At 39.3% G+C, this 144,179-nt stretch overlaps 1 protein-coding gene and 1 pseudogene across 1 annotated transcript; one reads left to right on the top strand and one right to left on the bottom strand.

Moving 5' to 3' along the window:
- Positions 1 to 27,846: 27,846 nt before the first annotated feature.
- Positions 27,847 to 28,542, bottom strand: LOC122802360 (microtubule-associated protein P320-like). The gene has a single exon (XM_044071995.1). It carries the CDS (start codon positions 28,540 to 28,542, stop codon positions 27,847 to 27,849), a length of 696 nt encoding a protein of 231 aa, XP_043927930.1.
- A 22,518-nt stretch (positions 28,543 to 51,060) lies between these two features.
- Positions 51,061 to 110,135, top strand: LOC122802359 (annotated as a pseudogene).
- Positions 110,136 to 144,179: the final 34,044 nt, after the last annotated feature.

Here is a 144,179-nt window from a genome sequence, read left to right as displayed (position 1 = left end):
ATGAAGAGGTTGCTGCTAGCAAACAATTTTATATTTAAGTGTTTTTCCTACAAATTCAGTGCCTGCTGCCTTTGAAGAATAAATTGCCTATGTTACATTAAAAAATGGTAAACTGGTAATATTGTGATAGTGAATGGATGGCAAACTGACAACAGGTTCATGTTAGGAATCTCTTCCTGCAGGACTTCCCTCCCCAACTCAGTATCAGCATTCCATCTACATGGTGTGGGAGTAGAGCCCACAGCCTTCTGCATCAAAAGCAAGGCTACCTGTTGTGCCACTAACAATGCTTTTAAATTCATTAGCAGAATAGTGATACTAATTGCAAACAACTAAACAACAGTTGTACATTGTAAACAGATTTAGCATGAACAGCACTAAACTTCTCTTCTCCTGAACCTATCAATTCCTTCTAAAACACCCTTGACACTCAACCATACATCTCGCCCATGTAGCACAAGAACTCTGGACAAAGCCACAATTTATGGGGAGACAAAGGCCCAAAACTAGGAACAAATGTTGCTTGTATAATCTTAGATAGTTGCTAGAATAAAAGGTGTTATGTTGCCATGCATTTTCTGTAGGATATGAAGACTGAAATTTAAATGGCTGTCATTACTTAGTGAATTCTGTCCCCACTGATTTGTCAGAAAAACACAAGTTGTATGAGGAACATACCTAAAATATGAGGCAAAAATCTGGACATTCTGCAAAAATCTGGACAGTTGAGAGGTATGCACTCAACTTCTTGAAACTCATTTTTTTAACACCTTGGTGGTTTGGGTAGAGGATTCATGCTCTTGTTTCCTGTAACTAAGGTATGTGGTTTGAGCAAATTATTTAACTACCAATTATCCCTAAATGGAGCATTTTACTCACACACACACACACACACACACACACACACACACACACACACACACACACACACACACACACACACACACACACACACACCTACTTGTAGAAGAAGAATCATTTCACAGAAGCAGCAGCACAAATCTGTCCAGGAGTGAGTCTACATTCATTCCATGGAAGCAGCACAAGAGTGAAAGGAATGGAACGTTAAATTCCACATGCCAGAAGGAAAAACAGTGGTTATATGTGCCGATGGTTCACAATATAACAATACAGAATTTGAGATCATTAGGAAGAGACTATCGGGCCAGTACATTCTGTTATTACAAAACCATCATGCCAGGGCATTTGGTGAGGTTTATGGAGAAGTTTCTTCTTCTACAAATGGTATCCAAAATGAATCTATAGGAATAATGGCATCAGGAAATAGGGTGACACCTTTTTCACAATGAGAAAGTGGTGTGCAGCAAGCAAAAAATGCATTTATTTCTATACTTAATATGCATAGTAAAAATATAATGGATATTATTAATAAAAAATGAGCATTTATTAGAACAGATAAACAGCTAATGGAAAAAATTGGCAATTTTCCTAATTTTGTATTTAGGCAGGATAGCACCCTTAAAGACTGGTGTGACAGTTTATCCCTTTTACATATGCAACCAGTGCAGAAAATGACAAAGTGTGGAATGTGTCCACAGCGCAAGTTTATTTTGGAATGTGACCAGGTGCACTTGGGTTCCAAGTGTATTATAGTTTTTGGTCACTTTTCTTGCCAAACAACAGGTGTTATGCTGCAAAATGCAGCTCTTGTCCTGCATATTATATGGGAAAGACTGAGCGAAAATTTAAACAACGGGTCTATGAACACATTTATGATATGCATACACAAAGAGACAGTGCTTTAGTTAAACACTTAAAGGAATTCCCAAGTCATAGTTTTAAATTTGTCATACTGGAACAGTTGCAAAATAATCCCAGGGGGGACCATGGGGTATTTTTTTAGAACATAGAGAGCTGTGGTGGATTTTACACTTGAATGCATCTGTTCATCCAAGGTTAAATAATGTAGTGTCTATTTCTTGTGAGTTAAAATTAACAACCTTTGATAGATAGTTACATATAAATATTTATATAAATGTTTTTTAAAAAAATGCATTGTTAAAAGTATTTTATTTTAATATGTTGTGGCTTTAAAATGCTATGTCTTTAAGACTCAAGTGGTTGGGTTGGGCTATAAAAGAGTTTGTCACATGATTTTTTTGAATGTCTGAAGAAGGCTGGTATTTTCTAGCCGAAAGCACTTAAAGGAATAAAGTTTTAAAAGGTGTGTTTTTAAAAGTGCGTTTCCCGCAAATTCTGCCTCCTGTATTATTACTATTTTCACAGTAGTTATGTGTGACAACACACACACAGAAGCAACAGGTGTGTGCGGCCAGACACAGGAGGCATTCATAAAGATGAATGCTCTTAAAAACCAAAAGGCATATTTTGTTTTTTGCAATTAAAAAAGTGCGACACTCCCTCCACAAGCAGGCCCCTCCCAGCTAGTGGGCCCTAGGTGACTGCCTTGATTGCCTAGTCCTGAATCCAGCTTTGGCTTGGGTTCCTGGTGATAAGTGATAATCATGTCAGCCGTGCATGTAAGTTATGTGCATAGGACACAATTTTCACTTGGCTGTTTTATTACTCTAGGTACAATTCCAGCTACTGCAGCAGATAACCATCCTAATGTAACCATGTAGAAGGATCTGTATATATTTCTCTAATACAGATAAAGGGAATAGGTCGGTAGGTAGTGAATTTGGTTGAATAGCATCCTTAATGAAGAAGTAGAATGCAAACTTTCTTTCCAGAGTAGAAAGACAGTGGATTCTTTACTATTGTGATTTATTAAGATGGATACTGGGAAGGCTGTTTCATCTGCACTTTAAATATATTCAGCAAGTCGATTGCCAAGCGCAAAGTAGGTGAGCTTTAACTTAAGAAGAAGTGTTTTAATGGTTGAGGTAGGGAGTGGTTAAAAAGAGATAATGTGAAGATATCTGTCAGGTTATTATAGAGCTTATAGAACTAAGAGACCTAAATTATTAAGGAGGAGTCTGAATTAAAGAAGTGGGAGTGAAAGAGACTAGCAACATTTTCTAAGTTAATGTACGAGATGGCTGTGTGGAATGACCAAGATTTAGCTTTTGGATTGTTGTGATTTTTAGCCTGGAGATTTGTGTAATAGTTTTCTTTTTTTGTGTGTGTGAAATACTTTTCCTTATCAGACTTTATATAGTATTTGGTACAGACCCTACAATATCTGAATGTTTGACTGGGTTTTATTCACATTCTATGTTTTCCAAGCTTCATCTCTCGGTTTCATGAATTGCTTAGTGTTTCTGAATAGCCAGGAGCAGGATTTGCTTCACAGAAACATGTCCACTTAAAATATTTATGGAGGCATTATTGAACTTGGACACAGCTTCATCTAGACGGAGATATTTGAGGTTATTCCAGTAAACTTGTTTTAAGTTTCAGAGCAAAAAGTCTTTATGGAAGTGTGATAGATAGCAGAATTGTTTAACATGCTGTTGTTTGTGGAAAGTTGCCTGTTTTCAGATAGTAAATAAAGATGGGAAGATGGTCACTTACTGAGTCAGCCAGGGTGCCTGGGGATACAATTTTATTAGGAGAAGAGGTAAAAATCCAGTCTATAGCTGTACCTTTATGACTATTTTTGTTGGTATGAAAGGGTTTGGAGTGGAAATTAGTTGTGACTGGCCATATAATGTTATAACACCTACAGAATAGTTTGAAGAAACTAAGAGACAGCTGATGTTAAAATTACCAAGAAAGTATAGTTGTGTGATTGCCATAACAGTAGATGTTTGAATTCCTCACTACTGCAGTAGCCTTTTGGCTATATGGGTTGTTTCCTGCCTAGGATACAACAACCTTCTGGCTTCACAAAGCTCTGGCTTCCTCCCACACGTTCATTCTTGACTACTGGTCAGTGTGGGGTGGGGTGGGGGGTCGGCAGTCAGAGTGAATAAATCTTCAAGATTTTCTTACCCATAAAGAGAAAGAGCTTAGTAATCCTGAACCTCAGAGGTATAACAGTAATCAAAAATGTTATATCCCAGCAACTAACCATATACAAAAGAAAGGAGATGGTGGGTGGGTGTGGCTAATGCAGCAGTGAGGAAATCAAACATATACTGTTATGAACTGTACTAATTTCATCATTCTCATTGCTGCAGTTGCCTTTTGGCTGTTTAGGATGATTTACAAAGCCTATCCAACCTGGGAGGAGGAACAGTAAGGAACCAGGAGCCCCTTGTGAATGCTCCTAGCAAAGCCAGTGCTGGGTCTGCTAAAGGAATCCAGTTTGTAATACTTTGTAAGGATATGTACAGAGGGCCATACTGCTATCTGTAGAATACTTTAGGAACCCAGCCCTTACCAGTATGTCATTGTAGATGCCAAGACTCTAGTAGAATGTGCATGGATACTACCCAGAATAGGTTTTCTATGGCAGATGTAATAAAAGGCAATAGCTGAAGACAACCATCTTGGAATAGTCTGTTCTGACATGGATTAACACTTCTTTGTCCCATCATAAGAAATAGGATCATAGCCTAGCCGTTTCAACCCAATGTAATACTGTAGATGTACTAGTCAATTCCCAAGATTGCATTTAGTGATGACTGCCCATGTCCAGGAGGGTTGTAGGCGCTATACCTGGTAAGAATTTACGGTGCCCCACCACTCATCTAGATTCCTCTTGAATCGTGTCATAGAGGTGCTCTGTTTCACATGAATTGGTAGTCTTTTCTAAAGATGTGGCAGTCACTGGGAGATAAATCTATCCCTCTAGCATGTCCTGTTTAAGTCCCATGCCATATTTAAGTTCCTGGAACAGGTAGCTTAAAGCTCTTGTCAGAGATGAGGATGAAACCTTGTACCTTGTGTATGGAAGGCAAGCACCTAAACCATTATGCTTTTCTAAAGAACGTGGTTCTGTCAAGATAGTACTTGAAGTCTCTATGCACGTCCAGAGTATGTAGAATCCTTTTTCCATGGTTCTGAAGGTCTGGAAAGCACTCTGAAGGACTGATGACTTGATTCAAAGTAAACTCTGAAACAAGTTTGAGCATAAATGGGGGATTTGTTCCTAACAATAGCCTATATTGGTGGAAGACCAAACAGGGTTCACCCACCATAGGTTCATAGGTAGGTACTAGGCTAGTGGCCCTAGAGCCTATATAAGTCTAGCCAAATGGTACCCTGGCTATTGCCACCCAAGAAAATTATTTTCCTGTGCCCCTGTCAAGCAGAGCCGCAGAAGTGATCCCCGGGGTGAATTTCCTATCTCCCATCCAATCATAAAGATTTTTCTTGAAGAGTGCTAATGAGGAGCTATGTTTGATATATATAGATAGTTTGTTCCAGAGTATGGGAAGTCTCTGAGACAGGAATCTATCCCTCCAGCATGTTCTATTTACTGTGGTGACAAGGTTTAGGTCCCTAGAGCATGTAGCTCAGAGGGATTGGGATTTCTTTACGAGGAGCATGTCCAACAGCTCTGGGTTTGACATAGCTTTGTATGTTAGGCAGAGATCACCTCTGAGTAGGCGATATGCGACAGAGTAAAGCTGGAGTTTTTTGAGACGGTCTGCGTAGGGCATCTGTTTGAGGCCAGTAATCCTCTTTGTGAGGTATTTCTGTGGCCTTTCCAGTTGTTGTAGATGTCTTGTGAGGTACATACCAAAAGGGGGTTGTACTCTATAATGGGTCTAATGAGTGATGAGTAGAGGAGAACAATGACCTCTTTTTTCTTGGATGAGAAACCTTTTGCGATGAGGTGTGCCACGTAGAAGGATTTTCTGACTACTATGGCAATGTGATTATCAAAGACGAGACTACTGTCCACCTGTGTCCCAAGGTCTCTTATCACACTTTCGGTCTTAAGTAGACTACCGCCTATGTGATAGTTCATGGGTACAGAGTTTTTACCAAAAGGGATGACACTGCACTTTTTGGCATTGAGCTTGAGGCCATGGCTTTGACACCAGGCATCTGTCTCAGTGAGGCCCTTTTGTAGGATGTCCACATCGTTAGGAGATTTGATTATGGCTCCTAGTTTGCAGTCATCTGCGAACTTTGTTAGCCATGAGATCTTGCAACTTGGGTACTCTTCTTACAGATGCCAGAGAAATAACAAGTTCAATCTTTTATGTAATCAATCTTAAATCAACCTTATTTGCTGGTTCAAAGGGAGACACTGTTTACTTTCCCAGCACCAACTAGAAAATCTTTTTCATTTGCCAGTTTAAGACTCCATATGAGCAGATTTTCTTGTCTCCTTTTGCAAATGATGTGCATCTTCATGACGGAGGTGTCTTAAAGGAATCAAAATTGAATCATCCAAGCAGTTTATTGAAATTGTTTGAGACTGGGGTGTATCCAACTCGCTATCTTGTGTAGGTCCAGTTTGTGAGTATGATGGTGATAATTCCCATTGGTCAGTTTCATAAAAAGGTAGAACCAATGTTGTCTGGCCCAAAAGGGAGTCACCACAATGATTGTTGGAGAATTATTCTTAATCTCCATAATTATCCTGGATATCACTAGAAAGGAAGGATATGCATAAATAAACATTCCTGTCCACAAGAATGAAAATGCATCTATTTAACAGGCTTGCTAACAAGGAGTCTTTGAGCAAAATTTGTTCAGTTGTCTGCTTTGAAAGGAGGCAAACAGATCTATTTGTGATGTTCCCAACAACTGGATAAATTCCTGGAAAACCTGGTTGTTCAATTCCATTCATGAGGGTCTGTACAGGCCCTGCTCAGCTTGGATAACACTATATTTTTCTCTGACAGGATGTAAGATTCATAGGTAAATACTAGGCTAGTGCTCTTGCGGACCATTTTAAGCCTAGCCAGTTTCCCCAAAGGTGAAAATCAAACCCTGTTCCTTGTGACTGTGTGGTAAACACCTTAACCATTAAAGATGCATGGAGGTCTAAGGAGTGGTAAATAGTTCATAGCCAGTCTGCACCTCTACTCCCAAATAAACTGCTCCCCAAGCAAAATTGAAAGCATAAATATTGTACTTATTTTACTGCCTGCTCTTTAACAAAGTTGTTTTTGTGTTTAAATTTCCTGTTTAACTGTTGTAGGCTACACACTCAAGTGTGATAGCCATTTCTGCGCATCTAAAGCGTTTTTTTGATTGTATCTGTTTTATTTTTTGAAAAAAAAAAAAATCAAAAAATATACTTGTTTTCCCGCCTTTCTAAGCTAGTATAGTCCAGTTTTCAGATTAGTGCTGAACTCAAGGCTGTGTTACAAGTTTCTGTGTTTGTCCATACCTTACTTGGATAGAAGGAAGTTTCTCTGTTCACCTGTGAGAGAAGGGAGCTTTGAGCAGCCTATCTGTCCCTTGAGGAGTGGTTTCAGCCCATAAATTAGTAGTTTATTGGCCATTTTGGGCTAATTTCTGTCTCTTACATTTCCCTGCTATAAAACCTGCATTAGCATGGTTTTGCATGCTGGGCAGTGCCGGTTAGCTAGGATATAACTATTCCCGTCTCCACAAAGTGTACTCTTCAATTTTTCCCTTGGAACTAGACAAACTTTCAACTTAAGCACTCAAACCATTCACTTCTCAGCCCGGCACTTGCTCAAAACTCATAGCAAGCCCTAATAAACCTTAGAGCTAGACCCCCCCCTCACTATACTGTAGAGAAGGACAAGGCTCTCTATTCGACCTTACCAGCCAATCAGTAAAACAGCTCACTGTACCTATCCAGGCATGTCCAAAGGGCAGTTTCAGGTGTACTCTCTGGTCCAACTGGTGAATCTGGGCATTTTGAGGCAATGTTACAACTGCCTCATGTACACAAACAACCCTCTCCTCCTACCACCAAACACTAATACATGCGAGAGATGCAATTATACAGCCAAACTGGAGTCTAAGCTCTCTCAACCCAAGACTGGACCAGGCAGTCAAGAGGAGAAGGGAATTACTTGCATCACACCACCAGTCTCACATAGACCTATGAAACCAGCACCGGCAAAAAACACACATAAATACATTAAACCATACTCGGAGGCTCTAAATAAAAATCTGCAAAAGCAACAGAGACCTCCAAAGCAGACATCCAAGCAACCTCCACCTCCCAACACAAACCATGAAACACATACTTCACAAAACCAGTGTGCCACGCAATCACAGCCCTTAAGGCAAAACAACATACCCAACATACTAGTAATAGGTGATTCTATATTCAGGCACACTGATGTCCCACTCACTAGGCTGAGCAAGGAGAAGGTTACTGTTAGCTGCCTGTCAGGTGCCAGGATCCGCCACATAACACAAGCACTCAGGTCACTCCAGAACAAGTACAAATACGACTCTGTCATTATCCATGTTGGTGTGAATGACCTGAGCCGTACCTCCCTGGACTACATGAAAAGAGACATGGAAAAGCTCTCTGATCATGTAGCCCAGGCTGGTATGACCCTAACCCTGAGTAGCATCCTGCCCTCACCAAGAATGATACCACTGTATAAAGAAAAAATTATCAAGTTCAACAATTGGCTAAGCTTCTGGTGTCATTCAAAGGGGATCCAGTGTCTGTCAGCCTGGGATGACATGTTCGACAAGCCACGCTGCTTTGCTAGAGATGGCTTGCACCTGTCACCCTTAGGCTTTCGAATACTGGCCAAGGCTCTTGCCACTCCCATAGTGCCTTTTTAGGCAAGGCTGAAAAGACAAACCCACCACCGTAAATAGCACAAGTAACAAAAAACTGAGGGTAATGCTACTCAATGCCAGAAGTCTAAACCTCAAAATGCACACACTCGAGACACTGCTCAGTATGGAGAAAATCGATATATGTGCAGTAACAGAAACCTGGTTTAAGGCTCCAGAGAGCACCCCAGCACTACCAGACTACAACTCATACCATACATTTCGGCCACAAAACCCGGACTGAAATACAAAAGATGGGGGCGTATCCATATTCATCAAGGATACCCACACCTCCAGGTTAGTGGCACAGCACAATGCTTCAGAGATCATCCACGTGCAACTAACAATGGGTAAAACTGCAATTCAAATTGTAGCTTGCTACAGATCACCCACCATGTCCCAGTACCCCCATTCCGCTTTTCTGGAAACACTGGGAAACATAAAGGTCCTACCAAACACCCTGCTATTGGGTGATTTCAATTACCCAAACATTAACTGGGAGAACTACTCAAGTACTGACTCCCTTGCCCAACATTTCCTAGAATTTATAAACTCAAACACCCTGGATCAACTGGTCAACACCACCACCAGAGGTGACAACATATTGGACCTGGTCATCACCAACATGGGAGACCGGTGTTCCACACCAGAGGTCAACCCCTCGCTGGTTAGATCTGACCATAAATTAATCACTCTGGATATCCACATTCCACCCCCACACCTGGTCAAAGAAACCACCATGAAAAACTTTTCAAAAGCAAACTCCACGTTACTTAAGACCGAGGTGGAAAGTTTCAAACCCCTCATGCTAAAGGATAATACTGCCCAAGCTGGAAAATCCTTTATTAATGCACTCTATGGGCACCTACAAGAATGCATGGATCGTGCTATCCCAAGCAAAACCAAGACTCACTCCTCCAAGAAAAGGAAACCAGTCTTTTGGACCCCTGCCATAAACAAGCTATACAATAGAAGGAGGAAACTAGTACAGAAAAGAGTAAAATCCCAAGAGGGGAAAACATCCCTAATCAGTATCAGCAAGAAACTACGATCCCTCATAAAATCATCCAAGGCTAGCTTCGAAAGAAAAATTGCCAAGGACTCCAAAGAAAACCACAAGGCATTCTTTAGCTATGTCAAGAATCTAAGTGGCAATTCCCAGATCTGCTCAGAGTTAGTGCAGAATGGCACAAAATACACTCAACCGACCAATATTGCCAACATCCTGGCAGACAGGTTCAGTGCAAACTTCACCCCCCTCTCACCCCCAAAAGGCCCATAACCATACCAGAAGAATGTAGTGCCCCTGAAATCACAGACACTTAGGTTAAAACAGCCATCTCCAAAGCCAAAAACACAGCATCAGTGGGACCGGATGGTATCCCAGACTGCATCCTACATGAGCTCAAAGATGAACTAACCCCTCACCTAAACACACTGTTAAAACTCAGCCTCTCCACAGGCTACATGCCCATGGAGTGGTGTACAGCACAGCAATGGTTATTCAGCTCCACAAATGTGGAGTCACAATAGACCCCAGGAACTATTGCCCTATAAGCCTGACTAGCTTGGTCTGCAAGGCTATGGAGCGCATCATCATGGATCTCATTAACAGAGACATTGGGAACCTCCAAACACTGGGCCCTACCCAGTTCAGCTTTGTTAAGGGCAGATCATGCCTCCTAAACCTGTGGACTTTCTTGAGACAGTTACCAAGGCTATAGATGAGGGAAAGGTGGTCCACACAGCCTACCTAGACCTCGCAAAGGCCTTCGACATCATTCCGCATTCTGGTATTATAGACAAGCTTGCCAGCCTGAACATAAACCCCTACATTACGAGATGGGTTGCCAACTGGCTCACGGACAAAACCCACATGGTAAGAGTTGCGGGAGCTAGGTCTGGCTCTAAACCGGTTACAAGTGACATTCCCCCAGGGCTCAGTCCTAGGACCCCTCCTATTTGGCATATACTTCTCAGTGGTACAGACAAGCACAGGAGGACTATGTTTGACCAAGTTTACAGACGACTGCAAACTAGGGGCTATAACTGACTCTCCGGCTGACACAGACATCCTCCAAAAGGGTCTCACTGAGACAGATACCTGGTGTCAAAACCATGGCCTCAAGCTAAATGCCAAAAAGTGCATAGTCATCCCCTTTGGAAAAAAAACAAAGTACCCACAAACTACCACATAGGTGGTAGCCCCCTAAATATGGAAGACGTAATAAGGGATCTTGGGACCCAAGTAGATAGTAACCTCTCCTTTGATAATCACATTGCCAAAGTGGTTAGAAAATCCTTCTATGTGGCCCACCTAATCACAAAAGGGTTTGCATCCAGATCAAAAGTGATCATTGTGCTCCTCTATGCATCACTCATCAGACCCATCATAGAGTACAACGCCCCATTTGGGATGTACCTTACACGATGCATGCAACAGCTGGAAAGACAACAGAAGTACCTCACGAAGAGGATCACTGGCCTCAAACGGATGCCCTATGCAGCTCGACTGAAGCAACTCCAGCTGTACTCGGTTGCATACCGCCTACACAGAGGTGATCGCTGCCTGACGTACAAGACCATGTCCAACCCAGAATTGATGGACATGCTCCACCTAAAGAAAACCATATCCCCTCGAGCCACACGCTCTAGTGATCTAAACCTCACCACAACAATAAATAGGATGTGCTGGAGGGATAGATTCCTGTCTCAGAGACTTCCCATGCACTTGAACAAGATTCCAATCTACATTAGGCAGAGCTCCTCACTAACACCCTTCAAGAGAAACCTTGACGAAGAGATGGGAAACAGGAAGTTTACCCCGGGGATCACTTCAGTGGCTCTGCTGGACAGAGGCACAGGGAACTAATCTAAGGGGGCGGTGAAAGCCAACACATTCCGGCTAGGTTTATAAATGCCTTTGGGCAGATAGCCTGGTACCTACCTATGAACCTATGAACCTATATGTTATTAGAGACTGACGTGGGATCTCAGGAGAAAAGGAAAGACTTGGATTTAGGGCCATTTGCTGTCTCCACCAATGCAGTTCCTTTTTGATAAAGCAAAAATTAAAATCTGAAAATCCAGAGGATGAAGATATTTGGCCTATATGTTTTTTTTTATAAACCACTGAATTCTTCTCATGGGTAATCTGGCAAGAGGAATCATAAAAAAAAAAAAATCACAGAAGTCATGAACCCTGGAATTTTGAGATATTTTCTTCCAAAAGTCAGATAAAAGCCCACCATCTTCTCTACAGTAAGAAAAGGTTTTTGCTAAGAGGTGTCTGAAAGGCAGCCCAGAAACATTATCCTGAATGATGGAATCTAGGAGGATTTCTGTACAGTTATCTAGAATCCCATATTGGTATAAAGTGATAAAAACCATGTTAAGGACTCTTTACATCTGGCAAAAGACTCTGCTAACATAAGTAAAATGTCTAATTAAGGTCACGTACGATGAATTAATATTTGTCTAACATGCCAAGATGGTAAGAAGAGAAGAAACTCATTGCAATGACTCTTGGCATCTGGGAAAAAAACTCTTGTTAAGATGAGTAAGTTGTCTAAATAAGGAAATATGTAAATGCCACACAGTCTGCAATGAACTAGCACTGGAGCTAGACACACTGTAAACACCCCTGTAGCTCCAGATAAGCAAAAGGGTAATACAGATAACTGATTATGTGACCCAGATACAGAGAATGTAAGACATTTCCTGAAATCTGTGGCTATGGGAATATGATGATAAACATCCTTTAGATCTAATGTTACCATGGAACTCAGAGAATGAATGACAGGTAGCAGAGTCTCAAGTGTCAGCAATTTGAATGTTGGTACTTTCACAGGTTGAGAAATGAAATATCTAGAACTTGTCTCCATGAAAGCTGTTTCTGTGGAACCAGAAATATTCTGGAATAGAAGCCTTTGCCTCTTTGATCTAGAGGCACTGGTTCTATGACCCCTAGGATGAGTAAGTGCTGAAGAATCTGAGGAAAAACTTTTTTTGGTTCAGAGGGTAGGGAGAAATCTCCTGAAAAAGGGTATTCGTATCCAGTTCCAATTGTAACTGTCCCGAACCACTTTTTAACAAACACCTGTAGTCCAAATCAATCAGTTGCCAAAGGGGAATGTAATGAGCCAGATTCTGGGATAGATTTAGAGAGAAAGGGGCAATAGGGGTGGGGATGGGGGACAGAATCCTGGCACAGTCATTATGAAGACTTGCACTGTCCCTATTTTGGAAAGGAACCTTTTTTTTTCTGTTCCTCTCCTGCCATCTCTTTTTTGCTCCCTCTTTTCTTTGAGGTGGCAGGGGTTGTTTATTTTTTTTAAAGGAAAAGAGTTTTGGGGAGATTTTTACAGGTGTATGGGACTTGAAAAAACCTTGACACTCCCTGAATTAACTTCCATCTTTTATTAGATTGCTTGAGGAGAGTAGTAGAAGGCCAAGCAAAACCTCCTTAACTAAAGCAGAATTCAGAATTTAACCTTACTTCATCAGCAAACATTTGGTTACATACTCATGTATATCTCTTCAAGACTGTAGCAGTGGCTGTGACTCTAGACACGGTATCTGCAAAACCATACACACTCTTCAAAGGCTGTTTATATACTTGCAAATGACTAGAAACAAGAGGATTCAGAAAGGAGCTACCCTTTCAAGGCAATGTGGTAGAGTATTCTCTCAAACTGTCTCCACAAAATATAATAAACTTCCACATATGGGCATAGTCTTTACGCAAGCTGATAAAGGGGATAATTGGGTTATTCTCTCTAGGGTAAAGTACAACAAGATAGCTGAAAGTTTGCTGATTGACAATTCAGTATACATACAGTTGACTGAAAATCTAGTTTGTGATTTTAATTCCCAGTTGTTGGAATTACTTGAAATAGGGGAAAGGTTGGGCTTTTTTTCTTCATCTGATGTTAAAAGATTATATGTAAAAAATCACAGAGATGCTAGTTTTTTCACAATACCCAAAGTTCATAAGAGTTTAGTAAATCCACCAGGGACACCCATCGTGTCTGTAAGGGGGCATATTTACAAAATGTTGGTATATTTTTGGATTCACAATTAAAGTTTTTTTTGACCAGGGTTATGTCACACATTAAAAATGGTAAGGAGTTTTCTGATTTGGTTGGTGGAACGACCTGGAAAGAGAATTTTTATTGGGCATGTGTGATGTCAAGGCACTATACACTAACATAAGTAACTTCTGGGGATTAGAGGCAGTTAGTAAAATGATGGGAGAAGGTCCCCACACAAACTTTTGGCTCCAGCTGTTAGAATTTTCCCTCACTCACAATTGTTTCAGGTTTGACAAGAAATTTTATCTGCAAAAGGAGGGAACCACGATGGGGGCAATTATGCCCCATCATTTGCCATAATTTTTGTGAATTCTTTTGAAAATAAATTAATTTATAATGCTACCTTTTATGCAAAACATGTTATAATTTATAAGCGGTTCATTAATGACCTGATCTTTGTGTGTCAAGGGGAGGTGGGGGAATTTCAGAGGTTTATGGAGGATTTACATAAGAATTCCTTTGGTTTAGAGTTCACTTACAAAGTAGAGAGGGAGGCTGTTCAATTTTTAGATTTTGAATTTTTTATAGGCAAAAATCATGAGGTACTGTTTAGACCTTTCACAAAAGAGACTGCTGTGAATAATGTTTTGATAGCAAGCAGTATGCATGCCCCACATCTCTTGGTCTCATTACATTATGGTGAATTCAAAGGCATCAGTGACAATACTTTTGACAGATCTCGTCTGAGTGAGGAATTTGTTAAGGTGAGACAGAAACTAGTCAGTAGGGGTTACACTGAGGAAATTCTTAATAAAGCAGAAAGGAGAGCTATGGAAAGCTTTGGGGTGGCAGACACTCTGGGTGGTGGTCATCACCCTGCTTTTGGGTCTTGGTCCAATTTTAAATCAGGGGTTAGATCTAACAGGAAAATGGAAGAAAGCAGAGATAAAATATTTTTTGTTAGTAGATATTTTCCCTTTTCTGATACCTTCAAGAAGCTAGTTGAGAGATTTTGGCCCATGGTGTATAGTGAGGCAAGTCAGATAGGCTTGTTCCCCATAAAAGTAACTCTTTTGTACAACAGATTCCTTAATCTTAAGGAACTGTTGAATTTGGAGAAGGTACAAGGTGGAGATATTCGGAGAGGGTCCTTTGCATGTGGTAGATGCAAGGTCTGTAGTGGAGTTAAGAATTTAAATGGCACTAGTATTAATGGTAGAAAGTATATAGCCCTTGATGAATTCCACTGTTTTTCAAAACTCTAGGCTTTTAAACGGAGATGTATATGGGTATTTAGAAAATGTTACTGTCGTTCAAAACTAAAACTGGTGTTGTTAACAGTACAAGTACACAGGGACTTCTTTATAAAGCTATTTTCAGGGAAAACCTGTCCATTGTATAATTTCTGTCTCCTTACAAATTGCTGGCTTGCCCACTCCTGAAGGGACGGGTTTCTGTCTGTGATGAAGACATATCCCTGGCTGGAGGGATGTGCTGTTATTGTGTGACAAATTGATGGTAAAGTATGTCATCTGGGGTGGGGGGATAGAGCTAACCGATATTGTGTGCAGTGATGTGCGTAATGTCACTATCTCCATTCAGTGTAGAGCTATCAAAAAAATCCTTCCTGGCATGCTGTACCAACATATGTGACACTGCCAGGTGCTGCATTCCACTTCCCCTACCCATACCACTATTGGTGTGGTCCCATCTCCAGGGAATAGTACCACTGACACTAAAAGGAAAAATGGTGCAACTTGACAGCTGATGGGCAGCTGGGGTATGCAAATGGGGAGAACAAATCTTTCCTTCTGTCTCTCTTGGGTGTTATTTAATTGTCAAAAGCACTGTGTAGCCCAGTAGTAATCACAAGCGTTTATTTGTAGAATAAAATAAATGATAAAAAGCATGTAGAATAAAATAAATGATAAAAAGCATTAGAATAAAATAAATGATAAAAAGCGTCTAGAATAAAATAAATGATAAAAAGCGTCTAGAGTAAAATAAATGATAAAAAGCGTGTAGAATAAAATAAATGATAAAAAGCGTTAGAATAAAATAAATGATAAAAAGCGTGTAGAATAAAATAAATGATAAAAAGTGTGTAGAATAAAATAAATGATAAAAAGCGTCTAGAATAAAATAAATGATAAAAAGCGTGTAGAATAAAATAAATGATAAAAAGTGTGTAGAATAAAATAAATTATAAAAACCGCTTGTGATTACTACTGGGCTGACCGGTGTTTCGAACTCCTCTACACAGTGCTTTTGATTGTTTATTGGTTTATATTTGCACTGGTTCTTCCTTATTTGGATTATTGTTATTTAATTGTGTCATGATGCATTCAGTGCTACTGCTCTACTCTTTAAGATCTTTATTAGATTAATCAGGTCAGCTACTACCTTTAGTAACTTCCAGAACTATCTTTATCTTTACCTTTAGTAACTTCCAGATCTATTACTGTGCCCTTTAGTCCTCATACTTTAGTTTTACTTATTTTATTTATGTATGGTATGTATTACCTGACTGACTGAAAAGCATCTCCTTGTTAATTTATTTCTGCCTAGATAGTTGGTTCATCAGCCTTGCACAATTCACAAGATGCCCCTAACTGACCTTAACAACCATTTCTAAAGTACTACAGACCTGGTAGGAGGCATTTTTTTTTGGGGGGGGGGGGTGCAGATTTTATTTATTTTTAAACCTGATTACTTTTTACTAGTTAGTAATCAAAGCTTGATCTGATTTAAATGTGATTATTTTAGTTATATCTTGCATCATTTTGTTTTTAAAAATTTGTGTTTCTAAGTGGTGATATCCCACAACCTGGAAAAATGAATGCTACTTAGCTGTCCAGATTTTTGGCCAATTTTTTTATGAGCATGTGCCCATATTTTCAATGCCTGCAGGTTGAGAAGTATGACAGTACCACTGATTGTTTGCACTGACCAAGGTATATAACAGGTACTGTGGAGCAGGTACAGTAAAATCAACATCCTTATCTTTTTTCTTTTTGTAATTTAAAGTCAAAATGAAATTTTGTAGTATATCAAAGTATGAGTAACTCTGTTACTGAAGAGTTTAAAATGGGGTGACCTGCGGGCTTCCTATCAGTGAGAGAAGTAAATTACAGCTCACACAGACTTCCACTGAATTTGTAAAAAAACAGTTATATTCTTGTGAAGGAGGATTTTTTTTCAATCATGATGTCTGAAGCCTGATTTTACCAGGAAGAATATTGGCACAAGAAAGCAATAGCTGCACTATACAGTGAACTCTTAGTTAACTGGAACTCAAGTAACCAGAAAAAAAAAACAATCGAAGAAATACAATACAATTTTCATGTGTTGGACCCCCCCACACACACACACACACACACACAGAGAAACATACCTTACATTTTTAGAGTTTTAAAAAGGAAGATAGGAATAAATTCCTTTCCTCCCCAACCTAACAACAAGCCAAACCAAATAAATAGGGCAGGGTACAATATTAGGCCTGTTTTTAATAGCAGCTCTCAAGCAACCAGAAACTATAGTTATCCGGCATCTACCAATCTCCCATGGGTGCCGGTTAACTGAGAGTTTACTATGTTAGCAGCTACAACATTAATTATAGTGGTTATTGCTATTCATAAAACAAGCTACTTGAGTGGGAAATGTTTGAGGATACATATGTTTTTAGATGCTAGATTGTACAGAAGTGGATGCCAGTTGTTTTTAGCTGAAGCATGCTAGTTCAGCCTTGTGGCTTTACTATTACAAGATTATTGAACTTTGGAGGTAATGAAGTTTTTCACCAACGCCAAACATGCAATGATCTCAGATTTAATATACTTATAGATGTGGTTGTGTGACAGGTTTCACTATCCTTGTCACAATCTCAAATGCTAGTTTTTGATTTCTTAGTAAAAGTCAGTCTTTCTCAGTGTCAGCTTTATGTGTTGCTCTATTTTGTAGTGTGATTACAGTGACCTGGATTATTAACTTTGTAGCCAACGGTTTCCTTTTTGTGTAATGTGCATTTCTGGATAGAACAGTGTTAAAATGATAGCATTCAAGTGAAGATGAAAAACTGTCCCATACTAGAAATTAAGGGTGGTGACATGTAGTTTTATTGTGATCAGTAATCCATTTCACTGGTGTAAGAGGGCTGGTACAATGTACAAAGTAAGGGATCATCACTGGCAGGTTTGGTGTATGCACAGAGGGAATAGATATAAGGTTAATGACAGAGAATTAACTTCCTGGGGGGGTTGCAGGTTAGAAGGTAGAAGAGAAACACAAGTGGAGGAAGGACAGAAGTATAAAACTAGTTCTGGGTAGATAATGATGGCTAGCAACCCTTGCTAGTTGTTGTTTTAATTGCATGTTCTTGCAGTTGCAGCAGAGGTTAAAGCTCTGAGCTATTAATAAACTGCTGAGTGTAGCCTAAGGTACAGAGTTTGAGTCCTTCCATGCCCATTTGTTTGCTGTTTGACTTTCAGCAAGTTACTTAAGCAGACAGTGCTCCAAGGTCAACCCTGAATAGAAAGATTTGTGTCCAATGGGCATACCTGGTTAACAAATTAGTAAAGTAAAAAAAAGTAAAGGTAGCCCTACTCAAATCACATATTACAGCAGTTATTTATTGCATTTGTTGACTGGGAAAATCTGAGTAAGCAGAAGCCCCTTTTCAGTGGAGGCCCAGGTAGGAAAGCTCCAGCAAGATGCATTGAATCCATGAATGAATACGGTTCAGTTATTCTGACAGAAACAGTGCACAGCATTACATAGGAAAGGCCTCTCCCTCAGCCTGGAAGAGAACGGAGGACAAGGACTGGGAAGCCAGAGTAAGACTGGTAGGATGGAAAGTAGGGGACACATTATGCCTCTTAAGGAGGAGATGTAGACAGTGGGCAGACATAGCCATGCTGAAGAAAGCCAGGATATGAAACAAGGAATTGCAAAAAAGTGTGTAGATAGGATATGAGATGCAAATGAATAAGGGAGAGAGTTGTGTGATTTTTGTATCCAAAACAATGTGAAGAGAGGTACTGAAGAGAATGAGACATGAGTAAAGAAGGGTCCTGTAGATTCTGTGGCCCTACTCCTGACTCTGAAGTCACCAACCACTATTGAATGTGATCAGCGATGAATGGTCATGTCTATAGTTTTGTTAGTAGAAGGTACACTTGTGCAAACAAACTTCCTATAACATGTTCGAATGGTCACCACTGCAGTAGCGTTAGTTATATGGGTTCTATCCTGTCAAGGATATAACAGCCAGCCAGCTTCCAAAGCTTCAGGGCACCTTCCACCCATCCAAACTATTAGGCAGCATGAGCTGAGCTCAGCTACCTAAATGACAAGTTTGGACACCAAGCCCTTCAGAGCCTTCCTGCCAACAGACAGAGGGAGGCTGAGCCCAGAAAGGACAATGATAGGAAGAACAAAATATAAATAACCACATCCTGGCATAAACAACACACCAACAAACAAGGGGATGGAGGGAGAGCAGCTATTGCAGCAGTGATCATTCCAACATCTATAGTCATGATAAGTTTACTTACACATTACTGTACTAGGTTCATCATATTGATCACTGCTGCACTAGCTTTAATACATGAGTAGATCACCCTAGCTTACTACTTTTGTGAGGTGGAAGCAATACTATTCTTGCAGAGGTCAGAGGAATCAATGAAATTGTTTTCCAGGTTGAGAATCTCAATTCAGTAAGGTTAGCTGGATCAAATGGAGCAAGTGTTAGCTTTTCTAACATAAAACTAAGACCCCGAGGAGGTGTCACTGGTTTTCTTGGAGGCCTCTTGTGCAAAACCACTCTCAAAACATTTTGACATGAGAATGCATTGGAAGAGTAGGATCTATGGGCAGACATGTTGAAACAGGCGATAAATTAACCCAGATAGAGGAATAAGAAAGGTCATAGGATTATAACTCACACAAATATTGTAAAACCACAGAACAGCTAGTCCTGTATTGGTGCTAGTTATGCTGTTGGCATCAACTAGAAAACATTTTCCATTTGCTAATATATGATTTTCTAGTAGCAGGTTTTCTTGCCTCCAATAGTACCTGCTGCATGTCCTCAGAAAACAGGTGCCTAAAAGGAACTAAGACCTTGTCATCAAGGCATCAATTCAACTTGACTGGTGTTGTGGTGTATCAAATACCCCTGTTATTGTGTTAGGTGATCCAGTCTACAAGGAAGCTCGTGGTAACTGCCCCTGACCATTTCCAAAAGAAGGGAGAACTATGGCTGCCTGGGCCAGAAGGGAGTCACTACAATGATCTTAGGAGAGTCCTTCTGAATCTCAGAAATACCTTGGATATTACTGGAAAGGATGGAAATGTATACAGGAACATTCCTATTCAAGGAAAAGAAGAGGCATCTTCTGACAGGCCTTCTTGCATGGAGTCCCAGAGCAGAATTTTGCCAGCTGATTGTTCAGAGCAGAGGCAAAGGTCTACTTGAGGAACTCCCTACAGATGAATCAAATCTTGGAAGAACCCCTGATTTAGCTTCCATTTGTGAGAGTCTGCCCTTGTCTTGCTCAGCTTGTCTGACACAAAATTTTGCTTTAATGGAATGTAGAAAGCCTGTAGAGTGAGATTGTGTTGTAAAGCTATATCCCAAGCTAACATGGTTAGTGAGCAGAGAGGGTAATACCTGGTCCCCCCTTGCTTGTTGATGTACCACATGACAGTAGCACTGCCTGTAACAACTTGAAGAGGTCCCGAAGAATAAAGATGATTAAGAGTTGAGTGCCTTGATCACTGCAGACATTTCTTATATTTATGTGCTTGTATATGTCCTTGGTCTCCCATGTCCCTTGCACTTTTATCCCTCCTGAAACTACACCCCAAATAAAGCTGACAAAACAGGGAAACCTTCCCTATTTCCTCTCACAGGACCAAAAAGTGTAGATCCCCTTAACCATTGAGGAAATCCTGATAGTGGCAGAGGATGTGGCTAACCCCTGGCCCATAGTTACTGTAGGTACTACCCTAGTGGGTTCCAGGATAAAAGATGAGTGGTCAGTGGTACAACTAATGACCACTGCAGAGCTACCCACCTAGAGCTGAGGCAAACTACTAGAATGCTGTGATGGCAAAGGCTGTTTGCTTAACATTTTCTTTTTGTGGCAAGATGAAGGACCGATGATGGGGCCGACAGATTGTTCCTTGGCTAAGAAGAAAACATGGCCTCTTTCCTGCGGAAAATAAGCAGCAAATGGCAATAAAAACAAAATGTCTTTAAAAGTCTTTTTTTTCACAAACACAGTAATAAAATGCACTTTATACATAGTATACACCCAATAATTATTTCAGATTATGCACCAATAATAACTAAAATAAAAATGCAAGGTAATGAATTAAAAATGAGACATTGGTGCTTTCCCACCTATCTGTTGAAAAGAGAGGAATTTCAGGAATGGGTTTTGAAAATAATTCAGGAGCTATTACAGAAGATAGAACTTTCTTCTGAAAATATAGTAGGGAGTAGGATAAAATTAAAGTGGAGTTTAATACTATGGTGGAAATAAAGGATAGGAAGGTATGGTTAAGAAGTAATAAAATGATTTAGAAGGACTGACAAATTAAAGTATTAAAAATTGTTAAAGTATTGCAAAATAGGGTGAATCTCTCAGAACAAGAAAAGGATCAGCTGCAGAATGCTGAACAGAAAATAAGGGATTACCTCGGTAATATGCATGAGTTTAGAAAGATTGCTGTTAAGCAAATGTTTTTTGATAATAATTCTAGAGCACAAAATCTGTTAGTACAATTACTCAGGCAACAGAAAGTGGAAATGGCTGTTACCAAGCTTAGGGAGCCTGTAACAAATAAGATAACAAGAGATTCTATAGAAGTACTAGAAATATTTCAGAAATTATATGAAAGTTTGTATAAAGCAGAGAAATATGGAAATCAAGAAAAAGTACAAAATGGAAATGTTCATGGAGTTAATTAAATATGCCAAGGTTAGAGGTAGATAAGGCTCAATTACTAACAGTTAGGATAGGAGGAGATGAGATAAAAATGGTTATTATAATGAATCTACAGGAAAGTCCCCAGGAATAGATGGTATTCCTGTGGAAGTTTGGTAGCTAGGAGGGAAAAAACTGATAAAGATCTGGAAGGTTTTGTTTAACAGTATTTTAAAAGGAAGAGAAGTACCAGCATCCTGGAAGAAAGCAGTGGTAGCTGTAATACCCACAGAGGTAAAGATCTAACACATCCAACTTCATACAGGGCCATTTCAATACTAAACCATGATTATAAGGTGTTTATGTGTATAATGGCTAAAAGAATGGCAAAAGTGATACCAAAATTGATAGATATGGATCAGTGTGGTTTTGTAGAGGGGAGGCAAACATTTGACAGCATTAACAGAACATTGATAATCCAGAAAGAGGCAGAATGTAAGAAAATACCACTGTTATTGGTAGTACTTGATGCAGAGAAAGCATTTGACAAAGTAGACTGGGACTTTCTTGCACAAGGCAATGGAAGCATTTGCTTTCCCTGATACAATTATAAGGTTGATTAGGAGTATATACGAGGGATTGGAGGTAAAAATTAAAGTAGGTTTGGTCCTCTCTGATAATTTCTGCTTGAGCAGAGGAACCAGGCACTGGTGTCCTCTTTCCCATTTGTTATTTGCATTATATTTAGAACCACTGGCAATGAAAATAAGGGACTCAGAAATTCAAGTATATAGTTGGTGTGGCAGTCAAGAAAAGCTGGTTCTATTTACAGATGATATTATTTTATACATGACAAAACCAGAAAAGGACATCACAGTTTTATGGAATATTTTAAGACAGTTTCAAATCCTTTCAGGATGCAAAATTAATGAAGCTGAAACAAAAGTGATAGCAGTAAATGATGTACCCACACACAAATTGGTCCAACAATATCCATAGTTATGGGACATGATAAAATGAAGTATTTAGGAGTATGGATCAGAAATTACTTTGTTGTGGCAGCTAAGGATATGTGGGAAGAGACTAAACAGAAGATAATATAAAAATTGAGAAACTGGAGGCTTTGTTTTATGGATATGGATATGTTTTAGTCCCTTTAATTTTATATCCGGGTCAGGCATATTTTTATCAATCAGAGGAAAAGCTGTGTTTAGCAATTGAAAAAGAGCTGAAGGATATTATCTTGGGAGAGGAAGATGGCAAGGGTCAAGTGGGATAAGCTGATTCTTCCAATAGAACAAGGTGGACTAGGATTACCCAATTTGAGGGGCTATTTTAGAGCAGTACAGTTAGGGCTTCTATATATAACACAAGCAGAAAACTATAATTCAAAGGGGAAAGAGATGATACGGGAGGGAGCTCAAGAAACAAGAAGAGACTGAGATTATGAATGCAGACTCTTAAGGAGAATGACAATGATCATACAGAATGTTATATTCATAAAATAGCAGGGAGTATTTTAAGAACTAAACCAACATAGGAATGGAGAAAAAAGAATCTGCCGATAGGGATGACTGCTGTTAGGGATGCAGACAATAGGCAAGTGGGGGCTGGAATTTATTGGAGAAAACTGGCAAAGGAAACAAGATATTGAGAACAAATAACTAGAAAGGGAAAAGTAATAGAAAGGGAAAATGCCAAGAATTTATTTGGACTGCAGGTTAGAGATTGCCTTCCCTATCAAGGATTGATATCAGAGTATAGGCAAAGAGAAAGAAATAGGTGGGTCTTAAATGAAAGACCAGCACTGTGTTTTAATAGAATCTAGAACAGAAGCTGCCAATAAGAAAGGAATAATTAGTAGAGCATATAAAATATTGCATGATAACTATAAGAATCAATCAGTGAAGCTTAGAAAGGATTGGGAAGAGAGACTGGATAAGCAATTCACAAAGAGACAATGGAGGGTACATGTATATCTCCCAAATATGCAACAAAGTCTAGAAGATTTAGGATCTTTGGCTGGAAGTGTTTACATAGATATTTTATACCCCAAGTAGACTCCAAAGAATTTTTCCTCAGGTGGATAACAAATGTTGGAGGTGTAACAGATAAGAAAGAGATGGTTGGGAACATGTTTTTTGTGAGGGCAGTGAGACTGCATACTTTATAGATTCCCTGTGGAACACTCTGTCAGGGATACTAGGTGAGCAGACTGGCTTGACTGGAGAGATGATTTTTTTTGAGCTATGATAAAGAATCGGCATTGCCTAGACATAGCAAAGACTCGATTAGTCTAATTATTGTGGCTGCCAAAAAAGCAATTACTATAAAATGGAAATCAAAGTCTAAACCAACTTTACTAGCAGTAGTGAATATAGTAACAGAGATAAAACAACTGGAACTGGGATCTTTACAAAAGGGAAGAAGCAAACTACATAGGAAAAAAAACGGGAATTGTGGGAACAATATATGCAGAGAAGGAACAAGGTTTAAAAGAAGGCAGGATTTGGATGAGCTGTATAATGATTAACTGACAATGACCAGTTAGATTATAAGTGATGGAGAATGTTTGCAACTACAGTTGTTTCAACTGTGTCTGTGATGCATGATGTTTGCAACTAAAGTGGTATCACTCTGTTTTTCATTTATATAAATGTAAGATTACCTATGTCATATGTGATAATTTAATAAAAAATGTTTTTTTGTTAAAAAAAGAATGTACATAGTATAAATTATACTGCTCAGGGTAGTATCAAAATGTATATCGTATAAATTAGAATACTCAGAGCAGTGTTGGAATATTCATGGTATAAATTAGAATGCTCAGAGTAGTATCAGAATGTAGATGGTATAAATCAGAATGCTCATAACTGTATTAGAACATACATGGTATAAATAAGAATATTTAAAGTTGCATTAGAATAAACATGGCATAAATCAGAATACAATACTCAGAGCAGATTAAGAATGTACGTAGTATAAATCAGAAAATTCAGAGCAGTGTCAGAATGTAAATGTTATGCTTAGAATAGTATCATAATGGACATGGTAGAAATTACAATTCTCAGAGCAGTATCAGAACATAAATGGTATAAATTAGAATACTCAAAGCAGTATCAGAATGTATGTGGTATCAATTAGAGTAGTGTCAGAATACACATGGTATGCTGTGAGCCGTATTACAATGTACATTGCATAAAGTACAATGCTCAGACCAATATCAGAATGTACAGGGTCTAAATTAGAATGCTTAGAGCAGTATTAGAACATATGTGGTATAAATTAGAATGCTGAGAGCAGTATTAGAATGTACATTGAATAAATTAAAATGCTCAGAGCAGTATCAGAATGTACATGAAATAAATTAGAATGTGCAGAACAGTTTCAGAATGTACATGGTATAAATTAACACACTCAGAGCAGTATCAGAATGCTCAGAACACTATCAGATTGTACGTGGTCTACATTAGAGTGTTCAGAGCAGCATCAGAATGTACATAGTATGCGCACAGCAGTATCAGAATATACATGATATAAATTAGAATGCATTGGGTATAAATTAGAATGCTCAGAGCAGTATCAGAATGTACACTGTATTAATTAGAAGGCTCAGAGAGTATCAGAACTCTCAGAGCAGTATTATAATGTACATGGTATGCTCAGAGCAGTATCAAACATACATGGTATAAATGAGTACACTCAGAGCAGTATCAGAATGTAGATGGTATAAATTAGAATGCTCAGAAAAGTATCAGAATGTACATGGTATAAATTAGTACATTCAGAGCAATACCAGAATGCACATGGTATAAATCAGAACACTCAGAGCATTATCAGAACGTACATGGCATAAATCAGAATGTTCAATGCAGTATCAGAATGTGCATAGTATAAGATCTATAAATACTCTTGAAGTACTTACTGCAACATAAAGTTGGTTGTTATACTTCAACCACAGTATTTTTGGTGCAGCCATTGCTTACCCTTTCTGAGGATCCCTTGTTACTCAGACTACACTGCATTGTTGACCAAAGAGTAAAAGGCACTGTGCAGTCCTACATTCAGTCTGCCTGGCAGCAGCAGATTCTTGATATTGGCATTTTTCTATGCCTCCAGAGTGTCACAGTTCTTTTTTCACCTCAGATCTGTTCTGCTGTGGATCATAAACCCTAACCCCACAGACCACTTTATTCTCCTCCTGGAAAAGCAGATCAAATCCTGACATAAGCCTTCTGACAGTCAAAATGTTCCTCATGGACTCTTCATTGGTGAAGTCACCACCCCTCCATCAAGGCAAATTTGAGAGGTGAGGCATCATATGCAGAGCCATTGGGGGTGAGTGAATTTTTGAATAGGGAGGGGATGGGAACTCTAACTTGGCTTGAGTGAATGTGTGACATAAGTTCAACATTGCACCCAGTGTCACTCCCACTGAAGCTTTTCTACTGTACTGCTACAGGAAATGGTAGCCTGTTTTACATCAACCCCCCTTAGTAGATACCCTCCATCTTTTCCCAGTGATAGATGTGCCAAAACATCACCTAATCCTACTAACCCACACTGCTCCTCCAGTACCAAGCCACATGTCAATTTAATTTCATCTGACCAGACATCAGGGCTTCATTCTCTTTGTGCCACAGTGCTGGGTATGCAAGGTATCCAGTTCCACAAAGAATGTCAAAGGAATCACTAAGGAATTTATAAATATTTTGAATAGGCTACTAGGTTACAGTTTGCAGTCTGGTGGAAACTCCAGTTCTCAGACTATTTTGTTCCATCTTGAGGCAACAAAAAGAACCTAGAGACTTTTATTTGTTGCATGAGTAAAGCTAGGTTCAGGTATCAACACTCAAGGGCTTTCCTAGTTTTTCAGTTACTCAAAAAATACAATTTACGTATTCAAGAAAATAAATAAAACTGGCAGGGTTGTTTTCAAGTACTGGAAAAGCTACATCCTTGAAATGTTGCCCCCTTTTGGAAAGACCATGTTTTCTGGCAGCATGACTACATTTCAGTTTGAAAGAAGTTCCTTCTGCTACAGCGGATTACCTCTTGGAAACTTTAGTAATAAGAGTACAAATTATATGCTATCATACTATTCAGGGAATGTAAAATTATTTCTGCTCCACTGTCATTCTTCCAAGAATATAAGCACATATATTCACTGAAATGGACAGAAATAATCAGACAGCTATTTGAATAGGAGTAAGTTATCAGTATAGTTTCTTTCCAATATTCCTTTTTAGTAAAATGCACAAAACAAACGAGATATGTTGTGAAGAAGAAACATTCTGTGTAGGTACTGTTTTTTAGGACATGCATGAGGATTTTTAGTATTAGAGATACATTAATGTATTTATGAAAAGAAAATGCTTTTACACAGACAGCAAACTAATTACTTTACAATGCACATTGCAGCACTGATCCTTCATGCTGCACAATATTGCACTGATTCATTCACAGAGCATTCTGGAGTGCAGATTCCTTCACACTATACAGTGGAGTGCAGATTCCTTCACACTGCACAATTAAGTGAAATTCCTTCACACTGCACACTACAGTGCACATTTCTTCACGCAGCCCACTGAAGTGTGATTCCTTCACACTGCACACTGGAGTGCACATTCCTTTACACAGCACACTGAACTATGATTCCTTCACACTGCACATTGGAGTGCACATTTCATCGTACAGCACACTGAAGTGAGATTGCTACACACTGCACATTGGGGTTCACGTTTCTTCATACAGCACACTGAAGTGTGATTCCTTCACGCTGCACATTGGAGTGCACATTTCTTCATACAGCACACTGAAGTGTGATTACTTCACACTGCACATTGGAGTGCACATTTCTTCATACAGCACACTGAAGTGTGATTCCTTCACACTGCACATTGGAGTGCACATTTCTTCATACAGCACACTGAAGTGTGATTCCTTCACACTGCACATTGAGTGCACATTTCTTCATACAGCACACTGAAGTGTGATTCCTTCACACTGCACATTGGAGTGCACATTTCTTCATACAGCACACTGAAGTGTGATTCCTTCACACTGCACATTGGAGTGCACATTTCTTCATACAGCACACTGAAGTGTGATTCCTTCACACTGCACATTGGAGTGCACATTTCTTCGTACAGCACACTGAGGTGAGATTGCTACACACTGCACATTGGGGTGCACGTTTCTTCATACAGCACACTGAAGTGTGATTCCTTCACACTGCACACTGGAGTGCACATTCCTTTACACAGCGCACTGAACTATGATTCCTTCACACTGCACATTGGGGTGCATGTTTCTTCATACAGCACACTGAAGTGTGATTCCTTCACACTGCACATTGGAGTGCACATTTCTTCATACAGCACACTGAAGTGTGATTCCTTCACACTGCGCATTGGAGTGCACATTTCTTCATACAGCACACTGAAGTGTGATTCCTTCACACTGCACATTGGAGTGCACATTTCTTCATACAGCACACTGAAGTGTGATTCCTTCACACTGCACATTGGAGTGCACATTTCTTCATACAGCACACTGAAGTGTGATTCTTTCACACTGCACATTGGAGTGCACATTTCTTCATGCAGCACACTGAAGTGTGATTCCTTCACACTGCACATTGGAGTGCACATTTCTTTATACAGCACACTGAAGTGTGATTCCTTCACACTGCACATTGGAGTGCACATTTCTTCATACAGCACACTGAAGTGTAATTCCTTCACACTGCACATTGGAGTGCACATTTCTTCATACAGCACACTGAAGTGTGATTCCTTCACACTGCACATTGGAGTGCACATTTCTTCATACAGCACACTAAAGTGTGATTCTTTCACACTGCACATTGGAGTGCACATGTCTTTATGCGGTACACTGAAGTGAGATTTCTTTGTACAGCACACTGGAGTGCACATTCCTTTGCACAGCTCACTGAAGTGTGATACCATATACAAATACTTTTGCAGTAATTAGTGCAGCATAAGGTCAGTTGTTTTACTCCATCCGCAGTATTTTTTTTTCTGTGCAGTCATTGCTTCCACTCTGTGGAGCTGATTTTTTCATACTCTGCAGTGGAGTGTCAATTCTTTCATGTTATACAATGGAGTACTGATTCCCTTACACAGCACATTGCTGTACTAATAGCCGTGCAAAATCTATTTACTTTATCCTGCTTATTTTCATCACAATCCTAATAATATCTACATTTTGTCATTTTGTCCATTTTTCCAGTTTCCTTTCACACCTTTTCAGTTTCTAGTCTATTCCATTATTTTACCACTCTTGGACATAACAGAAAAAGCATGCTCTTTTTTTCTTTCATATGTGACATATTGTGCACAATCTTTCACTCATTGTTTTGTAAATCATTTGCCCTTTTACTGGTAATTTGCTGTACATCAATTTTCACATAAAGTCCTTGTCTTTTACATTCATTCAAAAATATTTAATTGTCTTTTTAATTTAATTTTTCTCCTCACTTAAATGTGACCAAGGACCAACATAATAAAATTTCTCCATAATTTCCTCATACCATTTTCTCTTACTCTGATCTATCCTTAGCTTATTTTCCATTACTGATTTTTTTCTTATATTATATCACCTTTCCTTCTCCTTGACATCTGTCTCTCTTTAAACTTCTTTTTTTCTAAGCGTCCGTATACTTGATATTTAAAATATATTGCTACACGTCTTTTTCTTTTTCTTGTTCCAAGATAAACAATATCCTGTGTAAATGTAAAGATGCCAGATGCATCACCGGTTTCATTAAATTCAGTCTTCCCTTGTCAATTGAATTGACAACACTCCTCTTTTAATAGGGTTTAACACTGAGCCCCAGACTATAATAAAAACATACCTATAACAACTTTTTTCTATTTTATGTAGGAAGGAAAATACATTCCTCAAATAACTTAATTTGTCTAACAAATTGTTTCTGAACATCAGTCTGAAACCTTGCCAGGGCCAGTCTTAGGCCAGTTGGACCTATTTAGCCCATTAGGGTCCTGCTCCCTTAGGGGGGAGGGCCCCACAGTACCTCAGGATAGGGTAAATATGCTTCGCATGACTCAGAGATTTTGAAAAAGCTCAACAGTTTTATGTGTTTTTTACAAAACACATTGGCTATCACAAGTTATGAGAATTAACTGGATAAGGAAGTCTAGCCATTTAGACCAAGTGAGGGAGAAGACTGGAAGCCCATGAAGGTATTTAGGGGGTAATACTAGATGAGAGTGTATAATGGACTCCACAGTCTTCCCACAACCATTAAGCACAATTCCACTGACTCCAGTACTTCCTGCCATCTGAAGGCAGTGAGCATGATGGGAGGTGACAGCTGGAAGTCTGTGATGAGTCAGAAGATTTTCAACAGGTTTGGTGCTGTCTGCAGCACCTCATAAGGATGCTTGAGTATGCAGAGTACTTAACTTGCAAAGATAGTTTTAATTTTATTTATTTATTTATTTATTTATTTATTTTACAGTTTGTTAACCAAGGTATAGCACTGATCCATCCCATATCATTAGCAGGCTCAGCGTGGAAGAAATGCGAGCAAAGAAACAATCAATTTAAGTCAGTGTCAATGAGGCCACTGAAGGACAGACCCCACTTACACTGCTGCTGATAGCAGCTCCCCATCAACTTGAAACAGGGCATTGCAGTAGACATAGGTAAAAAGATGTTGTGCATGGCCAGGTTTCAGAGGGTGTCTGCCTCCTGCTGCAGGAAAATGAATGGTCACAGCAATGGCATCAGTCAGACGTCCATGCACTTGCACTTGCCACATATCTTGTGGCACACCAGGGACATGTGATGCATAAAGGACAAGGGTAAAGGTTTGGCATAACAGTTAAGGTCTTCATCTTATAGATGCAAAGTACAGGGATTGACTCTCATCTCGGATTATTGGCTAGACTTAAATTGTCCCTTTAAGAAAATCTAGTATTCACTTATGAACCCATTATGGTGTACATAAATTGCACATCATTGCAGATATTCCTGTCATTATATCACCCTTCACATTGAATAAGAGCAATAATCAAAGCCTGCTCCCAATGCTCGGAATTTGCATCCACAGTGTTTGCTTTGTTCCTGATTCTGGTCTAAAGGGGAACAGCAAAATGTACCTCAAAAATCACAGCTGTCATATTCAAAAGGCATTATGTGCAACTCCAGATTTATAGCAAAATCATAATCTTTTTAAACACACCATTTTATTCAAATCAGTTTCAACAGTTACATTTGCATATGAATGCTATTGAGTGTGTTACAGCATATACAGTAACATCAAGTAATTCATGACATTATGGTGCATCTTCTTGATAAACTAACATTGGTTGGGGGCTTGGGGTTGACATGATGATTAAGGTGTTTACCTCACAGACAAGAAGTACAAGGTTTTATTCTCACTAAGGCTAGGTGTAAAATGGCCCACAAGAGCAGCTAGCATTGTACTTTACCAATAAAGCTGTATATAAAAGAGCACAAACATAGTGAGATAATGGCTGCATTGGCCACTCAGAATGAAAGTCTGTTATCTGTGCCACAGTTGGTAGAAACCCTGGCCTCTACAGTACTGTAGTGTCATGCTACCAGCAGGGTTCTGCATTCCCTAACCGTGCTCAGCAGATTGCATCATGGGAGAGGCAGGCCTCCTGTCTGCAGAACTACCATTGACCATCAAGTGTCACTTTCTGTGGTCCAACCTGCACAAAGTTCAAGTGCTGGCCCATAACTTGCATAACTTTCATAACTCGCAGTTATGTTCCTTCATCTCATCATGGTATTGTCACCCCATCAATCTCCTTTGTGGAGCAACTGTTTCTGTATATGGTCATGGCAGATTGGACCGTGGTGTGAGATGTCAGTGAAATCACCCCTAGACTATGTTAGAGTATGTCCAACAGTGTTGTAAACATAGCTGGCTCATATTACTGAATTGCCACTTTACTGTAATATATTTTCTGCAGCTATTAAATGTTCTGCATTATGTCCTGTGTGGCTTCTCTTTTTTCATATTATGCTGTAGAGCTAGGAATATGCAGCACAGATGTGTGTCCCTTATTGCTTTTCATACAGTGACACAATAATCTGAGTGTACCTGTGTCAGTTGTGCCCTGAGCTGATGATTCCTGTCATGACACATTTATATATGTCCATATTGTAATATATTATGATGATGGTGCTATGTCTCATGCTCAGTTTGTACAACTAGTGGGTAATTGCCATTAGATGCTATCTGTGCTGCTGTGGTGGGGCAACATCTGAACATCAATGTTTAATCTGTGCACATGTGGCTTGTTATGACTCAAGTTGTGGGTCAGACACTGCCATCTTGCCTGAGCCTGCACTTGTGGCTTCTGTCCCCTACATCTGCCTGCTCCTTCTCTGATACCTGTGGGATATACTCTTCAGATGTCTGAGGTTCTTATGTTAGTTCACCCGCCTGCAGCTGGAAGACCACTATGTGTTGTAGTTAGCATGTTGTGTAGTGTGGCACATACCATTATCATCTGTGCTGCCTTAGGTGTGTATTGCAGTGCATCTCTGTATGTGTCCAGACATCTGAACCTAGATTTCAGTACACCTAACACAAGCTCTATGATATTTCTGGTTGTTGCATGTGCTCTGTTCTAAGCCTCCTGTGCAGGGTTAGATTGTTCATGGTACAGTGTCATTTGCCATAGCTCAAGTAGATAACCACAATCACCTGTTAAAGGGAATGAAACACATTTGGTCAGAACGGATATTGTTGTGGAGGGTATCCTTAGCTTACATCTTAGCTGTGCTCCTGTACTTACTTAGTAATAATCCTTCAGGTATTTCACCTTGCTGGAATGCAGCCCTCTGTCCATTTTCCCTCCATATGACAGTATCATGGAAACATCCAGGGTGTATTGCCATTGTGTTTGTTATGCTGCCAGCTGTTGCACACAACTTGGCAGTTGATGAATAGCCAGCCCTTTTTTTATGTAGCAGCCTGCTTCAGGATGTACTGGTGTCTTGATAGGTATGTGTATGTAATCTATTGCGCCAAGTACATAAAGGAAGTTTGCATTATTGTAAAACTTGTGCATTACAGTTCTCCACATGGGGGTGGATGGAAATTGTATGTAGTCATCCACATTGTTGCACATTCCTTCCTGGAATTTTGTCCGGGATACAGCAGGCAGCTGTCTGTGACACTCCCACAGCAAACCCCCATGTATCTCTAGAACAGGGGTGTCCAACCTTTTCAGTTGCAAGGGCCGCATTGAGTCAACAGAAATGGTCTGGGGGCAAACGGCAAGTGAGGACCAAAAAAAAAAAAAAAAAAAGTCTCACATTAACTGAAGAGCAAAAAAAAAAAAAAAAAACACAAGACACCTCAGGTTTATACGGTCTAATGTGGCTGTATTGTAGGTGAATTTTAACAATAAATAAATTAATAAATGCATAATAATGCCCTAAAATTCAATATCTCATTCTAATTATTTAAAAAACAGTTAAATCTAACATCTTAGTTTATTTGTAAAAAAAATTAACAGGTACAAACCTTCCAATTTGTATGAGATCATACCTTGCTGGTTTCCATGTCTTCCATCATGTCCTTAATGGCCATATGTTGTCCAAAGCGCTCATGTATTCTTCTGTTTCTAGCTTTGCAATCTGTCCCTGAAATATGGCACTGGCAATATCAGGAATGATGACACTTTCACTTCTTAAAAAATGAACAATTTTTATTTTTACATTTGTTTCACTGTCACTAACAGATGGTAGAACACGTTTAACTTTGGTTCACCCACTTACTGTGGAGACACAAAGAACATGGTAGTATGCCAAAACACACTCCAGTTTCACAAGGTAAACTCACACATGCTGTTTTGCAGTTGCCTCTCCAATCTGCATTTCTCACATTTAAACAAATAAGTAACTTTATAATAAAATAGTAGTGGCAATGTTTATTCGTGAAACCAGTTCACAAGGGTGCAGCCAGGCACAGACCTTTGCAGATTTCAAACTTATTGGTCCTAGTTCTTGTTATACTTAAGTGTCCATATCAGGAGGTTCAGGCTGTCAAGTCAGGATTGTTCTTTTGTGTAGCAGAGTAGACAAACATTATGAGCATAACCTTTTTAATGTGAAGACTGAGCTTGTCTTTTTGATACCAGTGCGTCTATATCAGGTTTGATAGATGTAGTGGCGATGCAAAGAGTATTTTCAAGATGCTCATCTGAAATTTTTGTTCTGATTTTATTTTTGTATGCTTCATACAAGAAAAAACTGCTTTCATCGCGAAATGTATGTACTCCCCAACAGAGATGTCATGAACAGGGCATGTTCGTGAAGTGATGGATATTTTTCTTTGGGTAGGTATAACTTATAAAAGTCAAATAAAGATGCTTGCAGTTTTCTTTAAGTTGCATATCTGACTGCAATTCTGTGCATTCCAGTTGCAGGTTTGCAGGCAACATGTCGATGTCAGCTGAGAATGGAGTAGCAAATATACTGAACTGTTGTTGGTGCTTTCTAAAATCTTGAAATCTGCTCTCAAACTCCTGTGCTAAACTATTAATTAATGCATATTTTTCAGTATTTGCATGGCTTTGCTCAGACAGTGTTGCAAAGTGAATGAAGCTATTGTTCTTAATCTGACTGTGCCACAATTTCAGTTTCATTTCAAATGCCGTCACTGTTTGAAACATGTCATTTATTAATAGATTTTCCCCTTGGAGGTGCAAGTTCAGGTCGTTTAAATGAGCAGTGATGTCTACTAAGAAGGCTAAATCAGCCATCCAGCTTGCACTTTCAAATTCAGGTACAGGCTTTCCTTTTAACTCCATAAAGGACTTTATTTCATCTCGTAAGTCATAGAAGCGTTTCAGCATTTTTCCACGACTTAACCACCTCACTGCAGTAAAGTACAAGATGTCTCCATAGGTAGATTCCAAAGTAGTCAGAAACTCCTGAAACTGGCGGTGATTTAATCCTCTGGATCTTATAAAATTTATTGTTTTAACAACAATATTCATAACATTTTCCATTTTTAAAGTCTGTGCAGACAAATTTTCTTGATGTATAATGCAGTGGTACTTCATGAAACGCACATTACTGATCTGTTTTGCATCTTCTTCCATCAGTGTTGTTAGTCCTTCCCTCTTTCCAACCATAGCTGGAGCACCGTCAGTTACTATGCCAGACAGGTTTGTGATGGTCAAGGAAAATCTTGCCAGTGTTTCTTTTACTGCCTTGTACAGATCAGCAGACTTCGTTGTGTTTTTCAGTGGAACCATACAGGCCAGTTCTTCAGTAATATTGAAATCGTTGTCAACACCACGAATAAATATGGCAAGTTGTGCCGTATCTGTAACATCAGTGCTGTCATCCAAAGCTATCGAGTAATACTTGAAAGTTGCACACCGAGATTCCAACGTATTTTCAATAGATTTGGCTATATCTTCCACACGCCTTGCGATTGTCTGGTGTGATAAACTGATTTTTGAAAATTCTGATTTTTTTCAGGGCAAATTATGTCTGCTACACTTTCAAGGCATTCTTTAACAAATTCACCATCGGCAAATGGCTTGGATTTTTTCGCAATTAAATTTGCTACAACACTTCAGTAAAGAATCCGGTTGAGTAGCTGATTTTCGAAACAGCTGTTGTTGAAATGTAAGACTTTTTTTTAATTCTGATATTTTCTGTTTACGGGACACTCCTTGCAATTCACTTAATTTGGGGTGCGTTTGAATATAATGCCTTTTCAAATTGTAGTCCTTGAAAACGGATACCACTTCTCTGCACACGAGACAAAGTGCTTTGTTGTGTGATTCAACAAAGAAGTACTCATCAGTCCATTTTTCCTGAAAGACTCTTCTTTCATCCGCTATCTTGCGTTTCACGGTTTTGGTTTGACCAGATGCAGAAGCCATCTGAAAAGTAAAAAAGGAGTAACTTAACTACTTTATTCCTAGTTATATAATTTTTAAAACAATGGCTAACAATTTACATTAAAAAATAAGGAAATAAAAATTAAAACTATCCATACTTGTAGTAGTATATGTTAATGGTGTTCAAGGGATCATTTCACATCTGCAAAATAACACAAAAATATCCCTGGGGTGAATTTACAGTTACCCATCCAGTTGGGCAGATTACATATGAGGAGGGCCAGTGAGGCACTTTGTTTCATTTGTAGTACTAATGCCATTAGTCTTCAAAACACCCATTACGCATAAAGCACATCACATTTACTGTGACTGTTGGTCTGTACTCTGTGCCAGTAATACTGGGCATTTTGAAAAGTTCTTCATAATTCATGAAATTCAGATGGACTGCGATAGAGCTATGAACATGTATGGTTAGCTGCATGTAATCAACAGTTTCTTACTGCTACAAGCAGCTTTCAATGACATAATCAGAGCTGTACCATCAAGTTTCAAGTTAAATACTGTGTACTTTGCATGCTACCCAAGAAAAGTAATTCACTTGCAATGAAATAAACTGGCACACACTGACACTGTCATTAATTCACTACTACTGTACTACCAATTCACACTGCGAAAACCACTCCAGCCGTCCAAAGTAGGTAAAATGTCAACATTAGCAGCCCTACAGTATTACAATCCACAAAATTAAGCCAACAAATTTGCAATAAAGTAAAGAATTCACATCACTGACTTAATAAAACAATTCTGAATAAGAGGGTCTCACCCAAACAAATGACTGGTGCCATACACATGACCGTAAGCCGAATGCCAACAAATGCATCATCATCCCTTTTGGGCCAAAGTTTTGGGTAAAGCGGTTGTGAGGCTGCCAGCCCAGCTAGATGTTATTTTGTACAATGTACATAATTCTGTGTGTCATTTTGAATATTAATATGCTTCCTATGCTTGTCTTACAAATGTAAAAAAAAACTATACATATGTGTATATTAAACTATTGGTGCAGAAGTGTGTGTTGAACTGTATGTTCTGTACTGAGCTTCAAGAATGTAACCAATGTACCCTGCTGGGAAAGAACAGAAATGTGTGTATTGTAACTATACCTATGCAGATGTGTGCTGTAAGGTAGAAGTTGGAACATAAAGAGTTAAATTTGACAACACTAAGAACAGAAGTGAATTGTTTTATAACTGTCTATATTGATAGAGAAGGAGTTTTGCCAAATGCTAGGTAACAAATGAAGTGAATTGTTTTACGACTGTGTTATCTCATCAACAAGACAGGATGTCTACACTGCAGCCAGAAGTTCTTTTGTGTGGAAACAGACAAAATGACAGGTTTCAAATGTAAAACTGTTTACTACTGTTTTATGACTTCCAGTTCCAGGGCTTAGGCCAGGGGCCTTAGGCACATTTCTGAGAGATAAGTAACCTCTCTTAGGGACAGATTGCAATATAGCAAGATTAGTAGATGTTTTCTGTATTTTTTTTTTCAAAACAGGTTTATTGTTTTAACATATAAGAGAAATATCATAACAATTTTATACAAGTAATTAAAAATAGGTATTATTATAATATTCAACAAAACAACTAAAGTATTTACAAAGACATCCACTACAATCAGATCAATTAATTAAACTAAAATACCGTGCTATTGAAATTAGAATTTTTTTAACAAATGTTGTAAATTATCCCATACAATATAATATGATGTTTTTCTAGTTGTTCTCATTCTAATTGTGCTTATTTCCATATGGCACATTATATTCATAGCATTTTTAAATTCATTGAACAAAGGAGGTGTATAGTTATTATTTTCCTGGCCACTGCTAGGATAGACCATAACAAGGGAAGCTTAATCTTTTTAACACATTGAGGTACAGGTGTGTTGAATAATATAAGAGACTTAGAAATAATGAAATTATCTGTAAAAGAGCCTGCAAAAATTCATTAATTGACTTCCAGTATTCTTTCAACTTCATACAGTCATAAAACATATGAGCCCAGTCAGCATTAATTTCTACATTACATCTCTTACATAGATTATCTTTATTATTTATTTTATTCATCATCAAAGGTGTATAAAAGATCTATGTAAAAATTTCCATGTATAAAGTCTCCAGACAATGGAAGATGTAGTTCTATAAGCAGATTCCAATATATATTGTTTATCTTGTTGAGTTGGTGGGTCCCCATTAATAGAGGTGAAATAATTCCAGTATGAATCTACACTGTAAAAAGTTTCTTGTCTGATAATTTTATGTATATATGAAAGTTTACCTTTATCAGAAACTTTATGCTGTAAATTTAATATCAAGTAATCAATCAGTTTTGGAATAGATTCTTTAACTGTTATAGACATTAGATCTATTCTATCAATGAGATGTTGTCTAAAGATCTGAACCTCTAACCAGCAAGTTTCTCTTAGATCAAATTCTTGTTTTAAGAAATCTAGATTTTAACTTTATTATCAGATATCAGCTGATACCAGTACTTTAGATCATTATCTATAGCTAAATGAGCTCCTTCAGAAGTAGATGACATAAGCATACCCTGAGTATACATTATAGGGAATACAATAAAATTCCATTCCCTATACTTAGGGTGCATGAATATAAAGTTACGATAACTAATAATTATATTTAATGGGTAACAAACCATATGTTTAGGTGTAATAGGTGAAGTACAAAATTCCTTTAGCAACCACAACATGGAGTTATTTACAATCATATTTTTATGTGTTAAGGAGATTTTCATGAAGTGCATACTAATTAGCTCCCAATAATCTTTCCATTTTGTGATATATGACTGATCTATTAATAAAGTAATAACTTTTATAATAGAAGAGATAATATATAAATTAAAGTCTGGAAAAGAAATACCCCCTTGAGACCAGCTATTAGTATGTTTCTTTAATGCAATCCTAGGTCTATTAGGTGCCCATAAGAAATTTAACATTAGTGTATTCAGTTTCTTGATAATTATTTTTGTAGGTGAAAGTATTATTGATTGTATTAAGTATAAAATCTTGGGGAATATTATCATTTTAAGTCTCTCCTCCATAGTAAAAAACATATTATTCCAGGTATTAAAAAGATTTTGTATATTAAGAAAACAGGTGTTATAGTTATTATATATAATAGATTTAATATCTTTAGATAGTATTATACCTAAATAAGTTATCTGACCTGAATTGGGTACATATTTAGTAAAATCACTAATGAGAATATTTTTTCGTGTATATAGGTAGTATTTTAGTTTTTCTTCATTGAATATTAAACCAGAAATACTTTTAAAATTCATCATTTTATCAAATAAAGACTGCATAGAAGAATTAGATCCTGCTGATGTAATTAGAACATCATCTGCAAAAAGTTGAATTTTTGATGTTGTATTTTCGTCTATTTCAAAACCCTCTATGTCAGTACTGTTTCTAATTAAATTAGCCCAAGGCTCCATTACTAAAGTGAATAATAGTGGAGAAAGTGGACATCCTTGCTTTGTACCTTTAAGAATGGGTATTTTTTGTGAAACATATGTTCCTACCTTAATATAAGCCAGCGTTCCTTTGTATAAATGCTCAATTAAATTTACAAATGCAAGAAGTTTGTGCATTTCAGTAAGGTAAACAGATAGTCCCAACTTACTGAATCAAATGCTGAACCTATATCAAGACTAATAAGTGTTAAATCTTTCTTTTTCCTATTTGCAAAATCAATTAATGTTAAAGTTCTTCTTATATTATCAAAAGTATTTCTATTTACAATGAAGCCCGTCTGATCTATATCTATAATGCGGGATGATTGTCTTCAATCTATCAGCAAAAATACTCATAAACATTTTATAATCAACATTAAGTAATGAGATGGGTCGATATGAAGAACATCTAGTTGGATCTTTATTAGGTTTTAAAATTGGTGAAATAAATGTATATTGCCAAGATGGGGGTTATTAACTCAGTTTGGGCCAAAATAAAAACCTTATGTATTAATGAATATGTAGTTTTAGAAAGGATTTTATATATCTCTGGTATAATACCATCATTACCCGGTGCTTTGTTTGATTTAAGCTTATTTATTTGTGTAATAACTTCTGTATATGAAATACTCTTGTCCAATAGTTTAATCTGTTGTTTATTAAGCTTTTATTCATGTTTGTGGTTATAAACTCCTTTATTTTATCTTTAGGTTCCATGTTAATGTTGTTATGGTTAATCTTGTGAAAGTGATTTCTAAATTCATCCAGTATTTCTGGTATACTAGAAACATTCTTCTTTTCCTTAGAGAAAAGATTTCTTTGATATGGTTTTGTTTATTCAATCTTTTTTTTATTTTTTAAGTCTATGTAAGTATTTGGGGCTTATTGAATAAGACAAAAACTTATATTTCTCTAAAGTTATTTCAACTTTATGAGTTAAAATTTCTTTGTATTTCTCATTTAGTTTGTTTATTTCTTCAATAACTTTCTTGTCCATAATATTTTCTTTATTATTATGTTTATAAGAGTCTAATTTACTTTGAATATCTAACAATTCCTTATCCCAAGATTTCCTTTTATTATTATACCATCTGATACTTTGTCCATATAGATATGATTTTAAGGCATCCCAAACATAGACAATGGAGACTTCAGGAGTATTATTTATGTCTAGAAAATGTTGTACTTCTGAAAGTATATATTCTTTATAGTCTTTTAACTGAGTTAAGTATGCTGGTATCCTTTTGATCTGAACATTATGAGTATTTTTTATCATGAATTCAAAAACAATTGAGTTATGATCAGATATAGGACATGAAATGATTTTGGAATTAATTAAATCTGTTACCATCTGGTTAGAAATAAAGACCCTATCTATTTTTGAATAAGTTTTGTATCTGTTAGAAAAAAAGGTGTATGGTAATGATTTTGAATCTATCTGATTATTAATATCATTCAAATGATAAGAATTAGCAAAATCATTTAAATGTTTTGCATTAGATGTAATTCTTCTTTTCCTTATAGTGGTAGTATCACTTTCATGTAGTATACAATTAAAATCACCAGCTAAAATAATATCCCCTATAGAGAATGATATGATCTTATCAATATGATGTTTCCTGTATTAATACCAATTCCAGGTATCCAATATACATTAATTAAAGTGTAAGTCTTCCCATTAATTTGCATTGTAACCATACAAAACATTCCTTTGTCATCCTGATAAGATTTAATGGTTTTAGGAATGGGCATACTTTTATTCCATAAAATAGCCACTCCTCTTTTTTTCTGAGTGTGCTCTGAACTAACCAATACTGTATACTTATTAGTGGCTAGTTTATCAATATCTTTTTTCAAGAGATGGGTTTCTTGCAGGAAAACTAGATTGGCCTTGTGTAAATTAATGTATCTTATTAGGCTTGCCCTTTTACACGGATTATTCAATCCATTAATGTTTAAAGAAATTCCTTTTAAAGATGTCATTTGGCATTTTTAAAACTCAAGAATCTTATGATCGAAATAGCAAATAACAAGATAAATAATGTTACATCGCCTCTTTTAGGTGTACCTTTAAATATAGCTGTATTTATTAAATCTCTTATGGGATTTTGTATAGGATTCAATTTTGTTTGTAGTGACAATGAGTGTACAAAATATATTGTGGATGTCAAAACTATATACATATAACAATGAACAAGTGAAAATAATGTAAGGATTAAACCTTGCATCCAGCCTGGAGTTGAAAACTTCAACTTAGAGTAGTATTTACTACTCAAGTTAACCCCCTACCCTAAGCAGCAGTACCTCAGCTACCACCTTATCAATTTAATACTAGTTATATTTAACTGAGGTTAACAGTTTTCAATTCAATTATCTATCAAGACAAAACTACACATTTGGTAAAACAGCATCATATAAACTAAAATAAACTTTTTTTTTTTTTTTTTTTAAAACTGTTCATACTACTATATAGATCTATGTAATATATAACACTTGTATTCAAATAGCATTCAAATAATCTTGATGTTAGAAATCAAGAGGAGAGAAAATTAGGTTCTAACATTCATTTAAATCAAAAACTTTGGCTAATATGATTCAGACATTACATATATTAAGATGCATCTATTTTCTGTCATGTGAATACTATTAACAGCTTCCAAAAAAAAAAATCTTGAATTGTTTGTATATGAGCATTTACTTAAACTCATTATTGTCAATAGAGTAAAATATTGTATTCATAAAATTATTATAAATCATATTGCATAGTTATGCAAATTCTCAGAAACACTTGCATTATTAAAAAAAAAGCCATCACACACATACACACAGACACACACACATACATACACACACACATACACACACACACACACACATATATATATATATATATATATATATATATATATATATATATATATATATATGTCTGATCTCACTGAGTTATGTCCTTGTTGAGCATTATCCTACTTGCTGTCCCTAGAATAAATCTGTCTGCTTTATAGAAAATAATGCACAGCAAACACATTTTAGTAACCAGATTTTACAATCATGCTAACCTACTGCTTTAAAATATATCACATGACATTTCTTCCAGAATAGAATTATAAAATTGTTTATGCTTGTCAATCAGATGAATTAAATGAATTATAATAAAGTATATGTTTGGAACAGAAGTTTTAACACAGATTATTATGCTGCTGTTAAGTAGATTTTCAAAAACATTTAAATAAATGTTTCATTTTCTATGCCTTCTAAAATAAGACATTTACTTACTACAAGAAACTACATCATTTAGACTCATTATAACTGACATATTTTATGAATAGAGTATTTTTCCTGAATCTGTGGTGTGTCAGTATGATAACTAGGTCAGAGGTTATACTAACTGCTTTCAGTTTCTCTGTGAGAATTCTGTGAGTTGAAGCTTTTGAAGTAGTTCATGGACACTGTGCATGAGACAGCCCACATCCCAGATTGTCTCCCTTAACATTTTGGCGGGAAACTTATTAAAACTTGTGACAAACATTAATTTTGTCAATAGAGTAAAATATTGTATTCATAGAAATTATTATAAATCATATTGGATAGTTATGCAGATTCTCAGAAACACTTGCATTATTATATAAAAAAAAAGCCATCACACTCACACACACACATACACATACATACACACACACACACACACACACACACACACACACACACACACACATATATATATATATATATATGATCTCACTGAGTTGTGTCTTTGTTGAGCACTATCCTACTTGCTGTCCCTGGAATAAATCTGTCTGCTTTATACAAAATAATGCACAGCAAACACATTTTAGTAACCAGATTTTACAATCATGCTAACCTACTGCTTTAAAATATATCACATGACATTTCTTCCAGAATAGAGTTATAAGATTATTTATGCTTGTCAATCAGATGAATTAAATGAGTTATAGTAAAGTATATGTTTGGAACACAAATTTTTAACACAGAAAATAAGACATTTATTTACTACAAGAAACTACATCATTTAGACTCATTATAACTGGCATATTTTATGAATTTTTCCTGAATCTGTGGTGTGTCAGTGTGATAACTATGTCAAAGGTTATACTAACTGCTTTCAGTTTCTCTGTGAGAATTCTGTGAGTTGAAGCTTTTGAAGTAGTTCATGGACACTGTGTATGAGACAGCCCATATCTCAGATTGTCTCTCTTAACATTTTGGCGGGAAACTTATTAAAAACTAGTGACAAACATTCATTTATTAGTGTAAATGTATGTAAACATGACAAAACCTTCACAATGTATTCCACAGACCATTACAGCCTCTTACTTCTTTTCAGAAAGAGAAACAAATTGAATCACAGCTTGCCATTAAATCTTCAGATATTTTGACTGGTTATGAAACAAAACATTATAACTGACATATTTTATGAATAGAGTATTTTCCTGACTCTGTGGTGTGTAAGTGTAATAACTATGTCAAAGGTTATACTAACTGCTTTCAGTTTCTCTGTGAGAATTCTGTGAGCTGAAGCTTCTGAAGTAACTCATGAACACTGTGCATGAGACAGCCCACATCTCAGATTGTCTCTCTTAACATTTTGGCGGGAAACTTATTAAAAACTAGTGACAAACATTCATTTAGCAGTGTAAATCCATCTAAACATGACAAAACCTTCACAATGTATTCCACAGATCATTACAGCCTCTATGTAAGTGAAATTAAGCCCAAAATTACCAACAAGCAATAAAACTCAACATTCTTCTCCCAACTCAATTTTCATACAAATCCTATTATTCACTGTGCCCACACAATCAAAAGCATTTCTATATATTAATAAAGAAAAGAAAAAGAGAGTAGAAAATAAAAGGGAGTGAGGCAAAAATAAAAAAATGTAAGAGAAAGCTGTAAGAAGTATATACAATGGAATGTTACTGTTTATATTAATAGAGTTAAAAATAAAACATATTATTTACTCTTATTTAGTTCTGATTATTATTAGTTAAAGCATAACATATTATTTACAAACAAGCATAAGCAGTATAATCAAGAAAGTATAATTAGAAATAGCATTTGAAGAACTTATAAAAACTTTTACAAGGAATAAATATGTTATTATTCTATTAATGATATTTTCATTACTGTTCTCTCCCTGCCCTCCCCACCCTTTACCCACTACATAATCTAAATAGAATGTCATTGTTTAAACAAAGAAAATAATAAAAGGAGAAGGAAAAAAAGGTAAAGATAAAAAATGTATCAAATTACTAACCTTACTTCTTTTCAGAAAGAGAAACAAATTGAATCACAGCTTGCCATTAAATCTTCAGGTATTTTGACTGGTTATGAAATAAAACATTTCTTTGCACATAGAGAATAACTTTGATTAAATCTTTTCCAAAATATTTGTGGCTTTCTGGAAATGCAGGAACTATATTCAAAAAGATTAATAATGAACTAAAATGATGAGAGAAAAAAAACATATAACAAATCATTTGTTTTTTAGTCTCTTCTTCTTCTCTGAAGTCTTCCACGAAGCTTCAGTTGTCAATCTCTTTAATGAAGAACTAGCCCATTCCATTTCTTCTATTTTATCCAAAATCCTTTTTCTTTGACAAACAGTAAAGCAGAGTCTAAATCATCGAAAACCTTAGGACCATCAGGAAGGAAGATTTTAAGCTTGGCAGGAAACAGAAGGTATGTTTTAAACTGTGCTTTTTAAGCTTCCTTATTAGTGGCAGAAAAACTTTTCTTTTAGCTATTACCATGGAAGAATAGTCATTGTCAAAACGCACAGTTGTCTCATTAATCTTAACAGGAGCTTTAGCCCAAGCAGATTTAAGAACCATCTCTTTATCAAAAGATGATAGAAATCTAACTATAACTGATCTAGGGTATTTTTTGTTAGAGTTAGTATTAGCTATAGATCTATGTGCTCTTGCGATACCAAAAGAGAATGCTTCTGGTAAGTCTAAAGTTTCAGGGAGCCAAGTTGTTAAAAAAGAAGTAATATTGTTACCTTCAATATTTTCTGGCAGTCCAAAAATCCTAATGTTATTGCGCCTAGATCTATTTTCCAGATCATCCAGCTTTGTTTGTAAATGTGTATTTTGTTTCAGCAGAAACTCAATGTTGATTTCCTCTTCTTGGATTCTATTTTCTATGCCATTCACAGCTTCTTCTATGCCTGTCATCTGGATCTTCTGTTGTTGCAGGTCTGTATGTAACAGGTCTATTTGTTTTGTAGTTTTTTCTATGAAGGTGTCTATTTTAGTATCCATTTTATCCATTTTATCAGTAAGTTGCTGGATTATAATTATCAGAGACTGAAGTTCTTTTTTGATGCTGGAGTCTTGAGAATTTGTCTTACTGGAACTCATTTCAGACTGATAAACTGACAGGAAAATAAATTTCCACAGTGATTTCTGACAGGAATATTGTTAAGATTCCTTTCTTTTTTAGATATAGTTCAAGAACTATATAAAACAAACGTATTTAGAAAGAAAATTACTTCAAAAATTAATTTTTTAAGTAATTAATTCCTGTCAGTGTAATGAAATTGGTGGAGCTGAAGAAATCTGCTGCTATCCTGTGTTTATCCTTGGCCACGCCCATGTTTTCTGTATTTTGAGACTGTCCTGCAATGTTTTTTAACATATTTCCTGAAATTCTGAACTGTGTCACTTTATTCATTGAGTTATTGAATATTGTCTTATTCTTTTTATTGTTTATTATTAAATATATTTAAAAACCTTTTAATTGTGGCTTGTTTGTTTATTTAAGTATTTTTTGTCATAATGCCTTGTTTTGTATGTAATTTGCACTCATGATGCTTACTTCAGTAATTGCAACAGGCAATTGTGAAATTCAGGAATGCTTCAAACACTTCAAGCACAAATGCATTGAGATGTTCACAGACTAGCTTACATAGTCAGTTAACAGACAGACATGCAGACAGATACCTACTGGAAAAGGCCACAATCAATATATATTATATACATATTGACCTCCGTTTCATATTAGTTTGATGGACGTTCACTAGACTACAGATTTTAACACCCCTTTCTTTTGAGTCATTTTGCCTAGTATAGACAGCACTGAGGAATAACCAATGGAACAGTATAACAAACTGAAATATTGTAATGAATTATTCAGACTGTATAATTACCAAGTAATTTTACAAATGAGTCAGCATAGTTCAATTAGGGTTACCACCTGTCCCACTTTGCGAGGGACAGTCCCTCTTTGGGCAGTTGTGTCCTGACAAAAAATTTAAAAAATGGCAAATGTCCTGAGATTTTATCTGCCTAAGCAGCAGACACCTCCAAAGCAGACACCCAAGCAACCGCTACCCCAAAACAAAACACGTGCAACACATATCTCACAAAGCCAGTGTACCGAGCAGTCACAGCCCTTAAGACTAAACAACACACCTGATACACTTGTAATAGGTGACTATCGTCAGGCACACTGACGTCCGCCACCAGGCTGAACAAGGAGAGGGTCACGGTGAGCAGCCTGTCGGGCGCTAGGATCCGCCACATAACACAAGCACTCAGGTCACTGCAAGGCAAGTACAAATATGACTCAGTCATTGTCCATGCTGGTGTGAATGACCTGAGACGTACCTCCCTGGACTACATGAAAAGAGACATAAAGGAGCTCTCTGAGCATGTAGACCAGGCTGGTATGACCCTGCCCTTGAGTAGCATCTTACCCTCACCAGGCCCATAATTGAGTACAATGCCCCTTTTGGGATGGACCTTACCAGACACCTGCAGCAATTGGAAAGACCCCAAAAGTACCTCACCAAGAGGGTCAAAGGGCTCAAACAGATGCCATATGCTGCCTGGTTAAAGAAACTCCAGCTCTACTCAGTGGCATACTGCCTGTTCAGAGGCAATCTGTGCCTGACGTATAAAGCCATGTCCAACCCGGAATTAATGGACATGCTGCACCTCAGAAAATCCAAATCCCATCGAGCTACGCACTCGAGAGACTTGAACCTCAGCACTGAAATAAATAGGACATGCTGGAGGGACAAATTCATAACCCAGAGGCTCCCTTCACTCTGGAATAAAATCCCAGTCCAGGTTAGGCAGAGTCCCTCATTGACTCTCTTCAAGAGGAATCTTGATGAGTGGATGGGCAATCGTAGGTTTACCCCGGGTATCATTTCTGTGTCACTGTTAGACAGAGGCACAGTATACTAACCTCGAAAAAGGGCATAGCAAAATAAATTTAAAATGGGTGGTGAAAGCCAAACACATTCTGGCTAGGCTTATAAATGCCCTAGGGCAGATAGCCTAGTTATGAACCTATGAACCCACCTCAGTTAGGGCAGAATGGGAGGAGGGGTAGTAATATGCTGGAGGGGGTCACTTTGGCAGAGACTGTTTCACTTGTGTAATATGCTTATATTTATTAAGGACTAATATTCACACCTCCTAATTAGACCGTGGTGGTGGTGCTGCGGTTGTGTGTTGTTGTCTGGTTCAATTCTCAGCTATAGCGTCTTCAGTGTGGAGACATGCGTGAATGGGCGTACCTTCGTTGAAGGTTGTGCGTCAGGGCTGGTAACTTGGCACATAAAAATCAACTACCAATCTTTAGCAGACTGGAGTTCCGCTGTGGCGACCCCTAACCAGGAAAAGCCAAAAGACACTAGTGACTACAACAACATTCACATCTCCTAATTGTGTATTTTCCTTTTCTACTCCACTATCAGACAGGAATTAAAATTGGTCCAAATAACAGTGTATTCTGTATTTATCTACAATTCAGTTTTATCCTGCAGCTATTTCCTTATTGTCATTCAGACACACACACTGATTACTCTCATCTGTTACCTCCATTTTCTATGTCCTGTACCAAAATTCTTCCTAGTGTAACTACATTTACGTGCCAAATACAAACATTTTGTTATAAAATAAAAGTAACTATCCCCAGAACATTGTTGTGGTCCAAATGACAAGAACCCCTTCCTCCAAAAGACTGTTTGTACTCTATCAGAAACGTTTGCAATATCGACCTGAAACATAAACATCACACTCAAATTGCTTAGCCAACTTTACAATTCCCACAAACAGTAGAAATCTATCCGTTAACACTGTATTAGAAAAAATATTAATGTTTTGTGTCTGTCTCCCACTGTCTACTCTTCTTTTCTTTGAGGTTACTTTATTTCTTCACCCTCCTCCTCTTCTGTTACAGTACATTCATTTCCATCATCGTAAGTCTCATTAGCCAGGACAGAAGAGAAATCTGATGCTTACTTTTTGGCTTTGGCCACACTCTTCACAAGTTAAGTAAGGACAAGTTTGCTTAAATATCCTGTTTTACACAAAGAAAGCAGCCCTTTATTTTTAAGACATAACTACTATAATGCATGAAAAGTTTGATTATCGAGGTGTTTTAAATTTTCACTACAAACAACTCCACATTACCTTCCCAGACCCAAGTCCAAAAATATTTTCTGAAAACTGTGCACAGCTTTACAATGTAGTTGTATCAATTATGCCGAAAAACAATGCAAACCATACAACCAAAAAACACACAACACTTGCAGGAAATGATACATTTTCTTTTTACTAGTTGTTTTATGCTTACAGACATACTGTGTACTATAACTAATACAATCATGCTCCCTGAATCCATCAGTCCTGTAATTCTTTCCCCTCTTCTCTCTGCCACATTGCATTTGACAAGTTTAGTAACAGCACAGTTGCACATTCTATCATAAACAATCTTTTTTTCCCCAGAGACTAGAAAGCTGAAGCATGTTTATTATACTGTACATACAGTTGCTGTGTCCAGCAATCATGACCACTCCCCCCCCAACATCCACCCCATACCACAAAACCTGACAGGGCAAGAAATCTGGTAAACCAGGTAAAGCCTAATAAAATGAAGTGGAAAAAGCCCCAAAAGGACACATTTTAAAAACTGCTCTTATAAACTTAGAAAGTTGCAATAACAGGATTTGAGTTAGGATGCATTTTTTGAAGGATATGAACTCTGAAACTCAAGTGTATGTCACCATTTAGCTTTAGCCGGCGACTTAATCCTCATTGATTTACCAGAAAATGACAAATTTATAGAGGGGAAAAGACTAAAAATAAGACAGACATTCTACGAACATCTGAACAGATGAGAGGGGTCACCACCCTCTCCTTCTGCACCAATTGCACCCCCTCCCATAAGCAAAGATAAATTAAAACACACATTTCCTTGAAGGCTTCCATTTTACTACACACGCTAGCTAGAAAATTAATTGTTTTGAACCTTAGCTCGAACTCTCAATATAAGGAGCACTTTTCATTTACAAACAGACTTCAAGACCAATGCAGCCTTAGAAAGTGCTATGATAACTATGCATTGCCAACTGTAGCTTCTGGGGCATTTTGAGTTCATCTTGTTCTGCAGGAGATATAAATTGAATGCAAGCATGGTTATTTTGCCATAATCTTTTACATTACAGAATATCTACAAATCCAAAGCCATGTTATTCAATACTTATTCCATTGCTGAATATAGACCCCAGTTCCTTTCTGTTGTATCTCAAGACAACATACCAATTTCACTGTAAACCACGTTAAACACGTGTGCATGGGACTCACTCTATCCATGAGGATGATGTTTTTCTGGCTCAAAAGTTACTACCAACTAACTTTCCCTCTCACACTCACACACACACACTCACACACACACTCACACACACACACACACACACACACACACACACACTCACAGACACACACACACACACACACACACACACACACACACTCACACACACTCACACACACACACACACACACACACACACACACACACACACACACACATGCGTACACACACGCACACACATGTACACACACTCACACGCATACACACATGGATACATAACTTGCTTCATCTGTATGAATATCAGTACTGTTGCACAGGAGCTTTGTGAATGTTGTTTCCATGTACAATGTTAATAGCATCATTATATGATTTGTGACTATATTTATGATGTCTTTGACATCAAAAGAAGTCTTTACTCATAGCAAACATAATTACTGTTTAGTTCTGTTACAATTCAAGAACAAGGGAGCTTCTCACATCTGCTTTCTGCAGGACATAATTAATCTACCACCAGTCCAGCTAATCATGGGGAATTTAAAATGTGCAATGGTCTTTTAATACCCTTTCATCATGTTATAACTTCTTTCATTTTCTGATATCATTAGAAAAGGTTCACTCTTTTTGAAGAACTAGCTAGCATCATTCTTTTTTTCTCAGTAATGCACAGGTGTTGCATAGCCCTTATGTGCTAATAATAATACGCCCAGCAAACACAGTGCCTTTCCAGGGAGACCCAAAAACACAGGCTGATTAAGTGACTTGCTTATGGTCACACATTAGGCAAACGAAAACTTGGGGAATCAAACCCTGCGCTATAAGAACTACAGCTCACAACCTTAACTTCTGCATCGACTGCCAGACCTCATGTACATATTTTCCGTACATAAAGCAGAAAACTGTGCCCTTCCTGCCACTACAGTAAATATGTCTTTTGTTTGCACCATAAGGTTACAGCACCAGAATCCTAGATCATTTTATTTGGCCAAATGATCAACCACTTTACTAACCCATCTAGTCATATTGCTCTTCCTTTCCATTATTTTTAAAAATCAAATATCCTACTAGCAAATAAAATCAGCAAGAAACCCTCCCATTTATTCAAAAAGGAGGTTGTTATATGTACTGTAATCATACACAGGGGTTTCGTTATGAGAGAAGGGAAAGAACTTCAATCAAAACTGATTTGTTTTCAGAAATTACTGGAAGATGAAAGATGATTCACTTTCACATCACAGGACAATTCTACTATTAAATCTCTGTGTTTTTGCAGAGAGTCAGAAAATATAGGATAATCACAGATCCATAGATCTAATAATGTCGACTTATCCACAAGATGTTCCCACCACAGTAGTAGGTGCAGTAGTATAAACTTTTTTAGAGGCAAGAAGCAGGCAGAACAATCTTATTATAAGAGGCTTGCCTGAAAAATATGAGCAAAACCAGTTGCTCTCAACTCAAACAAATCTTTAATTCCTTACTTCAATCAAGTGATTCACCGACTGACTGCATAGTTGAGAGGGCACACCGAGCACTTTACAAAAATCAAGACACCACAACACTAAGATCCATTTACGTAAAGCTCCTAAACTACCAAGATGTGCAAGCCATCCTTGCTACCTACAAAATAACAGAAGCACTACTCATAGAACACGTACAGTACACAATCACAATTTCCCAAGATCTCCCCCGAGAAATTAAGGAAAAGCACCGTAAACTTTCTCCGTACAGCTCAGATGTTATTAAGCGTAAAATCAAGTTCCAGATGCAATTCCCCAACAACCTGTCCTTTTACCATAATGAAATCAAATTCACCATGTCCTCACTCAAGGCTATCTTCCTAAAACTAGTTTATCTAATCAACACATCAGTAATGTGTAACAACTGCATATGAATATGATTATTCCGCTCCTGTTTGCATTTTTCTTTTCTCATAATTAAGTGTAAGTGCAAACATTTAGTGAACTAGTTTATCGTGTTTCACTGTGTAGAAGTTTTGTCTATCTATAAACTGCTTTTTTCCCTTCTTACTATACAAATAAAATGTATTATTTTTCTAGCCTACAGACTTGCATAGAAAAACTACATATCTCACTGTGCACATCAACTAGACCAGTAACCGCTGTCCTCTTGCTGCGAAACATAATTGTACCTCTTAAATCTGCTCCTAGAGATGTTACACGTATTGCATATTGCTTTAATCACAGAGTGTTAACCATTTCACTCTCATAGTAATTAACTTTAATATGATGTAATAATCATTTGGTTTCTAACAGTCAAAGACAGGTCTGAAACACATGCACTCCACTCTAGTTTAGCTGGTCTTCCCCAGAGGGTACCTTAATTCTGCAAATAAATGAAATATAACACACCAATTTAAGAATTTAATAAAAGAAAGGGCAGGTGACAGAACACCTGTTGCAGTGTACAAAAATAGACAGACTTAAGGAAAGGTAGTTCCATCTGTACAAGTATACAGCTCTGCTTTATTTTGTTCCTTCTTTTCACACATTCTTATTTACTTGCTGTAGGTAGGGCACTGCCATGCTCTGTATATACATGGCTATCAGCAGTTAGTTAGCCAAATCAATCATTTTCAGTACATGTAACAAACAGCTATGTATTGGTATCTCAGTGGTCTTTGTTCACTGTGCAACTACTATCTGTAAAAACAATCAGTTACCCCTTACTTTACAAAATTTGTGTCATGCCTTCTGTGAACCAAAATATCTTACTTACAACAATGTGAAACCAAAGACACAGAACATTCTGGAGCTATATTTCACCACAACACTACACTGATGCAGTTTTTCTTTTTTTAACCTGAAGTACATACAATCATGGTGTGGCTTGTAGTTAAGAATACAATAGATAACTAATTTGTTAAACTGCAGTTAAACAGAGGCCTCTACAATATTTTAAGTAAAACACCAGCATGTTTTTCAAAGTCAAAAATGATTCATATCCATTGTAATTTTTAAAAATTGTTCTACTTATAAACTAGTACAGTGGCAGCTACTACAGATTTCACAAACAATTTTCTCTCTCTGCAGCATGAAACTAACTTTTAGGCATATTTTCTGGACTGCTAAGGTCACTGTCTTGTGACATAAGTATAAAAATGCTTTTACACTCAGCGATGTGTTTCTCACTGATTAATTATTTTCTTTGACATGGTAATTTTACTTTTAAGATTATTGACTTTATTTAGCAGCTACCACTCTGGGGACATTGATTATGTTAAAATATGCAAATAAACTTATAAGCCAAGGCATCTTTCACATCTTTAATTTTTGTAGCATCCATTCCTTAATATTCAATCGAAAGTGTTTTGGATGCATGAAGGCAAAGTTTTTAACTAATTTTCCTTACCTAGCTAGTTCTAAGGGAGCAAAATACTTAACTTACCTTTGTTGTAGTGTAGTCGGTGTGTACACAATGAAATAAATTAAAATAATAAATCCTCTCTCTAGTCTACACTATGATCTCGCTCCTTCCTGCAGCTTTTCTTTACCAGTAATATAAAAAACACCCGAACAGTGTTTTCGCGCATGCGCATACCAGCGGAAAGACGCTGGTATGAAAAAAACGTAAAAAAAAAGAAAGTTGGCGCATGCGCAGAACAGCAAAACTACGCGGACATGTAAACACATGGAAAAAAAGTGAAATTAAATTTAAATTTAAATTTAAGGGTCGCGGGCCGCATGGAAGAGCCCTGAGGACCGCATGCGGCCCGCAGGCCGCGGGTTGGACACTCCTGCTCTAGAATGTCCCATATACAAGTACACCCAGGCTGAGACATACTTTAGTTTCAAAGGGGATGGGGTTTCCTCAAAGGATCTGCACAGACATGTGTGGGGCACACATGTTGCAGAAAGCCTGCATAAGTTGTCTGTCTAGCTGATATCTGTCAATTATTTGCTAGTCTGACAACTGGTTTAGTTGCAGTCTTGATTTGAGTCTAGCTGGCTGCCTTCTAGGATGCATAGTCACAGTCTCATTTATGGCTTGCCTCACTGTGGGCTTTTGCAGGTCATTAACAACAGGTTGCAGTTTTATATATTTTTTATCTTTTGCTATGGATTTCACCAAAATCTTTAATATTTACTTTAATTACTTGGGGTCCATAAAGCATATACTGCGGATTTCAGAAATATGGATCCAAAACTGATCCCTGCAGTACTCCCCTAGATATTTTGAATATAGAGGATGTCACTCCTTTTAACTTTATGGATGATTTTCTAAACATCAATCAATTATGATCTGTAAATATATTAAATGTTCATTAATATTTCAGTGGTACATAGATGATCTTAAGAAGACTTAACAAGCAACAGAATCAAATGCCTTGGCAAGGTCTAGAGAAATGATATCTACTGGTAGATCCATATCTATACATTCTGTAACTGCTGAATAAAAACATTAAATTAGTCACTCACAGTCTTCCTTTTTTATTTCATTTTTTATATTTCTTATTGATACATTGACAAATTCTTGTTGAATGTTATTTTTTCGTTGATTACATTTTTGTAAAATTCTATCCTATATAAGTAAGGTAGTTAATTTTGTTACTTAGATCAAGTGAAGACAAATGACCAATGTACCAGATTGAGGTGAAGAATAAAAGTCAGTTGGCACATTGAACGATCGATTTTTTTCTTTTGTTTAGTATTATGCAACATAATTTGTTTTATGTTATTATGCCTACAGACCTGAGTGCAGATATTTTGGGAGATCTACGTACTCTGGTACCAAGACAGACTGGGGTTTGATAGAGTGTTGTAAGAGAGAGAGAGTTAAAACTGGGCAAGGATAGTAATGTCTTTCGGCTTTTCCCGGTTAGGGGTCACCACAGTGGAACTCCGGTCCACTAATGATCGGCAGTGGATTTTTATGGTGCCGAGTTGCCAGCCCGACGTCACGAAGATAATCCCTGTTTATTGCTTGAATTGGTTGATAATGTCAGCTTAAAGACTGGGGAATTAGAATTCTTTATGAAAAAAGAGGTGTATTGTTTGAGTGGAATGTTCAACATCTGCTAAATGCATAAGTATATTTTATACTGTATTAATTGTCTTTATTTCATACAAATTTAATGTAATTAGAAAATGCAACTGTAATTGTTAAGGTATATTAATGGCCACTGAATGTCAGTTTAAAATGTTTGTAATATGTTACAGCATCCTAAACCCAGTTAGACAAACCTAGTAAGCAAAAGTACAAGAAATAAAAGTTTTATGATACTAAGCTGTAGGAAAAATATGTAAGCCTTAACATTACATCAATGGGCATGCATGTTGATAAGAGTACCAGTGATTACATTCATTGTAGATGACATTGATTTGTTTGAGGAATGGAAAGTTATTTCCATGTAATGTACCAATGGGCAGATGAAAGTGTTAATTGAATGATTTGCTTGTAATTATGAAAAAATTGAAAGGAAGTATTATTGATTTGCAGCAGATACTGCTGGAATCTGTGAATAATGAACTTGTTAGGGTAAGATGAGGCTGAGGGCTTTTTCATCTGAATATTTCAAGATTTTTAACTTTTCTTACAAACATAAATAAGGGTAAAAAATGAACAAAAATATATCAAAAACCCTTCTTAGTGTGTTGACAGGGGTACTCAAGAACCAATAATGGAATATACTTGACCCGACAATAAACAGAAGGAATTATTTTTTCAAACAAAACAAAAAATGAAAAGAAAGAAAAAAAAAAGAATAAAACAGAGCAATGATAGAACATAACTAAATTAAGTCAACCACAAAAATACATCATAACCATTTAAATAAACTATGTACAATATTTACAACTCATAGTATACAGTATACTAACACGCACTGATAAAATAGATAGAAAGGGTATACTCTCTCTTAAGCATAACAGTAACATGCAGATTTGCAATAGCATAGTGAAAAGCTAAAACTATCTAAAATTATGTTTCCACTGCTGTAGATGACCAAAGGAAGTGCCAGCATTATTAAAGGAATGTAGGTAATTTCCTAGATATTCTCACAGTAGGCTGTCTAAACATCTTCCTGAGACCATTCTCAATTTCCTGTGCTTATCACATAGGAGTTTAGCAACACTTGCAAGAGTACAATACACCTCCAAAATTAGAAGGTTTGGTTTAATTGTGGGTGATATACCCAGAAACAGAGTTCTCATCCAAATGTAACATGTACACCAAAGACCATTTAAATTCATGGTGAGAAAATCCCACTAGATCTGAACCCTGGGTCAACCCAGGAACATGTGGATGTTTTTTACACCATCCTGATCTCATTTCTAGCACCTGCTCTTCTCTGACAACCCTGATATCAATTGTCTACAAGGAGTGAACTGACATCTAAAGTTTTGTCAATCTGATCATTGTACTTATGCCACATTCTGAACTTACCTGGAGCTCTCCATCCCTGGTCCCATTGTACTCTTGAAGCCTAATATTGTCTTATACATTGCAGCTACCCATCATTGGGTGTTTCACAGTATCTGCACTGGTGACTTTAACACATTTATATTTAACCTATTAGAAGAACCTTCTAACTTTTTGGGGTAGGAAAATATGCCTGAACCTTACCTGCCTGTTCTGCCAATATGCGAACAGCTGTTGTCCCTTTAGGTTAAATTCAGTATTAAGATCAACTAAGCTCCTTAACAATGTACTAAATGTGTGAGTTAGAAATGCTGATCATTTAAAGATCCCATTAGTCAGCCAGTAATTTCTCAACTCAATTCCCATTACTCTTTAGGTTTCAGGATGGTGCCAGATATTACCTCTAGGACCCCTTCCCAAGCTTAGCCACTCATTCTCAGGCTTACTCTATATATTTAGCTTGTCCACCCCAGTGGTAGATCATACATATGGTAGCTTCACTCCACTTTCATCAGCACTTTCAACTTTCTAAATTACTTGATTCAGTTGAAAGGCTAGTGTATAGCTTGGTAAGGTGGGAACCCCAATCCCCATGAAAAGCTCAGGAATGTGGACTAGGGATGTTGAAATTCTCATTCCACTATCCCCTAATATAGCTTTGTTGATAAGGTCTTAAAAAGTATAAAGTCTGGGTGACTTGGTGAGAATAGGATATTTCTAATGTGCTATAAAATATGGGGTGAAATCATTATCTGAATTGCCCTAGGCTTTCCAGATATAGTCTATATTTTGGTTATCTTGGGCAGGAGATTTTTTCCTCTATACTCGAGCCACCAGCTCATTAAGATTAGCTTCACTTCTAGCTTCAGTCCAAGGTATGCAACTTCTTGGACTACCAGTATGGAATAGTCGCCTATTGTTTAGTTTGAATCCCCCATCTTATTATCACTGATTTGGAGAGATTATACTTCAGACCTGATACATTCCCAAAGAGATGAAATATGTTGAGAACCTTCCCATGAATCATTGGTAGGTTGGTACTCATTAGTACACAATCATTTACAAACATATGGATGGCATCCAGAGGATTGAATTCCTAGAGATGACCTCACCTGCCAAGTAGGCAAATGTTTCCATAACTAACAGAAAAAAGACCAGAAAAGAAAGTGGGCAGCTTTGTCTGGTACCTCTTCCAATTGTCCCTGGATTCAGTAGATCTCCATTGATAAGCATAAAAGAGGAAGAGGAATATAGTTTCTTATCTAACTATACTCCACAGCTTTTCTGTTAGAGGATCTGAAAAAGGAAATTCTATATAAAGAGGATGACATCTGCTTTGCTCTTGGAACCCCCATGTCTATGCAGAAAAGCAACTTATTCCCTCCAATTGTCCTTTACATCTCTCCTTTTTAAATATAGAAGGAATTATTATTACATGATGATATTAACTGATTAAGTGCGAAAGGTAAGGTATTTAGAGTTAGTAATAACATTTTAATTTTCAGCTACAGTAACATGGTTATTAATGAAACACTGATTAGACTGTTTTCTAAGGGGTTTATAATTGTTCCAACTGACTCTGCTTACATAGTGGACATCATTATTGAGCTGAAAGTGCTGATTCATGAACTTAACTTTCTGTTATTCTTTGATCATGATGCACAGAATGAGTGAGGTCATTATAAAATATAGACACATTCTATTTTCAGTCTGTCATTTCATGCAAACATGCTGATTTTTCTGAAGACGTGCAAGAATGACTTGAGGGATAGTTTTCAGGTAGGTGCTTGGTGGAAATTATACTGCACTCTGAGTTGTGTAGAGTTAGATGTATTATTTAAATTTTGTCATAATAAAGAATAGAGGTTCATAAAACCTGACAAGGGAGGGGTTGCTGTCATGAATAGTTTTAATTCTAGTGGTACATGTTACAATAGTTACACAATGGACATTTTTATCAGATACCTTCTGTGACTGAGATGATTATATTACACAAAATCTTTTTTACTGATTTATTTAATGTTGAGCTGACTAATAAACACGTCTATGATTTTTTTTTACTAGTTAAACACTTTGTAGTCCTTAATGTATTTGGTATCCTTAAGGTTCATAAGAACATTTCAGACTTGCCATTTAAGCCAGTTGTATCAGCAGCTGGGTCAAAACAGAATCACTTTTAATATTTATTGACACTGATATTTACTACTCATTTCCACATATTTTAAAAGACTCATGTTTTAGAAAGAGTATGGAATAATAACTGAGTGATTTATTGTTAATAACAGGTGATATAAAATATTGATATACTTGAAGCCCACAAGATGTTGGTTTAGAATGGTTTCATGATATTTTACTAATTTTAAGGGACTTTCTTCACAAAATACCAATCTTATTTGTAATCCAATGGATTTGATTTTGATGAGTAACTTTTTTTACCTTTGAAAGGGAAGTATGGAAACAGATCACAGGAGTAGAAATAAATCTAGTTTTCTGTTACTTGGAAGATAACATTATGTTTAAAATGAATGAGATGAACAAAATTAGATTTTACTTTAGATATTTGGATGATATTTTTATTCTGTGGTCCATATGTGAACTTGAACTAAGGGATTTTTATCTAATGAATAGTACTGCTAGTTTTTATGATTAACCTTTATTAGTTTCAGTTTGGAGATAAATTATTATAAAAAGTTTGAACAGATTTGTCTTTAGAAGCATGTTATACTGTAAGCCTACACTTCTTAATTGTTACTTAAATTTCAAGAGTTGACATTTTTCTTTACAAAAACATAATTTAATAAAATGGCAGCTTTTGAGGATTATTACAGATTGTGGCAATTTTAATGTAGAAGTTGATGTTTTGGTTAAAATGTTAAAAGATAGAAATTACACTGAACCTCTGTTAATATCAGTATGCAAAGAAGTAAAAGACAACATGCACATTACCTTTACTGTTATATTAATTTTCAATAACGGTGGTCTTACTGCAATTCCAAATATAGTATCTAATAATACAGAAAAGAATTTAATAGAGCCATGGTTTTAACACTCAATTATAATTGTTGGAAAATAAAACAAATATTTAATAGGAAAAAGAAGCTCTTGATACTTTATTTTTCCTAATTTATTCTCTTATTTATATTTCTTAGAAAAGTTTTTCAAATGTAATTGGTTTCATGACTTTTTTGTCATATGACTAGGGTCTTCCTATTTAAATGTGTGTTTGTTGCATTAAACATTATTCTGATGAAATCCTTGAATATTTTGTTGAAAGCCCTTAAATATGATTGGTTTGGTCTTATTTAGAGAACAGTTTTCTAGATTTTACTTTTATATGATTGAATCTAATTAGGGTATTAGTGCAATGACTAGCAAAATTAAATTAGAGATTTACTCATATTGTCTAATAACAGCTAACCTTAAAGTATAGGAGAATCTGTTTCTGAAAACATTAGACAAATTAATAATGTTAAGCTGTTCAAGAAATTTCTGAGATCTTATCTTGTTAATGAAAACAAATGTTGCTATTTCCATGGCGCAGGGTAACATAAGACAAACTGATGACCTATTGTTCTGGCTTGAATTATCTTTCTCTGTGTCTGTATGCCATTTCAGTTAATCAAATGCTGATATTTTTATGCAGTCTTATATTATATCATTATGTAGTAGGTTTTATAGTCTAAGTTTGTATGTTGTGTATCTTTTTCAAAAATTCATGCTCTACAGATTAACTTTCATCATTTATTAAATTTAAGTAATTCACTGAATTGTTATCTCTGTATAGTGCATTTGCCTTTGTAGTTGTCATTGTATTCTGTACTTCCCTGATTGGCTCATAGGTTCATAGGTGTGTACTAGGCTAATGGCCCTGGAGCCTTTACATTCCTAACCCCAAAAAAATTGCCCATGCACCATGCCACCTGGTGTTAGTTCACAGTGCCCCTATCCAGTAGGGCAACTGGAATGATCCCTGGAGTGAACTTTCTGTTACCCATCCACTTGTCAAGATTTCTCTTGAAGAGGACCACGGAGGTGCTCTGCTTGACATGAATGTGAAGCTTATTCCAGAGTATGGGCAGTCTTTGGGAGATGAACCTGTCCCTCCAGCATGTTCGGTTAATTGTGGTAATGAGGTTGTGATCTCTAGAGTGTGTGGTGCAAGGGGATTGGGATTTCTTTAGGTGTAGCATTTCTAGTAGGGCTGGGTCGGACATGGCTTTATAAGTCAAGCAGAGATCACCTCTAAATAGGTGATAAGAGAATGACAACAGCTGAAGTTTCTTGAGTCTGTCCATGTAGGACATGTGTTTAAGACCTAGGATCTTTTTTGTGAGGTACTTTTGTGGCCTCTCCAGCTATTGTAGGTGTCTGGTCAGGTACATGCCAAACAGGGCATTATATTCGATGATTGGTCTAATGAGGGATGAGTAGAGAGGGATGATGACCTCTTTCTTCCTGGATGTGAAACCTTTGATTATAAGATGTACCACATAGACGCAGAAGGACTTTCTGACCACAGTGGCAATGTGGTAGTCGAAGGTGAGGTGGCTGTTGACCTGGGTGCACAGATCTCTTATGGCCCCTTCAGTGTTTAGTGGGCTCCCATCAACATGGTAATTTGTGGGAGCTGATTTTTTTTCAAAGGGGATGATAAAGCATTTTTTGGCGTTAAACTTCAGGCCATAGTTCTGACACCAGTCATTAGTCTCAGAGAAGCCCTTTTGTAGGATGTCAACGATTGGCCTGGTTCATAGCTAAGATGGTCCTCAAACAGTCCACCTATCCTGTCAATAAATGTAGACAAAAACATTAGAGTATCAAGTTTGCTTAAAATGTGCAAAAATCTAAACATTCTCAAGTTTGTAACCAGAGAGACACTAAAATGATGAAGCAATGACTCCATAAAGAGATGTAAATCTATCTTGCATTTATAGTAATCAAATATTACAACAAAAATGCATTAAATGACTATGGGTTACTCTTGTCTCAAGGGGTCTGGGCTGTGCCATGCCAACAAAGTATACCAATATGGTACAAAGAAATAAAACTCTTCCAATAATCAAGAAATGTGCTTAATCTGTCGTCAACTGATCATTCTTTTTATTATGTGGTAAAAGAATCAACATAATCTAAGCCTCTACTTATGTCTCTGTTTTTATGTTGTACTTCCAGTTTGTAATGGTTTTTAGTGATGTTTCTTTTATTTTACCATAGTCCTACTGTAAGGTTTTATAGTTTTGTATCAGTAATAATTATTATATCTTTTTAGCTGTATTAGCAATTATCCTTATTAAATAGCCAACCAGCTATGTCAGGTATCCAATAAGACTTAAGAAATTAGTTATTTTTATTACTCAACAGAAAAATGAAACATAAAACCTGTGACTAAAGCTAGTTATCAATAAACAATGAGTGACTGTAGACACAGGACATGGCCTTTGGTACCCAAAAGCCTTTGACAAGCCTTACAATACTTAAAGATGAAAATCAAAGTGCCAGAGACTGGGAGAAGCATCTCATTTAAAAAATACAGATGTGGTAATGATTGCCACAAGTAAAACTCAAGTCATCTGAGACCAGACAATGAATACGGGGATTTCCTCTACAGAATGAAGGAAACTCAACTAAACCCAAATCAATTGTAATCAAATGTGGACCCATCCCTAACCTATGGCATCAGGCTTCAGTGCTTTCAAGTCACGATTGTCACAATTCAAACATTTTCGACCTATACACCTGAGCATATTCTGCATAAAATCTGAGTCGTAATGATGCTTATCAAAAATGACACAGAAGACCTACTGGTAAGAGAAATGGAATGACATGGGTTTCCTATCAGGACATCATACCTTGTGAAGGGATAACAGCAGTTCATGGTGTTGACTTAGTCATTAGTATGGTATTCAATCCACATAAGGGAGCAACTGACAAACCAAAAGGGCATACCTACAAGTTGCCACTGACTCTTCTGTTGTGTGTATTCATTGCAAAGATGTTACACTGCGGTGAGTTTCATCACAGTGTATTGTAATGTGCAAGCCAGCAATATGCTTTTTGGGATTTTTCTCCTCTTCTCCACTCTGGTGCACCATGGCATTGGTATATATAATTTCAGGGGTTGTGGGAGCTCCCCCCATGTTGGTTGTGTGTGTGGGGGGGGGGGCTTGCAAAAAAAATGTTTTATTTAAGGATTTTTGGCTTACCAGTTTTGCTAGGCAATTTGTGATAAATCCTGAGATGAATCATGTAGGGAAGCCAAATAAATGTATTGTCAGTCCATATGTAATTTAATGGGTAAAATACTGGTTAGTTTGTTTACAGATCATAAGTCATGGTATAGGGTCTTTTCTAGTTACCAACACTGTCCTACAAGGTTCTGCGTTGAGATCATTTTTCTTTTTAACTAATTTTCTCAGATCTTAAAGTGGGAAGTGAGGTCTGCATAACTAGAAAACGTGATGACTGTAAACTAAGTAACATCAATTATTTTAAAAGAAAATGCAAAATGTCTCAGAGATGGTCTACCAAAATATATTCCTTGTGCAATAATAATGGCCTCACTTTCAATGTCAACACATGACATTATAAGGACATAATAAGAGTGTAAGGACCTCATAATAACAGTAGATATTTGAGCAGAGCAAATCATCTGAAAAACAAATCCTTATCTAAGGGTAAGACTCAAAGTTAGACATCTGTCCTTCTGGTCTGACTTCCACAGCATTTATGAATAACCTTTAGTGGGCTGAGCTCATTCTCTGACTCAGGTGTCTGTCTAGCATTTGGTTTAAAAGGAAGACCTGCTTCTGACATTTTTCAGTTCCTTTTAGTCCAAACTGAATAGTTAGCATGCCTTAGCTAAGGGTACTTCATGACACTGGATCTTGGTCAGTAACTCTGACAAGAACCTATGTCTCTGAATGTGCTTTTGAGCCTACATCTGTTCACAGACTTTTAATGGGGAGGGGTACTCTCATCTATACAGACAGAATTTGCAATCACACTCCACTCTAGGAAGAAGAAACTTCCATAAGCTTGAACATTTAGCTGCTTGCACTGACATGTCTAATTGCTAAGAAGAATATTATGGGCAGTCTTAAGACTTGTAGTCCTTATAAAACATGTCTTACAGATGTGACAGAACCACTGGAGACAGACGGAGAGAACCTGTACTGCAGCAGTGATCCATCTACTTGAATATCTACAGGTGTGGTGAGTTATATGCCTGTACTATGATCATTGCAGTGATCACTGCTGCAATACAAATCCTATGGAAAGAATTCTAAAGCACTAATTTAGACCCCTCTTGGGGATGAGTTATTAGAATCCTTTCAAATTCTGTCCTACAACATTGCAGGATAGAATATTTCTGCCAGATCTTCAAATGAAGTTTTTAATTGAGAGTGATTTTTTCCCTCATGAGGTAAATGTGTAGTTTGTGTGGATTCAGGAGATTGCCCTAGGCAATCTGACTTCTCTTGGTCCAGGCTCAATTTTTGGAAAAGTCTATACTGATTAGACAATGCAAGGTGAATATCAGAGATCTCTTGAGTCCTTCTACTAATGGTGACTGAATGAGCCAATCATTCAGACATGGGAAAATGTGTGTCCCTTATATTCTCAAGAACGCAAACAATGAGGCCAAACTTTTCACAAATTCCTTTGGGCTGTTTACAAGTCAAACTGCAGATAAATAATTTGGAAGTGACTTTTCTCCACCTTGAATTTATGAAGAGGGTAATTCAATAAAGCTTACATGGAGCTACTCTCCGTGCAAGCATAGTGGCATGTCTCGAACATGGAGTCCAGAGGCTGTGTGATCCAGGAAACAAGGCTGGGAGCATGCAGGAGCCTTCCAGCACTGTTCAGCTAAGGAGGTGATTGCATAATGCAAATCACCTCATTTTCTGGTGAAAACCATGTAAATGAGGTGAATTTGAGATCCAGCATGCAGACAGGCATCCGTGTAGGAGCCGTGTCTGCATAAGAAATGTATGCGGGAACTTTCCGTGTACCAGACTGCAAAGTAAAAAATGGGGCTGTGACAACTAAATGTAAAGCATGTATTAGTTGCATCAGACATGCCAATTGCCAAAACTATGGCCATTGGCATGTATAACTGATGCAAAATATTAAAAATATTAAAAATCAGAAGTTTTTTTGGCATATATGCCATGTTTAAGTGGAGTGCAGCGGTGCACAAACATGCAATCTTGCAGAAAATAAAATAAAAACAATAAGAAAGCTAAAATTAAATGTTACATTTTACTGGCCAGCATGCAGAGTCATAACAATGGCAGGTAACAGTGGTTGCTAAGGACATAGGCTTTGGTGTAGTGGTGTAACTATGGTATACACAATTAGGGGTCTGTAAATGAGCTAAGTTTACTGAATAGCAAAATAGGCCACCATGTCCGCAGGTACCTAACTATGTAAGGGCTATAATGTGGCGGTGTAGGCAGAAGAGGTAGCTGACAAGAAATGGGGGGGTGTCATGCTTTGTGTAAGCACATTGGAGCTCAGTGGCTTCTGTTTGTGCTCAGCTTAGCACAGCTAAGCAAAGGGGGTGTGTGTGTGAGGCTGCTTAGCTGTGCTTAGCTGGTTTAAGGAAGGGTAAGCATGCTTGTGTACAGAGGAGGTGCAGAGCTGCTGAGAAGTATTTACACTTCAGCAGCAGGTTTGCATGGTGGTGCATGGGGCTTAAAAATACAGGAAAAAAATGGAAACACCTTTAGAAAAGCAATCAACTTAAATGACTAATAATCCCTCTGGCACTTACACTGGCCCATTCAAACCCCTCAGTAATGCAGCTGGCAAGTGGAATGTATTCATAGTCAGCAAATCACACAGGCTGCATCTGCACTACACCAGTATAAAGTATGCAGACACCCTTCAGTCTGATTTTTCCCACATACTCTGCACCATTGGAGTACACACTTTTTTTTTGACTGACAGAATGATAGGGGCTGCTGCTGCTTTGCTATATCTCTACATGCTACAAGCTGAGGGCGGTAATGAGGATGATGCTGTCAACTGTCCCAGACTAAGGAGGATAAGAGTGTTCAGACCCAGGATAAACTTTCAGAGGTTACATGATCTGGAGTTAGTAGAGCACTACAGGGTGGACAGGGACATACTACAGCAACTCACTGAGCTCTGCCAGCCTCACCTCAGACCCAGAGCCAACAGAGGGAACCCATCCCAGTGGAAACAAAGGTATATGTAGCCTTAAGAATACTAGCTACAGGTACTTTCCAAAGACCTCCTGGGGACATCATGGGGGTCTAACAGGCATCCGCATCCAGGGTACTCCACCAGTTCCTGGGTGTCATGCTAAGACATACCAGTGAGCACATTTATTTCCCCAGCACCCCTGAGGAGAGGACTAGCAATATGGATCTCTTCCACCATGTAGCACACAACCCAGAGGTACTGGGTGTCATAGACTGCACTCACATCCACATCAAAGCACCACCCTGTGAAGAGGGTAGAGTCTACATCATCTGCAAGGGCTGTCACTCCATCAACTGCCAGGTCATGTGCAATGCCCAGGGCATTATCATCAATGCATGTGCTGGTAGCCCTGGCAGTTATCGCAACTCCCACATCTGCCATGCCTCACAACTGTACCAGGCATTTGCCACGGGGTCCATCCTGTATGGCCATCTTGTGAAAGATGCTGGCAATGCAATGGAACTGTGGATGATGACACCCATCAGAAATGCACACACACGCACACACACACACACACACACACACACACACACACACACACACACACACACACACACACACACACACACACACACACACACACACACACACACACACACACACACACACACACACACACACACACACACACACAAACACACACACTGAAGAACCCCATAATGAGGCACACGCACAAACTAGGAACATTGTGGAGTGTATGTTTGGGCTGCTCAAGTCACATTTTCACTGCCTTGACATATCTGGTGGAGCCCTAAAGTACTCTCCAGCCACATGTGCACACATGTTCATAGTATGTGCCATGCTACTCAATATGATCCTGCAGAAACAGCTGCAGCAGGAACAGCAAAGTGATGGGGCACACAGCCCCCCACTATTGCCAAGGTCCTCACAGACACAGGGGGACTCAGAGGAGGAACCCCCTGAGCCTGCCCCTGTAGGCAGATGTAGGTATGCCCAGTACACCCTGGCCTTAGCAAAGAGGCAATGCATAGCACATACACTGACACCCTAGGGATCAAGGGACTGACACTTCTCTCCAACTTGCACACACAGTAAAAAGGATGCCACACACATCACACTACCTATACCTTGCCATGTATAGGCTGTGAACTGCATGCATCCGACAGAGTCAGCCCTGAAACATTGTTCTCAGAGCTGCCAGAGGCACAAGGTAAGTCACTGTTATTAACAATAAATGAATGGAGTAGCATGTTGTGGTAGCATATCTATGGTATCACTGCATGTATGCAAGGGAATGGGGTGGCCTACTGGGATAGCAGCAGACAAATGACAGCTATGTGGGACAACAGGAAATGTCACCCAAATACTGGGTTCCCCAGAGTATGCAGTAGTCCCCTAAGTGACAAAACTTACTGCAGTAAATGTGGGGGACTAGCAAACTGGGGGGGGGTCATAGGTCACATGCATGGATGTCAATGTTGGAGTCCCATACACATCTCTCAGCCTCTCCCAGCAAGTCAGCTGTACAAAACCATAAAGAAATGTGTGGCAAAGGCTCACAAATAGGGAGAATGATGAAATATTCCTCTTACAAACTTACACAGTGATATTGCAGCAGGTCTTGCAGTTGCATTAAGTCTCTGAAGGGTAAGAAGTCTGAAACTCAAGTGTCTGTCATTATTTTCTAACCTTTTGTCTATAGTGATATGCCAGTATTCTCCAAAACAGCCACAATACTATGCTAAATGGAACCAAAATGTAAAGCTAACATCTGCTCAGTCTGTGCAAATGTGCACAGTCAACAGGTATGCCCCCCAATGCACCAGTGTTCCCATAGACATGCAGTAACATTTATGTTTGCAGGTAATAGCAGCAGAGCACACATTCCCAGGGCTGTCCCAATCAACATGATAACTTGTTGCATGTCCACAATATGCAGGGGTCAATGAGCTCTGTATATGCATGGTTAATACTGTCAGGAAGTAGGCAGCACTTACTCTTGGCTGTTGTGGATTAGTGGCCTAGATACAGTACTGTGGTTGACAGGGTCCATGTCTCAAGACTTGCTGTGCCAACTATTTTGCATGTCAGCTACACCTACGGTAGGAGTTGTACACACTGTCCAGAAGTCAATATCCATTACTGCAGGAAAGCTGGACAATTGAGGGACAGGGTGCCACACATATGGACAGTACATAGCTTGGAGTAACCTACACAGTGCCTAGTAGAACAGCAGGTTCCTGAAAATCAGTGTACTGCCAGGTTATAAATGGCTGCTACCTTACTGTGTCAGTACTGACAACAAGTCACTGGCCACCATCCATACCCCTGGAATGACAGAGTGTTACAGAAGGATCACAAGTATGGCTCTTATATATGTTCTACTTGTCATAACATTGCATTTTCCTGTCAAACTATTTGCAAAACAAGAAACGTTGATATGAAAACATCAATGGCAGATAGTGGAAAAGCAGATGTCATACCCATAAGAAATAGCAAGCTAATATCAAACCAGTCTCCCAGCTATCTATATTTGGCAGAGCAGTATTAACATCCTGTCCCCATGTGTGGGCCTGTGTCTGACTAGGGCCAACATGTAGCCTCAGAATAACATAGCAACACAAACCATCTGAGGACCACAGCAGGTGTAGGGGTGCAATGATGGACAACCTAATAAACAGGTACACTCAAAGGTGTGAAGTCCATAACCCTATGTGTGATGTTATGGCACCTACTCCGCTCACACCAGAAATACAAATACATAACAGCAGCCACTGTGATCAAAGCTTGTGACTGGACTACAGAAGGACAAAGAGACACATATAAGGGGAAGGGGAACCACTGTCCAGACAAATGGAGAATGTGCACACCAGAACAAATTGTGCAGTAACATAGGTTCCCTGCAGTGTATGGAGTCAGTAAGCATCACCCACAACTACACACCCACATAACTGGAGGTCCTCAACAAAACTAAAACCCAAACAAATGGCACCTCAGAGGCAAAAACACATGAGAACTCCACAAACCTCCACACTACAGACCATGCATTACCCACACACCAGTGTCTCACAACCACTAAGGCCTTACCATAAACCCAACATATTACTCATAGGGCACTCCATTGTGAGACACACAAATGTGCCTCTCAACAGGCTGGTTAAGGAGAAAGTCACGCTTACTTGTTTGTCAGGTTCCAGAATCTGCCATATCGCACATGCACTCAAGTCACTCCATAACAGGTACTGTTATGAATCTGTCCCATGGTGGTGTGAATGATGTCAAACGTATCTCCCTGGACTATATGAAGAGAGACATAATTGGGTTTGCTGAATGTGTCCCATGCAGGTATGTCCCTAGGCTTAAGCAGCATTCTACCATCACCCAGAATAATGTCTCAATACAAACAGAAAAATGATTGACATTAACAGCTTACTTTCTGGTGTCATCCCAGGGGGATCCAGTGCCTGGCAGCCTGGGAACATATGATCGATAAACCATGCTGCTTTGCTACAGATGGCCTGCATCTGTCTCACTTGGCCTTCAAGCCTCTGGCAAAGGCCCTTACCTCCCCCATAGTGCATTTTTTAGGGAAAGTCATGGGGTCCATGATACCAACATAAAACCCTCAACAAAATGCAAAATAAAGGTCATGACACTAAATGCTAGGAGTCTAAACATGAAACTGCACTCACTGCAAGCATGCTTAACCCTGAAAGTGCTGACATGTGTGCAGTCACAGACATCTGGGTCAAAGCTGTGGAGAGCAGCCCATCCTTACCGGGTCACTCATCCTATCACACAGTCAGACCCCAAAATGTGGCCAGCAAAGCCAAAGGAAGTGGAGTATAAATATATAGTAAACAGACACACACCTCCAGGCTGGTCAAACAGTCTGATGCTCACGAGGCACTCCAGGTGCAGTTAACCATTGACATGACCCCTGTTCAAATTATACATAGCTACAGGCCCACATATTTGGCTCAGGATGCCCACTCCACCTATCTGGACCTTTACAAATCTATCAAAATCCAACTCTTTACCCTGCTACTGGGTAACTTGAATTTCCCAACCATAGATTGGAAAAATTACTCATGCCAGAATAGAAATGCACACAGATTCCACCATTTTATCAATGCAAATGCCTTGGAACAGCTACTTGATAATGCCACAAGATGTGATACATATCTTGGACTTGGTAGTAACTAACATGACTAACCACTGCAGCACCCCTATGGTATAATCCTCCCTGGCAAGATCCAACAAAAAGAGTGGTCACCTTCAATATCACCATCTCCCCTGATTCCCCTCTAGCTATGGTAAAAAGAAAAATTCTCCAAAGCTAATTACAACCACCTGAGGGATGGTATAAATAACTGCACAGACCCCTCCCCACTGTAGGAACAGCCAGCAATGTCCAAATGTACACCAAAGTACTATACGAGCATATATATATATATATATATATATATATATATATATATATATATATATATATATATATATATATATATATATATATATATATATATATATATATATATATATATAGATGCATGGAATTAGGAATACCTGACAGGACAACATCATCCTCCGCAAGGAAGATAAACCTGTCTGGTGGACATCTATAGCCAATCTTCTGGCTGAAAGATTCAGCAGAAACTTCTCCCTCTGACCTCCCATCAGTAATCAGGGCATCCCATCCCCTTGTCCCCCCCGCTGTATCCTACATGGACCTGGAGTACTCAGGTTTCATCCCTGGGACAGCTCTTGTTTTGGTATCTCTCTCTCTAGTACAGGCCAACACTAAGGACTTTTTAGCTAAAAAAGTTCATGACTGACTGCAAACTGGAGCCATTTGATCTCCTCAAATGATGTGTGAATACTACAAAAAGCCACCTTAGAGAAACATGCTGGCCAGGGAGCCATGAACTAATTATCACATAGGTGGCAGTACACTAAACAGTGAAAGTGTGTATAAGAGGCTTGGGGACAGGTGGTGGGTGGTCTCACCTTTAATAAACCACATCCACAACAGTCAGGAAGGGAAATCCTGTGGCACACCACTCATCACTCAGGGCTTTTCCAGAAAAAAAAAAAAGGATGTGCCCCGCTTGTATGTACCTCTCAAGACATCTCTGCAACAACTGGAGGTTGCAGAAATACCTCACTAAAAAAAACACATGTCTAGAGCAGATGCCCCCTATATTGACTTGACAAAAAAAAAACCTCACTCTTACTCATCGTCATCTACAGAGAGGATCTGATCTCTGCTTAACATACAAGGTGTCAAATTAAAGAAATCTCAATCTCTCAGAGCCACGCCCAGGGGGATCTCTCTGTCATCACAATAAACAAAACATGCTGGAGGGATAGGTTCCTGACCCAGAGACTCCCCAGACTCTAGAATAGACTGCCCATACATGTCAAGCAGAGCACCTCTTTGTCCCTCTTCAAAAGGAACCTTGACCATTGGATGGGAGAAGGAAATTCACCCCGGGGATCATGTCAGTCACCCTGCTAGACATGGGTCCAGGGAAGTAAATAGTGTGGGAAGAAATAGCCAGGGAATTGTTATGACTAGGCTTGTATAGGCCCTAGGACTGATAGCCTAGTACCAACCTATGAACCTATGAACCCAGCCATGAACTTACAGCACCATTAGGCACCCTAGTCAACCAAAGGCTGACTACCGGTTTTGTCCCAGCCGAGAGAAGGACAGCCACTGTTATCCCTTTAAACAAGGTGGAGGGTTCACTGATCCAGGACATTATAGACACAGCAGCCTAACTACCCTGATCTGCAAGGCCATGCAACAGATTATCATGGACCTCAGTAGCAGGGACATTGGCAAACTTCAAATACTCGACCACAGACAGTTTGGTGTTGTCAAGGGGACATATATCTGTTAAATCTGCTGCACTTCTTTGAGACAGCCACCAAAGCCATGGATGAGAGAAAGATGGTGCACACTAGCCAACTTAACTTGGCCAAAGCCTGCTACACTATTCCCCACTTGGCTATAGTAGATAAATTCTGTCAACTAGGCATCAATCCACATGCTACAAGATGGGTAGCAAACTGGCTCACTGATAGACCCCACCTAATCTTAATAGGGTTAGCCAACTCAAGCAGTAGACCCCTAATGAGTGGCATTCCCCAGGGCTTGGTCTTGGGGCCTTGGTTATATGGGATATACTTCACTGAGGTGCAGGCCATAAACAGTGGTCTATGGCTGACCAAGTTTGCAGATGACTGCAAGCTGGGCACAGTCATCAATTCCTCAAGTGATGTAGACGCCTTTCAAGAGGGTCTCACACAAACAAATGACTGGTGCCAGAAACATGGCCTCAAGCTGAATGCCAGAAAATGCATCATCATCCCCTTTGGAGAGAGTGACGTCCCCACATATTATCACATTAACAACAATGTCCTATGTACACAATCAGTAGTGAGGGATTTGGCCACCCAGGTTGATAACAACCTTATTTCTTACCGCCATGTGTCTACCATTGTATGGGAATCTTTCTACATGGCCTACCTCATAAGTAAGGGTATCTCATCTAGGGACAAAGATGTCATAAGATCCATTATACTACCCTTATAAGGGCAATTAGTGAGTACAATGCCCCCTTCATCATGTACCACACAAAGCACATGCAGCAGCTGGAGAGACCACAGAGGTTCCTCACCTGGAGAATCCATGGCCTCAAACACCTACCATACACAGACTGGCTAACAGCACTGTCCCTCAACTCAGTCTCATACAGACTCCTCAGAGTTTACCTCTGTCTGGCATACAAAGCCATCCAGACCCTGCCTTGAATGGGACTGCTACATATCAGGAAGTCAAGCCCCACTCGAGGAACCTGTAGGCGCAGCATCAACTTGGTCCATGATATCAATAGGACTTGTTGGCATGACAGATATGCGCCCACACACTCCCCCATCTATAGAATATACTCCCTGTCCATGTCAAACAGAGTACCTCAACAGCCCTTTTGAAGTGCACCCTGGATAACTAGATGTGAAACAGAAAATACACTCCTAGCATTCCACCTGTGTCCCTGCTAGACAGGTGCTCTGGGTGCTGACATGTCTAAACATGGGCTACACTCTTGTCTTCTAGGGATATAAGAGCCTCAGGGCCAAAAGTCTAGTAACCTCCTATGAACCTATAAAGAAATGTCTGGCAGTGGTCCATCGTGTTACTCTACACTGCTCTGCCACTGACATACCAGGAAATCACAGTGCTATGTAGAATATATCACACATATTATGGAAAACTCAGCTCAGTCCAATGCACTCTGTACCAACAAAAGGATATGACTTTCCAGTTAATAAGGATACCACACAACCAGGAGATCCCCAGCCAGTATATCAGTGAGGTGCTGGACTGTTTACACAGCTTCATCAGCCAATCAGCTGTAGCCATACCTCTCAACTGGCCAGATTTTTGGCTCATAATTTTGGTCTGTTCCTCATAACATTTGTATTTTTCTGGTAAATCACTGGGATTATCTGAGGATTTGTCAGTAAATAATGACATACATTTCATTTTCAGACCTCATATCCTTCAGAAACGTTTATAAGAGCAATATTTAAAATATGTCCCTGTGGGTGGCCCATTATCACCACTTTCTGACACCCTTTGTCTAGATTTCTTGCACTAACAGGTTGAGAGGCATGGCTGTAGCACAAAAAACCCTGGACCAGAGTACAGCTATCTCTGGAGTGGACTCCAACTCTTACTCTAGAAGGTCCTACTTAGAGAATTACAGCCCATGTCTAAACCCACATCGGACTATACAACTGTATTGTGCATATGTCTTTGCATGCAGACAGCTATGAACAGTTTAACTGTCTCTCCCCACCCCCATCACACAGGATTACCCTCAGCTATCTGTAGGTGGCCCATATGTGATATATCTGCATTTGCTGATTGTGATACACATACATATTTATCGGCAACATATACAAATATACCAATCATACACAAGCAAAGACAGGGGGAGAGAGAGAGTTAGAGACAGACAGTGACAGGAAGAGAGACAGAGAGAAAGGGAGATGCAGACATAGACACAGTCATAGAGAGAGAGAGAGAGAGAGAGAGAGAGACCTTGAAAGACATAGAGTGACCTCCTGCTGCAGACAATTGCACACCAGTTGTAACTAGTGACATCTGCCAGTATGAAGGTGAGCTCCATTGTGTAATAGTAGTGAGGTAGGGGTTGTAATCTGACATCACCCGCGTGTGTGTGTGTGTGTGTGTGTGTGTGTGTGTGTGTGTGTGTGTGTGTGTGTGTGTGTGTTTGTAGGTTAAAGTATTTTGAGGCCTTTCCCACCCAAAATACACTCTCCATTGCCCTACTTTACAAGGCCTGATGATGTAATTCACCTTAGAAGCACCTTTGGACACTCTTCAACCCTATAAGCTCTGTGGTGTGTCTGCTAACTGCATAGCAGTATACTACAACTAACTGGATAGGTAGGGGTTCTAATCTCAATGGTGGCAACTGTGTGTGTGTGTGTGTGTGTGTGTGTGTGTGTGTGTGTGTGTGTGTGTGTGTGTGTGTGTGTGTGTGTGTGTTTGTAGGTTAAAATATTTTGAGGCTTTTCCCACCCAAAATACACTTTCCATTGCCCTACTTTATAAGGCCTGCTGATGTCGATCACCTTAGAAGTACCTTTGGACACTCTTTAGCCCTGTAAGCTCCATGGCACATGCAATAATTGGGTAGCATTATACTGCAAATAACTAGATAGGTAGGGGGTTTAATCTCAATACTGGCAACTCAGATACTGAGTGAGTGTGAGTTGCCATTTTGAGGCCTGCCTCCCAACATTGCATTACTTTACAGGGCCTGAGGAGGTTGTATCAACCTGAGTGCCCAGGTCTCTCACCACAAATTGTGTGCTTTGGGGGTTATCATTGATGTGGTAATCAGTAGTTTTTTTTTTTTTTGCCAAATGGTATGGATAATAAATTTTTCTGCATTTAGCTTGAAGCCATGACTTTGGCAGCAGTCATTACTTGCTGTAAGACCCTCTTGCAGTATGTTAACATCATTTGGGGAGTCAATGACAGCACCCAACTTACAGTCATCAGCAAACTTGGTCAGCCAGAGGGTTTTTGTCTTTGCTTGTACCTCTGAAAAATAGATGACAAACAGTAGGGGTCCCAGGACAGATCCCTAGGGAACTCCACTAGTGACAGGTCTGCTATCAGAAGTGAGTGTGCCTATTTTGACTTTGAGGTCCTGTTGGTGAGCCAGTTGGCCACACAGCTGATGAGATAGGAATTTACATCAAGTTGTGTTAACTTTTTGATGATGCCCAAGTGGGGGATTTTGTCAAAGGCCTTGGGCAAGTCAAGGTAAGCTGTATGTACTGACTTTCTCTCATCCAGAGCCTTGGTGACAGTCTCAAAGAAGTTGACCAGGTGCAACAGACAAGATGTGTCCTTCACGATTCCGATCTGGGTGGGCTCAAATGCTTGAAGATTGCCTATGTCCTTCTTTATGAGATCCATAATAATACACTCCATTGCTTTACAGATCAGACTTGTCAAGCTAATGTGATGATAGTTTCCAGGGTCAGTAGTAGCACCACCTTTGTGCAATGGGATGACAATGGCAATTACCCACTCTGCTGGAATGAAGCCAGTACTTAGGCTGTGGTTGAATAGGCTGCTCAATGGTAAAGCCAGTTCTTGATGAAGATGGTGCAGAATACATCCTGGGATACTATCAGGTTCCATGGAAGCTGTGTTGTTTTGCCATGCATAGGGCCTGTAGCACTCAATCTACAGAGATGTGAGGTGCGGGACAAGTATTGGGGGATGTCAAAAGGGCCTTTGGAGGGGACAGGTGGGGGAAATTTGCGCTGAACCTATCTGCTAGCAGCTTGGGTAAGGCAACAGGATTAATGTATGTGATACTGTTAAGGACTGATTCAGAACAAACCTTGCCTTTGCCATGGACGTTCCTGACATAACTGAAGAACACTCTATGAGTTTCACCACATAGGTAAAGGGGCCTTATTCAGACAAAAGGTGGACATTACCTCTGAATAGTCTTCAGTAAGTACAACAATAAATTAGCAGCATAGCCAGTTTGCTATGCAGTTATGCAGACATCTGCAGAAACTGTAATGGCTATGTTAGCACCCACAAAGGTCAGCCATGGCCCTCAACACCTGCTCCATGCAGACAGCCTGTAATCAGTACTGGCCCACTGGTTACAGGTCAGGTTGTCTACAGATGTCTGTGGCATGCCAAGATGGCAATGTTGTGTTCAGCCCTTCAACAGATGCACTGTGTGCATTACCATTACAAGAGGCCTGACTTGTATATGAGATAGCTGAAACACATGCTGGATAGGCAGGTTTGGCTACCATAGGTTACCCTGTGCCAGGAATATACTCCACAAATATGTCAAACACAGTACCATGCATACCCTCAATGACTGCATCAAGGTTGAGTGGATGGGGAAAATACATCTGTCCCTGGGGTTGAGCCTGTGTCCAGCAATGGCAAGGGCAACAGGTACTGACTGATGATCCTGTTGGGGATAAAGTAATGGCTAGGCTTATGGGGGACCCAGGGCCTGTATTGTAGTAACCTCCTCTGTATCTATGAACATGTATTCCTATGGAACACCCAAGTGACATGTATAAAGGCTAGTTGGCTGTGACAAGGGATATGCATTCAAGGTTACACTGTCTGTCCCCTTTGTCCCTCACATACGTTTGCACACATACACACCTAGTTAAACATGTACATAAACAGCCATACCTTGTCGATGAAAAGGTCACTGTATTTCCACTCCACCATACTCAGCTGTGGTAATGTTAGCAGCTCTCCAGGCTGTACACACACAGACACCTGGAACAGAAACAGAATAAGGTATGTGAGACAACAGTCAGTCAGCAGCACTAACAGCAATAATTCATCATGGCAGAGAGGTACATGCACTTCAATGTGTACCCATGACAATTGCCAGCAGACAGCACCTTATACAGTATAACATTACTACACTGTACTATATTCCCCCTGTGCATCAGACCCTTGTTAGAATGTCTCTGCATTGATAGTACAGATAACAGGGATGTGGCACAGATATCATTACATGCACAGGGTGTGGTGTGGAGTTGCCAAAGGTCTAGGCTAGGCCATAGAGTTGACATTGTGTGTGTGTGTGTGTGTGTGTGTGTGTGTGTGTGTGTGTGTGTGTGTGTGTGTGTGTGTGTGTGTGTGTGTCTGGTGGGGTGGTGTTAATCTGGGCCATGAAGAAGAGCTGTGTGTGTCTGGTGGTGACATGCATGTGATAGTGATGTGTGAGTGTGTGAATGCACACAGTCAACCCATGTGCTAGTCCTACATGGGGGTATGTTGGACAGCCATGGACCGTACATGGCATGATCTACAGTTCACCGTCTCTGGCCATGGACATGGGAATTGTTTCTGCCAGGAGTGTCACTGGAATCACCAGGCCCAAGGCCAGATGTGGTACTACTCCCTGAAGGTGACTGGTGTCTGTTAAATCCGTGTCCCTCATGGGACCGGCCAAGACCATGTGCCCATGACCTGGTACATTGTGGTGTGAACAGCACCCTCTCTTCAGTAATCCTGGTGGTACTGCCACTACGGGAGTGTGAATGGGCATGGCCATGTGGCCTTTCATCTGATGTTGTTGCTTACCTATGTCCACATGTCTGATGCCCTACTCCCACCACATGCTCAAGCACAGACATTGCACGGTTGAGCGCTGACAATGTCTCACCCCACCATCTACCCACAACATCAGCAAAATAATGGACAGCATCACCAATGCCATGGAGGTTGTCATGCATGGCAGGAAGTGTTGCATCCATGACCCTGAGCATCTGTCTGGTGTATAGTTCAGAACATGCCTGTGCCTCCATAACTGACTGAAACATGCATTGGGGGACACCTGCTGTAACACCTCTGACAGGAGCTGGATAGGCAGCAGTTCTACTTCAAGCACCCCTGTCAATCCGCCTGTGTGGGACCTGGCCAGCTCTTTGTCTATGACCACTGTTGACAGTCACAGATGCCATAGTTACCACACTAGCCTGTCCGATGCTACCACCCCCTGACTGTCTGGGGACTGGGTATGTGTGGGCATACAGACTATGTGTGGGGACATTGTAGCTGGAAGTGAGATGTCAACTAATGGTACAGATTCAGCCCCCAACAACCCCACCTGTGCTTCACTATGACCACCATCATCATCAGACTCCAATGAGACATTGACATCAGGTTGTGAGGGGGAGAGACACCAACCCCCATATTCACCAGTGAGGGGAAGACTACAAATACAAATTATGACCTGCACTATAATGTTTTCTGATCTACACACACACTCACACACACAGACACACACACACACACACACACACACACACACACACACACACACACACAAACACACACACACACACACACACATACAGGTGAGGTGGCACAAAGGCATTATGCAGACCACAGTTTCTGAATGATGACATGCACGACACAATCAGACCACAAAAGATACACTGTGCACAGGCCCTCAACAACATGCAGTGCAGGTATGTCCAGTTAATATTGTTACTACTATACACCTGTGAGATACCGTAATGTATGTAATGCACCTTCACCTAACACACAGTGCATCCATGTACACAATACTAATGTACCCCTGTATAGCACAGTGGCTACACCTATACAAACGTATGTGCCAATATGCTGCAGCACCTGCAAATAGGCTCCTGTGATGGCCAATGTGATGTACCACAGTTAACCCCACCACAAGTGCAATATGGCTAAGCATAACAGTTGTATACATGGAAAAGTGGCTGCTTTAACATGCCTAGGGTTTTGGTGAGATACAATAAGACAGTTCTACACTCACTGGCTTCAGATAGCTGTCCCCTAGCCACACCAGACGGAATTATGTAGTTGTTGAGGAGAGATATTGTTAGCATACACATGTGGCATTGGTACAGGATAATATGTGCATTTCTAAACATGTACACTACAAGCTGTGATACTACCCAATTTGCTGAAATTTACAATAGCTGTGCACTTGTGTGCATTACAAAACCCCACCCACAAATGCAGTTTGTCCTGACATAAACGTCCAGATATGCAAAAGCTGCTGCTATGAATGCTACAGTATTGAAATGATGTCCACTGGGGCCTTACCTGGATGCTTCTTGGCTGTTGACTCTGTACCACCCACCTCCATGACATAAGTTGATATAGTTTCCTGGGATGTGGTGGATGCACCAAGGTTGGTGAAGTACTCCTCCATGGCTGTCAGTGGTGCTTGCATAGCAGGACCTCCACCTGTGCCAGCATGGTCCCTGGCCACAGCTGCAGCCCTTTTCCATGCATTGTGGATGAAGTTGGTGGCACAGTGTCGGACCTGTTCATAGGTACAGTCGCGTTGTGCCAGATTGTTCACATTCACTACCATTTCTGCCCACAGGGCTGTGCATTCCTGCAGGTTTTGCCAGCTCCTCCCCACAGTACCCTGTGATGGACTTGGAGTGCATCAATGATAGCCTCAGTCTCAGCTTCAGAGAATGCTGGTTGGCATCTGTGTTACATCCCACCTGAAAGACATAAACAGGAAAACACATCACAAGACCACATACATTGATCACTGTTATGTACAGATCCTGCACATACACTTTTTCTAGCTGTACCTATCACTAACACCCACATAATACCCCTGCCATTTATCAGCACAGTATGTGTGTGGATGTTGTCACCATACTAGCATTAAAGCATGCGTTGCCCTCCTGATCTTGATGTTTCATGTTCCCCCAATGAGGACCATTACTGTGCATAATCCTCCATTCATCATTCACATCAGACAGCACATGCAGCAGCTGGGGACATCACAGAGGTTCCCTACCAGGGAATACCAGGCCATCAAACAACTACCATACAAATCAGGCAGGTTAGCTACCTACACCTTTTCAGGTGTAACCTGATCAACTGGATGGTTAACAGCACATACACCCTTGGGATACCACCTTTGTCCCTGCTGGAAGGGGACATCAGCTGCTGCCTTGCATACACATGGGCTAACGTGTGACCTAGGTATATGGGTGCTCAGGGACTATAGCCTAGTAACCTCGTATTGTACCAGGAATGCCATAAATGTCCTAACTACTGTGACAGACTGTGTTGTTATGTGTCCACACACATCACTACCATTGACTGCTAGGTGTCCCCTGTGGGCAGTGTTGCAGTACCATGTCATCCAACCTACATCCCACAAATAGATGAGTGCTCCTACAGGTGCATGTGGACATCCCTGGAAAATCTGGACTACACAATAACTGAGAACAGTGCATATACGCTATAGGGTGACCTCCTCATAGGTGTCTGACATCTGCAGTACCCAGATGTTTATGGAATGTGTACATGTGCCTGATAAATGTAGTCCCCCCTACCAGACAAATGTGTATTTCTGGACACCTGTTGGACAATACATGATGGTTGTCCACAGAGTTTGTGGAATTTGTCTGTGACATGCCAGACCCTTGGGGACACAGTAATGGTACATGAATATCTGTTACTGTATCTATTCCCTTACATTTTATGCTCAGTATGTATGCAATGCTGCTGAACCAGTGCCAGCATCCACCCACTACTAGTACCTATAATATGCTGTCCTGATGCAGGGGCTCACCAGTTATGCTAGCCATAGATGTCAGGTAATCAGATACTAGTGTGGGGTACATATTCACCTAGCCCGAGAGTGTCAGGAATGGTCAGGGAGACCTGGAAATCTGTGCAGTAATCCTGTATGACATTAGAAGACTGTGAGGGGCTCAATGATGGTAACAGCTGTATCTACAAGTATGTACTGTCAGTGTGATGACCCTGCACTGGCCCAGTCATCAGGGAGCCTCAATCCTCACCTCTGAGAGGATGACAAGTGCATGTATAGTAAAGTACAATCACCCTTCAGAGCACACAGAGATCACAGTCAGTCTGGGCCTGGTTTCTCCCTCCCTCTCTCTCTCCAGGTCTCCAATAGCACTCTACACTGGAACTGCTATATGGTTAACATCTAAGCAGAGTGGTCAAGCCAAAACATCTGTCACCCTCTCTGTCCAACCAGTACTTCGGGTTCCTGCCCAAGTAGCTGACACACACACTTTGAGATTTGATTTATGAATCACACACACACACACACACACACACACACACACACACACACACACACACACACACACACACACACACACACACACACACAATCTCCTGGGAAGGGCTGGCACAGGTTTACTAGCTATGGGCCCTTCTGGCCAGACTTTAAGGTAGTTCTGACTGCTACAATCCAGCTCTTTACCACTACTATAAGGCCCTCACCAAAGGGTGATGAATCCTACTGTGTGATGTGCCTATTAGCAAAATGTTAAGTGTGACCAAGACCAAGGCTATTGGAGTGGGCTACACAGTGTCACCAAATACCTATGCAAGTGGTCGAAGAGCTTACTTAGTGCTATACAGACAAGACACAATGACAAGGTTTAATGATATTTAATAATAACTAATAAAGGTACAAGACCATACTCAAGCAATACAGTAACTACACGGTTCAGACTCACAGGGAATAATTTAAGACAACATTGCAGGACAGTCTGAGATAAATGCAGCAAACATGTAAAGTAATAGGTTCATAGGTTCATGGGATGATACTAGGCTATTGGCCCCTAGGCCCTTATAAGCCTAACCAAGATTTGCACCCATGTTCCTTCAAAGTCAGCACCTGTTTCCCCTGTCCAGCTGGGACACAGACAGGATCCCAGCGGTGTATTTTCTGTTTCCCATGCAGTCATCCAGGTTGCTCTTAAAGAGGGCTAAAGAGGTACTCTGCTAGACATGGAGATGTAGTGTATTCCACAGATGGTGGGGTCTTTGGGACACCAATCTATCCCGCCAACAAGTACTATTCATGTCTCAGACCAGAATAAGGCCTTGCGTGTGGGTTGCGCAAGTGAAGTTTGTCTTACGGATATGAATCAACTCCATCAAGCCCCGGTTGGAAATGGCCTAGTATGCCAGACACAGGTCACCTATGATCAGTCTGTATGACACTGAGTAGAGGGACAGGACTTTTAGCCTATCTGTATAGGATAGGTGTTTGAGACCCTGAATATTCCTGGTCAGGAACCTCTGTGGTTTCTCCAACTGCTGCATGTGCTTGACAAGGTACATACCTAAGGGGGCATTGTACTTGATAATGGGTCTGATAAGGGAGGGGTACAGGGATGTTATCACCTACTTGTTCCTGGATGACATACCATTATTTATGAGGTGGGTCATGTAGAAAGCCTTCCCTACAAGGGAGGCGATGTGGTGGTCAAATGTCAGGTTGCTATCAACCTGGGTGTCCAAGTCCTTCACTGATTGCATGCCTAGTACATTGTTACTAATGTCATAATTACTGGGGATGACATTTTCCCCAGTGGGGACAATGATGCATTTCTTGGCATTCAGTTTGAGGCCATGCTTCTGGCACCAGTCATTAGTCTGGGTAAGGGCCTCTTGGAGGATGTTCTCATCACGAGGGGAATGTAAGACAATGCTCAGCTTGCAGTCATCTGCAAACTTGGTCAGCCACAGACCACTGGTTTTGGCTTGCACCTTAGGAAAGTATATGCAAAACGGTAGAGGCCCCAAGATCAATCCTTGGGGTACACCTCTTGTTACAGGTCTACTACTAGAGATGGCTTCCCCTACTTTGACTGAGTGGGTTCTATCAGTGAGCAAGTTAGCTATCCATCTGGTACTATACGAGTTGATGCCTAGCTGGGAAGGTGTATGTATTATGGCTGAGTGGGGAATAGTGTCAAAGGCTTTGTCTAGGTCAAGGTAGGCAGTGTTCACTGTCTTCCCTTTGTCCATGGCTTTGGTGACTGCTTCGAAGAAATCAAGCAAGTTTAACAGACCTGATCTCCCTTTAACAATACCAAACTGTGTGGGGTTAAGCATTTGGAGGTTGCCAATGTCCCTGCTTATAAGGTCTATCCATGATAATGCATTCAATGACCTTGCAGATCAGGCTAGTTAGGCTGATGGCCTATAATTGCCTGTGTCAGTGGACGCTTCACCCATGTGTAGCAGAATGACAGTGGCTGTCCTCCATTTAGCTTTGCTGAAGCTGGTCCTCAGGCTTTGGTTAAATAGGGTGTCTAATGGAGCTGAGAGCTCATAGTTCATGTAGGATACAGCCAGGGATGTTATTGGGTCCCATGGAGACTTTTATTTTTTGCCTTTGAGAGGGCATTAAGGACCTGCTCCATGATTATGAGGGGGGGGCAGGTGCTGGGGATGTCCTGGTTTACTGATGGGTGGGATAGGTGGTGAGGTTTTCACTGAACCTGTCTGCCAGCAGACTGGCTATATGTGTGGCATTTGAGTATGTGGTGTTATTGACCACCAGTTCACAGGTGATTTGGGTGTTGCCTTTGAGATTGCAGTCATATGTGAAGAAGGCCTTGTGATTGTCCTTGGAGGATGTCGCCAATTTGGACTTGAAGTTCGCCCTTGGGGATTACACCAGTGACATTATTTGTTTGTTCAGACAAAGGAGAGACTTGCCAACTTGCCACCTGCACCTTCTTGGCCCTGCACAGCAATTTCTACCTTCTGTTATAGAGTTTATTCATTGCTGCTGTCCACCAGACAGGTCTACTCTTCCTTGAGGGAATTGCTGACAACTACGTAGGTGCTCATATAGGTACTTGGTGTAGGCTTGGACATTACTGCTAGTTCCAACTGAAGGGATGGATGCTGTGAAGCTGCTTGTACCTGCTCTAAAGAGATTGTAGTCGTCTTTGGAAAAGTGTTTTCATTTGACCCTGACAAGTGGGGATTCATGGGAGATGGTGACTTCAAAAGTGATTGCTTTATGGTCGGATCTTACCAAGGGGATGACACTGTAGGAGTGCTACAGTGCCTACTCATGTTGGTTAGGACCAGGTACAGGATATTTCCACCTGTTGTAGTGGTGTTGACCAGCTGATCCAGTGCATTGGCATTGACAAAGTCAAAGAATCTCTAGATTTCCAGGTTTGGGTAGAATAGTTCTTGCACTCTATGGTTGGGTAGTTAGTCACCCAGGATCAGGGTAGAGAGTTGAATCTTGATGGATTTCAGTAAGTCCAGATAGGTGGAGTGAGTGTCCTGAGCCATGGTTGGAGGGTCTGTAGCTAGTTATGATTTGAATAGGTGTTTTGTCAACAGTTAACTGCACTTGGAGTGTCTCCTGTGTATCATACCACCTGACCAGCCTGCAGGTGTGTATGTCTATAAGAAATATTGACACTTTGCCTCCTTTGGCTTTGTAGCCCTCCATTTGGGGTCTGAAAGTATGGTAGGATGAGTAAGCTGGCAAGGTTAGGGTGCTCTCCACAGCTTTAAACCAGGTTTCAGTGACTGCACTAATGTCAGCATCCTCCAGGGCAAGGAATGCTTGCAATGACTGCAGTTTCAAGCTAAGACTCCTAGCATTTAGCAGCATGACCCTTAAATGTCATTTATAAGACGTTTTCATGCTGTTAATGTTGTGCTCATGACTTTACCTAAAAAAGGCACTATGGGGGAGGCAAGAGACTTTGTTAGAAGCCTAAAGCCCAGGGGAGACAGACGAAGGCCATCTCTGGCAAAGCATTGTGGTCTGTCAATCATGCACTGGCTTGTGATTGAAACAGCAAGAATTCTAGGATCTTAATGTGACTGCATCTCTCGCATATTGTGTTCCTAGGTGGTAGTAGTAGAGTGTTGTCTGTGTACATAAGGCAGTTGCTACCCTGTTGCAGGATGCCCATATCAACCAGAGTAGCAGGGGAAAACATATGAAATTGTCCATCCATGGTTATCAGAATATGTGGAAGAGAGGTCAGGGATAGTAGAGTGGGTGCTATCTGAGGATAGTATATATAATTGTGAGTATGGCTGGATAAAATCAATACAGTAGCTGCAGGTGAAGCCCTCACCCACACATGAGTTCTGGTAAGGCAAAAAAATGCAACTGAGATACCTAGCAAAGGGTTAAGAGAGCACATAAGCACAAACCCACACACATGCTGGGTTTAAATACCACAAACACGAAGGTAAAATAGGAACACTGGGACTGACCAATCAACCCTTGTCCCTGAGCTCTTAGCTCAACACCCTCTGCCACACCAGTTCCACACAGTTCACTTACTCCCTGGAAGTGCAGGCAGGCCCTGGCCAGCACAAGATGGCGTAGCAGGAAACACAGGAATCACAGATACAGATGTGAATACAGCAAAACCTGCAACCAGACTATGCTAAAGATATTAAAACTCTGTTTAGGTCAATGTAACACAGGTGAACAGATACACACTTACATATAATTGTAGCCAACAAGAGCAAACAGATTTAAACAGATTAACCAATTCACCAATAATAACACTCAAAACTGAGCCCTGTTCCAGCAGCCTACATTCACACAGGTTCTAACTTCACACTCCTGCCACTAGGGTGCAGGGGAAGACTCACCAAAAAAATGACCTGGATTAGTGCTCAAGTTATACAAACAAAGCTAGACTCAGCAGGTCAGGATGTAGTCTATGCTATAGCAAACAAGGCATACCAGTGTCAGAAATAAACAGTTCAAATAAGCACGAAGCTGACCAGTGAAAAATTCTTTTTTTATTAAAATACACGATAATTCTCTAGCGCCTCAGCTGTATAAAGCCTTTAACAGAGTACACACACACTAAAACCAGAGCTTATATAATTTTTAAACTAAATGAATTATTTCATTAACAAGACAATTAATCAATTACAAATTACTTGATCACATTACACCAAACACTTCCAGGTGCATTTTTGATTTAAACCTCTAGGGCTCATAGTGTCAAACTTGAGAATCAACATTGTCTCTTTTTTTCTTAATACAGTTTTATATGTTGATCTATCATTAATTCATTGGTTTCTACTTTTTCTAAAATAGTTGCTTGTAACCCCTCTGGATTGCTATTGTGGAACTATTTAAAATGAACTGCCACTGGGCTAGTTAGTTTACTTTTCCTAAGATCTCTCATATGTTCTTTAAGCCATACCTCTTAACCTGGAATCATCAAAAATCTAGACAAGGCCCATGAAAAATAGGTACAAATCTGTACGCTGATTAACATAATATTTGCATACATAGTTACATAGCCCCACCCACTTCAGTGGAATTGTGGGATAACTTTCAAATACAAACTGAAAAACAGACAACCAAAATATGGCACTAGAGTCCCCCTGCAGCCATTCCAATGTCCCATCACCTGGCTATTTCACCCCACCATAAACACTAATGTGTGCATACTGCTTTACTTCTACAATGATTATTTGGATTTTATTTTTACTTTTAATAGCACAATGCATAAACACGAATAGGTATCTGCTAAACAAAGGAATACTGTCTCACAATGAAAAAGTCTGAAATTCAAATGCCTATCATTATTTAGTGAATTCAATCATTCAGTGCTTTGCAACAAAAATCCTTAACACCACAGATTTAATGAGGAACAGAACAAAAATATGAGGAATAAATTCACAAGTGGTGGTGGCTAGGGACTTTAAGCTCTTTTTACCTTGTACCCAAGGTACAGGATTTGAGCCTTTCTAGCCACCACCTCCATTCAATAGGGGCATTTACACACACGCACATTAAGCAAGTATACAAAGGCTCCATTTGCTATGAACAGTATGGAATAACAGATATTTTTTTCCTTTCAACAAAAATATTTTAAAGAACAAGAAACTAAGAATATAATAGGCAATTTTACACTATAATAAACATTTTAAACAGAAGGCAATGATAAAAACTAAGGAGTTATTCCAGACTGCAACCTTTTTAAACAAATACACTGCACCATTATGTTGATTAATTACCAGGCATATGACATGGAAGTCAATGCTAGATGAATACATTGCTGTTCTACATTTATTGTTAGTCACTGCAATGCAGATAGATAAAATTAGATCTTGAAAAAACAGAATTCAACCGCTTCAGAATGTCATCACTGAGAAATTAAGTTAAAATATGCAAAGCTACAGAGATAAAGCTAGCTAGTCTTACGGGTACGAGGGTTGTCAGCCCGTCTTTACAAATAAAAATGAAAACAGTCTGTTGATGTAATTGATTATCAAGGGCATGTACTTCAAACCCTGGACGTTTTATTCCAAAAAAGTCATGCAGTTTGCAGTGACAACTGCGTGTCCTTAAATCAGACTGAGTGGGAACGGGAAAACATATATGCTTCTATATCATTCTTCAAAAACTACATTGCAGCGTATCGTACACAGAGTTAAGATTAGGAAATATCCATTGCATGAGAGCTCTTAGCTGGAACTTGGTAGAAGACAGCATTGGACAGATGAAAGCTGGAACTGGGCATGTGACTTTTTTTTTTTATATATCAAAGCCAAACCTGGTGAGAAATACTGACAGCGTTCACTTAGAAAGTTCGTACAGTAAGGGATTTGTATTCTAACGCATTTTCTGAATAACTGTGTATCCTTAAAGTCTAGAATTCCATAATGACGTTAACCCACACTTTTTTCAGAAGAATCCCAGATTTTAAAGGTAGAAAAAGACTCATTGCACACGTGATGACGTCAGCGCCAAAAGCGCGAAAATTAAAACGTTTAAAAAATAGACAAAAAAAAAAATCAGAAATAAAGGGGTGCCACTCGGGAATCGTGGCACCCCATTATTGGGACCCCAAAACTCGGTAAAAACCGAGTAATTTGAGACGGTTGGGAGGTCTGCTTTAAGCCTACATGAAAATTGCCTTTTGTTTTCCCCCCACATAAAATTTTTTACAGGGACATTTTAAACCATAATTAATTTTCTCTGTGTTGCAACTGTATGTGCCTCTTGCTTGGAACTTTTTCCACTAATATATGTGAATTCTTTTACTATAAACTCACATATACTACATTTTCCACATGAAGATGTACCTAACATTTCTGGGGACAAAACTAGTTCTCTAGGAGGCATTCTAAACGTCCCATGTACTAAAAATTCTTTATTGCTTCTGCCTCTTCTAAAGGAGAAGGTAATGTATCAACATTTGGATAGTAAAAGACCAAGTAAAGTATTCTTGGACAAAATTAAAAGGGGAAGTTGATTTTTTACAAAGTAAGAACATTCTGTTGACTTAGTTAGGATTGCTTAAATGCACCCATGCAGACTTCAGTGAAACGCTGATAAGAGAAGTTCGTTCAGTGAAGTTTTTTATATAAGAATGAACATGTTTTGTCAGGGCATGTTTGGTCTTTGCAGTTTATTATAAACAAATCAAGTTTCTTAGGTATGTGTTATTTTGTACAGGTACGAGACTCATGCCATGCAGTATTTATATAGCTTTAAGCGAATGTACAGAGTTTTTATTTCACATTTTTATGAAATTATAAGTTCTGATAGTTATGATGTGATGAATGAACTCAGCCTTTCAATGATTGTCAACTAGAAAAAGAAAACAACTGTTGTGTTTTTAAGTTACACACTTTCCATGTTATAAACATTTTATGCTTGCTATAACATGCTGGGATTTGCTGCAACCTGATGCTTTTGTGTTGCGGCGTGTGTGTGGAATACAGGGGCAAAATACTTGTTCAAAGAGAAGAAAAGGAGAACTGATTAATCACAGCTGCTACAATGATTAATTATACCTTGATTGGTTTTGGGCTGCTATTGGTTTTAGTTAGTTTAAAAGTGAAGCACTTTATGACACTGAATGAGATCTGATGAAGCGTGCATCCTTCAGCACGTGAAAGCGCTTATCTTTTTTACTTTTTATTTTTCTATGTCCATTGAATAAATTGGATTTTATCTTCTCGTGGTGTGTCCTGAGGTTTTTCTACGATATTTCTAACTTAAAGAGCAATGCTGTCTCTCAGCTCCTCCCAGTAATTAACTGATGCTATTGACAGGTTGCAAAGGAATTCTTTGGTAACTATTTTTAACTGACCTAAGCCAAGAACTCTTAAAACATTAGCAAAACAGAAAACTTAAAACCAAACAAATGTAATAGAAGAATGAGACACAAAACAGAAATGAAGAAAGCTTAAATAAAGAGCTTCAAATCAACATTAACTGAAGAGATGAGAAGAGATCTGCCTTTAAACTCAGAGCAATGCAGACCACACAAACATCAGACAGATATACTACAGTCCCATCTATATGTAAACAATTTTACATTTGCCTAGTTTCTTAATATTAGCAAGGCAAATGCCGATGAGTGGATGTTGTTAGATACAAAGAGACACACAACATGCCAAGGTCTTTCTGTGATACAGGTCTGAAAGTAATAATCCACATTAATGCTGTGATAGCTCAGATTACATCAGTGTTTGTCACCCTCTTTCATTTCACAGGCTAACAGCAACTAACATACTTCTCTGCATCAGACATACTTATCTGTCTGATGTTTGTGTAGAACTGGAAGTCATAACACAGTTAAACACTTTTACATTTTCAACCTAGTAATTATTTATGTTTCTAGACAATTCAAAAACCTGCAGCTGTAGACATTTATGTCTGTTTGCTGCACTGATACTGAGATAACACATTTGTAAAACAAGTTCAGCTTATTTACTTGTTTTTTCTACTTATGTGTGTATGTTTGAGGTTTCCAGCTTCTACTATTAATACATACATTTGCACAGGTAATAATTGATATACATGTCTGTTCTTTGGCAGTACGACGCACTGTTTACACTCTTGAAGCTCAGTCATACTTCTCAACCTCTTAGCGTAAGACATCTGGACAGAGGAACAAATAAAGGGGGGGAGGCCCACAAATAGTGACACTTTATAAATATTGTTCTTACGTACTTAGTTGATAGAATACCAGGTTTTGCATTCTCAGGAATACTCGGAAGGATATGACATCTGACATTCAAATGTGTGCTATTATTTTATAACTTCAGTCTTTAATGCTTTGCAAGTGATTTGTCAAGCAAAACACAAATGTATGTGAAAATGACTACAAATATGAGGCAAACATGTGGTCAGTCTGCAAAACTCTAGACAGTTGAGTGGTATGAGCTCAGTACATAACATACAGTTCAGCACACACTTCTGCATCAGTTGTTTAATATCCACATAACATATATAGGTCTCTGACATTTGTAAGACAAGCATATGTAGTATAGTAATATTCACAAATGACATATGAATATTTACAACATCCCAGCTAGCTAGGCTGGCAATGTCACAGTCTGTATTGTACAACAGACAATCCAGTAGTACTCAAATGTGAGCTGACCATTGCTGGGGTGACTCAGAGGCCAGAGCTGAGACCTATGTCACTGCAGACAGAGCCATCAGGGATGGCCATAGTTGCAGGACAGCACACAAACTGCAACATGTCAGTCCAGGAAGTCTTGTTGAGACCTATTGTTTAAATTTCTATTTCCCATGACTGTATCCCCCCCATCTGCATTCCATTACATGCTTAATTGTATGACATACCTGTTACACTGCTGTACTCCTTTGTCAGAGAACTCTACAAGTATTGTTATCAAGATTTGCAGTCTGTCTTCTAGAAAAAAGTGTCAGACCTGTTTAGCATAGGCAGCAGCCTGCCTTTTGTAGGTAATGCTCATGAGCAGGTGATGGCCTGTGCACCAATATGTGTCTCCCACTTGCTAATTGCATCCAGAACAGCTATGTTGCCTTTCCATTAGCCAATGGTATGGCAACACAGTGGTATAATTAAGTCCTTCATGTAGGACTTGCCCCTTTTCCTGGCCTGTGAGGAGGATATTATCAAGGTGTGGGAGCTACAGCATCACAGAGGGTAGGTAGAAATACTGTCCACTGTTTGGATTGAGGTGTTATGTCCACAGCTTTACATTCTGTGTCTGCATACCTGTCAACCTCTTACCACAAGAAATCTGGACAAAATCCAACAAAATAAGGGGACAAAGGGCCAGAAATTTAGACAGATTTTAATTATTGCAGTTATAAATGTAGAAAATTGCGAGAGTAACAAGGTTTGTTTTAACATACATTTTCTGAAGGATTTGAAGTCTGAAACTGAAATCTGTAGGATTATTTAGTGACTTAATTCCTCATATTATCCCAGTGACTTGCCAAAAAAATATACAATTTTATGAGGAGCACGCCAAAACTATGAAGCAAAACTGTGGGCATTCTGTGGAAATCTGAACAGTTGAGAGGAATGTATGTCTGGCCATTGTTATCAGACTTTCAGATTCTGTAGCAATATATATGTAAATGTGTGTTGGGCTGAGTAAGGATACAGGCAGATGTCAATGTCATAGCTCATTTTCTATCTGACTGCGCATGCTGCTGCAGTCAATGTTGGTCTATCAGCCGTGTATGTTTGTAGGGGCAGACTGAGACATGTCCCTTAAAACTTCAACATTCCAAGTACACTATGTTTTGGGCCAGTATATATAGGAGGAGTGTGTGACTGGGGATCAGTATATGTTTGTAAAAGCAGTCATTATACTCCAGATATCAGTTGGCTTACTGGTATCTTGCTCTGACTGTAGTGCAAATGGTTTTGGGTTCAACATTTCTCACCATACCTGTCAACTGTACAGATTTGTGCAGAATGTCCAGGTTTTTGTCACTTATTTTTATTATGTTTCTCATAAAATTGCAGTTTTCTGGCTAATCATTGAGGTTTGAAGTCTGAAAATAAGGAAGAAAAAAGGTTTCTGACTTCATATCCTTCAGAAAAGTCATGCTAATGCAAATTTTGTTGTTCTATTAACTTTCTAAGTTTGTAAGAGCAATATTTAAAAAGTGCCCCTATGTTTGGGCCTTTGTCCCGCCTTATTTGTGGCTTTCTCCAGATATCTTGCTGTAAGAACTTGAGAGGTATGTTTGCACTGATGTCTTTTTCCCAGCAGTTACATCCCTGTAGTGCATGATATATTTGCAAATGCATCAGCAGTTGCCCAGAGCTGATTTGGTGTAGTGGTGTGGTGCTTTGACTGTAGTTGGGAAGGTCCTGGGTCCAATGCTTGGCAGCTTTGTCTTTTTTCCCTACAGTAACATGACTGCACTGCATGATATATATACAAAAGCAGTATTAATATCTCAGGCTGATATGGTGTAGTGGTATGCTGCTGTGACTGCAGTGCACAGGGTCCTGGATTTGAGACCTGTCCATATTGGCTTTTTTCCCTAATGTTAAATGACTGTAATGTATGATATATTTACAAAAGCATTAGTAATTCTCATAGCTGAAATGGTGTAGTGGTATGTTGCTGTGACTGTAATGTGCAGGGTCCTGGGTTTGAGATCTGACAGGGCTGATTATTTTGTTGCTGGACAGAACTATGGCTGATTGAGATAGAGTGATTAAAGCAGTTTTAAGTGAGTTTGCATGGGTTTGCGCAATGCGCTGTGATGCCAAGAGATGCTTAGTTTCCCTTAGCTTCGCTTAGTGCCACTTATTCCCACTTAAACCCACACTATTTCCAAAAAAGAAAAGAAAAAAGGGGTGATAGGAAAGTGGTGAAATGGGGGCAAGCAGGGGGAAAACATTATGAAAGGCAGCTAGGGATGTGCAGGATGGGTGTAGGAAAGGATCATAGTGCTCCATTTCTTCTGCAGCAACAGCTGTGAATAATTTGGACAATTTGCAAATTACAGGCTCATACCCCAGAGGGAGGGGAGTGGGCGACATACATCAGTTGAGTAATTCAAGGGTAACTTGACTGACGTCAGTGTACATGGGGGTAAAATGAAGAGCTATGTATGGAACGTGATTTTTTTTTTGGGGGGGGTCAGATGCCTCCCCTTTTATTAAGGTGAGAATGGGATGTTGGGGAAAGGTTATAGGTACATTTGGGGAGGAAAGTTGTGTAGGAGAGGTTGCTTTTGTAGACAGACAAGACAGCAGACAGGGAAGGTGTATGACACATGAGCTGGGTAAACACTTTGGACAGGGATGGTGGTTGGGAATCAGAGGCCCATGTGTACCCAGATGGAAACAGTGGGACTGAGGTCCCCAACCATGGGCAGTCACCACTGCCCCTTCACAGCCCTGGCAGTGGCTGTGCTATGGGCTGGACAACAGGGGCAGGCTGCCCCTTGAGGTGTGCCAGTCTGCCCTTGATCTGGGTCAGCTGTACATCCAACACTGTCTGGATGACCCTGCACACCATCCGTAGGAACTGTTTGTTGGTGACTGGATCCTCCCCTCACCTGGTCCCAGGGTGGGAACGGGCCCCATCCACTGAGGCAGTTCCACCTGAGGGTGGTGCAGGACCAGCAGAGTAGGCAATTCCATGTTGGGTCCCAGATGTGCTGGGGCATGGTGCCACAGTCAGATGAGGTGGGACAGGCAGATCCACTGGGATCTGCCTTCCCAAATGTGCTATGGTGCTGAGGTTTTTCTAAATGTATTGGTTAGTCATGACACAACACATTTCAGAATCAGATATAACAGCATGCATAGGTGTTCCAATTAACCCAGAACAATAGAATTTAAACAACTGCATAGCAAACAGAACACATGCATACATGGAATAACAGTCAGTATTGTAACAGCATGCCATTTACATTTATGGCAACAGGCCACCAACAATGGTATTCGAACAAGGTATGTTAGTATGCAACCAATTAAACAATTATACAATATTAGAACACAAGTCCCAACATTAGGTTCTGAGAACAGCATACCTCTATTATATGAATAATAATTATTGATGCAGATAAGGGGTGAGGGGAGTCCATTACCAACTGTATAGGCTTATATTTTTCACAACAATACTGCTCGACACTCTGAAGGTCTACCCTCACTTTACATCTGCCGGTGGCATAGCTTCTGTACCACATACATACCTGTTAAACTGTCAACCTGGAATGGTATGGGGCAAACTGTGACACCAGGTACTTGAGTAGAGGGGACTCGTACATGTCAGAGTTACATATATGACTAAGAAGGTGTACCCTGCACTGATGTTTTCTGAGTGTGCTAATGGCATACATGTACTGAATTTATATGTGTGCACAACGTTATTGGCAATGGTGCTCACTAGCCGTGACAGCGTGACATCCGAGAGACATGTCTCGGAAAGAGTGCATGGTCTATATACCTATCCTGCTGTACTTTGCAGGCATGAGGTTGGACATTAGAACATTTGTACACAGCTTATTATATTACCCTCCATACAGCTAATGCAAACACTTCTTTACCTGTGAGCCCTGTGGAGAAAATATCTGTTAAGACTACCTGACTGTTTCTACAAATACTCAGGATTACTTGTGTGTAACTAGAAATACATCTTCATACCAGTCCCAGGATTCAAGCTGTGGTTTGTGTGTGTAAAACTTAATAACATATATATATTTCTTATCGCACTGAGCTACCAGGGAACTTCTCTTTGAGGCCTGAATGATTTGTGTCTAAAAGTCACTTGGTTACACAGTCTGACCTTGTAATATAAGTGGAGTGTCACAGAACACTGTAGCGACAGTTGAACATACATTCCCAAGATTCACGCATGATAGATAGTTAGTGGACTGTGTACTGATACTGATACTGAATGCAGGTGTACACATTTAACCCCTAGTGGATGTGAATAGGTGTGATCTGTACAGACCATGGAAGGGTGCTGGGTTGCATATCCGAACCATATACATTTGCACATCATACATTTGCAGACTCCGCCTACTGCAGTCTCATACTTGCCTGCATCAGTATACCTACATTCAGGAATACATGTAGCTGAAATTCAAAAGTAAACACAAGACAATGCTGCAGGGAACACAAGTCTAATACCTTACACATTACTATTCAAGGTTCAGATCTTAGTGCAGAGAATAAATCAATTTTCCTTGTATATTGTCTTACAGCTACACATCTACAGTTTGGCATAACAGCTGCTTAGCAGACAAACCTCAGTGACTTCATGCTCTCATAGCCATATTTGCTGTGTAGTACCTGTACATTTGTAAATCCACATGATGATCATGAAAGGTAAAACAATAAAGCACAGAACGGTACTTGCAAAGCAAACCGAAGTTTAATAAAGCACAAACAAACTGCATGAATGTCACACAATACATTTTCATTTCTATTACTTCCTCATATATGGGCTGATGAAATACAAAGTCCCTTTTATAATGTAAGCTCTGTCCTAATTAGCCAATCAATATACAAGGTATTCAATTAAAAAGTTATAATGTGAATGGAAGTAATAGAAACAAAAACGTATTGTGTGACGTTTATGCAGTTTGTGTTCGTGCTTTATTAAACTTCAATTTGCTTTGCAAGTACCGTTCTGTGCTTTATTGTTTTACCTTTCTTGGTCATCATTTGAGTTTACAAGTTACGGCTTGGTGACCTAGTGATTCTTAGTTTTACCTGTACATTTGTATTTCTTCAACAACAGACCAGATTAAACACAACAGTTTTTTGGAATAAGCGTTATTGTGGGTAACATGGCATGGTGCTTTATTACAGTCTAACATCTACATTCAGTTGTACTGCATATCCTGTAGATGAAGAATGTATGTCAGTGATTACTTTCACAGTAGCAAGCACAGTATAGCTTATTAACAGATGCATTCCTACACAGTATTAATAAAGTATTGGCTTCCTTTCATCAATAGTAGCTTGTTTGTTGCCTTCATCTGTATTACACAGTACCTGGCATTACTTACTTATATGAATGTTGGTCTAACAACCCATTTATTCAGTACAGTCAGAACACACTATACCTAATGGAGGTAAACAATTACACTTTCTTATTTATTGGACTATCTATATATATATATATATATATATATATATATATATATATATATATATATATATATATATATATCTATATATATATATCTATTGCAAGATACATCTGTACTCACCACACTGTCGGTGCAATCTCTCCAGTTGTCCTCCATAAGCTTCCACATTATAAGCCCTCTCCTCTGCAGCTGTGGGGTATAAACACACCATTATGCATACATACATACATTCATACTATAATTTGATAAAGCAACAGGTTAAATACTTATAAACTTCTGGGGCATTCCTGCCCCGAGCATCTTGGATCCACTGGGCCAAAAGAGCCCCCTTCCTCCATTTGAGGTCATCATAATGGTGACAGACCTGCTTACCAATGCTGTGGATGACAGTGGCATTGGTAAACGTAACTGGCAGATGTTCCCACACCATGGACTTGTATTCTAAGCCCTAGTACTGGCCCTGCAGCAGTCTGATGTTATGGTTCTTTACAAGGAGCCTAGCCAAGATCCTAGACTCCAAAATGCCCCAGCGCTGCACCTGAAAGCTCGCTCTTTCACCAGCACCTGACATATCTCTTACAGGGATCAAACTCAAATGAGTTCTGCCTGTATTCCTGCTTGTGCAGTTTAAATAAGGCTATATTTCTGCCCTTTGTTGCCATTGGACCAGTTTTAAAAATGCAAAGCACAGATCAGCAGTGTGCAAACCCACTAAGCTGAGTTGAGCAGTGCTTAAAGTGGCAAATGCTGAGCAGTGCTTAGCAGTGCACAAATCCACTTAGCTGAACTGAATACTGCTTAGAATAGTCCTGTTTAAGCATTGCTTAACTTGGCTTAGCATTGCTCTGCAAAACTGAGCTAAGTGCAAACAACAATTTTCATTTAAAAAAATTAAGAATTGGATATTAATTACTCATTACTGACATATTAGTAAGTGTATATATTTTACTTCGCATGACGTCCCCCTATGTGCTTTGATTACATTACCTTGGGGTGTGAATGTACTGTATGGGACACTTGTGTTTAAATGGGGATTTCACATCATATATCCACTGACACTGGCATTTTGGACCAGCTACACTACTCTGGTTAACTAATATCAATTACTACATCATAAAACAAAAAAAAAAATTAACAGTGCTTTCCCATGTAAAAGCTGAATGGCCTGTCTTGGTATACAAGCTGTGTACCTACTGCATGCAAAGCCAGAACTCAAACCACTAAGCTAGCTCTGCTGTTAAGATTTGAACTATACCTTTCCATATAGCTTTTCGTGATGTTTTATGCACTGCTGAGCAAAGCGCCATGTTGCACACACCAGCTTAGCTATGCTTAAACGTAAGATACAACAGGAAAAGAAATATATATATATATATATATATATATATATATATATATATATATATATATATATGTGTGTGTGTGTGTGTGTGTGTGTGTGTTTGTGTATATATATATATATATATATATATATATATATATATATATATATATATATATATATATATATATATATATATATATATATATATATATATATATATATATATTATCTATATATAAAATAAGCATTTGAGTTTCAGGCCACATACTCTTCATGAAAATCCATGCTAATGAAAAACCTGTCATTCTATCAACTTTCTAAGTTTGTAAGAGCAATATTTTAAACTATTTCTATTCTTTGGGCTTTTATCCCACTTTTAATCAATGGGCTTTGTCCACACTTCTTGCTCTAAGAGATTGAGTGGTGTGTGTTCAAGGACACTATTTTATTGTAAAGTGCCATACGGCACGTTCACAATGCAGGGGTGCGTCATACACCCCCTGCATTGTATTCCCTTCCCATTCATCATTTAAGTGTCTTCGGACACTGTTTTCTATTCTAAAGTGCCATATGGCACTTTGACAGTGCAGAAGGTGTGTTACAGATCTGCGAGCACTACTGTAACATGCCCCTTGCACCGATTCCATGTTCATGTACACAGCTCCATCTCAATAATGCACCTTCATTAATATGTAAGGTGAGCTGCAGAGAGGGGGGATGCAGACACGGACACCATTCACTCCATGTAGGTATAACTCTATTCCTAGACGGAGTTTATTGAATCCTGGCCATAGTGTTTGTGCTGTTTATGGCTAAAAATATTGACATATATCTTTCAGGTCCAGACTGACAAAGATAGTACCTGGAATCAACTAGAGACAAGCAAGATTTGAGAGTGAGCCTTCTGGACTCGGTAAACTTCAACAAATGGGTCTGTATGGACAAACCTTATTTGGAACAAAAAAGGGCATAGAGCAAAGATTATTTCTTGCTGTCCCACTGGGGTTGTTTCCATAAGTCCATAAACAAAAAGCTGGTCTAGCAATAGTAGCAAAAGGTGGGGCTGCTGTTGAGGATTTTATGCAGGTGCTGTACTTTTCTTAAAATAATCCCAGTCATCTGTCTGTAGGAAATCAGGCTGAATCATTTGCACATAAAATGTGACAATCTGCTACTTGCATTGGTTAAGAAGGTGGGTAGATGGAATGTCTATATAGGACATTGCCTCCTTTACCCAACTCTCTTGCTCACCACAGGTTATGACACTTCTCCAAGTCCTGTACTGAAGGCCTTTCTGTTTTTTACTTATCTACTCTTGGCTGATTCCAGTGGAAGGGCCATAATTAAATTGCATAATCTCTGTTTTAGCTAGGAATGGGATAGTAAAATAGCTGCTTCACTAATTCCATTTTTTATTTATCTTTTTGAAAATTTCTTGCAAAAGAGGACCAAAGGGCAAATCCTTGGGCATGCCTTCTTATTACAGTCCCACCTGCTACTCTTCTGTTAAAGGTGCCCACAACATAACTACACTTAATGGCATATCTGCTCTGAAACTAGTATGGGTTAAACTGTACATCATTTATATAAGCACTCATATCTATCTATCTATATATCTATATCTATATATCTATATATAAATATATATAGATATATATTTAGCTATACCTATCTATAGATATAGATATACATGTACATATATGAAATGCCTGTCATTTGGTTGACAGCCCTTTTATCAAGTGCTGAACTATCCAGTGAAACAATTTTTGCTGACAATGGAGTTTTCTTTTTTCTCCACTATTGTGTAACTTCTAAGTAGGTATATTTAAGATGGGTGGAAAGCTGACTGACTTTTTAACGAGACTGATGCACTATCAGGGTTGAGGAATATGCTCTTTCTCTGGTATTTTATGATATAGAAGCTGATATATATATATATATATATATAATTATAGAATTATCAGGGAGGTGTGGGGACACAGCATACACATTTAGCTGTCAACTTTTTTTATTATTATTTATTTATTAATTTTTCTTTGTGGTCAAAGTTTTCCATTATCAATGTTGTGTTGTGCTGTTTACATTAAATTTAGTAAACCATCTATATAGATATATATATATATATATATATATATATATATATATATATATATATATATATATATATATACCTGTGCATGTCTGCGTGTGTGTGTGTGTGTGTGTGTGTGTGTGTGTGTGTGTGTGTGCGTACACACACGCATAGATATAGATATAGGTATCTCTATGTATCTATCTTTATCTATACAAAAAATATATCTCTATATCTATATCTTTATATATATATATATATATATATATATATATATATATATATATATATATAGATAGCCTTCTTTACACACCACAAAAAAATGAATAAATAAATAATAATAAAAAAGTTGACAGCTAAATGTGTATGCTGTGTCCCCACACCTCCCTGATAACTATATAATTGTATATACGTTCATAGGTAGGTACTAGGCTATCGGCCCTAAGGCCTATACAAGCCCAGCCAAAAAGGTACCCTGGCTTTTGCCACACAAGAAAATTATTTTTCTGTGCCACTGTCGAGCAGAACCTCAGAAGTGATCCGCGGGGTGAATTTCCTATTTCCCATCCAATCATCAAGATTTTTCTTGAAGAGTACTAATGAGGAGCTTTGTTTGATATAGATAGGTAGTTTATTCCAGAGTATCGGGAGTCTCTGGGACAGGAATCTATCCTTCCTGCATGTTCTGTTTATCATGGTGACAAGGTTTAGGTCCCTAGAGCATGTAGCTTGGAGGGATTGGGACTTCTTTAAGTGGAGCATGTCCAACAGCTCTGGGTTTGACATAGCTTTGTATGTTAGGCAGAGATCACCTCTGAGTAGGCAATATGCGACAGAGTAAAGCTGGAATTTTTTGAGACGGTCTGCGTAGGGCATCTGTTTGAGGCCAGTAATCCTCTTTGTGAGGTATTTCTGCGGCCTTTCCATTTGTTGTAGATGTATTGTGAGGTACATACCAAAAGGGATGTTGTACTCTATAATGGGTCCAATGAGTGATGAGAAGAGGGGAACAATGACCTTTTTTTTTCTGGATGAGAAACGTTTTGTGATGAGGTGTGCCATGTAGAAGGATTTCCTGACTACTGTGGCAATGTGATTATCAAAGAAGAGACTACTGTCCGCCTGTGTCCCAAGGTCTCTTATCACACTTTTGGTGTTAAGTATACTACTGCCTATGTTGTAGTTCACGGGTACAGAGTTTTTACCAAAGGGGATGACAATGCACTTTTTTGCACTGAGCTAGAGGCCATGGCTTTGACACAAGGCATCTGTCTCAGTGAAGCCCTTTTGTAGGATGTCCACATCGTTAGGAGTTTCGATTATGGCTCCAAATTTGCAGTCATCTGTGAACTTTATTAGCCAAAGACCTTCTGTGTTAGCATGTATTTCAGAGAAGTAGACACCAAACAGGAGAGGAGCCAGGACTGAACCCTGTAGTACTCCACTTGTCACTGGTCTGAAGTTGGATTTGGAGTCTGCTACTTTCACAGTGTGGGTTCTGTCAGTGAGGAAGTTCGTCAACTCATCTTGTGACATAGGGATTTATACCTAGTTTAGTGAATTTATCTATAATTCCAGAGTGGGGGATGGTGTTGAAAGCCTTGGCAAGATATAGACAGGCTGTGTGAACCACCTTACCCTCGTCTATGGCTTTGGTGGCTGCTTCAAAGAAGTCTATCAGGTTTAGGAGACATGATCTGCCTTTTACAAATGGGAACTTGGTGGGGTCCAGAGTGTGGAGATTACCAATGTCATTGTTTATAAGTTCCATGATGATATGTACCATGGCCTTGCAGACCAGGCTCGTCAGGCTAATGGGGCCGTACTTTCCAGGGTCTATGGTGGCTTCCCCCTTGTGAAGTGGTATAACCCTCGCTGTGCGTCATTCAGTGGGCACAAAGCCTGAGGTAAGGCTATGATTGAACACGGTACTTAGGTGGGGTGCCAGTTCGTTCTGTAGTTCGTGTAGAACGCAGCCTGGGATGTTGTCTGGTCCCATGGATGCTGTGTTCTTGGCTTTGGAGAGTGTGGTTTTTACCTGTGCAGCCATGATTACAGGAACTTTGCATTCTTCCAGTATAGAGATGGGCTCTTTAGGGGGTGAGAGGGGGGTAAAGTTAGCACTGAACCTATCTGCCAGGATGTTGGCAATATCAGTTGGGTCTGTATATTTAGTGCCATTGCGCTGTAACTCAGAGCAGATCTGAGTGTTGCCATTGAGATTCTTGACATAGCTATAGAATGCTTTGTGGTTGTCTTTAGAATCAGTGGCGATTTTGTTTTCGTAACTAGATTTGGAGGATTTTATTAGGGATCGCAGCTTCTTACTGAGGCTGAACAGGGAGCTCCTCCACTCATGGGATTTTACTCTCTTTTGCAACAGTTTCTTCCTTCTGTTGTACAGTTTGTTTATGGCAGGGGACCACCAGATTGGCTTCCTTTTTTTGGAGGATAGCGTCTTGGTTCTGTTTGGGATAGCACAATCCATGCACTCGTGCAAGTACTTATAAAGTGCAAATGTGTAGGATTCAGTAGTCATAACTGTATTGTCCATCTGCATGGATGTCATGAAGTTCACCCCTTCTGTCTTAAGAAGCATGAAGTTGGCTTTGGAGAAATTTTTTACCGTGGTTTCCTGGGGGGTGGGGGCAGGATGTGGATATCTAGGGTAATTAGCTTATGGTCAGATCGGACCAATGAGGCATTGACTTCAGGTGTGGAACACTGGTCACATATGTTGGTAATGACTAGATCTAGGATATTGTTGCCCCTGGTGGGGGTGTGGATAAGTTGATCCAGGGCATTGGAGTTTATGAATTCCAGAAAGCATTGAGCGAAGGATTTGGTATACGAGTAGTTTTCCCAGTTAATGGTGGGGTAGTTGAAACTGCCCATTTATTAGGGTGTTTGGTTGAACCCTAATATTTTCCAGTGCATCAAGAAAAGAGGAGTGGGAATCCTGGGGCATGGTAGGGGATCTTTAGCAAGCTACAATTTGGATTGCAGTTTTGCCCAGAGTTAGTTGCACTTGGATAACCTCGGCTACATTATGCTGTGCAACTAGCCTGGAGGTGTGGATATCCTTAATGAATATGGACACACCTCCACCTTTGGTGTTCTGGTCCAGGTTATATGGCCGAAAAGTGTGGTATGAGTTATAGCCTGGCAGTGCAGGGGTGCTCTCTGGAGCCTTGAACCAGGTCCCAGTCACTGCACAGATATCGATGTTCTCCATTTTAAGGAGTGCCTTGAGTGAGTGCATTTTGAGATTTAGACTTCTAGCATTGAGTAGCATCACCCTCAGTTTTTGCTTGCCTGTTCCTGTTACAGTGGTGAATTTGTCATTTGAACCTTGCCTAAAAAAGGCACTATAGGGGCAGCAAGACCCTTAGCCAGTATCCGGAATCCCAGGGGTGACAGGTGCAGGTCATCTGTGGCAAAGCATTGTGGTCTGTCGACCATGTCATCCCAGGCAGAGAGATACTGGATCCCTTTAGAATAACACCAGAAGCTTAGCCAATTGTTGAAGTCAATCATTTTATCCTTGTACTGCGGTATCATTCTGGACTGCGGTGGTGGTGCTGCGGTAGCATTGTCACCTCACAGTTAGACGTTGCCCATTCGATTCTCAGTTAGAGCGTCTTTTGTGTAGCGACATGCTTGAATGGGCGTTCCTTCATTGAAGTTTGTGCATTAGGCTCGGCAAGCCAGTACATAAAAATCTACTGCCAATCATTAGCGGACCGGAGTTCCACTGTGGCGACCCCTAACTGGGAAAAGCCGAAAGACACAAACTGCTGTATCATTCTGGGTGATGGCAGAATGCTACTCAGGGCTATGGTCATACCTTGGAAAAAACACGAAAAAAGCCAGCAAGATAGTTCCACCGACATGTCCAGATTCAAATTTCATCAGTGAGTAAAAAATTATTCACAATCAACTAACAACGTCAGTATAAATACTGTAATGAACCAATAAGGAAATAGACATTCTCATCAGGCTCCTAAATCAGATTTAAAGCAACACAGCACAATTAATATAAAGACATATTCCAATACATGTTTGCTTAAACCAATTAATCATACCTAATGCAAAATGGTCCAAGGCAAATCAATAAATAATGTTTGTCAACATATTAAAAAATATATTAGTTTATATAGTATTGTATTGGTTATGAAAATAAGTGGCATGAATACAATATTTATGGTTATATGGTCAAAAGTTCATAGTCATATGATTTATAAATGGTCATTGAGACCAGGATGTAATCCAATATCTTTCTTTGTGTCTTAAAATACCTTGCCATCCTGTCTGATTTTGCCTGTTACCTGTAATTTTGTCTATAATAGTAAACATAAACCTAGCACTGGGATGTTTAACTGTATGTAAATATAATGCATTGGATGTTTTGTGATTCTAGTTGAACAATTGCCAAAACCCTAATGTCATATACTTTGCTAGTATTGGAACTTGTGAATTGTTTAAGCTGGTTAACACAAGATATACAATGTCCACATCTGAATGTACCCAATAACTCATCCCCATGATGGTTAGTTGTTTATATTTAGCTGCCCACTTTCTCTGTGCTTATAGTGGGAAAACAAATGAAAATGAGCACTGATTGTCCAGGATATCCTCAAAAAATCATTAGCTAGTAAGATGTTCCAATTTTGGTTAACTGCCTGACTGTTTGATGGTTTTACCTAAGGTGGTAATCAATCTAATCTTTGGGCTATTGGTATTTTGACTCTTGTCCCTGTATTCCAACAATGTATTTCTTTCCTGTTTGTCTGACCAAATCCTGGCAGATTCAATGTCAAAAGTACAATAACCCCTATCCAAGAATCTTGATTTTAAATCGGCTTTGGCTGCTGTATAATCCTGTTGACAGGAATTAATTCTCCGAATTCTCAAATATTGAGATTTAGGGATGTTCCGGATGGTGTGACGTGGGTGCATACTCTTAGCATGTAACAAGGTATTAAACTAGGGATATTTTCGATGAATTTTGGTATTGAGTGTATTGTCACTGTTACGATATACAGTGACATCCAAAAACGTTATCATCTCTCTGTGAAATGTAACAGAGAATTCAATCCCCCAAATGTTATTGTTGAGATGTTCCAAAAATTCTTGAAGATAGTCAGTATCCCACCATCCAACAATCATCTAAATATCTCCTCCATATGTCCATTTCCACAAGGTATATGTTGTGTAAAGGATTGTAAATCAGGCATTCCTCAAGGTAGGCCATAAAAAGATCTGCATAAATGGGGGTGAAGTTGCCAATAGCAATCACCTTGGAAATAGAACACATTTTTGTCAAGACATGTTCTGTTAGACAAATAAGCAAAGTGTTGAAACCGGAGAATACAGTTCTGCTTTAACAAGCCAATATTCTACAGCCTGAAGCCCAGCCAATGTGGAATACTGGTATAGAGATTTTACATCATTATCCAGTGGGGCTCTAGCTGGCTGTCCTGGATAATTTGCAAAAATTGTGTGGTGTCCTGGATTCTTGCTCTAACTAGGGGCAATAATGGTTTGAGAAATTGGGTGAGAAATGCAGACAATGGTTCAGTGAGGGAACCATGGCCAGAGACAATAGGCCTACCTGGTGGATGTGTGAGATTTATGTATTAGTAAATACAAAATTTGTCTATCCGGATCTTTAACCTGTAAGTGTTGAACAATTTTGGACGTGATGATACCCTCCTCCAATGCAGATTGTAAAACAGGTCAATCTCTTTCTTAAATTGCATAGTGGGATCAATCCATTTTCATATAGCAATGTCCATCAGATAGCCTCATTCACATAATAGTCCATATTCAAAATCACCACTGCACCCCCTTATCCGCTGAAGAATTGCTATATTCTGATTACCTTTCTGAAGAGGTGATATTATCCCTACTAGTAGCAACTTCAAAAAGGGGAAAATGTAGATCTTTTAACACCGCTTGTTGAAAAATGGCTACATTTTTATTCATAGGCAGCTGAAACGTAGATTTATGGAAGGTGAAAAAACAGGGACCATTTCCACACCAGTATCTCAGGGGAGGAGTCATCTAACACTGACAGTGAATATGCCAACACTGTCAATTCTCCATTCAAAAAGAAAACTAATACTCAATACCCTTTAGATATGGTAGGAAATCCAGAGGGGGGAGGAAACATAGAAACAAACATATCTGACTTATTCAGGCACTACTGAAGTAAATACACAAGTTTTTAAAAATGTTTTGAATCTATCAGACCATGTACTTACATATGAACAAGAACAAGTTCTAAATAAAGGGTTAAATTTTGTTCCAGCTTTTTTCTGATGAGTACCAAACTTCATTAGATGTCATTGAAATCTTAAACTGTTTTTCTGAACAGGATAGTTCCAATGCTCAAAGATCTACTGATTTCACCTTCCATAAATTGAATAAAAATGTAGCCATTTTTTCAAAAAGCGGTGTAAAAGATCTACATTTTCCCTTTTGAAGTTGCTACTAGTAGGGATAATATCACCTCTTCAGAAAGGGTGGCCCTAAACTTTAGGAGTAATCAGAATATAGCAATTCTTCAAGCGATAAGGGGTGCAGTGGTGATTTTGAATATGGACTATTATGTGAATGAGGGTTCATACAACTATCTGATGACATTATTAATATGAAAAAAATGGGGATCCCACCCACTAATTTTAAGAAGAAGATTGACCTGTTTTACAATCTGCATTGGAGGAGGTATCATCACCGCCCAAAAATTGTTCAACACTTACAGGTTAAAGATCCGATAGACAAATTTTTTATTTTTACTGCAAAAAATACAAATCTCTCCACACCACCAGCCTATTGTCTCTGGCCATGGTTCCCTCACTGAACCATTGTCCGCATTTCTCACCCAATTTCTCAAACCATTATTGCCCCTAGTTAGAGCAAGAATCCAGGACACCACACAATTTTTGCAAATTATCCAGGACAGTCAGCTAGAGCCCCACTGGATAATGTGTACTTTGGATGTAAAATCTCTCTATACCAGTATTCGAAAATTGGGCTGGGCTTCAGGCTGTAGAATATTGGCTTGTTAAAGCAGAACTGTATTCTCCGGGTTTCAACACTTTGCTTATTTGTCTAACAGAACATGTCTTGACAAGAAATGTGTTCTATTTCCAAGGTGATTGCTATTGGCAACTTCAAAGGAATGATGGGGGCTTCTTTCGCCCCCATTTATGCAGATCTTTTTATGGCCTACCTGGAGGAATGCCTGATTTACAATCCTTTACACAACATATACCTTGTGGAAATGGACATATGGAGGAGATATTTAGATGATTGTTGGATGGATACTGACTATCTTCAAGAATTTTGGAACATCTCAACAATAACATTTGGGATTGAATTCTCTGTTACATTTCACAGAGAGATGATAATTTTTTTGGATGTCACTGTATATTGTAACAGTGACAATACACTCATACCCAAATTCACTCAATAAAAAAATATCCCCAGTTTAATACCTTGTTACATGCTCCTAAATCTCAATATTTGAGCTGTCAACAGGATTATACAGCAGCCAAAGCTGATTTAAAATCAAGATTCTTGGATAGGGGTTATTGTACTTCTGACATTGAATCTGCCAGGATTTGGTCAGATAAACAGGAAAGAAATACATTGTTAGAATACAGGGACAAGAGTCAAAATACCAATAGCCCAAAGATTAGATTGATTACCACCTTAGGTAAAAACCATCAAACAGTCAGGCAAGCGGTTAACCAAAATTGGAACATCTTACTAGCTAATGATTTTTTGAGGATATCCTGGACAATCAGTGCTCATTTTCATTTAGTTTTCCACTATAAGCACAGAGAAAGTGGGGCAGCTAAATATAAACAACTAACCATCATGGGGATGAGTTATTGGGTACATTCAGATGTGGACATTGTATATCTTGTGTTCAAGTTAACCAAAAAACAATTCACACAAGTTAATACTAGCAAAGTATATGACATTAGGGTTTGGCAATTGTTCAACTAGCTGGGTTGTATATCTGGCCACATGCCAATGCAAGTCATTTTATGTTGGCAAAACATCCAATGCATTATATTTACATACAGTTAAACATCCCAGTGCTAGGTTTATGTTTACTATTATAGACAAAATTACAGGTAACATGCAAAATCAGACAGGATGGCAAGGTATTTTAAGACACAAAGAAAGATATTGGATTACTGGATACATTTCCTCCTGGTCTCAATGACTATTTATAAATCATATGACTATGAACTTTTGACCATATAACCATAAATATTGTATTCATGCCACTTATTTTCATAACCAATACAATACTATATAAACTAATATATTTTTTAATATGTTGACAAACATTATTTATTGATTTGTCTTGGACCATTTTGCATTAGGTATGATTAATTGGTTTAAGCAAACATGTATTGGAATATGTCTTTATATTAATTGTGCTGTGTTGCTTTAAATCTGATTTAGGAGCCTGATGAGAATGTCTATTTCCTTATTGGTTCATTACAGTATTTATACTGACGTTGTTAGTTGATTGTGAATAATTTTTTACTCACTGATGAAGGCTGGTGAAACTAGTATGAGTATTTGAATCTGGACATGTTTGTCCGTTCTGGAACTATCTTGCTGGCTTTTTTTTTTCCAAGGTTGGTTGGGGTTAGTGTTTGATCCTGTGGTCATACCTGCCTGGGCTACAAGATTGGAGAGCTCTTCCATGTCTCTTTTCATGTAGTCCAGGGAGGTACATCTCAGGTCATTCACACCAACATGGACAATGACAGAGTCATATTTGTACTTGTTGTGGAGTGACCTGAGTGTGTGGGTTATGTGGCAGATCCTGGCACCCGACAGGCAGCTGACATAACCTTCTCCTTGTTTAGCCTGGTGAGTGGGACATCAGTGTACCTGACTACAGCGTCACCTATGATTAGTGTGTTGGGTATGGTGTTTTGCCATATTGGCTGTGGTTGAGTGGCACACTGATTCTGCGGGCTATATGTTATTTGGGTTGTGTTTGGGGTGGAGGTTGCTTGCATTTCTGCTTTGGAGGTCTCTGTTGCTTGAGCAGATTATTATTGAGAGCCACCGCGAATGTTTTTGTGTTTCTATGTGTGGATTTTGGTGGTGTGGATTTAGTGAGATTATGTGATGAGTGTGGTGTGGTGCAAGTGTTTACCTTCTCTTCTTGACTGTCAAGTTCAGTCTTGGTTGGAGAGAGCTTTACCTCCAGTTTGTCTAGATAAGTGCATCTCTCACAGGTTGTAGTGTTGGGTGGTAGGAGGAGAGGGTTGTCTGTGTACATGAGGCAATTTCTACATTGCCCCAAGATGTCCAGATTCATCAGATAGACAGGAGAGAACACTGGGAGCTGACCCTTGGACATGCCTGAATAAAAAACTATTTTCCTCTAGATAAGTGAGGAAAGTGAGTACAAGAGCTGATTTTCTCTAAGCAAGTGAGGAAAGTAAGTACCAAAACTGTTTTCCTCTAGGTAATGAGGAAGGGTGAGTGCTGTAGTAATTAGTAGGTTATTTAGTGCTTACAACAAGTTCTGAACAAGTGCTGATCACGAATAAGCAAATTCAAGTGCTAAAACTATGAATCTGTATCTGGACTAAACTAGTTACAGGAAAAGAGGGAAACAAGTGCAAATGCAGGCTTTTTGAGAGAGATGGAAAAACTCCCCAAATGGCCAATAACTACAATTTCTGGGCCAGAACCACTCCTTATGTGGTAGATAGGTTACCTAGTGCTTACCACTCCCACTGATAAGCTAGAAGGCTTCCCTCCAACATAGAAAGCTTGGGGGGCTCAGAAGCTTACATACAGTCCTGGATACAACAAATCTGAATCTGGACTCCACTAGTTACAGGAAAGGTAGGAAACAGGCTTAGAATTTTTTTTTTATACAGAAAAGTAGCTAAAACAGCAGTAAAAACAATTCAAATGCAGTGCAAGCTAGCACACTTGAGTATGTAGCAATGTTAGACCAAACAGTTTAAATATATATATATATATATATATATATATATATATATATATATATATATATATATCTATATATATATATATATATATACACACACACACACTCACACACACACACACACACACACACACACATCCTTCTTTACAAGACTGTTCTGCGCTTATCATTGTGAAATGTGTTTAGCCCTGATGCCAGGTCAGCCACCTAACAGCTACTAAAGCTGCAACTACTGTATCCACTATTAGATTCTTAGACAATTATGGAAAAGTTCCTTGGACCATATGAAATTAACCTAATTTCTTTTTCTGCAGATAGACTGGAATCGGGTTTTAGAGATGGTAATTCAAAAGAGTGCTTGTAATCCTGAAAAACATGGGGCAAGCTGGTAACTTCCACTCCAGAATGCCGGTATAATTTCTCCAAGTCTTTTGGATTTCTAATACCATGATGGGATTAGACCTCATTTCTCAGTCAAAGTATAAAGTCCATGAAATCAGTATTGTTTCAGTCGTTGATGTTAGCTACAAGTACTCTTTGCAGCACCCACAATGTGCCCATAATCAACTCCTTATGCAAATGATATGGAGTTACATATATTGGTAGCATATCTAAGTACAACTGTAAATTCTTTTTTATGAGACCCATTGTTCCTACTTCTGTTGGAACTGTCTGGCTATCCACCTTCCACATGGCCCTCATTTCTGTTTGCAAATCCTGATATTTTATGACTTTGTATCTGTCTGTACATAAGACGCTGTAATCACTGTGTGTAGCAATTTCAATGATCGATGCTACTTTTTTTTCTTTTCATGGACTACTGTATCTGTTTTTCTTCCATCTATTTTTTGAACTCTTGGTATTGGGTGATCATATGGCATATAAACTTCATCATTCTTTATATTGCTTTGTGTCTCTTATTTCCAATGCTTCTTGATTACTTCCATATTGTAATGTGTGCACAATCCCAAGAGATGATTCAAGAGAGGTGCATAAAGGGAATGTAGCAGCAGTTACTGGTGCTACTCATGGGATTGGTCTAGCTATTCTGCAATACTTGACACTAGAAGGTATTCATGTTGTAATAAGCAGTCGAATACAGGAACATGTTATTACAGCACTAGCACAGCTAAAGTCTAAAGGTCTTAATGTTTCAGGAATTGTTTGCCATGTGGGAAATGAAGATCACCTAGAAAGGCTAGTCAAGATGATTGTTGAGCAGTATGGTGGGATTGATATTTTTGTGTGTAATGCAGCAACAAACCCCTTTGTAGGCAATATGCTGGACTGCAGCAAAGAAACTTGGAACAAGATACTTGACGTAAATCTGACAGCAGTCTTCCTCTTATTAAAACTTATCATTCCTCATATGGAGAAACGAGGTGGTGGTTCCATTGTGTTAATATCCACTATTGCTGGTAACAATCCCACACTGGGTATTGGCCCATATTGTGCAGGTAAGACTGCTCTTCTAGGATTGACCAAGGTCCTGGCTTCTGAGTTTGGTCCCATGAATATTTGTGTGAACTGTATTTCTACTGGACTCATCATGACCAGCTTCAGTATATAACTGTGGCAAAATCCTGATCTGATGAAAGAGATAAATTAAAAATTTCCTTTGAAGAGGTCTGGGAACCCAGAGGAGTGTGCCGGTGTAGTGTCTTTCCTGTGCTCTTCTGATGCTTCCTGTATGACTGGGGAGACTCTCATTGGGAGTGGTGGAGGCCAAGTCGGACTCTAAGAAGATTTGGATATTGGAGGGAGAAGATGGAGATTTGAAACAGGCAGCTATCTGTTTGGAGGGTGGCCTAATGGTTAAGGTATTTGCCTTACAAGCACAAAGTGCAGGGTTTGAGTCTCACAAGGGATAATTGGCTAGTCTTAAAATGGCTTGTAAGGGCAGTTAGCCTAGTACTAATCTATGAGCCTATGAAAACTTTGATAATGGGGGCAGCTGTCTTGAATATGTACAGCTGGGAAGATTTGCTTTTTGCCAATCCTCCTTTTATAAAGAAACAAATTGTATGCTTATAACTGAAGATCAGAATTTCATAGCTTTAAAGTATGCATAAAAAATGTACTGGTGTCATTTCATTGGTTCTCACACAGTGAGTTAAACATCCTTTCATGGTTGATATAAAATGTTTTCTGTAACATGGAATCAAGAAAGCTAGTCAGAAGAAAATCTTACGAGGAGGGCGGTTGGCATAATGGTTAAGGTGTTTACCTTACAGACACAAGTGCAGTGTTTGATACTCGCATGGGCCAATTGGCTAGGCTTAAAAGGGCTCACAAGGGCAATTAGCATAATACTAATCTATGAAATGCAACAGTCCTGCCACATTATTATGCCTTTCAGTTTATAGGTCCTCTGCCATTAGTGTATCACACCCAGCATTAAGATATGCGATTGTTTCCTATTTGCAGAACCCGCATTTGTCTGTTCCTTCCACATGCTTAATGGACTTTGTAAACCAAAGTGTACATAGTCCACGGTCCTGACCTGCCAATATTAACTTTTCATCTTCTATTTAAATTCACCTCTCCTTAAACATTTCTGCATCAGATCCTGATCAACACAAAGTTGTTCCAGGAGTTTTCTGTACTTGTAACTATATTTATGCCTTTTAAACATTTCTTGCTTTAGCATCTGATACTTTTTTTGGCACATTCAGTTGCTGCCTAATTTGTATCTACTTCTGGTTTGATTTCCATTCCCACTGGACACCAATATGCTTCTTCTAAACTAAGTAGGGAAGTCATCTTAGACTTGTTCTCCTTATGTTTCAAAACATTCACTATGTTTGGAACTAATGAGGTCAGCAAATATGTATGCAGTCCTACAATTGCAGCTCCACACATGAAATCAATTCATCTATACTGTTTTAACTATATATATATATATATATATATATATATAGATAGATAGATAGATAGATAGATATAGTTTGAACTGCTAGATATCAGGGCTGTTTTCAGTATTAAGTTTAGCCTTCTAAAATATTCCTTACTGAGCTTTGTTTATTTGTTCATGTTTTGTTTTATTATCGATCCTTAATCACTTCCCAAATATTTACACACTCCCTTTTGCTCAAGATCCTTTAATATCACATTCCTGCCCCAGACTGATAGTATCTTTGTGCTGCAGCTTTCCTGCTTTACATGTTACTTTTGCACATTTATCAAGACCAAATTACATTCTTATATCATTTGAGAAAGTTTTCTGACTACTTCAAGTTGTGCTTTCAGCTCCTCATCTGATGAACTATGCATCATCCAAAAAAGAAAATGAGATGTCTTTACACTTTGCTGTTTTCTGGGAGCCAATTGTAACCTTGACCTAATCTGCTAAGTGGACAGCTTAATGGGCTAAGGTCAAGACAAAAGAGCAACAGTGACAAACAGTCATGCTGGAATATCCTCCCTTGAATTTTTATCCCTGGGATAATAATTTTTCCTTTATCATGGCTTAGTTGCAACATGGTTTGCCACTGTTGCAGTGTCACTGTTATGTAATTCATCATTGTAGAGTATAGTTTATACATTTGTAAGCAGTCCTTTATACATGAATGTGGGATGTCGTCAAATGCTTTTTTGTAATCTATCATTCTAATACTTATTTTCTTCCCATTTTTACAATTCTCCATTATGACTATTTAACAACAAATGATCCTTTGTTCCATATGACTTTCTTTTGTTACCCTTTTGTTCTGTTCCAATGATTGAGTTTTCTTCTAAATAAATATAAACTCTGTTGGCATCAGTTCCAGTATATAGTTTGTACATTATTGGGAGGCAATTTATTCGTCTATAATTTTTAGGATAGCTTGCAGGTTAACTGTTAAGGAGGAGTATCATTTTTCATGTTGTTACAAGGTTGGTGCCGATTCAGGGTAAGCATATAAGTAGTCCTTACTCATGGTTAAATCTTTGTGTAAAGATGTTAATACTTTTAGCCAGAAGTTAGGTAATACTACATATGGGCCTGGGGCTTTCCATTTAGCAGCTGTTCTTAATTTTGTTTCAAATTTTTACTGGACGTTACTTATTTCATGTCCTGTATATTTGAACTTCTTACTGTTCCTTTTACTTCTTCCATACATTCAGAATCTTTATGTTCCACATGATCTTCATAGATATTTCTCCAAGATGTGACTATATCTTCTTTTTTGATGGTGTTTTTATTCTTTTTGCTTTGTTTCCCAGTTCTCTATAAAACCTTTTTGCGTCACCAGTGATTTCCTTTTATATTTATCTGCATATCTTCTTAATATTTTGCCTGCGCTGATATCTTTAGTTTATTATTTGCAATAGTGTACGATAGATTCTGGTTTGTTCTAATACTGTGCATCCCTTTTATCATGTTTATCTAAGTATTTTTATTGATCTGTTTATTCCCTCTTCTATAATCTTCTAACAGTGACACTTCTTGTCTTAATCCTTTATAGTTTTCTCTATTCAGTACTTCCATTATGGCATTTGATTTCTTCCCTTCCTTTGCCTTATTGTTGTGTATTTTTGTGGTAAGACTTTAGTTATTAATTTAGTTGTACAATATTATATCCTATTTGCTTCAGCTATATCATATGCATTTCTAATAGTCTTGATTACTGTGTTCATTTGTTTTGTCAGACTTCAAACATTTTGGGTCTTATTCACGTTCTGTAATCTATTTCTTTCATTAATCTTAATATATCTATCCATCTCTATCAAGTAAAGCAACTCTTCCCTTAGATCATTTTCATCTAAACTGAGGACACATTTTTTGTTCTCCATTTCCTGTGGACATTCTACAGAAAGTTCCAGAACATCTTCCTGTGACACATTCTCTTTAGCTGCATCCTGCACTATCATTGCTTTCATATGGAAATTCACTAGCCTATCACGCCACAAAATTGACATCAGAGTTGCCACTGTTTCCTGCTCCTTCTCTTGCTTAGCAAATCAAGATGAACTTCTGCACTGGTTCCCTACTAAAGGCTCCTAAGTATCTTCAAGTGGCAACTGATCAGAAGCTTCCTGTTCTACCTGTTTCTCCTTTATTTAGGGACTCTTCTTCCATTATGCTGTGACATTACCAGAGTTGGATTTTCTACACTAAATCCTTCACTTCACAGGTACTCCTTAATTTCAGTTTCTATTTCTTGAACTTCTCCATTACTAATCCTCTTTTCTACTTTCCCCCTTTGTTTTCCTATTTTTTTCTGTTGTGAAATTTTCCATATCCAGATGCCTTTGCCAGTATTTCTCTTCAAATATCTTTAGTGCTGCTTTATTGCATTGAATAGTTTTGCTTTCTCCTTTGCATAATTATTGCACAATATTAAATCTCTTTTTCCTTCCCATGTCCATATTTCTTCTTCAGGTGTCTGTCACTCCATCTGTTCCTCGTTACTTTAGAGACTCATTGTGCCATCATGCTGTGACATAAACTGTGTAAGACTTTTTTCACTAAATCCTTCACTTTGCTGGTATTTCATAACTTCAGCTTCTATGTGTTTAACTTCTAATTTACTAATCTTCTTTTCTATGTACTCCCTTTGGGATCATACTTTATGTATTGTTAAATGTTCTATATTTGTGTGTCTTTGCCTGTATTTTTCTTTAAATATATAGGTTCATAGGTAGGTACTAGGCTATCTGCCCGAAGGCATTTATAAGCCTAGCCGGAATGTGTTGGCTTTCACCACCCCCACAGATTAGTTCCCTGTGCCTCTGTCCAGCAGATCCATTGAAGTGATCCCCGGGGTAAACTTTCTGTTTCTCATCCACTCGTCAAGGTTTCTTTTGAAGAGGGTTAGCGAGGAGCTCTGCCTAATGTAGATTGGAATCTTGTTCCAAAGCATGGGAAGTCTCTGGGACAGAAATCTATCCCTCCTGTACATCCTATTTATTGTTGTGGTGAGGTTTAGATCCCTGGAGGGTGTGGCTCGAGGGGATATGTTTTTTTTTAGGTGGAGCATGTCCATCAGTTCTGGGTTGGACATGGCCTTGTATGTCAGGCAGAGATCACCTCTGAGTAGGCGGTATGCAACCGAGTACAGCTGGAGTTTCTTCAGTCGAGCTGCATAGGGCATCTGCCTGAGGCCAGTGATCCTCTTGGTGAAGAACTTCTGTGGTCTTTCCAGTTGTTGCAGGTGTCTTGTAAGGTACATCCCAAATGGGGCATTGTACTCTATGATGGGTCTGATGAGTGATGCATAGAGGAGCCCAATGACCTCTTTGAATCTGGATACAAACCCTTTTGTGATTAGGTGGGCCATATAGAAAGATTTTCTAACCACTTTGGCAATGTGATTATCAAAGGAGAGGTTACTATCTACTTGGGTCCCCAGATCCCTTATTACGTCTTCCATATTTAGGGGGCTACCACTTATGTGGTAGTTTGTGGGTACTTTGTTTTTTCCAAAGGGGATGACTATGCACTTTTTGGCATTTAGCTTGAGGCCATGGTTTTGACGCCAGGTATCTGTCTCAGTAAGACCCTTTTGGAGGATGTCTATGTCAGCCGGAGAGTCAATTATAGCCCCTAGTTTGCAGTCGTCTGCCAACTTGGTCAGTCATAGTCCTTCTGTGCTTGCCTGTACCTCTGAGAAGTATATGACAAACAGGAGGGGTCCTAGGACTGAGCCCTGGGGAATGCCACTTGTAACTGGTTTAGAGTGAGACCTAGCTCCCGCAACTCTCACCATGTGGGTTCTGTCCATGAGCCAGTTGGCAACCCATCTCGTGATGTAGGGGTTTATGTTCAGGCTGGTGAGCTTGTCTATAATACCTGATTGGGGAATGGTGTCAATGGCCTTTGCGAGGTTTAGGTAGGCTGTGTGTACCACCTTTCCCTCGTCTATAGCCTTGGTAACTGTCTCAAAGAAGTCCACCAGGTTTAGGAGGCATGATCTGCCTTTAACAAAGCCGAACTGGGTAGGGTCCAGTGTTTGAGGTTTCCAATGTCTCTGGTAATGAGATCCATGATGATGCGCTTCATAGCTTTGCAGACCAAGCTAGTTCAGGCTTATAGGGAGATAGTTCCCAGGGTCCATTGTGGCTCCACCTTTGTGGAGTGGAATAACCATTGCTGTGCGCCACTCTGTGGGCACATAGCCTGTAGAGAGGCTGAGTTTAAACAGTGTGTTTAGGTGAGGGGTTAGTTCATCTTTGAGCTCATGTAGGATGCAGCCTGGGACACCACCCGGTCCCACTGATGCTGTGTTTTTGGCTTTGGAGAGGGCAGTTTTAACCTGAGTGTCTGTGATTTCAGGGTCACTACATTCTTCTGTTATAGTTATGGGCCCTTTTGTGTGTGAGAGGGGAGTGAAGTTTGCACTGAACCTGCCTGCCAGGATGTTGGCTATATCAGTCAGTTCAGTGTATTTTGTGCCATTCTGCACTAACTCCGAGCAGATCTGAGAATTGCCACTTAGAATCTTGACATAACTAAAGAATGCCTTGTGGTTATCTTTGGAGTTCATTGCAATTTTTCTTTCGAAGCTAGCCTTGGATGATTTTATGAGGGAAAGTAGTTTCTTGCTGATACTGATCAGGGATGTCTTCCCTTCTTGGGATTTTACTCTTTTCTGTACTAGTTTCCTTCTTCTGTTGTATAGCTTGTTTATGGCAGGGGTCCACCAGACTGGTTTCCTTTTCTTGGAAGAGTGAGTCTTGGTATTGTTTGGGATAGCACGATCCATGCATTCTTGTAGGTGCCCGTAGAGTGCATTAGTAAAGGATTTTGCAGCTTGGACAGCATTATCCTTTAGCATGGGGGTTTGAAACTTCCCACCTCAGTCTTAAGTAACATGAAGTTTGTTTTTGAAAAGTTTTTCACAGTGGTTTCTTTGACCGGGGGTGGTGGCGGAATATGGATATCCATAGTGATTAGTTTATGGTCAGATCTAACCTCCGGTGTGGATCACCGGTCGCCCATGTTGGTGATGACAAGGTCCAATATGTTGTCACCTCTGGTGGGGGTATTGACCAGTTGATCCAGGTCATTTGAGTTTATAAATTCTAGGAAATGTTGGGAAAGGGAGTTCTTACTTGAGTAGCTCTCCCAGTTAATGCTTGGGTAATTGAAATCACTCAATATCAGGGTGTTTGGTAGGACCTTTATGTTTCCCAGTGTTTCCAGGAATACGGAGTGGGGGTCCTGGGACATGGTGGGTGATCTGTAGCAAGCTATAATTTGAATAGCAGTTTTGCCCATTCTTACTTGCACGTGGATGATCTCTGAAGCATCATGCTGTGCCACTAACCTGGAGGTGTGGGTATCCTTGATGAATATGGATACTCCCCCACCTTTTGTATTTCGGTCCGGGTTTTGTGGCCGAAATGTATGGTATGAGTTGTAGCCTGCTAGAGCTGGGGTGCTCTCTGGTGCCTTAAACCAGATTTCTGTTACTGTACATATATCGATTTTCTCCATACTGAGGAGTGCCTCGAGTGCATGCATTTTGAGGTTTACACTTCTGGGATTGAGCAGCATTACCCTCAGTTTTTTGTTACTTGTGCTATTTACTGCGGTGGGTTTGTCTTTTGAGCCTTGCCTAAAAAAGGCACTATGGGAGTGACAAGAGCCTTGGCCAGTATTTGAAAGCCTAAGGGTGACAGGTGCAAGCCATCTCTTGCAAAGCAGCGTGGCTTGTCAAGCATGTCATCTCAGGCTGAATGACACCAGAAGCTTAGCCAATTGTTGAAATTGATAATTTTTTCTCTCTACTGTGGTATCATTCTTGGTGAGGGCAGGATGCTACTCAAGGTCAGGGTCATACCAGCCTGGGCTACATGATCAGAGAGCTCCTCCATGTCTCTTTTCATGTAGTCCAGGGAGGTACAGCTCAGGTCATTCACACCAACATGGACAATGACCGAGTCATATTTGTACTTGTTCTGGAGTGACATGAGTGCTGCTTTTTTGTATTGATTAGTTTAGTTTTCTACTTTGCAAACATATTGCACCATATCAGATCTCTCTTTCTTTCCCATGTCCATGTTTCTTTTTTATACCTTTCAAAAATCTCTAGTTTTTTTATTTATATTTTCACACTTCCTCATTTGCTTCTGTTTCCAAATGGCCCAGAGTTTCTTGGTCTATATAATGTTTTTCATGAGTCTGCTGGATTAATAAACACAAATTTACATTTGAAGCTTTTGACAGTTTTGCTTGTGCAAGTATTTTTCTTTCATCTAAGTTTTCTCTTAATCTTTTTGAATATCTTTTATCTGGAAATTCTGGTTTGTTTGCATAATTGTAACAATATATAATTTTTTTCTTATCCTCAATAGTCCACTCTATCATCATTATGTCTCTTTTTTGGCCTGCCAGCTTTTGTGTTTTTTGTGGATAACTACTTCCTAGTAAAAGAGGGTGGCCACCTCTCCTTGAGCCTGGCCTAATCAATTGTAGGAATGTTTCCGTGTCTTCAGGATTCTACACTATCATTTTTTATAATCCTGGCATACCAGGTTTGGGCACTTTTTTATCCTGAGACTGGTGCACCCAGCTGTCTCTTTTAATTTGTAACCTGCTTCTGTCCATGATAAATGTTATATAAAATACACTCTATGTATCAGTATCATCTTAGCGAGATTTTGTAAAAACAGGGCCCACCTTTCAAAGGTGCTCACCAAGATGATGAATTCAGTTCCAGAAATGTTACTCTCCTTTGCTTGCTGATTTTATCATCTCTCCATTAAGCTCCTGAATGCCCAGTATGGCCCAAGTAATGCTATTTAGACTTGGAATTTTTTTCTAAAGCCTTTCTGAAGTGCACCCACATAAGGTTTAAGATCTCAGCCAAGAAAACATCTTCAAGTGGAACCCAGAAAATAAAGTTTCATTCTCATTAGTTTCATGCTCCTAAGCTTAATTACTAGAACTAAGGAACGATACTTCATCCAGGTAAATCTACTACCCCACCCTGAAAAAACTCATGGATAAAGATCCAACTGAAATAGCAAACTTTAATTTTTTTTTTTTTTTACTAAGAGTTCCCAGTCCAGTAAGTAAGCTTCTTGCCACTCGATATCAAACACACAACATGGCTTCCTACCATCATCAGCACAACCACTGCTCTCTCTCCTTTGTTGACTCAGTCAAACCAAAACCAATAACAAATTAATATATCCTGCTTTTTCTTTTCTAGACCCATCGAAGATATGGTCGAACCCCCCAACCAACAACCCAACCTCTTCCATGTGTCCTCCAAAAAAATGGTGCCATTTATTACCCCTCTATCTCCACCAAACTACATAAACCACAGGTGAGGAAATATAGAAGAGTATTTTCAAGTTGCAAGAACTATTCTTGCTAAACTTAACAGGTAACTCCAGACCTTGATCAAATCTACCAAAGCCATATGAGGTAAAATAGCCACAGGATAATCATGTAGTTTTTTTTAACTATGCTATAAATCTTAGAAACAATGCTCAGCACTTTAAATAGTTAATGATATCACATACTTGGTCCCAGAGCATTAAGTCAATCTACTAGCAGACAAATGTAGCTCATATTTCACATTCTTTCCCCTCCTATATTCCTAGATCTTATACCCACATCTACAGTCCCCAATTTTTCAAGAAAAAGTCCTGAGGACACTATCCAAGGCAAGGTCAAGAGCATTACTTCTATGCAGCCTGAAATGTACCAGACTGCCTACTAGCAAGCCTAAAACAGAACTTATCAAACCCCTGCAGAGGCTATTCAATATTAGCCTGCTAACTGGCTTTGTGCCAGGTGAATGGAGAACAGCAACAGTCATTCCCTTGTACAAGGATGGGGTATTAATGAGCCCAAGTAATTATAGACCCATAAGCCTGTTCCTTTTTGTGCATATTTTCTTGTTTGGTTTCTTGGTCCAGTGCTGTACTCACGTGTTTTTGTTGGTTTCTGATCAGCCTCATATGTAAAGCCACAGGTTCATGGGTGCATACTAGTCCAACAACCACTGGGGCCTTTTCAAGCTAGCTATGCATCCCAAATCTCTAACAAGTTCTGGTACCCTTGATAAGTGTAAGCAGTGGCTCAGGAAATTAAACATTTACAAGCAGGGGCCTCAGAAAGTGAACCATTTACAGGCTGCCTGTGTCCATTAGAGACATAGGGGTCAAACCAGGAATGAATTTCTTGTTTCCCAACCAATTGCCCAAGTTACTGTTGAATTTGTTTAATAAGGAACTCTGCTTTACATGGATGGGGAGTCTGTCCGAGAGAAGAGGTAGCCTCTGGGATGCATAACTGTCTCTCCAGAAGATCCTATTTATATCACAGGCAAAGTTTAAGTCTTTAGAATGAGTAATTCTGGTGCTGTTTGATTTGTAGATATGCAGGAGGTCCACCAGGATGGGGTACAACATTGCATTGTATTCCAGGTGTAGATCTCCCCTCAACAATGGAATTAATAAATAATGACATAGTTAACCTACAAACTCATGACCCAGACCAGGCATTTGTTAAGAGCATATCCTTTCTATTCAACCTGGTCAACTTCTTTGAGAAGATTTCTGAAACAATGGATGAGAGCAAATTAGTACATACTGTGTATGTAGACCATGCAAAAGTGTTCAACAACATCTGACACTCAGGAATTGTAGGCAAACGTACTCAGCTAAATGTAAATCCCTTTGTAACTCATTGGCCAGCAAATTGGATCACAAACAGAGCTGTCACTGGTGGTGTACCCTAGGGTTCAGTCCTCATGGCATTTCTCCTAGTTATTTTCTTCTGAGAGGTCAAAGGAAATGCTAAGGGTTTATGGCTGACCAAGTTTGCTGATGAGTATAAACTTAGTGCCATCATAAACTCCCCAGTGGATACTGAGCTTCTCCATGAGAGCCTTTCCCAAGCAAATAGGTAATGTCAAAACCCTGGACTAATACTATGTGCCAAGAAATGTATAACAGTATCCTTCAGCAAACATAATGTTCCCTGTAGGTACCAAATTTATAATACATCCCTGAAAGTTGATCTCATAGTCAGGGATCTGGGAACCTACATCAAAAACAAACTGTACTTTGTCTACCACATACCACTATTATAAGGAAGTCATTTTTCATCGCAGTGCACATCTAAGGATATGATATCTAAGCCCAGGGATGTAATCATTCCACTGTACTTGGCTCTCATCAGGCACGTCATAGACTATAATGCCCCTTTCGTTACATACATGTCCAAACATTTTTTACATCTGAAATAACCACAGTGCTTTCTTACTGAAATAACCAAGGGGCTAAAAGTTATAAACTGTGCATGCCACCTTAATCCATAGTTCTTCTCGGTATCTTGCAGGCTTGTAAGAGATGACTTATGTCCCGCATACAGAGCCTTAACAGACCCTATTCTGTTATACCTATTGCACATTTGCAAGTCCAATGGCAGTGTTACACCAGCTGAAGGGATCTCAATTTACTGTGTAACATATATAGGCCATGTTGGAGGCAGAGGTAAGTATCACAGAGGATACCACTTGTATGGAACCATCTTCCACTCCATGTAAAGCAAAGTAATTATTTTACTCTGTTCAAATCTAATTTGAGAAAAAGGATGAAAAACCACAAATTCATCCAGTATTAACATCCATGTCCCTCATGAATAGAAACACTAAGTAAATGTTCCAACATGTCCTTTATCTGACTGGCACTGGGTTATTCTTACACAAAAGAGCTAAAAACCACCATGGGAATGGAAGACTTTGCTTCTTAAGATTCTCAAAGATCAAATCCAACTAAGTACCTATGAACCCCTGAACCTAATCTTTCCCCTTTAACTTCTGAATCAGAAAAATTCTGAGGGTGGGGGTTTTATCCTTCTCTCTGGTGCAGAAGGAAAGTTTCCTGCTACCAAGAGCTGCAGTATTGGTAATGTTATTCTCTATGAAACTTTAACATATTCTTTTGTGGTCCTTTTTTAGTAGGCCATGTAGCATTAATAAAATGTTAAAAATGTATGACTACACTCATAAAGAAGAAACACCTCTTAAAGTTCTAGAAATAATGAGAGGGTAGGGATTGTGATTATGGATTATGGAATGAGCAGGACTTTCAAGAGTTCCACCAAACATGTCAAACAGAAATAATTTTAGGCATGCAAAGTAGAGCTTGCAATCCCCTGAATCTATTAAGCCTGTCTGGGTTTGAGCTTAATCAGAATGGAGGATTTAATGGGGAATAAAAGAGGATCTTGGGACCAGAACCTGACATTTACTCCAATTTGGGCAGGTTGACTGGGTTAGTGATGCCAATACTAGAAGGCATCAAAACTTAAAAGACAGAGAATTTGCAGATGAAATCAGTCCTGAAAGCCTAGTCTTCAAACCCTGCTTTCTTGGAAATGGCAATGAAAATGCAGGCTTCCTTTGGCCAATATATCAGTTTAGAATTGAACCTTGCAATACCTGCAGTCAAAACTCAAAATATGGAAGACTATTGATGGCACAATAACCTCTGGCTGGTGGGCTTGAAAGCAGACATTAAGTGAGGAAATATATGTGAATTCTTAGAAACAAAACAAAGCACTAAATGTCAGTCTTTCCCAATCCTTCACAATAGAAACAGACCAGGTAACATCAACCTAAAAGCAATATTGGATTAAGTTTACGTATGGGTACACTCCTGAAAAAGGCTATGCCTTGCTCTTGTGAGCCATATAGCTACAGCAAAAATATTTGTGGCATCCCTCTACTTTTATATCTTTTCACATATACCAATACCTGAAGGGTAACCATGGTTAAGGAAAATCTCATCCATATTAGATAAATTAATAAAGAATGGGAAAAAGATATCAGTTAAGATAGACAATGAGGGTGAGACCCACTTGGGTTCAGGACTGAGCATCCCAATCTGGGGCAACTATGTCCAAGCCTTTACACTATCCCATTTAGAATGCAATTAGAGGGGGAAATACTTAATGCCTGCTCTTCATAGAGTTTAAGCTGGTACCTCAAATTCTTCCCACTGTATCACTGAAGACAGCGTTCTTTGCATCAAACCAACACTGCTTTCAGATTGATTAAATGGGCAGGCATTTGGGAAATGGCAATATTTGTGTGGGGTAACTCCCTATTACAGAGTGGGTGGGGTCCTACTTAAAGAATCTGAATGGGAGGATATGGGGATAATGTGGTGGTCAGATCTAGTGAAATCAATAAGACAGAGGGCAATAAGTAGTTCTGAGAACTTTCAAGAAAGATAGGGGTTAAGCCAACAATTATTCTAGAAGTTCCTCAGATTAAAACATATGATTGGGTGGTGTTCTTTGCCAGCTGCTAAAAGAAGTAGCATTTTCCATTATGAAGCATGCTTGTTTGAACCAGGCTCTGCTGAGGTGCATCATCTCTATAATAGGTTCATAGGTTCATAGGTTCATACTAGGCTATCTGCAGTGACACTGAGGTAACCATCCATTGGTCAAGATTCCTCTTGAACAGGCCCCAGAGGTGCTCTGCCTCACATAAACCGAGTCTTTGGGTGATGAATCTATGAAGCATGTTCATCAAATCTAAGCAACTGAATATAACTGGAGTTCTCTAGATGTGAATCCCTTCATGATAAGGTGGGCAATGTAGAGGTCTTCCTAACTACTTTAGCAATATGAGTGTTCCCAGGTCCCTAATAACTGACTATGCATTTCTTGGCATTTAACTTAGGGCCATGGCTCTGGCACCAGTATCCATTTCTGTGAGACCCCCTTCTGAAGATATCTGTGTGTTTTGTGTGTTTTTCAACTAGTTTGTTTGCTTGGTCATCTGCAAACTTTGTCCCTCCTGTGTTTGCTTGTACTTCAGAAAAGTAGATGCAGTTTGCAACCCATCTTGTAATGTGGTATTGTATCGGCTGTATGGACTGCCGATCCAAAGTCTGCGTGGAGGCACCGCTTTGTGGGAGGGGGGGAGCAGTCGCCTGTGCCTGGCTGGTGAGATGAAGAGGAGAGAGAGAGAGAAAGAAGCTAGCTGTCCTACTGTGGGTTTAATTCATCAGGTCCCATGGATGCTGCACCTGGGCGTTAAAGATGTTTTTTGGTATAGATATCTCTCCTTTGGATCAGTAATCTTCACATCATTTTGAACAGCTAAAGAATGCCTTATGGTTGTCTTTATTTTTCTCAAAATTAACTTTGGATGATTTTATGAGAGCTCTTAGCTTTTTACTATAGTGATCAGCTTGTAGAGTTTGTTTATGGCTGGGGTCCACCAGACTGTGGGATTGCCTGATCCATGGATTCAGCGGTTTGAGTAATGTTAACCTCTATGATGTTTTACAAAATTCCTGAGGTTCCAAGACCAATCTAAAGCTGAGGCTCCAAGACCAATCTAAGAGCTTTTTCATTTAGTTTCCCTTATTTTATTGCATTTGCCCTTGCCTATCTGTGCCTTATAGCTAATTTATCAGATTTGCACTGTTTTAAAGTAATTTACTGATTAACTGCATTTCATTACTGTTTAACTGCATTTCATTACCATTTACTGCAATTCATTACTGTTATATGCATTTTACTGCATTTCATTATTGTTTAACTGTATTTTTTCATACTGTGAGCTCTGGTTTTGTCTGTAAGTGGTTAATCTGTGCCATTCTGTGAGTTTTACTGTGTTCTTAACCCTTAAATTGAGTAGCATAGTCTGATATATGTTTGTTGCAACCAGAGTTGTTTGTTTTTGCCTTCTGTGTTTCTGGCAGCCATCTTGTGTTGGTAGGGGCCTATCTTCTCTGCTAGTGAGAGTAGCAGGGCTGCCTGGACCTTGTCTGGCACAAGCTGATTGGTAGAGAAAGCAGGAGCTGGTATGATTGGCTAGATTTCTATGTTACTAGAATCTTCTATTTTTGTGGCATTTAAACCCCGTGTTTGAGCTGGTTTGTGCTTGTTTGAACCAGGTTCTGCTGAAGTGCATCATCTCTGTGACATTTTACAAAATTCCTGAGGCTCCAAGACTAATATAAGTGCTTTTTCATTTATTTTCACTTATTTTATTGCATTTGCACTTGCCTGTCATTTTATTTGTGCCTTATAGCTAATTTATCACATTTGCACTGTTTTAAAGCAATTTACGTATTAACTGCATTTCATAACCGTTTAACTGTATTTCATTGTAATTTAATGTAATTCATTACTGTTTTATTGCATTTTACTGCATTTTATTACTGTTTCTGGCAGCCATCTTGTGTTGGTAGGGGCCTATCTTCTCTGCTAGTAAGAGTAGCAAGACTGTCTGAACCTTGTCTGGCACAAGCTGGTTGGTAAAGATAGCAGGGGCTAGCAGGATTGGCTAGATTTCTGTGTTACTAGAATCTTCTATTTTCTATTTTTTGTGGTATTTAAACCCCGAGCTTGAGCTGGTTTGGGCTTGTTTGCACATCGTGCACCACAGCTGCACTATTTTTGACCCATTGCGAGGTATTCCAGCTACAAATTTTCTCTTAGTAGCACTTGTGTGATCACCTAGTAGTTCTCATCTTAGACCTTCCACCCTTTACCGTTAGTTCTCTCTGGTCTCTCTCCCTCAGATTCTGACAACTATGGATGGAGAATTTCCTACAGTTTCTCCTGCCAATGTGGTTGATAACAACTGCCTCATGTGCACAGACAACCTTCTACTACTACCAGCTAGTAACACAATTGAGAGATGCAATTACATTAATAACCTAGAATCTATTCTCTCTCCCTCACAAGCCAGTATATCTAGCACTGAGAAGGTTATCAACACAAACACCACACCTCAAACACCACCCACACCTACACGATAAGGTCCTCAACAAAAACATACCGAAACAAAAGGGACCTCCGAGGCAAAAACACACACAAACTCCACAGCCCACCACATCACATACCACAGATAGACACACACCTGTGTCTCACAGCCACAAAGGCCTAACCATAAACCCAACATATTAGTCTTAGAAGACTCCATTGCAAGACACACAGATGTACCCCTCACCAGGCTGGATAAGGATAAAGTCATAGTTAGTTGTTTGTCAGGTGCCGGAATCCACCATATCATGCACACACTCAAGTCTCTCAGCAATAGGTACTGTTATGGCTCTGCCATAGTCCATGTTGGCATGAATGACTTGAGATGTATCTCCCTGGACTAAATGAAGAGAAACATGATTGAGCTCACTGAATATGTGTCCCAGGCAGGTATGTCCCTAGCCTTAAGCAGCATTCTATCATCACCCAGAATGATGCCTCAATACAAACAGAAAATGATTGACTTTAAAAATTGGCTTAGTTTTTGGTGTCATTCCAAGGGGATCCAGTACCTGACAGCCTAGGAAGACATAATCGACAGACCATGATGCTTTGCCAGAGATGGCCTGCATCTGTCTCCCTTGGGCTTAAGGCTTCTGGCAAATACTCTTGCCTTCCACATAGTGCCTTTTTTAGGCAATGCCATGAAGTCAAAACTACCTACATGAAAAGTTCATCAAAACGCAAATTAAAGGTCATGCTGCTAAACACTAGGATTCTAAACATGAAACTGTGCTCATTACAAGCATTCTTAACCCTGGAAGATGCTGACATTTGAGCAGTCACAGAAACCTGGTTCAAAGCTGCAGAGAGCACCTCAACCATACCAGTTTGCTCATCCCAGCATACATTTAGACCTCAAACCGTGGGCAGCAAAGCAAAAGGAGGTGGAGTTTCAATATATATATTAAAGACATAAACCCCTCCAGGCTGGTCAAACAATATGATACACAGGAGACACTCCAGGTGCAGTTAACCATTGACAAGATCTCTATTCAAATCATAGCTAGCCACAGGCCCCCAACTATGACTCAAGATGCCCACTCCACCTATCTGGACCTCTTCGAATCTATCAAGATTCAACCCTTTACCCTGATCCTTTGTGACTTTAACTGTCCAACCATAGATTGGAAGAACTACTCATGCCAAAACACAAATGGCCAGAGATTCCTTGATTTCATCAATGCAAATGCCTTGGACCAGCTGGTTGGCACCCCATAAGAGGTGATAATATCTTGGACTTGGTATTAACCAACATGAGTAACCACTGCAACATTCCTACAGTGTCATCCTCCCTGGTTAGATCTGACCACAGAGTGGTCACTTTTGAAGTCACCATCTCCCCCGACCCCCCGCTTGCTATGGTCAAACATAAAAACTTCTCCAAAGCTTATTACAACCTCCTGATGGAAGTTATAAACAGTTTCACAGCCCCATACCCCTCCATAGGAACTGGCACAAATGTCCAAACCTACACCAAAGTACTATAAGAGCATTTATGTAGCTGCATGGAATCAGGAATACCCAACAGGACAAAATCCTCCTCCTCAAGGAAGAGTAAACCTGTCTGGTGGACATCTGCAATTAATAAACTCTATAATAAAAGGAAAAGATTGCTGTCCAGGACCAAGAAGGAGCAAGTGCCTAATTGGAAGCAATCTCTTCTTAGCCTGAACAAGCAAATAAGATCACTAGTGATATTCTCCAAAGCAAACTTCGAGTCCAAACTGGCCACATCAACCAAAGACTATCATAAGGCCTTCTTCACATATGTCCACAATCTCAAAGGAAGCACTCAGATCTGCTCAGAACTGGTGGTCAAGGACAGCACATACACAAACGCTGTAGCTATAGCCAACCTGCTGACAGACAGGTTCAACAAAAACATCACCCTCTGTCCCTACATCAGTAAATCAGAACATCCCCAGGACCTGCCCCCTTCCCCTTATCTCTAGGGAGCAAGTCATCACTGCCCTCTCAAAGGCATAAAATACAGGCTCCATGGGACCCGATAACATCCCGGGCTGCATCCTACATGAACTCAGGCAGGAACTTCCAGCACTATTCCAGCCAACTTCATGCTACTCAAGTCAGAAGTGACAAACTTCATGACACCCATGAAGATGGGAACTGAAAGTTCGACAGCTGAATCCTACACTAAGGCACTGTATGAGCACATCCACTCGTGCATGAATCGTGCCATCCCCAATAGAACCAAGACGATATCCTCCAAAAAAGGAAGCCAATCTGGTGGTCCCTTGCCATAAACAAATTTTACAACAAAAGGGAAAAACTGTTGGAGAAAAGAGGAAGATCCCAGGATGCAAAATACTCCCTTACCAGCCTCAGTAAGAAGCTGAGATCCCTCATAAAATCCTCCAAAGCTAGTTATGAAAATAAAATTGCCAAAGATTCCAAAGACAACCACAAGGCATTCTATAGCTATGTCAAGAATCTAAATGGCAATGCTCAGATCTGCTCTGAGCTACAACAGAATGGCATTAAATATACTGATCCCAAGGACATTGCCAATATCCTGGCTGAACGATTCAGTGCAAACTTCACCCCCCTCTCACCCCTAAAGGGCCCATCTCAATACTGAAATATTGCCAAATTCCGGTAATAACAGCCACACAGGTAAAAAAACACACTCTCTAAAGCTAAGAATACAGCATCCATGGGACCAGATGACATCCCAGGCTGTGTACTACATGAACTACAAAATTAACTGGCACCTCACCTAAGTGTTATGTTTAATCATAGCCTCACCTCAGGCTTCGTGTCCACTGAGTGGTGCACAGCTACAGTTATCCCACTCCACAAGGGGTGATCCACCTTGGATCCCGGGAACTACCGTCTCATCAGTCTGATGAGCCTGATCTGCAAGGCCATGGAATGTATTATCATGGAACTTATAAACAAAAACATTGGCAACCTTCAAACACTGGACCCCACGCAGTTCAGGTTCATGAAGGGCCGATCTTGTCTCCTGAACCTGATTGACTTCTTTGAATCAGTCTCCAGAGCCTTGCACAAGGGTAAAGTTTTCCACACAGCCTATTTGGACCATGCCAAGGCCTTCAACACCATCCCCCACTCTGGAACCATAGATAAACTTACTAAGCTGGCCATTAATCCCTATGTCACTTGATGGGTTGCCAACTGGCTTACTGACAGAACCCACACTGTAAAAGTAGCTGACTCCAAATTCAGCTCCAGTCAAGTGACAAGTGGAGTACCTCAGGGTTCAGTCCTGGGACTGCTCTTGTTTGGCATCTATTTCTCTGAAGTACAGGCCAACACTAAGGGACTCTGGCTAACAAAGTTCGCAGATGACTGCAAACTGCAAACTGGAAGCCATTATTGAATCCCCAAATGATATGGATATTCTACAAAAGGGCCTTACAGAAACAGATGTTTGGTGCCAGAGCCATGGGCTCAAGCTCAATGCCAAGAAATGTGTAGTTATCCCCTTTGGGAAAAAAACATGTACCGGTGAACTACCACATAGGTGGCAGTACACTAAACACCAAAAGTGTGATAAGAGACTTAGGGACACAGGTGGACAGTGATCTCACCTTCGATAACCACATCACCACAACAGTCAGGAAATCCTTCTATGTGGCACACCTCATCACTAAGGGCTTTTCATCCAGAAAAAAGCAGGTCATTGTCCCACTGTACTCATCCCTCATTAGACCCATTATAGAATACAATGCCCCATTTGGTATGTACCTCTCAAGACATCTGCAACAACTAGAAAGGCCAAAGAAATACCTCACTAAAAGAATCACAGGCCTAAAGCAGATGCCTTATGCTGACAGTCTAAAAAAAATCCACCTATACTCTGTCGCATATCGTCTACTCAGAGGTGATCTGTGCTTAACATACAAGGCCAAGTCAAACCCTGAGCTGTTGGACATGCTACACTTAAAGAAATCCCAATCCCTCAGAGACACATGCTCCAGGAATCTAAACCTTGTCATCACAATGAACAAAACATACTGGAGGGGTAGGTTCCTGACCCAGAGACTCCCCAGACTCTAGAATAGACTGCCTATACTTGTCAAGCAGAGCGCCTCTTTGGCCCTCTTCAAAAGAAACATTGATGATTGGATTGGAGGTAGGAAATTCACCCCAGGGATCATCTCAGTTGCCCTACTAGACAGGGGTCCAGGGAAGTAAATACTGTGGGAAGAAATAGCCAGGGAATTGTTATGGCTAGGCTTGTATAGGCTCTGGGGTCAATAGTCTAGTACCAACCTATGAACCTATGACCCTATTAGGCACCCTATTCAGCCAAAGCCTGAGTATCACCTTCATCCCAAACAAATGGAGGACAGCCACTGCCATCCTTTTGCACAAATGTGGTGCATCCACTGATTCAGAAAATTATAGACCCATCAGCCTAACTAGCCTAATCTTCAAGACCATGGAATGGATTATCATAAACCTCATTAACAAGGACATTGGCAACCTCCAAACACTCGATCCCACAAAGTTTGGTTTCATCAAGGGGAGTTATGCCAGTTAAATTTGGTCGACTTCTTTGAGACAGTCACCAAAGCCATGGACGAGGGGAAGATGGTGCACACCACCTACCTTTACCTGGCCAAAGCCGTCGATATTATTCCCCACTTGAGTATAATAGATAAACTCTCTCAACTAGACATCAGTCTGTATATTACCAGATGAGTAGCAAACTGGCTCACTGACAGAACTCACCTAGTCAAAATTGGGGAAGCCACCTCACACAGTAGACCCATAATGAGTGGTGTACCCTAGGGATCGGTCTTGGGGCCTCTGTTGTTCAGGATATACTTTTCTGAGGTGCAAACCAATACCAGTGGGCTATGACTGACCTAGTCTGCAGATGACTGCAAGCTGGGCACTGTCATCAATTCCCCTAGTGATGCTGACATCCTCCAAGATGGTTTCATCCAAACAAATGACTGGTGCCAGAAGCATGCCCTTAAACTGAATGCCAAAAAATGCATCATGACCACCTTTGGAGAGACTGACATCCCCACCAGACCTCCCAATCATCCCAAATTACTTGGTTCTTACCGAGTTTTGGGGTCCCAATAATGGGGTGCCACGATTCCCGAGTGGCACCCCTTCATTTCCAATTTTTTTCGCACGTGTGCGATGACGTCAGCTCCATCAGCCTGTCGGAATTAAATTCAAGGGACGTGCATATGTGCGCGGGAGCGCATCTGTTGAAAAATGCTGGTACTGCTGTTTCAAGGAGTTGTTTGTGCCATTGGGTCTGGGCAGAAGCAGAACACAGAGTTCATTATGGATTTGGCAAGTTTGTTAATGGATTTATTTCGCTATTTCACACAGAACTGCAATGCCAGATCTAAATGACGATATCTGGAGCTGCTTTGCTTTAAGATACCTAACCTAACTGAAACTGGTGTGTGTGTGCGCTTTGGAAATTTCCTGGCAGGAGTTAATGTATTAGTTCATTCACTTATCTGGTTAAAGAATAAGTAAAGCTAAAAGTTAAAAATCACCGGCGTATTCTGGCTGTAGGGCAGAAGTAAAATCATGCAAAATTCAACATTTTATCACGGAGCGTTAGTGGTCCTTTAAGACCTTTATGTGCTACAATGTTAGTATATACTTATATGCCAGCATTGTAAAGAGCACAAATAGGAAGAAGGAAGCCTTGAATTTTATTTTGTGTTTGTATACTGTATTCAACAAAAGCAAATATTTGCGAGAATAATGTGAATATTCCCCGCCCAGTCTTTACTCTTCTCAAGTGTCTCTGGTTTAGGCTTTTTCTACCTTTAAAATCTGGGATTCTTCTGACAAAGTGTGGGTTAACGTCATTATGGAATTCTAGACTTTAAGGATACACAGTTATTCAGAAAATGCATTAGAATACAAATCTCTTATTGTACGAACTTTCTAAGTGAACGCTGTCAGTATTTCTCACCAGGTTTGTGCTTTGATATATAAAAAAAAAGTCACGTGCCCAGTTCCAGCTTTCCTCTGTCTAATACTGTCTTCTACCAAGTTCCAGCTAAGAGCTCTCATGCGATGGGTGCTTCCTAATCCTAACTCTGTGTACGATATACTGCAATGTAGTTTTTGAAGAATGATGTAGAAGCATATAAGTTTTCCCATTCCCACTCAGTCTGATTTGAGGACACACCATTATCACTGCAAACTGCATGACTTTTTTGAAATAAAACGTCCAGGGTTTGAAGTACATGCCCTTGCTAATCAATTACATCAACAGACTGTTTTCTATTTTATTTGTAAAGACGGGCTGACAACCCTCGTACCCGTAAGACTAGCTAGCTTTATCTCTGTAGCTTTGCATATGTTAACTTCGTTTCTCAGTGATGACATTCTGAAGTGGTTGAATTCTGTTTTTTCAAGATCTAATTTTATCTATCTGTATTGCAGTGATTAACAATAAATGTAGAACAGCCATGTATTGATCTAGCATTGACTTCCATGTCATATGCCTGGTAATTAATCAACATAGTGGTGCAGTGTATTTGTTTAAAAAGGTTGCAGTATGGAATAACTCCTTAGTTTTTATCATTGCCTACTGTTTAAAATGTTTACTATAGTGTAAAATTTCCTATTATATTCTTAGTTTCTTGTTCTTTAAAATATTTTTGTTGAAAGGAAAAAAATATCTGTTATTCCATACTGCTCATAGCAAATGGAGCCCTTGTATACTTGCTTAATGTGCGTGTGTGTAAATGCCCCTATTGAATGGAGGTGGTGGCTAGAAAGGCTCAAATCCTGTACCTTGGGTACAAGGTAAAATGAGCTTAAAGTCCCTAGCCACCACCACTTGTGAATTTATTCCTCATATTTTTGTTCTGTTCCTCATTAAATCTGTGGTGTTAAGGATTTTTGTTGCAAAGCACTGAATGATTGAATTCACTAAATAATGATAGGCATTTGAATTTCAGACGTTTTCATTGTGAGACAGTATTCCTTTGTTTAGCAGATACCTATTCGTGTTTATGCATTGTGCTATATTAAAAGTAAAAATAAAATCCAAATAATCATTGTAGAAGTAAAGAAGTATGCACGCATTAATGTTTATGGTAAATGGGGTGAAATAGCCAGGTGATGGGACATTGGAATGGCTGCAGGGGGACTCTAGTGCCATATTTTGGTTGTCTGTTTTTCAGTTTGTATTTGAAAGTTATCCCACAGTTCCACTGAAGTGGGTGGGGCTATGTAATTATGTATGCAAATTTTAAGTTAATCAGCGTACAGATTTGTACCTATTTTTCATGGGCCTTGTCCAGATTTTTGATGATTCCAGGTTGAGAGGTATGATCCCCACAAATGATCACATTAATAACAAGGTCCTAAGCACGCAATCAGTCATGAAGGACTTGGGCACTCAGGTTGATAGCAACCTGACTTTTGACCACCATATTGCCTTCAGAAAGCTTTCTACATAGCCCACCTTATTAAGAAGAGTATTTCACCCAGGGACAAAGAGGTCATAACATCCCTGTATTCTTCCCTTATAAGACCCATTATTGAATACAACAGCCCCTTTTGGCATGTACCTCACAAAGCACATGCAGTAGCTGGATAGACCACAGAGGTTCCTCACAAGGAGCATCCAGGGCATCGAACATCTACCCTACACAGATAAGCTAAAGGCACTGTCCCTCTACTCAGTCTCATACAGACTCCTCAGAGGTAACCTCTGTATGGCATACAAGTAATCTCAGACCCCACCTTGATGGGACTGCTGCATATCCACAAGTCAAGCTCCACTCAAGTAACCTGCACACGCAATCTCAACCTGGTCTGTGACATAAGTAGGACTTGTTGGCAGGACAGATTTGTGTCCCAGGAACTCCCCCTTCTGTGGAATAGACTCCCTTTCCACATCAAGCAGAGTACATCATTAATAATAACCAACAAAGGTGTGCTCACCAAACGACTCAAAAAGAAGACTAATAACCAAAAACGTTTCCGTGGTCAACAGAAGCAGGCAGAGACAAATAAATAAGAACTATTTAATAGTCAAAATGATGTCCATATTATTGAATTTATTTATTGTATTTTGCATTTTTCATCATATCTACAAAGTTCATGTTTTTCCTTTTTAACAAGAATTGTTATATATACATCTTTTTCCTTATGTTTTGCTTTCATTGTTTTGCTTGGAATTAGTGATGAAGTTAGATGTCTAATGCAGCAAGGAGATTACAGGTTTTGCTTTTAACAAGTTTAAAATTTGATTAGTCAATTAATAAACTGACTTTATTGGAACTTGGCAATTAATTGTGGGTATATTTAAAGAATGTATTGCTATTTGTAGTTCAGTTCTGATGAAGTCCAGTGGATGGAATAAAGCGCTTAACTTTTACTATTTTGTTAATTTTTATCATTTTGGCTATTAAATAGTTCTTATTTATTTGTCTCTACCAGCTTCTGTTGATCACAAAGACTTTTTGGTTATTAGAGTATCTCAGTAACCCTTTTTAAGGGCAATCTGGATAACTGGATGGAAAACAGAAAATTAACCCTTGGGATTCCACCTGTATCCCTGCTGGACAGGGGCATTGGGTGCTGACTTGTTGGAACAGGGGCTAATTATTGGCTAGGTTTGTAAGGATCTCAGGGCCAATGGCCTACTAACTTCCTATGATCCTATGATAACCATTACTTTGGGGCATGCAAACCCCATGAAACCACTGAGGACATCCAGTCTATACTTGGTGCTAATTAAATCCCTTACAAATAAAATGCATTCACAAGTGGAAACTTGATGGCAGTCTATGTAGGTGGCTAGATCTATTGAGACTATGCATGAGTTCTTAGAGGAAGTGTACAAATCCAAAAGTTACCCTAGTGTTTTTTACCAGATTATTTTATTTGGCCCCAGCTACTAATGCAGCTAATGAGTTCTTAGATGTTATAGCCTATTCAGGCTGTGAACAAACATCCAGCAATCAAGCACAAGTATTGAGAGTGCCTGCCACTTTGTACATAGTTAGTGATAGTCAGTAGTAACCTTTATGTCTAGTATAATGAAAATCAACATTTCCTTCTCTGTGGATGCCTTGCATTTAGACTACATTCCTAATGAAGGCCCAAGAAGGAAGATGGTCGAGCTTTGGTTTTTTTTTGTTTTTTTTTTTTTGCTTTTTTTTTTTTTTTATGTGTCAGCAGTGGTGAGTGCTTACATTGCTACTATGGAGAATGCAGTTGAAGAGATCATGAGAGATGTCCTGAGATCTTGTCTACTAAAAAAGGGCACTGTACTATGAGAGTGCCTTTTACAGAGAGGGAGGAATGTTACTCAGAGGAACACAGAGGTACCCCAGCTTTCAGTAAAGCAAAAGTGCACCTGCTACCTAGAATGGCTGCAAGAGAGGTGTATGTATCTAACCCATCCACAGTCAGTTATATGGCCATCACCCATTCTCATTCTCACCCTTATTCACTAAGAGTTGTGTAGAAAATGTGGACATGATATTATATGAACACTTTGATAAAGTGTTATGCCTTTGTAGCTATGATAGCCTTGTAATGTTACTATTAAAATTGTTAAAAATTGTTGCTTAGAATTAAAATATTTAACATTCATGGTGTCCACAGCTTTTTAATAACATTGTTGAAAAATGAAATGGAAGGCAACTGAAACTCTTTCCAGTGTAAATTTACGGCCTATCTAACTTTAAATGGTATGCCATTTACTTCTGGAAGAGCAACATACCACTTTATATCTCACTGCTATAACTCAATACTGATTATGTCTACAATCTATGATCTTCAAACAATCCATCTGAAACAGCTAGAAAATGTGCATTTCTTTCTAGAAAAAAATATTGTACTGGAAAACTTTTCAGAAATTCTTCAGACAGATGTGTGAGTATATTCACCATAACCATGGATGTTCAAGGACGAAGACCACTACTGCAGTATGTTTAAGAAAAAATGGGAAGATGACATCCAAACAAGCCAAATAACTTACAAAGCTTTGGACATCTCTTAATGACCCTGTCTTTGTGGAAGACCAGAAAAGTTTCTTTTCATGTGATAGCCTGATCAGTGAAAGCTAGTAGGAATATGATTTCTAGGACAAGAATTTTAACAAGACAGAAGCTGCTAGATGAAAACATCTTAATGTCAGCTTCTCAAAAACATAGAATAGTGGTATAAGTTCCTTATCTGTGGGTACAGGATTCCCATTAGGAATTGTTTTATTTATTTTTATTTTATTTTTTTATTTTATTTTACATTTGTTGACCGGGATAGTCCGACTGGATATATGTCCATTTTTAGCGGAGGCTAGGGGAGAAAAGCTCCACATACCAAAAAAGAGACAGTACATACATCACAGAGTGATAAACTCAGGCAGACATGTTTAGAAAAATATAGACAAAGAATACAGGCAGATATCAATATACATAATGTGCAGACATTACATCTGATTGGCAAAGACGTATCAGAAAATGTGAAAATAGAATACAATCAGATCTCATAATTCACAATGCTTAGACATTCAAATGCTATGAGACATAGATACTTGGCTAAACAGCAGGTTGGGTAGCAAGACATATATTAGTGTAGTTGTTAGACAGGTTTAGAACAAGAGCACAGCCAATGAGATGTGAGGTATTCTTTGAGTTCTCTTTTAAATAGGGGTGGTGAGGTTTCCTTGGTAACGGTAGTAGGGAGTAGATTCCAGATGTTACTGGTTGAGTTGGCAAATATAGCATCGCCTGCAGAGTTGCAGGATTTTTGGGTCAGTATCATTAGTTTATCAGCTGAGCGTAATGGCCTGGGGGCACTATGAGGGATGAGAATATTTTTGAGGGCAGGGATGTTATAGGTTGATGGAGTATTTTATGCGCTACTATAAGCTGGTTGAACTGTAGAAGGGTAGGATACTCTAGACATCCCAGTGCTTTGAGGTTCTGGCAGTGGTGGGTCCTAAAAGCCACGCCAGTAGGAAATCTAGCTATATGATTGTAACATCCTGATAATTTGTTGAGATCGGGTTTGGATAGGTTGGTGAGTACAGGGGAGGCAGACATGAGGGTAGAGAGGAGGTGTGATCTTGCAATAGCTACCCTAGCTAGGAGGGTGAGGAAAGGTTTGGCTCTGTACAGGGACCCAAGTTTTTTGCTGACGGACTTAATAGTGTGATTGACATGTTTACCAAATTTAAGGTTGCTGCATATTATTACTCCTAGAAGCTTTGTGTGGTCATCAGGGGAGATAATGGTGTCATTGTTAGATTTGATGTTGAAGGAAGGAGGAGAAATTTCATGTTTAGGGGAGAAAAGTAGTAGCTTGGTTTTGTTAGGATTTAGAAGCAGTTGGCGATTAGCTAGCCATGCTTCTACTATGCTAAAAGTGGTCTGGGTGAGCGTTAGAAGTTGTATAGGAGAAGAGGCAGAGCATATTAGCGTTGAGTCATCTGCATATTGGATGCAGGTGGCTCCTGGGATGGTGGTGTGCAGATCATTGATAAAGATAGAGAAAAGAAGGGGACCTAGTATGGACCCTTGTGGGACACCTAGGGTTAGAGGAAGTTGGGATGACAGCTTGCTCTGCCATAAGACAGCCTGCTGTCTACTGTTTAAGTAGGAGTGAAACCATTGTATGGTGTGTTGGTCTAAACAGATGGTTTGTAGGGAATTGAGCAGCAGCTGATGGTTGACCATATCGAAATCTTTTGAGAGATCTAGGAAGAGTGCTGAAGATAGTTTGTTGTTGTTACGATGAAGATCAATGACAGAAAAAGATAGAAGAGCCATGATGGTACTGTGGAATGGCCTAAAGCCATGCTGAGAGTCGGCGAGCTTTCCGTTTTGAATAAGAAAGTGCATGATTTGTTTGTGTATGCATCTTTCCATGATTTTAGCTAGTGGTGAAAGAATGGCTATAGGTCTAAAGTTAGATAATAAAAACAGCCAAACCAACTTCAGAACTTCTTCGACCAACACACAAGAACACCAGCTCACAACAGATGAACACTTTATTGAAGGTTTAGTGCTTTCTTCCCCTGATAGGGACTTCCTCAGAACAACTTACAATGAATTACCAAGCCCTTAAATACACATCACTCAATAATTAATAATAAAATAATCACATGATTAAATCAAATGAACTAAAACCATCATTGCAAAAATTTAAATACTTTAAAACACGAAGATGTGCACACAGTACATAAATGCAAATATATATATAAATATTTACCAGTGAAAACATTAAAAAGTTAAAGAAACAGTTCAAATGCAGACTGCTAACCCAGTATACATTTTAATTTCAAGATGCATGCTATATTAGTGGATTTGTTAATACCTGGATACTGGGTTGCATCCAATCTTAATTGCCACTTCAACTCACTAATATCCATGAGCAAATCCACCACTTTCCCCTGGGGGTCCTTTGTCAACTGATCAATGACCAAAAACTTGAAACACTGATCACCATGTTCCCTAATGTGCCTATACAGGGCATTAGTTATTTTCCCTTTTCTGACATAATTTACATGTTCACTAATGTGACTTTTAAAATACCTACAGGTCTTCCCCACATAGAAAACAGGACACTTTTGACACTTGGCCATATAAACAACATTGGAACTACAGCAATTATAGTGCCCCTTAATGGTAATATTTTTACCATTAAGTTTAAACTTGTCACCAGTTTCCAAAATGTGGTTACACCAATTACACCTTCCACACTTAAAATTCCCTTTGGGTCTATTAATACTTCCACTACAAATACCCTTATTTAACTCAAATAGATTTTTAAAAGACCTGTCTTTTCTAAATACTGTTTTAGGCGGGACATTACCCACTCTCTGCTCAATATTTAAATCATAACCCAGGATATCCCAGTTTTTTGTAATAACCTCTGATATCCAATAGGCATCTAAATTGAAAGTTGTGATAAAACTAAGATCAAAATTCTTACAGACTGCCTATTGCTCACGTTAATGCCTTGTCCCATATCAGGTAACAGGCAACCACCCAATATTGGCCTGTATACACCTTTTAATCGCTTTCCCACTAATTCTTGACTTATTTTATTCAAAAATTCAATGGGATATCCTCTTTTAACAAACATATTGGTGATAAACTCAACTTCATCCATAAAGTCGCTGTCAAGGCTCACCATTCTGGCTGCTCTCACCAGGTTCCCCTTGACTATCGACTTCTTTTGATGCATGGGATGCCAACTTCTGAATTGTAAATAAGAATTTGAAAAAGTGGGCTTTCTGTAAATCTTTGAGCGTAATGTTTCTTTATTACTGTCACAAATCAGGTCAACATCCAAATATGATATTTTTTTTACTATAATTATTATTAAACTGTAAAAAATTCCAGAGTATTTTTAATATAATATAAAAATTCATTGAGCTGACCTTCAGTACCTTTCCACAACAAAAACAGGTCATCCAAAAACCTGGTGTAATGTAGGACATTTACCCAATGTACACTGCTCATGAAGTACTCCTGCTCCCAAAAGGACATAATGAGATTTGTTAACACGGGACACATGCTGCCCCCATCACAATACCAGTTAATTGCAATTGCTTGAAATACTGGCCTTCAAAATAACTGTAATTATTCCCCAAAACAATGTCCATAAGAGCAGAAATTTTATTTATAGAATCCGGATCATATATACATGTCTTAATCAACTGTTTCTCCAACCACTAAATACCCTCATTGCGGGGAATGACAGAAAACATGTTTATCACATCAGTGGTCACCATAAACACCCCAGGGGATACCTTAATTGTTTCCAATTTTTCCAAAAAATGCCATGAATCTTTTGTAATATATGTGAATTCTGACAGGCCTTCCTGCATGCTGTAATCTAAAAATGTACTTATAAAGCATGTCTTGGACCTATGACCGTCCACTATGGGATGAAATTTTAAACCTGATAACCCTTTATGAATTTTTGGTATTCCGAAAATACTTGGTACCATGGTGATCATTGTTTCAAGTTTTTGGTCATTGATCAGTTGATAAAGGACCCCCAGGGGAAAGTGGTGGGTTTGCACCTGGATATTAGTAAGTTGAAGTGGCAATTAAGATTGGATACAACCCAGTATCTAGTTATTAATGAATCCACTAATATAGCATGCATCTTGAAATTTAAACATTTAATGGGTTAGTAGTCTGCATTTTAACTGTTTTTTAACTTTTTAATGTTTTCACTGGTAAATATTTATATATATATATATATATATATATATATATATATATATATATATATATATTTGCATTTATGTACTGTATGCAAATCTTTATGTGTTTTAAAGTATTTAAATTTTTTCAATGATGGTTTCAGTTGATTTGAGTTAATCATGTGATTATTTTATTAATTATTGAGTGATGTGTATTTAAGGGCTGGGTAATTCATTGCAAGTTGTTCTGAGGAAGTCCCTATCAGGGGAAGAAAGTGCTAAACCTTCAAAAAGTGTTCATCTGTTGTGAGCTGGTGTTCCTAAAGTTAGATAATTCTGTGGAACTTCCTCCTTTATGGAGAAGTATAACATGTGATTTTTCCATATTGCTGGGATGGATCCTTCTGAGATGGATCTGTTGATCAGAATAGAAATGGGAAGTGTTATGGCATCAGTTGCTTTTTAAAGATATTCAGGTGGGAGGTGGTCAGCAGCTAATGTAGTAGGTTTGAGCTTTTTGAGTAAGATCCAGATCAGGTTGGTAGGTATGGTTTGAAAGGTAAAAGTGAGTTGGGTGCTGGGTGGATCAGGGCTAGATGTGCCAGAGCTGGTGTTTGTGTCCGATGGAGTGAGATGGGTAGCTAGAGACTGGATTGTTTCAGTAAAGAAGGAGTTGAAACTGTTTGCAATTTCTACAGGGGATTTATCAAGGGCAGCTGATGGGGTAGGAGTGGCGGAACCACCTGAGTGGAGAAGATTTTTAATACCAGCCCAGAACTTTTGAGGTTTTAGCTAATATTTTTGTTGCAGGAGGGTGTAGTGATTTTTTTTTTGTCTAGAATGACAGAATGTTTGGTCTGGTTCCTTGGCTGCCAGTATCTTATTGGTCCATAAGGGCTTTGGTAACATGCCACCTGGCCCAGGCATTGTTTCTTAGTTTAATTTTGCTTTTTTGTTTCTTTAGATAGCCACGGTGCAACTGTGGCTTTTACATGGATGGTATGGGTAGGTGCATGGTGGTTAAATATAGCCAGAAATCTGGTATTAAAGTACTCGTCTGCTTCTTGTAATGGGAGTCATTTCAAGACATTCCAATTACATGCTTTGAGTTCATTTTGGAAGTTGTCAAGATTAAAGTTCCTGACATTTCTTATAGTTTTGTAGGTGGGCTGGTTGGAAATGTCAGCTTTGAGCCTAGTAATATAGGTAAGGCAGTGATTACTTAGATCATTGGGTAATGTACCTGACTTGTACTTTTGGGGGTGGCTGTTAATAGGTATCCAGTCAAGGATACTATTTTTGACTCTATGTTTGCTAAATCTGGTGGGGGTGGCAATGATCTGTGTAAACCCGTGGTGTTTTAAATGGGTGGAGGGAGTTTCAGAGGAACAGGTGTTCCAATCAATGTTAAAGTCCCCCAAGACAATGGTTTCCTGGGGACAGTTAGAAGCTAGCCAATGTAAGATATTTTCTAGAGTATTTTCATTCTTGCCGGGTGGAATATAAATGCAGACAATGCATCTGCATTTATTTTTGTTTATTATTAGTTTGTTGATGAGAATTTTTGCATTGCCAAACTGGGGTGGCTGTTGGGTGTCATTTGTTACTGTTAGGGCAGACTTGTATAGTACAGCTACCTCGTCACCTTTCCTGGAGATCCGGTCCAGTCTAAGGATGTTGTACTGTGGGGGAGGGTTATTTCGTTATCTTTGGTTATTGGTTTTGGCCAGGTTTCTGTGAGGCAGAGGATATCAGGGGAGTGAACAGCTAAGAGTCCATGTAGGCTATGGATCTTGTTGTTTAGGCTTCTGATGTTGAGATGACACACCAGAAATGAGTTTGGCAATCTGGGTAGTACACGTTGGGTTGTTAGATGCTGTGCTTGGGTCTACTGTTGTGGATGGGCCAGGGTTGGGGTGGATGTCTCCATCCTTCATAAGATTAATTTTAAGTTGCTTATGAGTCTTAAAAATTTGTTTATGATTTTTTCATAGCTTTTGTTTTTTAAGCTAATGTAGCAGTATTTAGTCAGGTGATGTAATTGGGGGGGCAAGGAATTAGGAGAGGAGATGGTTATGTGGTCGATAAACTTATTAAATGCAGGGCTGGTGTCTGAGAGTTTGTGTATTGGATTTCAAGATGTGTACATATTCATAGGAGCTTAGTTGATAAAGAATGAGTAGGAGGGGTACTAAGGGTAGCAGCATTAGTGTTGTAGCTGTAGTCATAGTAAATTACTAGGGGAGGGTCTGTATTGAGTGTATGTGGTGGATAAAAGATTAGAGAGAATAGAATAGCTATGGGTGGGTTAATATGGATAGTGGGGTGGATAGAGGGTGCATTATTGTGCTAGGAGTTTGCTAGGTTGTAGGAGCACATGTAGTTGGTTAGCTAATTAAAGGGGCATGCCAGTGGTATTATAAACATAGTACTACTGGGGGCGGGTGGAATATGGGGGCAGGGTGGGGCATGGAGCGAGCAAAGAAAGCGGAACGGGGCTAAACCAGTAAAGCAGATGCCTAGAGGCAGCATGTGCAGGTATAAGTTACAAGCATGCTTTTTTGTTTCTTTTTATATGCCCAATACTCTGTTCCTAAGCCCTGCTGTTAAATGAGTTGCAAGCACACTTTTCCGTTTCTTTTATATGCCCAATACTCTGTTCCTAGTCCCTACTGCTAAAAACTACACAGTTATCTGCCTGCTTCTCAATTTACAATGCAGAGAGCCCATTTTCCAATTCCCTTTTGTAACATGCTTGTTTCACTTAGATTATTGAGAAATGCATTGTTTGGTGGTGCCAAGCATACTACGCTCGTTAGTTGAACAGTAGAAAACATGCTGTTTTTACCTTATTTGGGAAAGAAAGAAGGCTACAGGAAAGTCTAACCCTTCCAACCTAATGCTTATCAGCATAAACAGCTTACAAGCGGGAGTTATGGGGATATTCACCAGTGCTTTTTTGGACCCAGTTTGTTAGGTTTACAGGTGGCAAGGTATTTTGGAGGATATTGACCTTATTAAAACACGTTCTGTGGTGGGGTAAGTCTTCCGTACTTGTTTTTATTCCCGGAATGACCCTATATGCTTTTACAAGCCTTTCAGGGGGAGGTGAGGTAGGAACACCTTATTAAAACAAGTTCCGTGGTGGGGGAAAGTCTTCCCTACTTGTTATTTCCGGAATGACCCTATATGCTTTTACAAGCCTTTCAGGGAGAGGTGAGGCAGGAACACCTTATTAAAACAAGTTCCATGGTGAGGAAAGCCTTCTGTACTTGTTGTTATTCCTGGAATGACCCTATATGTTTTTACAAGACTTTCAAGGAGAGGTGAGAGAGGAACACCTTATTAAAACAAGTTCCGTGGTGGGGTAAGTCTTCCGTACTTGTTGTTATTCCCGGAATGACCCTATATGCTTTTACAAGCCTTTCAGGAGGAGGTGAGGTAGGAACACCTTATTAAAACAAGTTCCGTGGAGGGAAAGCCTTCCATACTTGTTGTTATTCCCGGAATGACCCTATATGCTTTTACAAGCCTTTCAGGTTGAGGTGAGGCAGGAACACCTTATTAAAACAAGTCCCGTGGTGGGGAAAGCCTTCCATACTTGTTATTCCCGGAATGACCCTATATGCTTTTACAAGCCTTTCAGGGGGGGGAGGTGAGGTAAGTATACCTTATTAAAACAAGTTCCATGGTGAGGAAAGCCTTCTATACTTGTTGCTATTCCTGGAATGACCTTATATGCTTTTACAAGCCTTTCAGGAGGAGGTGAGGCAGGAACACATTATTAAAACAAGTTCCATGGTGGGGAAAGCCTTCCGTACTTGTTATTCCCAGAATGACCCTATATGCTTTTACAAGCCTTTAAGGAGGAGGTGAGGCAGGAACACCTTATTAAAACAAGTTCTGTGGTGGGGAAATCCTTCTGTACTTGTTGTTATTCCTGGAATGATCCTATATGCTTTTACAAGTCTTTCAGGGGGAGGTGAGGTAGGAACACCTTATTAAAACAAGTTTCATGGTGGGGAAAGCCTTCCATACTTGTTGTTATTCCCGGAGTGACCCTATATGCTTTTACAAGCCTTTCAGGGGGAGGTGAGGCAGGAATACCTTATTAAAACAAGTTCTGTGGTGGGAAAACCTTTCATACTTGTTATTCCCAGAATGACCCTATATGCTTTTACAAGCCTTTCCACAGGGAGGTGAGGTAGGAACACCTTATTAAAACAAGTTCCGTGGTGGGGTAAGTCTTCTGTACTTGTTGTTATTCCCGGAATGACCCTATATGCTTTTACAAGCCTTTCAGGGGGAAGTGAGGTAGGAACACCTTATTAAAACAAGTCTCGTAGTGGGAAAGTCTTCCATGCTTGTTGTTATTCCCAGAATGACCCTATATACTTTTACAAGCCTTTCAGGAGGAGGTGAGGTAGGAACACCTTATTTAAACAAGTTCCATGGTGGGGGAAAGTCTTCTGTACTTGTTATTCCCGGAATGACCCTGTATGCTTTTACAAGCCTTTCAGGGGGACTTGAGGTAGGAACACCTTATTAAAACAAGTCCCGTGGTGGGGTATGTCTTCCATACTTGTTGTTATTCCCGGAATGACCCTATATGCTTTTACAAGCCTTTCAGGGGGAGGTGAGGTAGGAACACCTTATTAAAACAAGTCCCGTGGTGGGGGAAAGTCTTCCATACTTGTTATTCCCGGAATGACCCTATATGCTTTTACAAGCCTTTCAGGGGGATTTGAGGTAGGAACACCTTATTAAAACAAGTTCCATGGTGGGGTATGTCTTCCATATGTGTTGTTATTCCCAGAATGACCCTATATGCTTTTACAAGCTTTTCAGGGGGAGGTGAGGTAGGAACACTTTATTTAAACAAG

Source organism: Protopterus annectens, chromosome 5.part0 (genome assembly GCF_019279795.1).
Source record: "Protopterus annectens isolate FY-2018-M chromosome 5.part0, PAN1.0, whole genome shotgun sequence".
Classification (NCBI taxonomy): Eukaryota; Metazoa; Chordata; order Ceratodontiformes; family Protopteridae; genus Protopterus; species Protopterus annectens.
Note: the sequence above shows the minus strand (reverse complement) of the source record. Positions and strands in the feature narration are given on the sequence as shown.

Bases quoted from the DNA above. Each gene is read 5' to 3' on its own strand.
- LOC122802360 (XM_044071995.1), bottom strand. From the start codon at position 28,542: ATGGTATCACACTTCAGTGAGCTGTGCAAAGGAATGTGCACTCCAGTG.